Source organism: Lytechinus variegatus, chromosome 10, assembly GCF_018143015.1.
Source record: "Lytechinus variegatus isolate NC3 chromosome 10, Lvar_3.0, whole genome shotgun sequence".
Classification (NCBI taxonomy): Eukaryota; Metazoa; Echinodermata; class Echinoidea; order Temnopleuroida; family Toxopneustidae; genus Lytechinus; species Lytechinus variegatus.
In genome coordinates, this window is record NC_054749.1 from 16,421,202 (window position 1) to 16,546,710 (window position 125,509).

General features: G+C 36.5%; 2 protein-coding genes across 4 annotated transcripts in view; both read right to left on the bottom strand.

Moving 5' to 3' along the window:
* Positions 1 to 4,518, bottom strand: part of LOC121422636 — a 176,514-nt gene extending 171,996 nt beyond the window's left edge. Inside the window, exon 1 of the mRNA XM_041617797.1 lies at positions 4,266 to 4,518. Coding sequence (XP_041473731.1) covers positions 4,266 to 4,298 — 33 coding nt within the window. The 5' untranslated portion in view covers positions 4,299 to 4,518. The remainder of the gene's footprint in view (positions 1 to 4,265) is intronic.
* A 15,830-nt stretch (positions 4,519 to 20,348) lies between these two features.
* LOC121423145 (zinc finger ZZ-type and EF-hand domain-containing protein 1-like) lies at positions 20,349 to 115,500 on the bottom strand. 3 transcript variants are annotated; one of them, XM_041618449.1, is made up of 71 exons: positions 115,289 to 115,500; positions 112,589 to 112,631; positions 111,950 to 112,028; positions 110,475 to 110,628; positions 109,556 to 109,700; positions 104,917 to 104,981; positions 104,245 to 104,371; positions 102,637 to 102,739; positions 100,725 to 100,937; positions 98,523 to 98,654; positions 97,986 to 98,117; positions 96,024 to 96,140; positions 95,034 to 95,140; positions 93,202 to 93,285; positions 91,404 to 91,502; positions 90,693 to 90,772; positions 89,336 to 89,391; positions 88,597 to 88,686; positions 88,064 to 88,126; positions 87,068 to 87,227; positions 85,794 to 85,895; positions 84,371 to 84,480; positions 83,614 to 83,740; positions 82,487 to 82,958; positions 82,006 to 82,076; positions 81,219 to 81,323; positions 80,378 to 80,615; positions 79,502 to 79,623; positions 78,786 to 78,908; positions 78,210 to 78,382; positions 77,822 to 77,987; positions 77,074 to 77,185; positions 74,672 to 74,817; positions 73,271 to 73,571; positions 71,816 to 71,895; positions 70,965 to 71,052; positions 70,325 to 70,392; positions 69,870 to 69,941; positions 68,971 to 69,062; positions 68,309 to 68,482; positions 66,911 to 67,036; positions 66,013 to 66,143; positions 64,704 to 64,876; positions 62,641 to 62,782; positions 62,188 to 62,239; positions 60,961 to 61,074; positions 60,272 to 60,315; positions 59,586 to 59,705; positions 58,172 to 58,261; positions 52,550 to 52,659; positions 51,556 to 51,635; positions 50,676 to 50,757; positions 48,661 to 49,067; positions 47,403 to 47,574; positions 46,956 to 47,087; positions 46,029 to 46,146; positions 43,486 to 43,556; positions 42,746 to 42,850; positions 40,987 to 41,159; positions 39,832 to 40,069; positions 39,161 to 39,261; positions 38,385 to 38,537; positions 38,038 to 38,122; positions 35,469 to 35,564; positions 33,653 to 33,832; positions 32,985 to 33,128; positions 32,128 to 32,302; positions 30,518 to 30,608; positions 29,454 to 29,627; positions 27,731 to 28,091; positions 20,349 to 25,571 (listed from the first exon to the last, which is right to left on the bottom strand). In XM_041618449.1, the coding sequence occupies exons 1-71, from the start codon at positions 115,355 to 115,357 to the stop codon at positions 25,377 to 25,379; spliced, it is 9,495 nt and encodes a 3,164-aa protein (XP_041474383.1). In that variant the 5' UTR covers positions 115,358 to 115,500; the 3' UTR covers positions 20,349 to 25,376. The 3 variants fall into 3 exon arrangements, with proteins under 3 accessions (XP_041474383.1, XP_041474381.1, XP_041474380.1); XM_041618447.1 differs by having other exon boundaries at positions 46,035 to 46,146; positions 65,962 to 66,143; XM_041618446.1 differs by having other exon boundaries at positions 65,962 to 66,143.
* Between the last annotated feature and the right edge of the window lie 10,009 nt (positions 115,501 to 125,509).

Consider the following 125,509-nt stretch of genomic DNA (forward strand, 5'->3'; position numbering starts at 1 on the left):
ACGTTTATATTCTTATATTCGATATTTGGTGTATATTGACTTCAAAATGTGATGTTTTAGTACAACAGGATCATATATCTCGTTAAACAGACTATGCGACCACCAGGAACAATAGGCCCTGAGCAAATTACGTTTCATAAAGTTATGAAAAATATTTCTTATGTAATAAAACATAACATGATTATTATTATAATTATAATAAACAATAATTTCTTCTTTCCCGCTAAGTTTTTTTTTTCTTTTCTCCCTTTTTTTCTCCTTTTCCCCGTTTTTTTTAGCCAGCCAATGGGGGGCACGTGCCCCCATCCCCCCGTAGTTACGCCACTGGCTCGAGCACCAGATCAGGGTAGCCGTGCTACAGCCGGGGTAATAATATGCAGTGCTTAGAAACATTTGTATTAAGAGCTATATAAATGTTGCATATTATTGTTATTATCATTTGTTTTGGAAAAAAAAAATGTGTAATTTCGCTCATTATTAAGCACTTCCTTATGTGTGATTAAGAAAAGTCAGTGTTATTCAAAATTTCAAATCAATGGCACAAAACAAGACAGGAGATGGATTTAGAGCGATAAAGAATAGGTTTCATCGTACATACTTTTGCATATAGCACAGCACGAATTTACCGCCTGGATCCCCTTTGAGCAAATACTTTGCCAAATATTGCTTGCTGACAAGCGAAAGAAATAGCATTTGGGGACTCGGGGAATGACGGCGGTGTTTACCCGCTCCGAACAGAAGTGCGAACATTTTGTGACAATGCAATAAAAAAAATGCTTTTCTTAGTTTTGCACTCATTTGTAGTTTATGATTTCTGGCAAAAATATACGATTTCAATGATAGTGGGGAATGGGGATAAACGGAGTAGAAAAAAGGTGTGGGAAACAAAAAGGAAAGGCAAGTTTGATATTTTTCCCGCGCGGAGCACGGAAACAAAATTTTGAAGAGAGAGAAGAACTTCTGGTTAATATGTTTTTATTATTTTGACAAAAAAAAAAAGCAGTAAAGCTATACCCTTCTTCCGTTTTTTCCTTCGCATTTTCTTTTTCTCCTTCCCCTTTTTTTCTTTTTTGGGTGTTTTGGGGGGCGGTCGCCCCAAATACCCCCCCTTACGCGTCTGCAGTCGACCTTAGTGTTCTATATAATTGGTGTATAAATTCAGAGTGAAATAGCCTTCTCTAGAGTCTCTTTATTTAGTGTTATGTAGACAATCAAAAGGAATTTTAATATAATTCTCTGTTTCAAATGATGCCAGTGAAGTGCATTAATGAGTGTTGGCAAGAATAAACATCCTATATCCCACAGTTGGACGTACCAAAATTGCGTACCCATATCATATATATCCCATATGGGTCCCACGAGCTATTGATCACAATCCTACCCAGAATGACATACCCATGCATGTATAGGCGTGAAGGGGGGGGGGCAAATTTGACCTGATTTTGGCGCCCCTGTTTACTTTTTTTTTAAATGGGGCCCGCTCCCTCCCTGCCAGGCAAACATAAGTGCCTACTTAAAAAAACCTTTCCATGACATTTTATTAAAATTTTCGGCTCGAGAATTGCGCTCGCATCGATTGTTAAAAATATAATAACCCATGCACCCTATTCATAGTTATAAAAGTGCTTAAAATGTCAAATCTTTAGGCCTTAATATAAACAAATTTCGCGCTCTCATTAGGCTTATCAGATTAATAAATAAGATAATAATATATTGAAAAAATTCCTAATAATCAAATTTAATCAAAATAACACTAATAAAATATCAGCTCGCGCCTCGCCCTCGCACCATTTATTCATTGCAATCCATATCCATTTCACAGTTTTCCTACACTGTGCTAGAAATAGTGCATAAATTGACCCTTCTTCAGATTGGTATATCTTATTTTCAGCTAGCGCTTCGCGCTAGCATAATAGACTCTCATAATAAAAATGTATTTAGAATGCACAGAATCCAGATAGCATTATCAATGTAGGAATATACTCAATTACCCATCCTTTTTTTAATGATTTCCAAGACATTAATAGAGTGTCAATTTCTTAGGTGTATTATTTTTTTCCCTCTCGCGCTTCGTGATTTCATCACTTATTTAGTTATATTGCGTATCTTGTTTATGATTACAAAAAGTGCCTAGCATTTCCAATTTTAGGTCGGAAGGATACAAATTTCTGCTCTCACTTCGCACTCACATTATTGGATTGTTGAATTATTTTTTTTTGTATCTTCATGAGTAACTCCAAACAGTCCTTTACATGTCCCTTTTTAGGCCCAGAACGTTTATTAAAAAAATGCTTGCGCTTCGCGCTCACAGTAATTATCTATACATACGCATCTTGCTCATAATGGTCAATGTTTATGTGTGTTTGAGTTTGTTTGTTTTGTGCGATCGAGCGCCTTTGTAATGTTGATTTATAACTCATGATTTGCCCCCGCCATCTGAAAAAAATGGATCGACGCCCATTTTTTTTTTACTGTTATGCGCATGCCCAGTGCAGATTTCAACCACGTAATATGAGACCGTATTACGTGCATATTCAAGCATCGCGCTGCGGACTTCGATTTGCATATCAATTTAAAATGCAAAATACGCATTCTCTTTACTGTGATCAGTGTGATATCATGAATGACTTCCTTTCGAAAATCACTCTCAAAATGCAGGTTTTTGTTGTTTTTTAGTTCTATTTTATTGATTCCCCTTATTATGCAATAAGGATACACTAAATATAAAATAAAACCGTTACTCCCTGCTTGTTCTTGCAAAATACGGGAAAAACCTACGTTCTGGTTCTGTAGGCCTAAAATATGGAACCAGAACGTAGACATTTCGAGTATTACGTTTTCATATATGATGAAATTATGTCTTTAAAATATGTACATAAAATAACACTAATAATGTATCAGCTCGCCGCGCTCGCGCCATTTATTCATCGCTATCCATATCCATTTCACAATTTTCCTACACAGAACTTGAAATAGTGCATAAATTGGGCCTTCTTCAAATTTGAACTTTTTTCAGCTCGCGCTTCGCGCTCGCTTTATTGACTTTCATAATAAGAAAACATGTATTTAGAATGCACAGAATCCAGGTCGCATTATTAGAGTAGAAGATACTCAATTACCCATCCTTTTCATGATTTCCAAGACATGAGTGTCCAATTTTTAGGCCTATCATTTTTCCCTATCGCGCTTCGTGCTCGCATCAATTATTCAGATATATGCGTAACATGTTCAATATTAAAAAAGTGTGTAGCATTTCCAGTTTTTAGGCCGGAATGACAAAAATTTACTGCTCGGAGGCCTCATGGAATATGGTGCCAGAACGTAGACATTTCCCGTATTACGTGAACAAGCTGGGTGTAACTAATAATACTAATGTGCAGAGGCGTCGATCCTGGGGGGGGGGGGCGATCGCCCCACCAATGAAAATATTGGGGGGGACATATCGTTTTGCACAGAAATCAGGAAGCGAGATTGAGATACCAACTTGTTCTTTATTATAAATTGTGCTCAAAATGTGCGCTTTTTAGATTGGAATATAAAATTTTCAGCTTGCACTTCTCGCTCGCATCATTCATGTAGCAAAACCCATAGTTTTCATGATTGAATAGGTGAATAGAATGTCCCGTTTTCAGTTCTGAACCTAAACAGAGCTTCCGCTTCGAATTGCAATAATCTTTTGTTGGATATATATGTTGTTCTTTATCAAAAAACGTCCATTAAACTGTCTTTTTTTTAGATCGAAATATCAAAATTTTCAGCTCGCGCTACGCGTTTGCATCTATATTTTAGATACCCATCTTAATCATTTGTACCTAAATGCTCAGAATATCAAGTTTTCAGGTCAGAATATAAAGAAATTTCAGCTCGCTCTCACATTATCTGTGTAGTGAAAGTTACTACAAACAGTACCTTTTCCTGTTTTCATGTCAGTCAAATTTCAGCTCGCGCTTCGAGCTCGCATTAACTTGTTGGTGATACATGTGTCTCTTTTTCATGAATCAATATGAATAAAAAAATATATATATGTGTGTGTGTTTGGGGGTGAGTTTGATCGTTTTTGTGTGATCGAGCGCCTTTGAAACGTTGGTTCATGATTTCGCCCCCCCCCCCCCAATCTGAAAAATGGATCGGCGCCCCTGCCAATGGGAAATAGAGAATCATGCTCCAATCCTCCGATTACCAAACTATTTTAGTTTGGCAAATTCAGACTTCTATAATGTTGGACCAGCAAATGGTAAAAAGAAGGTTACTTTCGAAAAGCTTACCCCATTTTCTTCTCGCCATGCAGTCCGAGACATCGTAATTACAGCTCAGCTGTAATTCCCAATGCCGAGTCACTTCCCAATAAAGTATGATATTGTCGACGATATCAAATGAGTCCTAAAGGTAAACTAATCTCCAATAGATAAGCTAGAGAAGCGATCAATCCGCCCCTGTCGTCGATCACACGAGGCAGTTAGTTAGTGATGACATTGGCATTGAGTTTATCACTATATGAATCTGCGTGATCCTGTGCTGACGCAGATTTATCCAGGTCAGCCATGCATGTCTTGGATTCATCTTTTCAAAGCTACACAATCATGAAAATAGAAAAAAAAATTGCGGTCGAGATGACGTGAAATATTTTCTGCTGCGCAAAATCATTGCTGAACCATGGGTATTGATGGAACAAATTACACAAAGCTGTACACCCTGCCTGTATTATAATAAGGAATATGATTAATCGGGGCTGTAAATGTACAGGTGTCCCTTGAGGGGTCTACTCGGCACATGGGAGACGTGACATTTTTCCTTGAATACTGATAAATGGTCAAATGAAAATTTCAAAGCCGAGAGGTTTTTTTCTCTCGGTGGCAAAATGTAGCCACATTCACTGGCATTAATTGTTCCAGCGACGTAATCTTTGACACATACATTGAGGAGGAGGAGAAGAATGAGAAAACCGAACAGAGTCGTAAACTTTATAATTTTGCCTGTTTCTTATTGAGAAATAAATTACATCACTTTAGGTCCTGTAAGCGGCGTAACTACAGGGGCACGGCGATGCCGAGAAGAAAAAGAAGAAGGAGAAGAAGAAGAAGAAAAAAAGAAGAAGAAAATGAGAAAGTGTCTAGAATTTTATTTTATTACATTTGTTCGGAAGGAGCAAAAAAAAAATATGAACGGGGCTCAAAGCTCAACACTCACAAAATCTGCATTGGAAATGTTACATTGACAGTGCATTAATTTTGAACAAAACACCACTATTTTTCCATATGCTCATGTGTTAAAAAATGAGATGTGAGAAAATCACTAAAAATAAGATTTAATAGTGACACAATTCATATTTTTGTCATCATCGTCACATATCCTTCATTTTCTGAGAAAATGAAGAAATGGATTTCAACATTCTTTTCTCAGTAGGGGGTCCTAAACCTCGAATAACATGGAATGAACACACTAGGGTCTTCTGCAATAAAATATCCAAACGTATCGGTTTATTTTACAAACTGAAATCTTTTCCCAAAGAAACTCTAATGATCTTATACAACACATTGATATTGCCACATATGTATTACTGTATTCTTACTTGGGCATGCTCTAGTATGCAAAATGCTAATAGACTTTTTGTGCTGCAAAAGAAAATTATAAGACTTGTTTATCACAGCCAATACCTTGCCCATACCAGCCCTATATTCTTTAATCTAAAGACTCTGAAAATGCCTGATATATATGTATACCAATGTGCAATATTCATGTATTTATGTATCCACAAATTATTACCAACATATATCATTTCATATTTCCAACTGAACAGAAATATTCATGAATATCAAACTAGGCATTCAAACAATTTTCACTTTCCTTTAACAAAAACTTCAACCTACTAAACTACATTTTTTTTTATAAAGGTCCATTAATTTTGAATGAATTACCAATTACAATAAGACAGTCCAACACTGAATACTTTTAAAGGAAAAATGAAATCTTTCCTATTACATAGATACCACTAAAAAGTAACAGTTTGATATTTTAAATAAGAAATGTATGTGTGTGTGTTTGCTGGTGTTTGATTACGAATGGTGTATGTGTGTTGATGTGGATGTATGGATGTTAGATTTAAATGTACTATTTTCAATTCATTTTACTTTGCTACTCTTAATCAACAATTCAATTTTTAAATCTTCTTATCTGTATGGAGATTGGCTTTTTATATAAGGCTCCGCCTTTCTGCCTCTTCCAATACTTTCATCATTTTGTACGTTTGTTTTATTTGTTTTTATATGTTTTCTTTATACTCCTTTATACACTCTAAAAAATGAAGTGCTAATTCAGCTCTTAAAGAGCGTGTATAGTGACTGCACTTCGGAGTGCTGATTTTTCTCGTTCAAATTTGAACTAGACAAATCAGCACTCCGAAGTGCAGTCACTATACACGCTCTTTAAGAGCTGAATTAGCACTTCATTTTTTAGAGTGTATGTGTGTATATATCTACATTGTTATATGTTTTTTTAAATCAAAGTATTGAATAAATGAAATGAAATGAAACTTAGCTTCTTCAACAGTGATGATTGGTATTCTTGGGCAACTAATAAAGACCCCATAAAAACTAGAATTACCAAAATTAAATTCAATGGACTTACTTCAGGTATAGTTGTAGTCCAAATTCTTGTTCATGAGATAAAAAGTTGTCAGATGTGCATCAGTGAATTTGTACATTTTATTTCGATGTATGACGTCATTTTACGGGCCAGGGGGATTCCCGATGTGACCAGTTCCTGTTAGTTAATTGTGGTGTGCGGTTTTGAGATTGCTATATCGTGCAGCCAATATAAAAATGTCAAAATATGCATATATTTTACATTGTCTGCAACTGTTTGCACCCTTAAGTATTCAACTTTTCAATCTATGGGTGTAGAGAAGTTTGCAAACAAAATGATGCAAATTCGAATCTTTCCAAATTGGCACAACTCTGCACAGATATGATAGGGAATGCTTAATTATGTTTAGATAAAAATCTGAACAACGGCTATACACAAGCATTGTTGCTCAGGGAGTAACTCAGAGATCGGCGAATGCTTGCAATCGGAGCAAATTCGGGATTTCGCCAGGGTTCATGAATTGTGGCAAGAAATTTTGTAAACAGTTAATGGTCCAAAACAAGCCTGTTTACGAACTTACTTACAATTATAAGCAAACTCCCGCGGAATCGGGTCGAAATCTAAATTCGCCCAGTTCGCAATCAGTTGTTTTTGGCACAATCGCAATTTGCACGCTATCTTTTTTTTTCATTTTACCTCCACCAAAGATAGAAAAGAATTAAAAGCAAAGAATTTTCTTTAGATGTAAGATAGATAAAAGAAATCGAAAGAAATTTTACCACACGTTCCGTTCTATTAAAATCAGATTACTATTCACATAAGCTAATTTTCGTATTATCTTGATTCAAGCTTTTTTTTATATTACTTTTTATTGCTCTTATTTGTCTTGTCTTAATTCATGACTCTCACGTACTGCATTTGTCATGCATGACTAAATATGATCGTGTGCAAACATTGATTTTCGGTGTGTTTAAGAAATAAACTGGAAATATGTTCACTTACATTAAACTTTACAGAGAACTCCCAGAAACAGGCAAACTAAGGTGACTTTATTATGTACAGTGTTGTTCGTTATTTAACCAAAAGAGCTTTATTCACCCCGAATGGACTCATTACTTTCATTTGATATAAAAAATTTGGGCCCTGGGAACGATGTTTTTTTACATGGGGTGCTGATTTAAATTTGGCATGCCTAAAAAAAGGGTGTTCTGGATAGAAAATAAAGATGATCTTAGACTTAGTTCAATTCGATTTACCAGGGAGTGCTGTCTATGGTGAATAATAAACACAGCACCCCCGCTTCCCAGTGCCATGTACTTATGGCGGTTTCCCCGTGTCACAAAGTACTTTCCAAAAGTATGTAGTTACTAGTTATTGAATTGAATTGAATTTATTACCAAATATTACTGTCAGGTACAATTACAAGGAATAGTACATCACATATAAACAAAACATTTGGTAATTGGAGCTAACATAATAGCAAGATGCTAATCGGGGTTACCCCCAAATAATGTCATTATCATAGTTTAAGCAATGAATTTAACTAAATCTCAATATTGTACAACAAATTCAATAATAATTCTACTTATTACTGTTGCAGAAAGTTTCGATTGTTTTCAGTGAACATATTTACACTATTTACAAGAAGAAAAAATCTTAATTATTCACAAAATCTTTACATAGAATTATTTGTTTTCAGGCAGTATTTTACCATATCAAATTAATTATTATCTTCCAGTAGCATTAGTTTTAACGATTTGCTAAATGTCTTACGACTGCTAATATTACTTGGCAGGAGATTCCATAAAGTAGGACCAGAAAATGAAATTGATTGTTTTCCCAAATTGGTATTATTTTTCTCAAGATTAACATTTTGCTTTTCTCTATTTCTTGTATTGTAAGGATGATCTATAAATGAAAAATAATCATTAAAACTATGTGGCAACCGATTATTAATTAAACCGTGCATAAATACTCCTATTAAATATTGGTAGTGTTTGAAAATATCGAGAATATTTAGATCATAAAATAAAGGAGCAGAGTGGTAAGTATGATGGTTGAACGTCATTATTCTAGCTATTCGTTTTTGTAGTAATAATATAGGGTTCAGGGTTATTTGCACGTCCCACCCCATACTTCCAGACCATATGTTATATGTGGTAAAATAAATGAGTTGTATAACATAACTAAGATTCTCTTAGTTACATAATTCCTCAATCTACAAAGTATTCCAATTTTTTTGCTTAGCACATTGCAGACAATGTCAACCTGTTTCTTCCATGTAAGGTTTTTGTCGATACATATACCAAGAAAAAATGTTGATTCAACACACTCTAATAAAGTTCCTTTCAGTGACAATTGTCCTGATATCAAATTTTTTTTCGTCTATTTTTAAACAGCATATATTTAGTTTTCGTAACATTGATTGTCAATTTGTTGGCATTGCACCATGCTATTATATTGTTTAAATTGAGACTAATTTCTGATAAATCAATGTGTTGTTCATCACAACTGAAGGTGTGAAATAAATTTGAGTCATCCGCAAAAAGTCGGAAATTGAAATAATTTGATGAGTTTGCCAAATCGTTTATATACAACAAGAACAAAAATGGACCCAAAACTGATCCTTGTGGGATACGGCATGAAATCGACCTGTATTCGGAATTTACACCATCATAATTAACAAATTGCTTTCTGTTTCGTAAATAATCATTAAACCATTCTACTGCCTTACCACGAATGCCATAGTGTTCTAGTTTCTTAATGAGAATAGAATGATTAATCGTATCAAAAGCTTTAGCAAAATCGATTAATATTCCTTATGTCACCTTTCCTTCATCAGTATATCTTGTAGTTTGATTAATAAGATTTATCAGTGAAAGTTTCGTACTGTATCCATTTCTAAAACCATACTGGTGTTCATATAATATTTCATTATTTTCTATGAATTTCATCAATCGTGCATTCACTAGTTTTTCAAATATTTTGCTAATCGCGGGTAAAATTGATATTGGTCTATAATTTCCAGGTAATTCTTTATCTCCCTTCTTGAAAACTGGTACAACTCTTGCAGCTTTTAATTTATCTGGAAAAATGCCTGTGGTAAATGATAGATTGAATATATGCGAAAGAGGTTTGCAAATACAATTCATAGCGTATATCAACAGTCGAACTGATATATCATCATAGCCACTTGCTTTAACTTCTGAACTTGTTATTGGTAGGAAGAAAAATGTTTGACTAATGTATGGACCCATGAACTCTCGGTAATTAACATTTGGCTCCTCAATTTTCTCAGCTAGATTTTTCCCAATAGTAGAGAAATAATTGTTGAGTGAATTTGCTATATCAACAGATGAAGTAATCTCGAACGGTTCATTTTCTTGGTTAACAACTAATTTGTTAATTTTTGAATTCAGATTCGAGCCACTATTTTATTCAAAAGTTCATTGATATGACTCCAAGTTTTCTTTGAATCTTTTTTGTCTGCTTCAAACTTATGTTCATAATGCATTTGCTTTGCTTTCCTTAAGACGGTTGTTAACTGATTTCTATATTTTTTTATATTTATTCAAACAGTCTTTATTATAATTTTATTTTATAACTTTAGAAAAAAGTTTGTGCTTTGTCGATATTGAACGCTTAATACATCGTGTTATCCAGGGTTTATTTTTCTTTTTCTGTTCAACACATTTTGTCTCAGTAGGAGCATGTTTATTACAAACAAATAAGAACTGTCTTTGGAAAATATTATAAGCTTCTTTAGGATCCATATAGAGGAATTGTAAGAAAGTACCTTATCACAATCAATTCTTAGTTGGTGCCTCAATTGGGAGGATTGGGAACATATTATTTTAGTGGAATGTGTCATGTAAAGGCAATTGGGGACTTTTTTTTGCTTGTCAAATTCTTCCTTGAACAAAGACCTCGATTTTGCAGTGAAAATCCTTTTTTTTTGCAAAACTTTTCTTGCAGTGAAAAAATGCCCCCCCCCCCCCTCCATGGAAAATCCTGAATCCAGCCTTGGGATTTGTATAGTAAAGTTGAAAAGAACAAAAGAGAAGACAGTTAACATTAATGAAAATGCCCAAGAATGTTAAATCAACATTTGAAAGGTTGGAGGAGCGAAAACATTTTCCAAATGTTACATCCAACCTTGTATAAACCTGAATCCAACATTTTAAGTGTTGGGTAGAACCATTTGAAATGGTAAATGCAACATTTAGAAAAGGTTGTAACTCTTCCAACCTTTCAAATGTTAAGTTAAAATTTTCTTTTTTAGAGTTTATTGTCAGGTGAAAAGAAAGAATATAGAATTTTCCATAAAACACTTTTTTGAACGAACCGCAAGACCCTTTGCAAAAGATGCAAAAAATAGTTTTTATGATGAAAACTAAGAAAATTGTGGAAATTCAAATTTGGGCTAAACAAATATCTAATTCAGCCACATTGCATGACAATTCTAATTATACTATAAATTTGTTTATACATTTATGTAATAGATATAGATGCCATGCAAAACAAACGAATTGCACATCATTAATTTGAACTCTAAAAAATGAACTTGGTTGCTCAAACTATCCTATCGGTCATTGTGGATTAAACTGAATGCGCAATCCTGAAAGGTACAACTACGCTCGAATACTCGCTCTGCATCTTTTCCAGCAAAGTTGCACTTTTCTTGCACCCCTATTTCTTAGTGTGGACACTGGAAATATGCCAATAAACTAAGCAAAGATTTTTTTCCGTATGGATCGGTGATAATTAATTGGTTTGTTTGAATTCAATAAGCTTGCTTTTTTCATTCATTTTCATTTCAACAGTCACTGTGTTTCAAAAAAAATAAAAGATTGGACATTTTCCTACAATCTCTTCATTTTAATATTCAGTAGACAATGATAGATATCGCGTATGGAAGTAAAAGAATCTCGATTTGCGAAATATACAGTATTTTGGGGTCACTTTGTGAAATTGATGGGTAGAGTAAAATACACATTTGGAATAATATTAAGTTGGTTATCAATGCACCTATCAAATGTTGTATAAGACGAAATTGTATGTAAAATACACCTTGTTATAGGCCTGATGATGAATTTATATTTCATGGTTCTTATTTTGGTCTGATTTTTGACTGAGATGATATTTTCTTTTCCATTATTTCTTAATAAGTTACTTTGCTTGTTTTATTTTTAAATATTGCTTACCTCTGTATGTCTGTTTATATACGTGCTTTTCACGACTGTTTAAAAAACGGATTTTGAATTCTCCTGTTTTGTCACATCATGGGCACTGACGAAGAGTGTGACTTTACCTTTCCTTTTTGAGAGCTACACTCCTTTTAAAATCTACGTTTTTATTTCTACGGCATTTACTAAACCCACTGGCGGACCGTGACCCGAAGGAGACAAAGCATTGGAGGGGCACCGTATTGTTTGTGAACAACGCTGTGCCCGTCCAATGCATTGTCTTCTCCGGGTCATGGTCCGCCACTGATGTCTAAATCATTTGTGATTATATACTGATTTACCTGTATGATGAATAAACTGAACAATTTTTGTTCGTTTCATTCATTTTCTTTTGACCTTTTGGCAGTGAATTATTTTATACCAACAAGGGTGATCTAAACCGTAGATTAGAGAATATGTAATTATAAATTTATCCTATGATATCAACACCCGTAGCGTAATCTAAAACTGACGGCCATTATTCACAATCATATAGATATATGTAATGTATTTGCTGTAACTTTTGAGCAAAGGGGTCTGCGTTGATAAGGTTCCAGCTCTTTTTGTCGTCCTATATTCCCATAAAACCACCTTTGAATATATGCAATTGTATTTTCGCGTCTTCTTACCTCAATTGTTTAGGATAATTCTCTTTTTTATGTACACACACACACACACACACCCTCGACCAGAGAAGGCGCCAAATGCAAATAATGACGTCAGCACTGGCGTACAGATCGAGTGGGGGGGGGGTCTTCACGTGCGACTGTTTCACGACCAAGAAAAAAAGTAGAAATAAGAATGAAATGAAGGAAAGGGAGTGAAATGTGATATTATTTCCTGAATATCATTTCAAAATCCATCACAGAATTGAAATTGATTTTATTCTAAAAGTCAGAATTTTTGCTTTTTAGAAATGTTTGCCTTTATATATATAATCTTCACATTATTAGGTGGTCGGTTAAAAGAGGTGGCGGTCGGATAACAGATGACAACACTCGCCCCCATCCCCAGAAAATGGGAAAGGCGAGGACAAACCTTGATACATCGTCTAAATCAAGATTACATGCTCAGAGGGGGATCAATTCGTAAACAGTCTTTAACAGTATTAACCTTTGAGACATTTGTTTGCTTTTCTCACATCTCAATAGAAGTCAGGCGCATTTGATCCTCATTGTACATTTTTTTTAGATATTGTTATTCAGAACACCAGTTAACTTCTAAATTGATTTACAACTTCAATTTTTCAATCTCTTCCTCGGTATACTCGCTCGCTCCCAGATTAGATATACATGTAGCCTACATGCATTTACTGTATATCATTATCAGAAATACTTATTCAATCGCTTTTGCAAAACTATCATTACCACGATACACATAACTACTTCAGACAGAAACGTAATTTGATGGTCAAAATATCTGTTTGCACCCGATGCCCCTTTTGTCTTCAGTGCCCAGTTTTTGGTTCTACCCGGAAATGAAAATACGGTCCGCCGCCGATGATAGGTTTCACGGCTCGAGCAGTGACCACATCAAAGGTCAAGTACACCCCCTACATAAAGTTGCTTTTAATAGATATAAAGTAAGGAAAGATATAAAGTAAGGAAGCATGATTCACATTGAAATACATTCAGTAATCTGAAATAAACCAAGGCGTAATATTTTTAATACTTATTTTCAGTTATATGCACAACATGACCAATATAAGAATGGGTGATTCTTTTAAATTCAATGTAATGATCTGAAAGTCTGTATATTTTCCAATAATTCACCTTCCCTTGTTTCATTCACTTTTCTTCCTCCTCTTATTTTCTTTAATTTTCTCCTCTCTTTCCCCTTTTCTCCCCCCCCCCCCCTTATGCAGCGACAATGGGGCAAATTCAGTCCTACCCCTGGACCCGTCTATGAAACCGCCTCCTAGGTCGGGGGATTTCACATTTATGTTCCATTTATGTTACTGCTGCTGCTACTACTATACTACTACTACTACTACTACTACTACTACTACTACTACTACTACTACTACTACTACTACTACTACTACTACTACTACTACTACTACTACTATTTCTACTTCTACTTCTACTACTACTACTACTACTACTACTACTACTACTACTACTACTACTACTACTACTACTACTACTACTACTACTACTACTACTTCTACTTCTACTACTACTACTACTACTACTACTACTACTACTACTACTACTACTACTACTTATATCATTATTACTTTCTGTGTGTCTATCTCTCTGTTCCTCTCTCTCTCTCTCTCTCTACATTTTAGAAATTTGGGAAAACCAGAGGGACACAGCGACTCTCTTTTTGGCAGTACCCTTTCTTGTTGGAAAATTTCTCATGTAATCAAATACGGTGACATGACTCATCAATTATTAGTTCAGAAATAATTTCATGCAAGACATGCGTACAATTGAACGAGTCAGTTGTGACAAATTCTTTAGTAACGATTTTCTTGTGGAAAATAAACAATATGCATGCGAAATTGATAATTGCAAAATATGGCAAGATCACTGTTTAGGGGCCGTATCAATAGTCAGAAGTCCTTAACGTGTGTAAAAAAAATCAACTGCACACTTTGATGACTGCAGGAAGAAGAAATCCTCGCGATAGTTCGTGAAATCATACTTCACTTTGGGCATGTGAACGACGTTAAGATTTGTATGTCCTTTCCATTGATTAATTTTGATAATTTTCTATTAAAATTCTTTTTGCATTAATTTTGAATGAGATCTTTACATGAATTTAATTGTAGATAATGTGAGTAGAAAGTAATGAAATATTCTGAATGATTATTCATACTGAATTCTATACTTTGTACAGAAAGGCGTTTGTAATGTGTTAAAATGAGCTAAAATTCCAGTAGACCCAATTTAAATGAAAAATTCATGGATTTCCGGTTACCAAATTGAAAAGAGTATGTTGCCACATGTTCTTTGTATAAATATTAAGGCCAAAATTCCATTAGACTCAATTTAAATGAAAAGAATCATGGATTCCCGGTTACTAAATTAAAAAAGAAAATGTTGCCACAATTTTGTTTGTATAAAAATTAAGGCAAAAATTACATTAGACCCAATTTGAATGAAAAATTCATGGATTCCCGGTTTCTAAATTGAAAAGAGTATGTCGCCACATGTTTTTTTTTTGATAATTATTAAGGCCAAAATTCCATTAGACCCAATTTGAATAAAAATTTCATGGATTCCCGGTTTCTAATTTGAAAAGAGTATGTTGCCACATGTTTTTTGTATATAGAGGCCAACATTCCATTAGACCCAATTTGAATCAACAATCCATGGACTCTCGGTTTCTAAATTGAAGAGTATGTTGCCACGTGTTTTTTTTTTGTATGATTATTATGGCCCAAATTCCATTAGACCCAATTTGAATGGAAAATTCATGGATTCCCGGTTTCTAAATTGAAAAGAGTATGTTGCCACATGTTTTTAGTGTATAGAGGCCAACATTCCATTAGACCCAATTTGAATGAAAAATTCATGGACTCTCGGTTTCGAAATTGAAAAGAGTATGTTGCCACATGTTTTTTGTATATAGAGGCCAACATTCCATTAGACCCAATTTGAATGAATAATTCATGGACCCCCGGTTTCTAAATTGAAAAGAGTATGTTGCCACGTGGTTTTTTTTTTGATAGTTATTAAGGCCAAAATTCCATTAGACCCAATTTGAATAAAAATTTCATGGATTCCCGGTTTCTAATTTGAAAAGAATATGTTGCCACATGTTTTTTGTATATAGAGGCCAACATTCCATTAGACCCAGTTTGAATCAACAATCCATGGATTCCCGGTTTCTAAATTGAAAGAGTATGTTGCCACATGTTTTTAGTGTACAGAGGCCAACATTCCATTAGACCCAATTTGAATGAATAATTCATGGACCCCCGGTTTCTAAATTGAAAAGAGTATGTTGCCACGTGGTTTTTTTTTTGATAGTTATTAAGGCCAAAATTCCATTAGACCCAATTTGAATAAAAATTTCATGGATTCCCGGTTTCTAATTTGAAAAGAGTATGTTGCCACATGTTTTTTGTATATAGAGGCCAACATTCCATTAGACCCAATTTGAATCAACAATCCATGGACTCTCGGTTTCTAAATTGAAGAGTATGTTGCCACATGTTTTTTTTTTTTGATAATTATTAAGGCCAAAATTCCATTAGACCCAATTTGAATAAAAATTTCATGGATTCCCGGTTTCTAATTTGAAAAGAGTATGTTGCCACATGTTTTTTTGTATATAGAGGCCAACATTCCATTAGACCCAATTTGAATCAACAATCCATGGACTCTCGGTTTCTAAATTGAAAAGAGTATGTTGCCACGTGTTTTTTTTTTGTATGATTATTATGGCCCAAATTCCATTAGACCCAATTTGAATGGAAAATTCATGGATTCCCGGTTTCTAAATTGAAAAGAGTATGTTGCCACATGTTTTTAGTGTATAGAGGCCAACATTCCATTAGACCCAATTTGAATCAACAATCCATGGACTCTCGGTTTCTAAATTGAAAAGAGTATGTTGCCACGTGTTTTTTTTTTGTATGATTATTATGGCCCAAATTCCATTAGACCCAATTTGAATGGAAAATTCATGGATTCCCGGTTTCTAAATTGAAAAGAGTATGTTGCCACATGTTTTTTTTTGTATAATCATTAAGGCCAAAATTCCATTAGACCCAATTTGAATGAAAAATAAGACTTTGGATTAAGGATACAAGCATAGAGTGTATTTGCTCGTATCCTTAATCTAAAGTCATTTCAAGGTGATTCGTAACGGAATAATTGAGTACTTGTATGAATAAAGTTCAGGCTTATTGGAGCCGAAAGGCAAATGAATGTAGTCGCTAAGGTGTGCTTAATTACGAGCAAGGATGAATTATTAAGTGATTTTACATCAATATTTCAGCATATAGGTTAAATTTAACAAGTCTGCAAGAAATAAAATGTAACCTAGGATTTAACCCTAACTAGATCAGGGGGGGGACTCCTATCTCCGCATATTTTTGTTCTGATTTTATGTCCAAGTTTTGTGAACTCGATCCATAAACTTTCAAAGTTATGATGGTAATTCAACAAATTCCCCCTACTTGGTCAAACTTCTTTTACCCTACATGAGATTTGACCTTGGTCATGTGACCTGAATCTCAAGCAGGATGTTTATTAATACTTATGTCCAAGTTTCATGAACTAGGTCCATATACTTTAAGTTATGTTACTTCAAAAACTAATTCTTAGGTTAAGATTTTGATATTGATTCCCTCTACATGGTCTAAGTTCATTGACCCTAAATGACCTTTAACCTTGGTCATGTTACCTGGAGCTCAAACAGGATGTTAAGTAATACTTGATCAACCTTCAGCCTGTTGCATAAAACTTTTTACCTGAGAAAACTCAAGAAAAACTGAAAACTAAGTTTAGTCTGATTTCTGCCATTGACTTTTACACAGGGCAAAAGGTAAAAAATACCTGAGTTTTCTCAGTTAAAAAATTTTATGCAACAGGCCCCTTATGTCCAAGTTTCATGAATTAGGTCCATATAATTTCTAAGTTATGATGTTATTTTAAAAACTTAACAATCGGTTAAGGTTTAATGTTGACGCCACCGCCGTCGGAAAAGCGGTGCTTATAGTCTCGCTCTGTTATGCAGGTGAGACAAAAATCCACTCAGATTAATTACCAACCCACCCCTCTCTCCACACGCACACAAAAGCAGACTCTCTTTTTGGCTCAAACTATAATCATTTACTCTAAATTCTCACTGTGACTACACACTCATTTTCATTTTATCTTTAACTGAAAAGTTATCATGTAATTTCCATACTCTCCGAATTCTTGAGATACAAAAAAATCTTCTATTAATTATACCACCCACAATTCAACAACCACTACATAGATCATGACTGTCGCACATGTACAGCTTTTAAATATCGAAGATGATATCTAAATACACCCTTTTTTTAAAGAATTTAACTTTTTATCTGATACATTTTTTTCTAGACTATCTTGTATTTACGGTTTCATTTTCATTTTCTTTTATAGTGGCATGGGCACATGTATTCATAATCTTCTAGAAATATTTCGCTTGATAAAGTACAATACTTGTGGTAGAACCAGCGTGAGCATCCCTTTGTATCACAAGCCAACTGCATGAAAGGAACCCGTCAATTAGAACTGAAAGGCAGAATGAAAAGTCCCAAAGCGTGGAATGAGTTGATTCCTGTTATCCGAAATGTAAACTGCAGGTTTTCTTTTGCCATGCGATTTTATACCTGGTGATCACTTGCCCAAGTTCCTTCTGCATAAATAGGACACACTCTCGGTTGTATGCAGACTTCATCACAGAGAAACAGGTGATGCCAAGTGTCTATTAAAGCCCCCTTCACAATTATTGATCCCAATCAGTTTGTGACCACCAACATTTTTTTCTTGGTGTTGCACGTTCAATCACTTGGCATCTTGCGAGCACTTGCAGTCGACGTAGGCAATCGGTTTTTCATACATATATGTCATGTGATTAAAATATTTTACTCTAAAACTATTTTATTCTTCATTAACTATTCCTATGATTGCAATGTATTCCCTAGCATCTCGTCACTGTTTTCGGAACACTTGTCACCCTTCTCAACACACTTGTCAACCATAAAACCAGTGTGTCGCATCGCATTTAAAATCTTCATTATCACAATTACATAATGATCATGATCATAGTTTTCCCCCAGTCGCTTATACTGGATAAAAAACTGGAATAGGAACCTAGATGAGTGAATGCAAAGGCATTTGACAAGGTGTCACACCAGCTACTTCTCCACAAGCTTAAACACTATGGAGGGGATGTACTTTACAGTGGGTAGAAGACTTCCTCAGAGATCGCACACAGCAAGTTCAGATTGGAGGTAAAGTCAGCAAAGACGTGCATGGAACATCAGGGGTACCACAAGGTAGCGTCCTTGGACCCTTGCTGTTCTTGGTTTTTGGAAACGACCTTTCAGACTGTGTGAAGAACTCTACAACATGGCTCTTTGCAGGTGATTGTGCACTGTACAAGAGAATTTCATCTCTCCATGATGCCAAATCACTTCAAGAAGATCTTGATGCCCTCCAGGTCTGGGATCAAACATGGAACATGCAGTTCCACCCATCAAAATGCCAATTGTTGCGTGTGACTAAAACACACAAACCAATCACCTCCACCTGCAACATCCATGGAGTAAATCTAGAGGAAGTTACATGTACATCTGCAAGACATCTTGGGGTGCACATAGACAGTAACCTCAACTTCAACGAACATGTTGATATTAATATTACTGCATAGAAAGCAAACTGCATCCAACGTAACTTCAGAAGATGTCCTCAAAAGATCAAAGAAGCAACCTACGTAGCATGGGACCCCACACGCAACGAAACATCAAGAAAGTAGAACAAGTCCAGCGGAATAAAGCGAGGTATGTGATGGGCAACTATGATTGTCAATCAAGTTAAAAGAGCTTCAGTGGCCTAAACTCCAGAGCAGACGACAGCTAAGTGGGTTTGCAATGCTCATCAGGATAAGGTTCAACCTCGTTGATATCGACTGGTAAAACCATCTGGTTCCAATGACATCAACTACGAGACATCATGCTGGCAGGTTCTAGATCCCATGTTCTAGCTTTCAAGTATTCTACTCACCCTTCTTTCCTGAGAATGACACGACTTGAAGAAGGATTCTGTGTCTTTCCTTCACTTGATGCCTTTAACAGGGCACTGAGGAAAGGGTTCATTTAGCAAGCAGTCGTGTCAACAAATTTGTTATCTCCACTTCACATGTATATTACCGCATGGCAACCGATCATGTAAATAAAATCACCCTTGAAATCGGCTTGAGCATTATGGACAGCATACACATCACTCTGCAGTGTGTTGATCTTCAACTATGAAGGATACACTTATACAGAAGAGCATGAGCGTACATATCAGCAGAATATTAAAAAATGAGATGAAAATGTGTTCTCAGACCAATCCCTTAACCCTATCTAGGCCGGGGTATTTTGGGAGTTCCTATGGCCGGGGGGGGGGCCTCCCAGGCCCCCACCCCCTAAGATCTCGGCCGTCGACCGCGCGATCGCGCCAAAAATTGGCACACGGGTTGCCTGGGACATAATCTACAAGAGTGTATAGTAATTTATTTCATGCAAATCGCTATTAAGTGATTATGCTAATTTATGCGTAATTAGTATGCAAAATCATACTTTTTCCTCTAACTCCCTAGTATCTTCGCGATCTGAAAAAAGCTCCAAATGTATTAATTTTTGGTATAGAAACTCTTTGTGGTGTCCTAAGCAAGAGTATATGAAAAAAATTGTGATATCAAATCATTTTCTTATGTATTATAAGAAAATATCGCTCGATTCGTTGAAGGGGGGCCTCCGAGGCCCCCCCCCCCCCCCCCCGGCCGCCTAGATAGGGTTAAATTGACACAAACATTTTTTTTTTACAAAACACAACTACATGTATCTGCATTGCTTGTATATTCATTTAATCAACTCAGAGAAGTTGCAAAGAAAGGCGAAAGTGATAAATGCTTTATCTCAATGCTCTATATGTCTAGAAGGCATATACTCAAAACTGCACTATTTTATGTTCACATGCAATTCTTATAAAAAATATCTTTTTCAGGTAAGTTTCTTTCACTGAGAGAATGAAATCAGTTGAAAAGTCGAGGTCCAGGTGACATAAAAATAAAAATTGCCGATTAGTATTTCTCTAGGAGCCATTGGATAATTATCTTTTAATGTGGACTTCAAGGGGAAGGAGTATTCAAAAAATGTATACAAACAGCTACCAAAAGGAAGGGTTTTTAAAGGATACCATTTCTAACTGATAGTGCACGAGACACATATTCCAGTAAACACTTTTAAATCAGTTTTTGGTATCTTAATGTCTTTGTTAGTTACAAGAGATGCAGAAACATTCCTTCATGGAGACAACTTTTCTGTTAATGAAATACAACATACATATATCTCTTGTTTACTGTAATAAATTACGATAACATGATAAATGGAAATAAAATCTAGCATATATAATACATATATATGACAGGAAAATATACACCTCAATTTGCTTGAAGCTTATACTTATATTCAAACGACTATGATGAATCTGTAAATAATTTAACCAAAAAAAAAGAAAGAAATCACCCTCTGAATACATGCACATGTAGAAAAACATCATATCTCTTCCAAACAAAGACAAATATATGCAAAATTAGTAACAAATCTCTAAAATGAGAAAAGTATATATATTATTGTAGTTTAATACTACCAATACAATAGGAATCTGTTAAAGAGTAAATATTAGTAAAATCCTTTCTTAGAAGGGTAAAATAGGGTTACCAACTTTAAAATGTAGAGTATGTTAATGCTAACATGTTAGATTCAAGAACTTGTGCCAGTATACTGGAATATCTACAGATGTGGCAAATACCTACAGATTTATATCATAAGGGGAATTCCCATTCCGATTAAAGCTCAAATTCAGTTTTGGTATGAAATCATAAACCAATTTGCACTACTTTTTAAAGCATCAATTGATTAAAGAGAATGTACGAAAAATATCAACCTCATTAAAATGTCAACAGTAGGCTTATGTACTTTCAAGAGATGCGAGTTTCCTTGTAACTCAGTTTAAACGATCAATCAGCCATTTTTGTGAAGAGCCTTTGTCGTTTCTTTACAGCTTTGATTATTTTTTCAAAAATGCAACTTGGAATCACAGCTTGTACAGCTTTAAATGCCAACTGTTTGTTTCCAAAGAAGCATGTATTTATAAATATATCATGTCTTATCAGAAAAAAGAATTATTAATGGAAGTACTGCTTCAAAAGAATGAAACAAATATATAATTTCTATATATGTACATCGAAACATCAAAGTAATCAATCATCACCACTTGCGCATAACACTTGAGTTGGCAAATAAAAGGCACAATAATTTCTGAATATTAGAATTTATTTTATCTTGACAGCAATCCTGGCTATTTAACATACATCATACTCAGCCTTGTGGGCAATATTTCTGACTATTTGTCATGCATTCTTCCCAAATGATAAAAGAAGTAACACCTTGTGGAATTGAATTGGCATCGCTTAAAGTTTTGCCCTTTTAGAAGACTTATTAACTTTTGCCGAAGTAAATACAACAATGCATAATTTATTGAGTGCACATCAGGCAAAACACTGCATACATGTAGGAACATGAAGATCTGAGAACAAAATTGACAAAAGCGTTTCATTTAAGAGGAAAACATGGGTATACATTGTCAGCCTAATTCAACAATGGTAAATTCCATCACTCACAATACAGCAGCAAGCACTGACTGATACGGCTTAGCAAATGTTCTCATACATGAATGATCATAATTGTGTCATATGCTATCATATTTGATTGAGGTGCAATGAACTGTATCCACATTGTAACTTGTTTTATTCAAGTAACCGGAATTCAGGCACATATTTACTCTACTGGGCAACAAACTGTAAATTTACCACTTCTAACTTTTCTCACAGTCTTCCTATCTGGAAAGGATGAATTGAATGAAATTTTAACCCAAGAAAGAAGATAATTACTTAAAACAAAGTAAGGTATATTTGCATATCAACCCCCACATCCTCTCTCTCTTCCATCTCCTCTCTCTCTGTGTCTCTCTCTCACAAAAAAACAAGATAAAATGTTTCAATGTTATTTTACTATTGTATCGTTATTTCTTCCAGTAAAGAAAATTACGCATAATATTAAAGAAAAAGAGAAAATTTACCTTCCATATTACAATAAAATAGCAAGTATAAATATTGATATATGTGGACCTATAAACAAAGAATTATAAATTCAACTCTAAATTCATTATGAGTTGCTTTATTATAACACCCCCACTGCAAAAATGTTAAGAAAGTGTGGGGGTATTGTCTTTATATAAAAGAATAAATGAAGGGCACTCATTGCAACTTCCTAGCCTAAAAAATTGATACATAAAAAAAATCCTTGTATCATATTGTAAATAACGTGTACAGGCATCTATATTGCACCTTCGGATATTACGGCATATCACAGAAATTGGACTGTGTGTAGGGACACATGACAATGCTTCAAATTTATATTGATTTGAGTCTAAATCCTTAGTGTGTTCATGTATACAGGATTACATTCATTCATTTCCTGTGCAGCCGTTGTGTCCTAAAGAAATCTTGACCAGTTTTTCTATGCAACTTGATGCTGACATTGCAATTTCAAACTCTTCCTGCTTATCTATGTGGAGAGTTTCCTATTGTATAAGTAAAAGTTGAAATTTACACTGATCACAAAGAAATAAAAATAATTTGTCTAAATTAAGATAACTGATGTCAATCACCATCTTACATTTTCTTATCTTATCTTTATGGAGGTGTCGTGGTGCAGTGATTTGGTCGCTTGACTCTTAAACCATGGGTCGAGGGTTCGAATCCCACCTGGCGCTTATGTCCCTTTGACAAGGCATTTATCCACATTTGCCACTCTCCACCCAGGTGTTAAATGGGTTCCCGGTAGGATGGGAATATCAATGTGATTGGATTGCACCGATTAACAGTTACCTAGCCAGGATATTCCCCAGGGATTGGAGATGGTGCATATTAGGTGTAAAATGAAAGATGAATCCTGTGACCGGGGTAATAATAATTACAATGTAAAGCGCTTAGAAACATACCCTATAAAGCACTATACAAATGTAACTATTAATATCATTATTATCTTCTTGGGATGCACCGTATACTCAACAATTTTCAAACAGGTTACCTACATAATATATTAGCAAACTTCAATATATATTTCTCCTCATAGTTGCTCTGTCTTCGCTTTTGACTATAAATATTTGAGCTCTTTAAAATAAACTTTCACGAATAATTACTTGTTCACTTTTTAAAAATTATTTTTTACAACTTCCAGACCTCTCTTAGTAAGTTTTACTGAATCCATAATCTCAAGAAGTAAGATATCTGTTTATCGATTAAAGAAATAAATAGAAAAAAATTCCAGGCAAAAATAAATAAACATGCATTGATATTATTAACAGTGGTACTACCAGTTGATCATCCTAATAATAATTGTGCCTGTTTTGTATTATTTATGGATGAGGACAGTTGAGTCCTTTATGCAGTACTTATCATGCAAACTAATATGCATATAATGTTGTAACTTGAAAATATTTAGACATTGGTTCTGAAAGGTATTACAGCCATGAATGTTACTTTAAGGAAAACCACATTTGCTAACCATATATTTTGTTCCAGTAGGCATCTATAGAAAAGGGATTATAGGAATCATATTTTCTAATCATTCAACCTTTTTAGCCTGGTATCAAAGACTCAAATTTTCATTAAAAAATTGACATGTTGTATATTTTGGAAACCAAAAGCTTGATATACACAATGAAGACTATATTTTTACTGAATACAAAAGGTGATTGCAAATAACTGTCTTGCACATTGTTTACTTCGAAACATGGTATATCACGTTGCATTGCCCTTTGCCGCAAAGAAGCCAACATAATTGATTTCAAGAAAGAAGTCATTCTAGTCAATAATTGTGTGTTCTCATACTGAAGGAGTACCATACTTTGTTGCTTTGCTGCACCTACAACTTTAAATCAAATATATATATCCACAATATATAGGATGTAAAGTTGAAGACTTGATAGATCAATGCCTTTCATACATTGGTAGATTACTACCCAGCGTATTAGAGACAAAGCTTTGAATGCAGTATTACGTGAACTCACCAAGCCCTTAATGATAATTACAGTCAGTTGGGTAATTATTACAATGTATTTTTGTCATGCTTTGCAAATAATCACAATAACACTTGGTGAAATCCCATGGTGAGACGGCATTGGATTCATGGCCCGCCATACTCTAAGTCAGCTGGTAGGTGGCCTTGGACAATGGCATTGATCTTCATTTTGAATCCCTCTGACAGGATTACAAGCCATAAGTCCCCTGGTTCATTCTGAACATTAGCAAGCTTACATTAATTTTTTTTATCAGCAATGGAGCGAAATGCACTATCTAACCATTCATACATGTATGTCAAATGAAAAATTGCTCTAATACTATCCTTAACAAACCAGTTACATGTACTTTTAGTAGGTGGTCTTGGGCAATGGCATCGATCTTCATTTTGAATCCTTCTGATAGGATTGCAATCCATAGGTCCCCTGCTTCTTTTGATCAGCAATAAGGCAAAATGCATCATCTGACCAATCTTATGGCACATGGAAAGCTATTCTGTCCGGTACTATCCTCCACAAACTAATAACTTCAGTATGTGGTCTTGGGCAATGGCATCAATCTTCATTTTGAATCCCTCTGACTGGATGACAAGCCATGAGTCTCCTGGATCAAGCAACCTTACACTTTCTTTATCAAAGCTGTTCTACCTAATACTACATGTATCCTCCACAAGGCATATGGAGGCAACGGGAAGAAGAAGAGAAAGACTACTAGAAGGACCCTCTGTTATCTGAAGAGCTGGGAAAACAGAACAGGATTCATCAGTGGAACGTCTTCAATTTCTAGTCTCGCTGTACGGTTGTTATTGTTCACATTCTCACCATTTGCAGTTGTTGTATCGGTTCTTGTGGCAGGCTCCTCAACTTCTGCGCTGCTACTCTTGTCCAGCGCAAGCTGAATGCACTTGATGTTAGTCGCACCCTGGGAATTGGAACAAGCGAAACAGATGCTTACTTGGACCAGGGCCATTTCATAAAACTATAGTTTTAATAAGAATTCAATTTAATCTTCAATCTTTCTTTTATTGCAACTATATTGTAAATATAACGAAGTTGGTTTATGTACAAACAAGTAGAATGCCTCTGGCGGTCTCAGCTGCATCACGCGATTCAATATAGCATCAGTGCTGACTTTGAAAACTACTATAGCTCGCACAAGATGTTTAGTGATACTTGGTTACTCGTATGTCCACGTTTTATGAACTAGACCAATACACTTACAGAGATATGTTAATTTAACAAATACCCCAACATGGCCAAAGTTCATTGACCTTACATAAACTTTGACCTTGATCATGTGACCTGAAACTCACACATGATGTTCAGTGACACTTGATTACTCTTATGTCCACTTTTCATGAATCAGATCCATAAACTTTCAAAGTTATGATGGTAATTCAACAGATACCCCCATTATGGCCAAAGTTCATTGACCTTTAACCTTGGTCAGGTGACCTGAAATGCGCACAGAATGTTCTGTTATTCTTGATTACTATTATGTCCAAGTTTCATGAATCAGATCCATAAACTTTCTAAGTTATGCTCTCATTTCAAAAACTTAACCTTAGGTTAAGATTTTGATACCCCAACATGGTTCAAGTTCATTGACCCTAAATGACCTTTGACCTTGGTCATGTGACATGAAACTCATGCAGGATACTTGATTAACCTTATGGCCAAGTTTGTCATTTCAAAAACCTAACCTTTGGTTAAGATTTGGTGTTGACGCCGCCGCCGGAAAAGCGGCGCCTATAGTCTCACTCTGCTATGCAGGTGAGACAATAAAAATGGTTGACAATTACACATTTCATAATACAAAGATTGATGATTTATATATTCAAATTGAATCAACATTATATTAAAAAGTATCTTAAAAACATCTAAAGTAAATAATGATTATTATATATTTAAAAAGAGAAACACGTACAAACACGTACATAAAATCAAGAAATAATGTTTACAATTGCATGCCCATGATAATGCCATTAACTCAATCCCCGGGGCAGGCACTCAAATTACATTTTGATGGGGGTGTGCCTCATGAAACTCTAAAATGGGGTCTAAGGAACTAACCACATGGGTAAAATACGGGACTCGGTTGGGAACTAAATATTCACCGGGAGGTGTGTATAACGGTCTACGGAAAGGGATCGTGTTACAGTACAGTTACAGTGACGCTAGCGCATGCATGTAGGCAATAGCGGTGCATGGAGCTGCTAGTAGAGGGAGTTGTGGAGTAGTGTGGCAGCTCTCGCATGTGGTGCTCATGCTGGACAATTTGGCAGGGCAAGGAAACCAAGATGTTTTGAAACGGGGGTCTTGCAGGTCTGAATGGAACAGAATAAAAGCTACTGAAATGCTTCAATCTAATTGGTTGATAACAAATTTGTTCTAGAAATTGTGCTCTTCGAGGATAGGTGAAATAAGTGGGTTGGAGCAAATAAAAACATAAGTCTACTACATTTGGTCATTTTGGTCTCAATTCTGCAAAGCAAAATAAATCTTATCTTACATGTATAAATATCATGCCTAATGTTATTTCTTTATCACATCAAAGAAAATACTTTAACACTATTCTAGCACTTATCTTCATGTACATAATATGAGCACCATATTTACTGATCTACAGTTAAATGCAGTTTATTGCAGTTCTCCTCTACTTTAAAGCCCGAATTCACAAAGGTGGTTTTGAAAACCCACGGTTGAATCCATGGTTTATGCAGATTTCCTGTATAAATTACGCTTAATTAATAGGGCAGGTGTATAAATAATTCCAATGCTGATGCGCGCTTTTGTGAGTGCCAAATTGATGCCTGTTACCATAGTTAGATATGCTATTTTATGCATGAGACCACTGTTTGAAGAGTGGACTTATTAATTCATAAGAGTGGATAACCACGGCAACAGGCGTCAATTTAGCGCACTGTGACAAAAGCGCGCATGAGCATTGGACATTACATACACAGTAAAATAAGCGTAATTTATACAGGAAATCTGCATAAAGCATGGACTCACCCGTGGGTTTTCAAAACCAACTTTGTGAATTCGGCCCATAAGGTTTCATGGATCATTTTTCCTTACCTGGACGATAGCTTTCTTGATGGCATCATCGTTGCTCATGGCAAGGACATACTCCTCCACCATATCCCACTCCTGGACCATGTTCTCCACCATCAGGAAGAGTTCCATCAGGGCGCGGTGGGCCGCTGCCAGGCTCTGCGGGGCGCAGTCCGCACTCAGCCTGCAGTTCATGGAATCCAGCAGGAGCCAGAGGGGCTTGAGACGCGTCAAGTCCACCGGTGGTCTGGCCGGAGAAGGGGTAGGGGCGGGGGTGGAGGAAGGGGGCGGGTCCTCACCGATTGTGTCCTGGTCTGCAGGTGTGGGTGGGTCAGCGACTGGAGGTGTTGAGGATGCCGACGGGTCTGATGGATCATCACATGGTCTATGATTGTGAGAAGTAAGAATTTCAGGACTTAATTGCATTCACTGCTCTATAATTTGGCACAAAATATGCTCAATTCATTTCATTTTTCTTTCAGGCCTTAAATTTTGATATCTTTACTTTCCTTTCGTGCACATTTCCATATTACAATATAAATTTAAAAAAATAGAGAAGAGAGAAACAGAATTAAAAAATAATCTCCAAGTCCACTGATATGGGCATTGGGGCTTCTCAAAAGGGCATTCATGGCAACGCCCTTTGGTGGTCTTAGATTGCCATGTTTGTAGCATCATATCACTAGATTAAATTGGGGATCTCAATGTCAGGGGATCCAGATCACCTGTTTTAATTCAATTTCCGATTACATTCATGATGTATGGAGGATTTCAAATAAATGTTTGAGATGACAAATCTTTCAGGATGATTGTGTGACATAATACATGTATAGACAATTTTAAGTCTTAATTTTTCGTTAATTTTTCATGTGGTAGTTCACGAATAGCAGGTCTATGGTCTGGGCAATGTTTGCATTCAATGTATATTTGTGTCTTTATATGCAAGCCATCTATGTATTGACAATTAAAGGGGAATCCAACCCAAATAAAAAAAAATTTAAGAGGAAAAAGAAACATCACACAAGTTGATAGGTGAAAGTTTGAACAATATCGGACAAACAATAAGAAAGTTATCAGGTTTATAGAGTTGTAAATATATTGGTAATCACTATAGATGTAAGGCAATACTCTTCTATGTACTCAAATACAAAAAATGGCTAAAATGTCATTTTTTCAAAAGTGTTACTTTAAATTATATTTTTCTTTCATGAGGATAAAAAAATCAATATACTACCTTAGTTACAATTAGATTACTACCCTAGGGGGATGGGAAAAAACCATAAATCCCTGATAATTAAGTACATGGTCTAAGGAAAGTTGTCCTTGCCCCTTGTCATAATTGACTTACCCAGTTGCCAATTTGAAATCTACATAGTCTTTATAGGGATCTGAATTTCAAGGCAGCCATAACTTTCTTAATAATAATAATAATAATAATAATAGGCATTTATATAGCGCCATCTATCTAGAAATATTCTATTCCGAGGCACGTTGTTATTATTATTATTACCCCGGCTTTAGCTCGAGCTGCCTCTCAGCGCTCATGCATTCAAGGAATTAATCCTGCGGGGTACCCATTCACCTCACCTGGGTCGAGTGCAGCACAATGTGGATAAATTTAATTAATGCTTGTCCGATTTCTTTCCAACTGTAACCATTCTGTTTTTATTTATTTTTCTCCTTTCCAACACAATATTTTATGATGCTTTTATGACCCTGTATTTCCCTTTAATGCTGATTCACTCACGATGGTATACTAGCAAGGATGCGAAGCAGTAGTTGCACGGCCTTGAGACGGCTCTGGCCGACCTGTTTCCTAGCAACCTGTACAAGCCACTCCCACAATTCTTGAAGAGGAACTTGTTGGGCAAGCTTGGGGTTAGCTAGTACTGTGTTGAGGATCACATAACCTGTCTCAAACCTGAAATGAATTCATACAGAAAGAAATGAAGTTCAGCAATTAATATCGCTGTTAAAATGTCTAAACACATTTTAAATCTATCAAGGAAGTTTTTGGATCTTATTACACAGGGTATTGTATCCCAGTCTTTTGCTGAACATACTCCAAACATTTGACATCCTGGGACCCATGTCATAAAATTATAATTAAAAAAATTGCAAAAACAGTTAAAAGCTACTGAAGTCCTTCAATCTCATTGGCTGATATAAAATTTGTTAAAGAAATTGTGCATTTGTTATTATAACAAGTCTTTTAAGAAACAGGACCCTGGTATGATAGAGAACTTCACCTGAATGCAAGTCTATACAGATAAACTCTACTGATAAAATGAAATGAAGGAAACATGGATGACTTTAATCTGCATCAATTAGGTAAAGTAGACAGATTCTTTTACACACATGTTGAATAGTTTAGGTCTACTAATCTTCAAATGAAATGGAAGGTTATGTTAATGCATCCGACCATTAAAGAAAACTTGTTTTTGTGTTATCGATGTGGGTTAAGAATATTTTGAGCATTCCTGGGCCCTGTCTTACAAAGACTTGCGACTGATCCGATGGATCGCAACTACAGATGGCCAGCAATGTCAACATCTACTATGCAAGTTTGTTCAAAATATTTTCTAGCTATGAAGTATATTCATGCATTCGTTGTCTTCGAAATTCACTGTGCTTCTCTTTGTTTACCAAGGACATTGTGCAAATTTCCTGTAGAAAAAATTATGACACTGATGGATTTCCATAGAGTTACGATTGACTGGATCAATCATAACTCTTTGTAAGACGGGGTCTGGTATTATGATTATGAATTGAACGGTTCAGAGTGAAACGGACATGGATAGATATGCTTACCTTCCCAATTTGTTGCCTGTTACTGTGAGTTTATAACCCCATTCAGTTGAGCTACCGTCATCAGAGTGAAACTTATAGTACAAAGTGTCACCTACAAACAAAATACAAATATACAGGCATGTCATTCATCTGGGATGGGGGGCTAACATGGGATGCAATTGAGTTTTACAACCAGTGGGTGTTTCATAATGCTGTTCCTAAGTTGCGATTGAATCTATGCAAGACTGGTGACCATTTCTTGTGCTAAATGATAAATCCCTATATCGCTGACTAGCACCTAAGAACATGTTCCAGTCATGACTGGTGACTGTTTCTTGTGCTAAATGATAATCATTATATAGCTGACTTAGCACCTGAGAACATGTTCCAGTCATGAATGGTGACCGTTTTTTGTGCTAAATGATATATCATTATGTAGCTGACTTAGCACCTAAGAACATGTTCCAGTCACGACTGGTGACCATTTCTTGTGCTAAATGATAAATCCCTATATCGCTGACTAGCACCTAAGAACATGTTCCAGTACGGTATAAAGTTGTACATCATAACTTTACAAACAGCTTTATGAAAGATCACCAAGGAAAGTAGGGGATACTCTTAAGAAATATGACAGGATCAAGATCGGTAGCACAGTTGAGCCACATTAATATAGTAGGGAATTGAGTACAGGTACCTAAACCAGGTGGATGTGTGCAATAGAAATCAGAAATTATTCCTGTATCATAGTATTATTAGTTATTTAGTTCAAACAAACCTTGTATCCGAGCTGACACTCTAATCTGTTCTTTTGTGGGAGCCTATCCATGGAAAGGCGAAAAGGTGGAGACCCAGGAGAACATGTCGATTCTCTATGAACAGATATTGGTCTCCGTGAAATACAGAAAATAATTAATTTAATGAAGGATGAAAGCCACAGGAGATAACTTTTCCATAGATCTTGGGAATATTGCCCGACTTGTTTGATTGATTGAAATCTGGGTGGTGTTTCATAAAGCTGTTCGTAAAGTTACGCACGACTGGAACCTGTTCTTAGGCGCTAAATCAGTTACATAGGGATATCACGTAGCATAAGAAATGGTCACCAGTCGTGCACAAAGTCACTTGTAATTTACAAACAGCTTTATGAAATGGGCCCCTGGTAATATACTCGTCATTAATATAAATAATATATAGCATTTTTGAGGCATCGATCATCTTATTGCCTATCCAATGCGCACTACATGTATACATGTATATCATCCTGGCTATAGCTCAAGCTGCTATTAAAGGGGCTTGGTGTATTCAAGAAATTAACCCTGCAGGGTACCCATTCACCTCACCTGGGTAGAGTGCAGGACAATGTAGGTATATTTCTTGCTGAAGGAGAGCACATCATGACTGGGATTTGAACCTACATCCCTCAGATAGAGTCGTAACTACTAGATCACAATGCCCCACATTGAAGGGCCTATCCCAATCAAGGATTACCAACGTTCTTTAGAGAACTTCTTTACAATTCCCTTCAGTTCCAAGAAACACGGAAACTTTAAATCATCAATAACCATTTTCACAATGCATGAATGAATGACCTTGGATTAGCGTTTTTTGTTCCCCCAACAGTTCTAACAAACCTGGTAAATCAAAATCCACCCAGTTGGCGCTGCCGTAGTGCCCGGAGAACGTATGTACATCGTGTTTGAAGGATGAATTGGAGGATATCTGTAGAGTATCACAGCAGCTCTCTGTACAGCAGCGTTCGTCAAACTTGATGCTCAAATGGGTGGCTCCTGGTAGAGTGATGCTTCCCTGTCAAGGGTTATGTGGAAAAACAATCAATGATTGACCCATCCATAACTCTATGATAGCAGGAGGGCTGTGGACTATTTAGTCCCCTATTATGCTAAAAGCTGACCCCCTGCCCTCTTTCACCTCTAATAAATATGCTGCCAGGAAAAAAAAAAACTTGTTGAAATTTCACTAAAACTCTTTGATTTGATTTCAACTGTTCCAAAGAGATGAAATTTCTCGCATGACAATAGTTATGAAACACAAATAAGCTTTGCTTTTGAACTTTGTTTCAATTTCTCATTGATTCCTATTGCATTATTCATACAGAGATGACAGATTCACTACAAATGGTGAATTTTCTTACAAACTTCCTATAGTTTGTTATAATATATGATATATATAACAGAGCAGTACATGCCATTCTATAGTTAATCAAATAACCAAAGTTTAAACAATTTTTCCAGACAAGATTATATAAAGAATATTTTCGTCAAATTTTGCCCCCCATAAAGATTTCTGTGGTCCCAAGATATCCAACACTGGCAGATTAACCTGTTTTTTTTTCTTAATAAATGGATGTTTCTTACAAACTTTGAAATATTTTAATCACCATTCTATTCAAAATACATCTCTTTGTAGAATATAATAAAATCATTGAATTGATGACAGACATGAAGGATACTTGCCAAGACCAACTCACCTGTTCAGTCACGTTGGTTTCATAGTTGTGTTTAGATTCCAATGTTTTGGGTAGCATCACCGTCACTTGCATGAAGGAGCAAGCAGCCAGACACAGTGGGGCTAGTAGCCCATCCTCACAATGGTGGACCACATTCTCAACGACCTGATAATTGAAGAAAGAATAGTACTTTCTGAAAAGTGTTGCCATATGAAGTAAAGATATCATGTTACCATGAAACTTTCAAAATCACTCCTTATACAACCATTATCATTATTAATTATCCACACTTATCACCAAATTATCATCATCACCATCAATGCCATCATCATTTCGATTCAATTCAATTCATTTATTTTCAATTCCGATAAAAATGCATGGGGGCATAATAAAAGATTGCCAATACAAAAAAGAGACATTATACAGATAAACATGTAAACTTGCTTATGTGTATATCACATAAAGTGATACAGAGATTTCAAGAAAAGGATGGAATTGAGGAATACTGCAAAAAAACATTTAAGTGTTGTCGAGGCAGTAATCCTACGACAGAAAGTCATAGAATTGAAGAATTAAAAACATTTTTTTTAGAAAGGAATATGAGAAGAGAATTGAAATACATTAAAAAAATCATGGATCATCACCATCATAAGTACCAACATCGTTCCTTGTAAAATCCATCAACTCACCTTCAAGAAGACATCTTTCTCCTCGACTCTCTGAAGCAGGTCCAGAATACTGACCAACTGCGAATGTTCTTTACATCCAAAGGTATTAGTACTGATCACATGATCCCCAGTAGCTGGCCAGTCGGCTAACAGAGCAGCTAGGACTTGTCTGGCACACATCACTGCCAGAGCATTGTTGATCTGCATCAGATTTAAAATGATGTGAAAATTACACTTCTATTTCTTTTCATGAAATTCTTGCCTGCTATTGCTTCCTTTTATTTACATGTACCTAGTTAAATTTTTGGTAAATAATCAATCAAATACAAGTAAATGTATGTCCATATCCCTTTTGAAAATATGTACAAAACATAACAAATCTATTTGAGGCAATTACGAAGTATAGAGGAATGATGCGAATATGGAAGGATAATGAAGATTGTTTGAAAATATCTCATACATTAGTATTTGAAAATACATGCATGCTTCTATTGCATTACATGTACATGTAACTGCTCATGTCTTGGGAACCAATTATAGACCAGTTCGTAGTTACTTCATGGACAACGTTGGTCAAATGACCTTTCATTTCTTTCATCATCATAGGCAGATTTCAAAGCAAGATATCACGTAAGCTTGCCTTACATAGCACCTTACCAGGTGACTAGAATAGCACACAAATGAACACTTAATGAAGGCATTTGTTGCATTCCTACTTTAAATGCATATCTTTATAATAGCATGTTGCACAATGTACTTTGCAAACTGTGAAATACCAGTCGTTCATTGAAGCATTGTTGTTTTTTGTGGATGTAAATGAAAACGACAATTCAAAAGAATATATGAATAATCAAGACATCAAAGTTGGTGCTTATCTCATTAGATTTTAAAGCACCATGTCACTTTAGTACAAATGACCTTCTTCTGATCATGCGTAGAATCTTTTGATCATGCGCAGAAAGGAACTACGAACTGGCTTATTTTTACAACCAATGCAAACAAAGCATGACTTAATCTAATCTCTTAATAATAGAGAGAGCTGACAATATCACTCAACCAACTCTGTCTTTGTAACTGTAAAGTTACTCTGATGGTAGATTAACCATTCAATGGCAACTAGAAGTACCATGGCAACAATGTTCAACAGCCAAGATTCCATGGCATTTACCACTGGGTGGCAAAGTCAGAGAAGAGGCAGAATTCTAGGAGCAGTACTCCCCTAACCGATTCCGTTTTTTGGTTTGGCATTCCTACCATCTGTAAAAAGTCAAGTAAAGCGGTTAGAGGGTTCAAAGATGTATCGTACCATTGAACCCTTAAGAATGCCAATGAAGAAAAAAGAAGTTCAATTTTGAAAATAACAACCCACGCACAACCAACACAGGCTTGCAGCAAGGACGCAATGAACAAAACTTCAAGAAAAGTGAGACAGCTATTTGGTACCAAGGCATCCGTCACAGTCGGCCATCTTAAAACTAAATTCACGGAAGTTGAAACTTGGTGACAAAGTTACCATGATAACAATAGGCTTTATACAACAGGACCCAGGACCCTGTCTTACAAAGAGTTATGATTGATCTGATCAACCTCAAGTCTATGGAAGTCTATCAATGTCAAAATTTCTTTCTTCGGGAAATTTTCACAATGTCCTTTGTAAGCAAAGAAATAAGAGAAACACACTGAATTTTCAAGAAAATTATGAATGTATAAATATACATGATATCTACAAAATATTTTGAACAAACATGTGTTTTAGATGTTGATGTTGCTGGCTTTCCATAGTTGTGATTGATTGGATAAATCATAACTTTTTGTAAGACAGAGCCCCAGGACTTACCACATGCAAGTAGTTTCTTGATGCACTTTTTCCGTGTTTCTCCAGCTCTTTCTTGAGAAGCTCCCCACTCTTGGTGCGCTGGTGCTTTCTGTAACTCTATACAAATGAAAAGAAAATATGGTGTCATGTTATTCTGTTATAATGTAATAGCAGGGCCCGCTGGGATAACAGTTTCCAGAATTGAAGTGGCTTTTGAATTGAATTTGAATTGAATTTATTACCAAATATCACTGTCAGGTACAATTACAAGGAATAGTACATCACATATAGACAAAACATTTGGTAATTGGAGCTAACATAATAGCAAGATGCTAATGGAGGTTAGCCCCAAATAATGTCATTATCATAGTTTAAACAATAAATCTAACTAAATCTCAATATTGTACAACAAATTCAATACTAATTCTACTTGTTTCTGTTACAGAAAGCTTCGATCATTTTCAGTGAACATATTTACACTATTTACAAGAAAAAAATCTCAATTATTCACAAAATCTTTATATAGAATTGTTTTCCCTGGGTAAATCTACTTATATCATTATTATCATTATTCATCAAAGAACAGATAGACATGCACCTAATGCTAAAAAAAATTCAAACGACATTCTGCAGGAACTTTGATAGGACAGGCAAAATAATTAATTTTCCATTTAGGTGTCGTCTAGGGAGGTATTTGTCACAAAGCACTACCTAAATGGGGAAACATTGAATAAGCTTTAAGATTGCAGTGAATGGGGATTTTACAGGGCTCTTTAGAGCATTCCTGGGGCAAAGTTGCCCTCGAAACCCTTGTCTAATTTACCTTGGTACAGGTCTGTTCGAGTTTCCTGAAGATACCTTGGTCTGTATTCTGAAGTCAGGTTTAACTTAGACTACGGTCTAACCCTGTGCTTAAATTATGGGGAGCCAAAAATTCTGTTTACATTGTATATTTCTTATGTTTACTATTTTGTTTCATTCTGCTTTCATAACGAAGAAAAATACTTCAGATACCATTCCCAGACAATTATGAACAATTTGGATGTCAAATGAGATAATACATTGAATGTGTATTGTAGGGGATTTGTGCTGCAATTGGCCCTCCATAGTTAAACCACAACTTTAAACCAGCGTTTAATTTAAACCCGAGTTCAGAATACGGACACATGGGTGATTTCAAGTTTGGTGTTGGGTGTTTAGAGCACAATATACATTGCTTTGCATGACCAGAGAACACCTAATCTGAGTTCAGTGATGCTGCTGGTGTAGGTGTTTAAACCAGTTTACATTGCCTTCCATAGCCATAGAACACCTAATCTCAGTTTACAGAAATGGTCACAATCACATTATTGAAAGCTAAAGAGATGACGTAGAGCCGTAAGTGGCTCTGGTGGCTCTTCCACATCAATTCTTATCTCAGCATAAGCAAAACAATAAAGAATGTGGTAAAAATCTATGTGGAAGATGCCAAACAGAATTCCTCCTTCAAGGCACAGCACAAACTATTAGTTTGCCTTTCTCACAAGGAATTGTGCTTTCTTAGAAGCTGAGTAAAATAAACCAATACTGACTATGCTTATAAAGTCGACCTTCCATAAACAAATCAAAAATGCCTAATCAAGACAAAGCACTTTTTCAGACTTGGGCTATGTAATACAAAGGTTAGCAATTAATCGCTAAATGAAATGGCCTATCAAGATCATCCTTGCATGCGCATTTTGTTTTGTAGACTGACTAGGAACCGATCAAAATTGTTCTTTCAAATCAGCGATTAATTGCTAATCTTTGTGTTACGGAGCTCACATTAGGCAAACGTCTGTTATTTACAATTCTTTACAAATACATGGTCTTGTGGTTCTGAATCTCGCCTTTCAAACAGAGGGTCATGGGTTCGAATCCTATATCCATGGCATGCTTTCCTTCTGCAAGAAATTTATCCACGCTGCTGCACTCGACCCAGGTGAGGTAAATGGGCACCCGAAAGGATTAATTCCTTGCATGCACTGAGTGCAGGTGATGGTGGCTCGAGCTAAAGCCAGTGTAATATTAGCAAGCGCTTTGCATCCTCAAGCAAAAAACGCTATATAAATCCAGCAATGATTATTATTCTACTTAGGCACATTTACCAAAGCACAAATTTTTAGTTTTGTGAATTCAAAAAAGCATATCCTAAGCTTTAAAATCATGTATAACTTGTCTAAATTGATCAACTATAACCAACACAAGTACTTGATTGATTGAAAGCAGAAGAAACTAAGTGAGAGCATGAAAAAATAAGGAGAACATGTTTGAAGTTTGGAGATCACTTAAATATAAGATGTGCTTACAGTGCAATCTTGGTGAAACTTCCAAGCTGTCCACAAAAACTTGTCAAAAACCCCTCGTATATATATTTTTTCTCTTCAGTTTTACAACTTGAAATTTGATCCATATGAAAAGGAAGAATGACTCAATCAGAGAAGCCCACTTTCTAATTTTTGACCTTTTGAAGACCAAATTGTGGTTTTAGCTGTTTACAGAGAACCTTCCCACGTGACTTCTTGTTGGTTTTGAGGCGGCTGGTCACAAATGGAAAATGTTATCATCCTACCTCTCTGAGCTCAGCTTCACTGTTAGCCACTAAGATGGGTGCATGTTGGCTCAGCTCAGGCACAGCATAATTATCATCCTGCTCCCTAATCAAATCAAATCAGACAAAGGATTAGAGTTAAATAACATATATGAAGAATTGATACATCTACCAGGTATGCCAATTGAAGTAATGCTTTTTACCCGGAGGGGGGGGGGGAATCAAATGCATTGCTGTTAACACGCATGACCAAATTATTTCCAAACACCCCCTAAACAAGTTTTTCCTCTGTGTGAAAAATGACCCCCTAAACAAGTTTTTCACGGGCTTCATTTACACATGTGGCACCTGAACAAGTTGAGAATTACCTTGGTATTGATGGTACAGGTGTGTACGTGAGTGCTCCTGTGTCTATTGTCTTGAATTCGGTAGGTTCTCGAGCCTCCGGGGGTGGCTTGGGTTCCCATCGCTTGGCAAGCTGTTTGATCTCATCACTCACAATCAACTCCTCACCTTGGAAGCTGGTGAGTAAGATAACACAATGTCATTCATTTTATTAATATTAATCATTATAACATGATCAGTATCATCATCATCGTTATCATCGCTATCAATATCACCATTATCATCATCATCATCACCATAATCATCATCTTCATCATCATCATCTTCATCACCATCATCATCCACAATTCCATATCATCACCATCACCACCACAACCATCATCATCAACTTAATCATCGTCATCATCATTGTCATTATCACCACCAAGACCATATCATCTTTTTCATCATCATCATTGTCATTATCACTACCATGACCATCATCATCGTCATCTTCTCCAACATCATCTTCTTTATCATCACCACCACCATCATCATCAACTTAATCATCATCGTCATCATCATCATCAACAACTTCATCCACATCATGACTATCATTTTCTTCACCACCACATTATCATCATCCTCACCATCACCACCATCATCCCAAGCATTACCATTACCACTACCTTGTAAACTAAAACATTGACAGAAAAAAAATAAGAACACTTATCACCAAAATTTCAACAATGAAAGAGTGAGTTAATCCACTACACAACATTTATTCATTACAAGAGGTCTTTTCCTTTAGCATGCTTACCATTTTTGTACTTCTTCTACCAGATCCTGGATGTTTTTGTTGCATTTCTCAAACATAGCTCTTAATATGGACACAGGTGCTAAGATGGCTTCATGGGTAGCCTGAAACCAAATCAAGAAAATAGAGTAGATTACAGGCAATCGAAACATTCCATCATCTTTGTGCTGTTATTGTGACATCACTCCACCCCCCCCCCTCATTACTCGCCATACATCAACCCTCCCTCTTCCCCTTCCTAATCCACATAATAAACACTCATATGGAGTGCACCTCATCTGAAGCTTTTACCTTGTCACCTAATCCACCCAAGGGGTCTGGGCTGTTCCCCTCTCCTTGCACACTTTAAATCTATCTCTCCCCATCCTAATTTCACAGTACCTCTCACCTTCAAGCAAGCTTTCATCTTCATCATTTAATCAACTGTTGAGGTTTGGGCTGTTCCCCTCTACTTGCAAGCTTAATCCAATCCCCCCTTATCCCCTCCTAATCCACATTGCAAACTCAATTATATGGTAAAATGCATCACTCACATGAAGGAAAGCTTTTTTCTTATCATCTGATCCACCCATGTGGTCATGGTTTTTCCCCTTCCCTTGTACCCTTTTAATCCATCTCTCCCCTAACCAACCCCTCCTAATCTACATTACACACCCATACGGCACGCCACTCACCTGCAAACAGGCCTTTGCCTTATCATCTAATCCTCCCATGGGGTCGGGGTTGTTACCCTCTCCCTGGTCCTCTACCCCTTCTTCACCTTCCTCGTCAACATCTATCCCGTATTCTTCCAGGGGTAGAGATTGGGGTAGGGAGTCGGCTGTCAGGTAGGAGTGCCAGCTTTCACTGTCATCAGATTCAGTGCTGATATCACTATCCAAGTTCAATAGGTCGTCATTGCCTCCAAGGTCGCTGTGTGATTACACAAATCAAAGAGAATGCACTTTCATGTATTTGTACTGATATTAAAAAATTAACAAATGTGGAAGTACATGTAGAGAAACAAAGAAAATCACAATATCATTTTCATTTGTTTATACAACAAAACAATTATTCAGTGGTATCTGTTTACAACAAAAAGGACTGTTATCTGAACTTGGGTTGAATTTGGTTTAATGGAGGAGCCTTGGTGTAGTGGTTCTGAATCTCGCCTTGTCAACACAGGGTTGTGTGTTCGAATCCCACCAGTCTGGCATCCTTTGGCAATACATTAATCCACAGCTTGCCACTCTCAACCCAGGTGCTAAATGGGTACCCAATAGGATGTGAAAGTCATTGTAGCTTGTCAAGTACTGTGTGCCTCACCGGCGACTGACTGGAATACTCCCCAGGGAGTGGAGAATGTGCACACATTGTGTGCCAGAATGACTGATTGAATCCGACGACTGGGGTAATAAATAATATATCTGTACAGCGCTTAGACACGTCGTTCCGATGTATTAAGCGCTATATAAAAGCGGATTATTATTATCTTTACTTAGATTCTGGCCTCTTAAATTCTCCTAAATTCTTTACTTAAATTCTGGCCTCAATCGGCTATCTTTACTTAAGTTATGGATAGCCAAATGAAACACACAGGATAGGTTCAAACTATTAGCTCATTTGTCATTCAGGTAATTCATTACTGTATGAGAATAATAACTGAATTAGTTTGCTTTCCTCCTATATCAAGATGAAACAGCCCTATGAACAAACAATCATATAATGATAAACAAAGCTTCCATAATTTCAGCCTGGCCTAAGTTAAATCAGACTTAATTTTGCTAAACTTTGCCACTTCTGAACAGCATCTTTGCAAACATTCCACATCGGGGGCCACCAAGACTGACCTGGAGCCACTACTTTCGGAGCTGAATGAGTTCCTCGAGCGAGGGAGCTTGGCTGGAAGGGGTTCCTTGTGCTCTGGTCCTACCACCGTCCCCATACCCAGAGGGACCGAAGGAAGTTGGGTGATACCACTGGTCTTCGCCTTGCCTCGAGTGTACAACTTGATCGATAGAATCTGGAATGTAAGGAAAATACATTCAAGTTAGTTAGCCGTTCCCTTGTGTATGGGGCAAGTGTGCCTTGTAACATAAAAGTTAGCGATTGATTGAGGGGCTAAATTTCACGATTGACTGCATTGACTATGGTGTATGAACAATCGTAAGAATCAGTCATAAGATTGATCGCTAACCTGTATGTTACAGGAACCCTGAGGCCCGTAACACAAAGCTTAGCAATGATCATAGAACATTTTTCTACGATTGATTCCATTGGCTACAATGTACATGTACAATCAATCGTAAAAATAAAGCGTACAATTAATCGCTAACCTGTATGTTACAGGAACCCTGAGGCCCGTAACACAAAGCTTAGCAATGATCATAGAACATTTTTCTACGATTGATTCCATTGGCTACAATGTACAATCAATTGTAAAAATCAAGCGTACAGTTAATCGCTAACCTGTATGTTACCGGAACCCTGATGTTGATTATCATTGATTGCTGTTTATAAAGAGTGGCCAATTCTGCTCTTCTTGTACATGTAGTTCCTATTCTTTTATGACTCTCCCAGTCATTTAAGACCGGGAAGCATTGTCAGTGAATATTACCGACATGCCTGCTCCCAGTCACTCACAGACAAGGGTTTTTGATAGCTTATATTTACAATTGTGTATAAAAATCACCCATTAATCACTGCAATAGCTGCAATAAATACCCCTTCAGTCTTTTCCAGACATAGTGCAACAAAAGGGTCTCGCCAAGGACATGACATTATGGACCCGATTCTAATTTCCCTACACAAGCAAATCTACCTACATTGAAAATTCAATCCCTACCCTTTTACTAATGAAATTCCTTATCCTCACCTTATTTTGAGAAAAAAAACCCCATATAAACCTAACCCTACATCCGTGATGAGTTAAGACAGAAGTCTCAAGAGCACTTAATAAAAGTGCTATTGAGATGTATTGAGAACGGGCCACTGTCGGCCACCATCGGCCACCGTTTGCGCGATTGCAACGAAATTTACCGCATAAAATATGTACAAGCTAGTATAAAAAAACTTCTGAAAATAATTATTTTTTATTTCTGAATGCAATATGCAAATTTATTCGTGAAAACTATTATCTGCATATTTCAGACCCAATTTCACTTTAAATTTTCTTTTCTTTTCAGATGTCATCTTTGTAAACTAATTTTAAGGTTTCCACAAAAAAAATTGCGAAAGCCAAATTTTTCCTTATGTATTTCTTTTAGATTTATATATTTCTTTGTTCATCTTTTGTTTTTTTTTTCAATGGAAATTATTACAGACCATTTTACAACTAAATTAAACCCTTAATTAACTAAGCAGAAGGATTCAAACAAATAATAATCACCCTTTTATGAATTTCATCTCCCATAAACTTTGTACACAAGGTATAAAAATGAGCCATATTTGGCATGACATTGTCTTGTAGTCATGTAGCGTCGCGATGCTATACCCGTACGTCGCGAATTTGGTCTGAAAATTTTTAGGGTTTATGGGTCACTTCAAATGCCACTCAAAGGAAATAAAATTGAACTCAACTCTCTGTGAAACCTTCCCAAGGAGCCTTACCTCTAGGTCTTTGAGAAGCCATCTCTTACTAAGCTTGGTGGGTTGACCGGCAAGGTGGACAAGAAGCGGTAGAAGGTCACTATTCAAGAGCTGGGAGTAGTTCACCTACAAGTCACATCCAACAAAAAAAGGAAATGTTTTTAGTTTAAGTAACCTGTATGCTTCAGGGAATTGCTTCTTAAGAAATGTAAAATCACCTGAAAGTTACCAGATACTTATATAGGTTCATCAATGGTGCATTTACTGAAACTGAAACAAAAACATTTTCCCTATTGCATTTTTTTTTATCTCTGAATTGATTGTGTTAATTTCTAAAAAAAAAAAAAAAATCTGATGTCTTCAAGCATAAATATGCGAGAAAAAACTACTCTTAAAGATAAATACCAGTTGTGGTAACAACCTAAAATTAAGTTCAAACAAAATCCAGTAAAATGACCATCCAAGTGTTTGTATGTATTAATACAAAATATGTGCCAAATGGCTCTAGAGAAAGATGTGTAATTGCTGAGAAAGTAGCAAAATAAGCACAGAATTTCATAAAATATTGGGGTTTTTTCTAAACAACATCAATACACTGTCCCACATATATGCCTTTTTGTGTTAGTGATCATCAGAACTATCAGGTTTTCAGCTAAGATTTCATGATTTCACAAAGACAAGTTATTTCAATGTACCAGAACTAGATCTACCATAATACTTTCTCATGAAATAATTCTGAACATGATTCAGTGTTTGTTTACCTTCAGGCTAGCAAGCATAGCCTTGAGAACAAGATAAAGGACCCACAGATTCTCAACGCTTAGCTGGGCACCTATACACAAAAGACAATAGACAGAACACACATGTAGAGCATCACATTAAAGGACAAGTCCACCCCAACAAAAACTTGATTTGAATAAAAAGAGAAAAATTCAACAAGCATAACACTGAAAATTTCATTAAAATCGGATGTAAAATAAGAAAGTTATGACATTTCAAAGTTTCGCTTCATTTCACAAAAACAGTTATATGAACGAGTCAGCTACATCCAAATGAGAGAGTCGATGATGTTATTCACTCACTATTTCTTTTGTTTTTTACTGTTTGAAATATGAAATATTTTTATTTTCTCGTCATTGTCATGTGAAATGAAGTTTCATTCCTCCCTGAACACGTGGAATTCCATTATTTCAACATTTTGTGCTTCAGACAAGGAGGTCCCAATCATCAAATCCGTAAAAATTGAAATATTGTATAATTCAAACAATAAAAAACAAAAGAAATAGTGAGTGAGTGACATCATCAACTCTCTCATTTGGATGTAACTGGCTCGTTCATATAACTATTTTGTTAAAAATAAGCGAAACTTTGAAATGTCATAACTTTCTTATTTTACATCCGATTTTGATGAAATCTTCAGCATTGTGCTTGTCTGATTATTCTCTATTGATTCAAATCAACATTTTTCTGAGGTGGACTTGACCTTTAATGAATTGTACAAAGTTTGCAGAGAGGTAATTGCACTAAACTGTCGTCTAAATCAATTTGCACATGTTTTGATTCAGGATGTCAAATCAAACTGAATGAGTGGGGATTAGGATTTCAGTCATGCAAAAAACTTATGTTACAATTGAAGTCTGAAATAATCACAGACCTCCATGACATCAACAAATATGAAAGGGGGATTTCGAGAAGACTGACAATTCTATGGTTATGGTCAGTAAGTAATAAGAATGATTAAGACACAGTGAATTAAAATTCTTGCCATGGGAACCCGGAAATGTTTCAAGAATTATGTTATTATTCAAAAAAAATATGAAAAATAAGATTTATCTTCATGTATGGTTCCTACAATAGTTGGATGTGAGTAATCATGATTGTTGTCTAGTCAAATTAAAGGATGCTGCCGTTTTTTGAGCAAAAGAGAAGTTAGATCCCTGTTTGCCTATCAAGTATGAGAGCACAAAGAGAACAGCCTAGTCTCAAGAAAAGGGGAAGTTCACCCTGATAATAAGTTTGTTTCAATAATAGCTGAAAAATTAGAGAAAAATGTTGGTTAAGGTTTGATGACATTCCGTAAAAGAATAACAGAATCATTTTTTTTGTGAGGTCACAGATGAGCAGCTCCACCACCTATCATGTGATGTGAGTTTTATTCTTTGAATGGAATGTGATGAATACATATATTTTTCTTATTGGAGAGGGTATGATATGATATGTCTGATGGTATATCCACCACACAAATAAAAACACTCTCTATTAGAGGAGAAAATGGCATATATCACACAACATATGGAGGAGCTCAGTATGACATGATAAAACAAACACTATGAAAATTCACTATTCCGTTATAATTCTGTGACATGTTTTCATCAGACCTTCACCAATGTTTCTATCTGATTTTTCTGCTTTTATACAAAACCAACTTAATGTCGGAGAGAACTTCCCATTAATGGAAATACACTACCGTTTAAACTCATCATAAAACTGCATTGAAGTGCAAACAGCTTTTGGTGCAAGCAATTGCAATACATACAACAGAAAAAAAAGGAAAATAAAAACTCATCTCTTGGGACAAGAGAGAAAGGGAGGCTGGAGGGGCAGTGGTTCATTAGGAAATAATTGAAATAATCTTTTTAAAGGACAAGTCCATTGAGATGAACAAAAGGAGAAAATTAAACAACCCTAACACTGAAAATTTCATCAAAATTGGATGAAAAACAAGAAAGTTATATTCTGACATTTCGCTTAATTTCACAAAACAGTTACATGTATATGCACATCCTGGACCATATGCAAATGAGGGGACTGATGATGTCATCCACTCATTATTTCTTTTGTATATCATTATATGAAATATTTTATTTTATCCTCATTACACTTGAAACTAAAATTTAAAAATTCCTCACTGTATGTGAAATTAGCATTGTTTTAGAATTCTTCTCAAGTTTGTCACTTTTGTAAAAAATTGTAAAAATTGAAATATTGTCAAATTACAAACAATAAATATCAAAAGGAAATAGAGAGTGATGGACATCATCAACTCTCTCATTTGCACATCACTGAGTGGTGCATACAACGGTTATAAAAATGAAAAATAAGCAAAACTTTAAAATGTCATAACTTTCTTATTTTACATCCGATTTCAATGAAATTTCCAGCCATTTGGGGGATTTTAAATAATTTTTCCTCTGTTGATTAAAATGAACATTTTTTGTGGCGGACTTGAAATTTAATTAAAGACAGGCTTCGTGCATTAGGGCACTTATTTTTTCTTAAGATTGGTGAGAAGCAAAGGACCTACATGTACCATCTTTGAGCTGAAGCATGATGATCCGAGCGATGTCTGTGAAAGCCAGGAACCTCTCTCCATCCAAGACTTGACCCCCTGACCCACTCAGTTGCAACTGGTATTCAGGAACCTGTCACAAAACCAGAAAAGCGATGACGTCATCATATCTTAAGTACATTGACAGGCTGATTAGCAAATTGTATGATGAAATAATATGAAAATTCAAAAAATAAACTCAGATATTTCAAAGGGAAACTGTAAATTTATCAAAAGGAGGGTCGAAATAAACATATTTGTAATATATAGCTTGTTTATGAGTATAACCTCAAGTGTAACTAAGATTTCTGAACCATCCAATATAGATATGTTATATGATACTTCCTGCTTTTCTAAATCAAACTCTGGCCTCCTTGGTAAATACTTTTTTCAAAGGGAAACTGCAAAATTATCAAAAAGAGTGTCAAAGTAAAACACATTTGTAACATATAGCTTGTTTATGAATATAACCTCAAGTGTAACTAAGATTTCTGAACCATCCAAGATAGATATGTTATATGATACTTCCTGCTTTTATAAATCAACCTCTGGCCTTCTTGGTAAATATAAAAAAAATCAAAACTGTTCATAACATTCAAACACATAGTGCACAGGATTGATTTTACCCAGAGTCAGGAGACCCAGTCAGATTTTCCATTAAGTTGTTTCATTTTTTAGTTACAATAGCCTTAATCATTTAGCTGACCCTTTGATTTGTTGCATGCTTTCTTCTTATATGATTGAAATTATTTGTCTTGACTTCTAATTGTTTATTTTTAGTAAGTTTGTAGTATTTGTGTTATGTCAAAGGAACACCAAGGACAACAGTATAACAGTTACTCATGAAAGACTTGCAAATATTAAATTGAAAATAAAGATATATTACTTTGAAGTGAGACTTACATGCTTCATCTTGCGAGTCTTGACGTCAACCACACACACTCTGCCTTTCTCAAAGAAATGCTTGAGGATAAGGACATCCGTTAGCTCACGATTCCCATCAAGATAGCTGGCTGTACTGCCATGCCCAAGGACCTGATACAAAACAACAAGAATTGAATTTAATTCATGTTGAACTCATGACCCCAGAATCTAATCCCGTATGCATAGATGCACATGGACTAATGGGACGTTGCAAGAACCTTACATTCCAATTCCCAACCACTTTTGAGTCCAAAAAGAAAGTAAATGTCTTTTGAATAAATGCAAATTTGTTGTTGATTTGCGTTCGCTTGATTTGGTACTGAAAATAAGTTTCTAGCAACATCTTGTAAGTTTTAGGTAAAAAAGATGATGCTTCCAAGATCTGTTTTTATCCAATTGAAAAAAAAACAAAACATGGTTGCTTACTTCAGGGAAACCGGCCACAACAAACAGCGCAAAGACCGATCGAAGCGAGGAGTCCTCCGGTAGTCTCTCAATGCTGTGGCTGATTTGACGAGTGATGCTGGCCTTCCAACCTAGATGTCGACAAAGCTTCTGAAGCATTGTGGGTAGCAATGCGGCCCACTCAAGCCGACTCCTGCAACAGTATAAAATGGTTACAATAAACAAAAGGGAAATTAATATTAAAGGATAGGATTGTTAATACCTGCTCAGTCCTGTAATTCTGATTAAATTTTTACATAGACAACTGGTTCCTGTTGCAAAGTGCTCCTGGACAATTCCACACAGGCAATATAATCTGTTAAGTGCACTTTTACAGTTTGCATACCTGTAAGTTACCTTGCGTTTTACCATTTGATGCGAAAGAAATATGGGGGGGGTCATAAAGCTGTTTGTAAATTACGAGAGACTTTACGAACGACTGGTGAACCTTCCTTAGGAACTAAATCTAAATTTTGTATATTACATTATTTACCACAGGAAAGGGTCACCAGTTGTTCTTAAAGTCACTTGTACTGCAACTTCCGACCAGTAAGTTAACAATCTGTAATTTATCAACACCTGAAGAAGTATTGTGGCTCAGTTGAAAAGTCTGCGGACTTAAAACCATAAGGTCTAGGGATTGAATCCCACCACTACACTCTCATCCTCTGGCAAGGCGTTTATCTACATTTGCCACTCTCCACCCTGGTGTAGTAAATGAGTACCAGGAAGGAAGAAATTCTTTGAATGTTTGAGCGCTTGATAAGAGTAGCTGTGCTGAAGCCAGGGTAATATAGTAAGCGGCCCTTAAAGGCATTGTATTAAGATCTATATAAATGTTTCATATTAGTATTACTATTAAATATGTTCAGCTTTATGAAGCACCTACTGTACCTATTCTATCATCTGAACTCTTTCATTCCATCCTTACATTCATGCCATTGTGATATCTAACCATTGCAATGGGATTACCAAATCTGAGCCAGATTTGTACATATGTACAGATCAAAACTGTTAAATGAAATAAATATGGATCATGCCCATACTGACTTTTATGTCATAATTCCTTTAGTTTCCTTTCACCAAAGGATTTGGATATTCTGAATAACCAGTTTGCCTATATTCATTTTTGATTAAAATTGCACTACTACAATCTATTACTGAAATAGATGACAGAAAATCATATACAATTTTACACATGGCTGTCAACCTTCACAAAAAATTCTCATCAGGATCTTACTTTTCCAAGCATGAAGCACCAAACGAGAAGAGAAACTTGATAGTCCTTGTGCCGTCCATGTCAGAGCTTGCGATAGAATCGTCTCTGGTCAGTTTAATCTTCTTACTCTTCTGGACCTCCTGATTACCCGCCCTCTTCCCTTTCTCCCCGATACTCTTCTTCTCCTCCACCACCTTCTCTCCTACTGTCCCTCCATCATCCTTCTCTCCTTCCTTCTTCCCATCCTCTTTGGTGCTTGTATTTTCCCTATCTTTCTCATCTTTAGTACTGATCTCTTCCTTGTCTTTTTCTTCTTTCTTGCCGTCAGACTGCGCTTCTTTGGAGGGCTCTTCGAGCCTATCCTCCCATGAATCAGGGGGTTCGGGCGTCGACAGAGGCGTTACCGACTCCAAAGCCAGATCAGACACCTGTGTGAAATGTCGAAACAAAATACTGTGTACTTAGCGGGTGCTTTGATTGCAGGTGATCAGCAAAAGAAATAAGTGGTCTGGCACATAGGTCCTTAACTACAGGGCGGGAGCAGGGTCGGCAGGCAGTCGCTAGGCAACCAGGGTTAAAAGAAATTTTAACTGCTGTGACAAATGTAATTGACATTAGTTTGGCATCTGTTATAATTACATAAATAATAATAAATATAAGATTTGTATAGCACATGTATTCACCTTGCTAGGTGCTCAATGGGCTCCTATATTACCCTGGCTAAGCTAGTCTACCGATTCTGGTGCGCACAGCTATTTGAGGAATTATTACTGGGTACCCATTCACCTCACCTGGGTCTAGTGCAGCAGTGTGGATGAATTTCTTCCTGAAGGAAAACACGCCATGGCTAGGATTGAAACTCATAACCCTCTCTTTGAAAGGCAAGTCAGATCCACTAGACCATGACGCGCCCACATAGGTAGGTAAAGCGATATGAAATAGATACCTACTGTATGTGGAAATTCAAATTACTGAATTTACAAAGCTATTATGTTTTTATATGTTCATGTACTTGTAGAGTTGCTTTCAGAAAGTCTGTCATAGGCTGAGATGGATTACCCTAATTTGGTGGATTCAAAATATGGTGTGCCATCTATTAGTTGCAGCAAACAGGAAAATTGTCTCATTCGCAGTCGACATCGCGCGCAGTCGCAGGCAGCACACAGTGCGATTCTACTGTAATATGACTGTTATGTTTCAACAAGTGGAATGCCATTGGCCGTCTCACCTGCATCACGCAATTCGTCATAGCAGCAGTGCTGACTTTGAAAACTACTATAACTCGCACAAGATGTTCAGTGATACTTGGTTACTCTTATTTCCACCTTTTATGAACTAGACCAATACACTTTTCAGAGATAGGATGGCAATTCAAAATATACCCCCAATGTGGCCAAAGTCCACTGACCTCACATGACCTTTGACCTTGATCATGTGACCTGAACCTTGCACAGGATATTCAATGATACTTGATTACTCTTATGTCCAAGTTTCAAAAGTCAGATCAATAAACTTGCGAAGTTATGATGGTAATTCAACAGATACCCCCCATTATGGCCAAAGTTCATTGACCTTTGATCTTTGTCATGTGACCTAAAATGCGGACAGGATGTTCAGTGATACTTGATTACTCGATTACGGCGCCTATAATCTCACTCTGCTATGCAGGTGAGACAAACATGAGAAAAGTCAGTAAACCGTATGGCAGGATTTCGCCAAAAATGGTCTAAATTTTGCAAACAAATTCTTCTCCCACCTCAAGGACCCTAGTAAACAGTATATCCGGTCAAGCCGTGGCCAGTGTTCAATAATCGCATTCATGCATGCACTATAATACTAGCATCCGCAACATGTATTGACTTTTTCCCATGGGGCATTGCTAATTTCGACCTGTCTGTTGCAACCAATAGATGGTGCACCGTATTGTGAATCCACTGAAATGAGTACAAGGAGAGGATTTTCCTTTGATAGAAACAAGTTATTCCTTTACTGAGATCAGATGAAGGGTTTAAGAGAATGGTATATGAAGGGCATACCTCTGGCAAGATGCTGGGTAGAAGCTGCCCAAGGAGGCCCATGGCAAGATGCTGTGTGGGTACATAGTGTCCACTTCCTTTCCTGAAATACAAAACAAAATGGAGGTTTAAACACGGTTCACACCTAACATTGCATCCACAAAACTTCATTTCATACTCATGTTTTAAATCAAACTACACGTATGAGCAAAAAGCCAAAGCTATCCATTCTATCATACAGTACGTTATAGAGAACCAAAGTACATTTTAGAATCAGGCCAATAATACATTGACTTCAATGGGGTTAATTACGTATTCACGAGGCCATATCTTGGGGTCCCATGGACCGTTCCCCACCAAAGTTAGGTTGTGGTGGTTTTTCATCTTGCTCTACCAAAATATGATATCAAAAACGCTGAAATGCAAAAAAGAAAAATTGATGACATCACACTTCTGTACTTACTGGAAATAAGGGGGGGGGGGTATTGGACTTCTAGGATATTTTATCTGATAGGCCCGAATTCACAAAGGTGGTTTTGAAAACCCAAGGTTTAATCCATGGTTTATGCAGATTTCCTGTATAAATTACGCTTGATTTAGCGCGTATCGGGAGTGTGTATAAAAAATGTCCAATGCTGATGCACGCTTTTGTCACAGTGCGCCAAATTGACGCCTGTTACCATGGTAAGATACGCTATTTTATTCATGAGTCCACTGTTTGAATAGTACAGCACACTGTGGGTAAATTTCTGGCTGAAGGAAAACATGGCATGGTTGAAAGACGAGAGTCATGACCACTAGAAGACTTATCATTCCCAGGCAGTTTGGACTGTACATGTATTTGTTGTGTAAGAAGTGCTACAGGACCAGACATGAAATATGGACAGACTGCCAAACTTACTGTGCTATGGTGAAGAGAAGAGGAAGGAACTTGTCCACGCTGAAAAGAGCCATAGCTGTCGAGAACGACTTGTTGGAACCCTACAAGTACAAAAGAAAACATCCTTATATCTGTAAATGATAGTAATAACAATCATATCTATAGTGGTGCTAAAAAAATAAGGACCCCACCAGAAAATGAATATACTTGAAGTATACAATTTCTGCCATGTATTAGACAGCTACACGTAATTGTGACGTCAGGTGATATAATATCACATTCAATAAAGTTTGTTTCTTTTGGCTTGCCAATCAACGTAATGTCGTCGTCTACATTCAACACTCAGCATGAAGGAGTGCATTTTGTGGTGGGATTCACTAACTTTTGAGCACAAATGACTGTATATGCAAAATATCCCTGGTAGTTTGAATGTATATCATTCATGCTTGAATAACCATTTCAATTTCGTTTTATAAAACAACCCAAATGATTAAACGAGATTAATTAGCAATATTATACAGCATCAAGTTCAACCAGGTCATTTTTAATGAAGAAGAAATGACAACGCAGCTCCAAAAATCAAACACAACTTCATTTTCAACCAATCAAAAGCATGTATTACGGACTTGCATTTAACTTCTTTAGCTGCGTTCAAACACAACTTTTGTTTGATGACAGATCCCTGATATAATTTCTATGAAAACATTTGTCATACCCAATCTAAATATATGAGGGGTACAATACAGACATATCAACACTGTAAGAGATATACATGCCCAAAAGCTACCCCAAACGTGTACTTATACACAGATTTCTAGACGTTGGCATTGACGGAATTTCATGAATTTTGACCGATATTTGTATATTCTGATATTCAAATTTTTTGTCATGCACGAAGTAAAAATAGACTAACATTACATAAAAATCATACTCTGGCTGTTGGTATACACAAAATACATACTGTATATATAACATAATAAATACTAGCAAATACAAAATATGATGTGAAAGTCACCTTGTCGGCAGGTAACATAGCAGCAAGCAATCCCAGCATCCTCTCCTGTGATTGCTCGGCAAAAACTCTCTCATGGATGCTCATAGTACCACCACTTTCATCATCAGAAGCTACAAAGAGAAAAAAATTCTTACAATTACTCCTATTTCCGAAAGCCATTTTTAAGGTGGTTATAATATGTTTTGAGATTTACAAGTACATGTATACTGTAGATAACATAATTATATAGCCATCAAACCAGGGTATGGTATGAAACATCCTTTTCCTACTATTTGCTCGATGACCCATTACAATGCTCACTGTATGCAAGTTAATATTTACCAGGTGGGTGTTTTATAAAGCTGTTGGTAAGTTAAGAGCAAGTTAAAAACGGCTGGTGAACCTTTCTTTGCGCTAATAATCACTAATTAACATTGAATGGTGAATATCATTTACCACAAAAAAGGATCCCCAGTCATTCTTTATGTCACTCTGAACTTACAAACAGCTTTATGAAACAGACCCCAGGTGGGTGATTCATAAAGCTGCTTGTAAAATTAAGCACAATTTTTTTTTTATCTTTGCAGTTTTTATTCGTCATAAAAATAATCAAAGTATACAAAACATATCGTTGCACTTCAATAAAAAAGAACATTGTATAAGTACATACAACATAATCTTAATTTACAAGAAAATTGTACCCTAGCGCTGCCGACAGGACGATCCATTAAACCGAAGAAGAGAGGGGGTACGGTAATACCCAACGGTCCAGTGTTGACCTGGCGGCATCGCCAGGGTAGAGCGCAACCAAAAAAATACGACATTTTCATGTATTCACATGACCGAAAGTATGACATAAAAAACAACACTACAACATGAACAGAAGATAAAACAAAGTCACAAAAAAAACGATTACACAAAATATTAATCTACAGTGGTTACAATTTATGCAATGGAAAAATACTTGTTTATGTTTTGCCATTTTACATTGTGTTTATTGAGTTTGTTTTTCTTTTTTCCAATAATTTCTTCAGTAACTTTATAAGATAAAAGATAATAATTAAATTGTTTTAAACTAGGGAGAGTCTCTTGGTATTTACATCGCAAAATGAATTGTTTACCAAGTAAAATTAGAAAATGAAATGCTAAAGCCCCAGTCACATATAGACACGGATCCTCACGGATCAACACGGCAATGCCGGCATGATCCGGGGAGGTCCGGGATAGTTTTGCCCCAGATGACTGTGAACACGGCATCAACACGGCAGCTTCACACGGATCTACACGGATCATGCCGGCAGAGCACGTCGTCAACACGGACCAACGCGTCATCAACACGGACCTACACGTCAGCTACACGGACCAACACGTCAGCAACACGGACCAACACGTCAGCGACAAGGAGCAACACGGACCAACACGTCAGCGACAAGGACCAACACGGACCAACACGTCAGCAACACGGACCTACACGTCAGCAACACGGACCAACACGTCAGCTACACGGATCAACACGTCAGCTACACGGACCAACACGTCAGCTCAAGGATGAACACGTCAGCTCAAGGATCAACACGGCAGCTGTATTGACCAGCACGGCAAATTAAAATCTGCTCATAATAATTAGCTGATATTTATTTATTTATTCATTTATTTATTCATTTTTTCCATCCTTGTCGCAACATTATATTATGATGTTTTTAAAAAAGATATCAAAACTCAAAACTTCAAATTTGTGATTGAAAACCTTTTTTTTTTGCTTGTCAATTTTTTTTCGGGTACGATATCCTTTATTTGTAATTGAAAACCGTTTTTTTTTTATTTCTATTTTTTGGCTTGTCAAATTTTTGGAGGACGATTTTGCCCCCCTGTGGAAAATCCTAGGTACGCCACTGATTTGATATCACTTTATTGAAATCACAATAAAGGAAAGAAATTTTCAAATTCAATAGAAAACATAATAAAAATTAAGAAAGGCCCAGGTCATGAAACATAACTGTCGATGAAGGGCAGTAGTATAAAACTTAATGTACAATTTCGATGTAACAGGTACATAACATATACATATAACATATTTTAAAAAATGAAATGTGAAATAATAATAACAAAGTTGGGGTAAATATTAAGAAAAAAAAGAGAAAACGAATTATTCATACATGCACTAAGTTTAAAAATATTAGGTTGGGGCCAATCGCCAAAGCGTAAGAAAATATCCTGAATCATTTAATCATCCATTTAATCATAAATAAATTAAGCATGTTTGTGTCAACTGTTTAACAACTACTGAAAAGTTCATAAAGTAAATAGCGTTGTAAAGATTTGATGGGAAAACAGAGCACGGACTGCCACGGATACTCCAGGCAGCCACACGGACCTACACGGCAGCCACACGGACCTACACGGTAGCCACACGGACCTATACGGACCATCCCGGATGGCTTTGCCAACCCGGCAGTCCACGGATGACGCCGGATGTTTTTGACAGTCAAAAACTGCCGTGTTGGCCTCCCGGATGTTCAAGGACCAACACGGACCACCCCGGACCTCCAAGGATGCCCAAGGCGCCAACACGGATCTCTCCCCGGACCACCCCGGATCAGATCCGGGATGGTCCGGGGTGGTCCGGGATCTATATGTGACTGGGGCTTAAGTTGGATGGACTAAGTGGTTCTAGTAATCCAAATAAAACAGTATCTCGTGAAAGGAAATAATTAGAATTAAAGTCAGTCACTCTCATACGCAACACATCCCAAAAGGATGCTATTTTAGGGCATGCAATAATAAATGATCCAATGTCTCAGGTGTCGCATTGCAAAAATAGCATAATGCATTGGTTTTCTTTCCTATTTTTGTGAGCCATTCATTTGTAGGTATTAAATTATTAAAAATTTTATAGTGTGTGATTCGAAGTCTGGTGTCTATAGTGATTCGTAATGGAAGAGTGAACAATTTGGAAGTCTGTTGCCTATCGATGTTGTAAAGTTGATTAAAGCGAGTAAACACCTTGGAGGTTTCAGAGTTATTAATGTTTTAAAAAGTGCGATAAAATTGCTTTGTCGATATATTCTGAATTTGTCTAAATGCAGATTCACAGAAAAGAGAAGGGAAATCCTCAGGTTCTTTTACAAGATGATGGTAGTTTTGTTGTAAAAAGAAAACTTTCCATTTCCCTGGCATCATTTTATAGCAATCTAACAATTCAAAATACTCAGTAAACTTTAACCCCCTTTCCTTGGCTTCCCTCCAGCGTAGTGGGCATCCAAATTCATCTAACATATCAGTAATTTTGGTGAATCCCTTTTCTTTTATGTTTGGTCTATAGCAAGCCTTGAAATAAGCACCTGTGAGCCGGGGGCAATTTTTTTTAAAAATTGCCCCCGGCTCACGGGCTTTTTACAGGAACCGGGGGCAATTTTCTGGAACCAGGGGCAATTTAAAAAATACATATATATAACGGTGAACCACACCGCAAATTTGTTTATAGTAAGCGCAGCTCCTGCAATTTTTTAATTAGTAAATGAATAGCATATGCTAAGTATTAGGCTTATTCAAACATTTAAGAAATCAGATTTAAATGTTTAAGTGTTTTGACACCCTCACTCCACATCCCCTTTACAACCACACACACATGGGCTTATTTATTTTTTGTCTTTAATGAACCATGATCAATGAACCCCCCCAAAAAAAATATATATATATAAATAAATGAATAAAATAAAAATAAAAAAAGAGAGAGGGATGGAGAAAGAGAGAATTCAGATCAAATAATAAATTTAGAAAAAAAAAAAAATTTTAAGGTTTTTTTTATGGTTTGAATCATGGGAGTGGGTGAGTGTTTGTGTGTGATTGTGGCTGTGAGGTGCACTTGGATTGCATATAAATTATGTTAAAGAAATTAAGAAACAAAATCAATAAATAACTCAGTCTATTCAAATTCCAGCACATAGCCACAGGCTATATACATGTATTGTAGGTTCACATACCTTAAGTTTTTCACAAGTTATTTGAAAACGCAGATCTCCACAGAAAATGCCTTTTATTCTGGGAGAGTCTGAATTCGGTGAAAATGTATTCATTAATAACTTAAATATTCATCACAATGAAGAAATCATAAAGTTTTTTGACAGTTTTCAAAATTGAACATGAAATCTAAACTCTATCTCAAACGGAAAATCACCATCACTTAGGCCATTACTGATAGAATTCTCACCCAGAGCTCTGGCAGACATGAGCTCAAAACTGGCTTGCTAACACCACACTCAAGTGCACGCGGCGTCCTCTTATTTTTTTTTTAGATGGAGCCTTGTTAGATTCATTGTCTGATATTTACCCCTCTCCAGGAAAGAAATTAAAAAGCTACAATTCACAACTATAAGCTAAGTTATTTTGGATTATTAAGGCTCCGTTTTGACAAGCAAGGTCGGCGACTGTGAGGATAAAAGACTTGCACATCGTATGTGCTGTGAACAGGGATTTATCTCCTGTGCAATTCGAATTACTATATCACAGAATTGTGATATCCCGACTGGAAATGTGTGCATTAGAAATTGCACATGGTGAAGTATGGAAAAACCGCTACCGGAAGAACGCGCGCACATGTATTACAGGAAAAAAAAAGACGGACGTAGCTCACTTTTTATGGTACAGGAAAAAAGACGCACTTGGCAATTTTAAACTGTGTTTATCGTAAATTGAAAGTTATTTGATTTTGGCTTTACAGATATTTAAATTACATGTATGATATGGCTTCACTGCTCACTCACGGCGGGCGCAATTACCTGGAAAATATTTGCGCCCGGTCGTCAAAATTTTGATGATTTTGGGGCTTCATGGGCGCAATTGATGGCGTTATGAGCGCGAATTTGCGCTCAGCGCCCACTTATTTCAAGGCTTGGTCTATAGATAGATTTTCCTTTAAATGTGATATATTGATTGTTCCATATAAACTCATTGGTAATATCTATTTTCCTTTCCAATAAACACCATGTTTGTAAAATGTCCATCAACCAATTTGATACTTCAATATTCAAATATTTCATCTAAAAATTACAATTTGATATTTCATATCAAAATTACAATAAAAAATGTATTCTCCACTGACAGGTGACAACACACAATTTTACATAAGCACAATTTTACAAACGACTGGAACATGTTCTTAAGTCCTAAATGAATGACATAAGGATGTATCATCTAGCACAAGAAGGGGTCACCAGTTGTGCGTAAGGACATTTGTATCTTACAAACAGCTTTATGAAACACCCACCGGCCATTACCGATCACTGTACTTGGGGAATGATTCAAAGTGACAGCTTATGGGATCAAAAGAGGAAGTATAGCAATTGTGTGTTGATTGCATGGGTTGGAAGGCGACATATGACATATACGCTTAAAAGATGGAATGCTACATGTATGTAGTAGCAAGTTAATCAAATGAAATCAAATAACTAGCATAACAGGTAGATACATCTAATTATAGACATAAATATGTCGTGGATCAATATATATCTTAAGATGTTTTTTTTACAAGTATCCAGACTATTTAATAATATATTTCACAACAATTCTAGACATTAAAACTGGTCAATCCAAACTGTATGTTCACACTATTTTTACATTTATAGCTTCAGTATATTAACTTACAGCATGTGACCTCTAGGCCCTCCATAGCTAACTCCACACAGCTCTTCAGAAGTTCTTTGCCCACTGTCTCTTGGGCCGAAGTCAATGTCCCTGATAGGAAAGCAGACAACAAAAATTATGATGGTAAAACAGCTTCATTCCTTTCAAGAAGATAATGTTATATAAGTTTAGCCTTGATAATGCCAGGGTGTTTTCAACAAAAATTATGAAGGTAGAAACAACTTCATTCCTTTCAAGAAGATAATGTTATATAAGTTTAGCCTTGATAATGCCAGGGTGTTTTCAACAAAAATTATGAAGGTAGTAACAACTTCATTCCTTTCAAGAAGATAATGTTATATAAGTTTAGCCTTGATAATGCCAGGGTATTTAAAAAAATAATTAAACCATAAGAACTTTATCAATATTTCTTTTCCTCAATATTGCTTAACTTTGTTGATTTTGTACAGGTATGAATAGATATTAATGTAGATTCTATTCAGAGGTCAGCAGTTATTTAAGACTGTTAAAACATATAGTAAAAATGTATTTACACAAAAGTATGCTAGTGTTAATCAACTCACGCAAAAAGTTTTATTTATTTTTAAATCTGTTGCCCTGTCCAATAAGTTACTCAAGTCAAATCTATTCTGATATGGAATACTAGTACCTACTTGTCCTGTTCATGCATGATAGAGCTATGCAAACTGACTTTTCAAAATATTTTCTTGTTATAAGTTGCCTAAAATATGGAGTTATACAGGAATGTGCAGAGCGATGAAACCTCACAAGAAAAAATTTCAAGAGGTCTTGGGGCAATGTCGCCCTCAAAGTGCTCAAAAGAGCCCTAGAACCCCCCCCCCTGTCAATGAAATCTTAAAGCTTATCCAATGTTGCAAATTTAGGAGGTAGGTTGTTAAAATTTACCCTAGAAATTAAAAAAATAATTTTTAATATTGCAGATCTAGAAGTTGTAAACAGTAGCGCCTGAAATGAAAAATTAATTTGTAATGTTTCAGATTTTAGGTGAGGTCATAAAAATTAGCCCCTTAAAGGGGGAGTGAACTATGAGTGATCTATCATTGACTGTGTGTTAATACACAGTCTTAAAATATATGTTTTCAGATATCTACGCATACTACAACAAAGGATGAAATGACCTATAATTGTATTTGTATAGAAAAACTAAAATGTTTTGAAAAGTAATGTTTTGCTACTTGGTAACATAATGATTGTGGTACAAATGTATTAAGTAGTTCATTAGCATCATTCAAGTGGGTCTACATTACTAGACTACACTAGCGTTATGGGTCAGGAAACTGGCCCAGTATGAGTAGTTGAGGACTCGAGATGGCGCTTTTGATTCATATCTGATTTAAACGAAAAATCAATATTTTGCATCCTCCAAAGAAAAGGCAATGCATGAAGTAATCACCTTGCGTTTGTTGATCATATATAGCTTGAGCCAGTGACAGTGTCAGGAAGGTGAACTGTAGCCAGGAGTGAAGATGAGTGTAATTGTTCAGCTGAGCTGAATACTGACTTCCTGTATATACTGCAAGATCAAATAAAAATAAATCTATTTCTGAGAAAGGCAGTTGTGATTATAAACTTGACTTTGAGTAATGCACAAACATATGCCCACCAAAAAAAGGTGTACCAAGAAATTCTAAAAACAAATAAATACACAAGGAGGAATTGACTTTTGCAATTTTTTCTTTGTATAATCCTTTAAATAATAGATTTGGAAAAAAAAATTGATATTAAAAGTGAAATTGTGTGTTAAATATACAAATGTTTTTCATGAATAAATTTGCATACTTTATTCATAATAAGTAAGAAATGATTATTTTCAGAATTTTTTTCCAGTGACTCCTAGTTTATGTGGTGAGGAATGTGCGTGCCAAATTTTGGCCAAATCACACTAACGGCAGTCATCCTTGATACATCTCAAATAGCCCAGTCCTTACAGGATTAAAATGATGAAACTACAAAATATTGTTCTGCTAGCAGAAAGAAAAAACTGCAAATGAAATTTCATCATAACAACTCTATGGAGTGATCGTATTTTGCTTTCATGATTGACTGCTATTGTTAAGATGATCAGTATAGATTACTTACACACTCTCATCATTATTTCAGTAGAATCATGGAACTCATTGTGGCTGTAAAGAGAATGCATAAAATGGGATTAATTTCAAATCAATATAAACATTATATCATTGGTTGAGATTTGAACCCATGACCCACCCTTTTTCAAAGAGTCGGTACCACCAGACCACATCGTTCCACATATGGTAAGGTGTCCCACGTCAGCACAGTGGCCTTGTCCGCGTGTATACGCTTATTTGCACCATTTTATTAAAAGAAGACACACAAACTTACACCTGCAATACATAGACAGATATTCATTAAAAAATTCAACTCATAAGAGGAAATATTGAATTTCAGGCATTTCATGTGACGGCCTCAAAATGCAACCTTTCTCATCGAAATCCCTGAAACATGTGGTAAGTGAATGGGTGTGCAGACATGGAGCACCATCTATTCGTGTTTAATCTGAAATAGCTGGCTCTGGTTTTTCCAAGAAAAGCCAATATTTCTCCCAGTTTTAGGACATTATTGGCACACTTATTCATAAGAATATAATATAAGGAACATAATCAAAAGAAAATTTTTGTGGAATAAAGAGAAATTCATGTTTAATCTTACATGAAATGTTTCGGTGCGCAGACATGGGGTACCCTTCATAGATGCATTTGTAAGCAACATATCACAATATCCATTAACGATAATTTAACACTACTCACCTTGAAGGGTAATGTCCTGTGTGTTGACAGCCGTAACACAGATCAAAATCCTCGCACACATTACAGTGATAGCGGGTTCCGACAATGAGCCCATGACAGCCATCACATTTATACCTGTACAAAATCACAAAGTTAAGCAATATCCATCAAAAGCAATATTGATATGTTCTTACGAATTTATTAAAATATCCACATATCGCAACTAATATCGGCTGAATAGCATTGGTTTTACAAAACAAATCAATGATAAAATGATACAACCATCAAAGGACAAAACACATTTAGGAACCTGACTGATTAAGATTTAATGGAGTAGGGGACATATAAGGAAAAAGAGGGAGATAAGAAGGACGGAATAGAGGGGGAGAAGAGCAATAACACACAACAGAAATAATACTAATTTAACCGTAAAAGGCCCGGGGGGCGGAATCCGCCCCCCCTCTACGTATTTCACATATATCCACCGCGCGAAATTTTTCAACCGCACTGCTTGCTAAATTTTTACTTTCAAATGTCTCACAACTTTTGAGACCTACATGTAATTTGCGATGCTCGGGGAAGCGGTTACGAAATTATGTACATGCAAGTGCATGTCAGACCCAAAACTGCTCAAAAATATGAATTCATGAACAAATCCAAGGCAAATTGTACATTTAGCCAAAATTCTTAAATGTATCATTATTTCTACTTTTAATGATTAAAATCAATTTTGTCTTGTTTATGATCAGAATTAAGTCTGCAACAATTTCAACTGAAAAAACAATAAAAAACAAAAAGTAAAAAAAACAAAGAAATACATGAATAAAAAAAATATATAAAAGACCTTAAGGTTAAACCAAGGGGAAAAACTGAAAAGAAAAATGCATAGCTCGTTAAATCAAAGATGGGGGTATAAAATGATAAACATATGGTAATGATATGCAATTCATATTTGCAATTTTTATTTAAACTAAGGACAAATTTATACAGGTCTTAAGTCTATAATGTAGACAAGAAATGACAAGATATAAAAAAAAGGAAAATGGCTGAAGTACACTAAAAACTAAACTCCCCAAAAAAGGATCAGTCAAAATAACCAAAGTGAAAGAAAAAGCAATGGAACAATGCAGTGACAGCTTTCCACATTACAGATTCATCATGAAAATGTCAAGGGGGTGGACTCCACACACCCCAGCTGTTTTAGGGTTACGGGAAATGACAGAATTCCGCTGTAAATGGATGACTTACATGAGATGGACCAAGGGATGATCGTCTGCATGCTCATCTGGTTTGGCACCTCCTGAGAAAGCAAACAAAATAATTTATCAGGGCCCTGTCGCGTAAAAGTTAAAAGTCCACTGGCAACTTTTCTGAAATCCTGGATTTTCACTGGCTCTTGATCACTGTTACCCTGGTAGTTACCATTGGATGGCAAAGTTACCAGAATGGTAACTTCTATGCAACGGGGCCCAGGTGTAAGGATTTGATGAAAATTTGAAGTTGCTTTGAAACAACTGTGGTATGAGCTAATTTGCTTTGAAAACTGCTTCTTGGTTGGTAAATTGTAAATTTAATGTAGCTTATGGTATACAATGCTGAATTTCCGGATTGCGTATTCCTATATCCTCTGACGGAGGGCGCTATGAGATTATGACGTCACATGCATAAGGTCTACTACTGGACCCTGGTTTATCATATTACCTTGACAGCAGTTGTAGCAGAAGTCAAAGTCTTCACAGACGAGACATCGATACCTCTGCCCGAGTAGCTGCACATTACACCCGTCACACGCCACTTGGATGTCTAGACGATCACAGAAACGAGCTACAAACATGTGCCTTGCCTGCAGTCAACATAAACAAAGTAACAACAATGATAACATAAGGAGATACCCTAGGCAAAGACATACTTTCTTACAGTCTGTTCCATATTAATGTATATTTACAATAACATTATATTGAAATGAAAGGATAAGTGATAGTCATAATAACATTAATAATGGCAAGAATAATTGGTATTGGTATTGCCATTCATTTCATTCAGTCAGTCAGTCATTCAGGTTTGAAATCTTGTTTAGCACCCGAATATGAGGGTGACCTGGGGCCAGTTTCATAAAGGACTTGCAACTGTTGTAACTTTGCCATTACGGCAACTACCATGGAAAACTTGATTCTGATCGGCTGTTGAACCCTGTTACCATGGTAGTTGCCATAATGGCAAAGTTACAACAGTTGCAAGTCCTTTATGAAATGGGCCCCAGATTCACCTCACACTCACAGAGATCACCCTCACCCCTACCTCTACTTTACCATCAATACAACCCCCTCCCTCAACCAACCCCCCCCCAACACTCCTCCACCAATCGCTTTTTCCATGTCTTGTTTGGTTGCCCCCTTCCCCTCTGACCAGCCACCCAAACTCAAGCACCCTTCTCAAAATATGATCCATATCGCTCAACACAAGCCCATACCAAATACTCTATTCGCCTTTGCAACCTCCATAAAAATGTATATGCAATACATGCAAATGTACAATTGGGTTCCTTGATACTTGCTCCGGCAACAATTGCTACACTCTAAATTCCACACGCTAATCAAGTGACTACATTCAACCCTGGGTTTAACACTATACCCTACCCTAAACCTAACATTAAACCCTATTGCAACACTGACCCTACATCTTAGATGAAATTAAGCCCAGAGCAACTGTCCCGAGGGCAAATGTTGTGTCAACAGAGAATTTATATACATAAAATCCCTTTGCCTCTTTTTCAAAGTTTACACTTTGAAAAAGCTCTGGGAATTAAAAAATATTCAACATATGGGTAAATTTTTCACATATAATCTTGGGTTTGGGTCTCATCTATCCAATGAAAGTAAAAGTTTTGACAGAATTTTACACTTGACTGAGCACTGTCCATTTTTGTAAAGCTCGCAGAAATCTGTTTGCGCAGAAATGCTTGTTTTTACGCAGTGTCAAGGGGAAAGGGCGAAATCAAACTTACCCTGCGATACATTTTTCCTACATTTCCCTTGCACTTTTAGTCAATTAAGATAAAACAAATACATAGCATTTTTAAACATATTTGCCACCCAAATTGAAATTTCAACACTTAGTAATCACAACTTTTACCCTTTTTGTGCCAGCTGGATCTGATGACATAACTTAATCGGAACAAGTTTACATCAGACATCTCCACCACTTTTTCACTAAGTTTTTATTATTTAAAGTGGGTTGACTTTTAATTTTTCATTTAATACTTGTTTCTCCACACTTTTCCCAAGCTTGACAATGATCAACAAAATGAAAATCAAGCCTAATTCATTTTATGTAAATCACAGCTAAGTGTAAATCACACATCGTCTTGATGGCCTTGGTGTGTGGGGGAGTGGGGCGGGGCGCAATGCACTCTTCGGAGTGTATTGGGCAAGGGAACAAGTTAAAAGAGGTCAAAGATATCTTCAAATCAACTTTACTTGCTAAATTCTACGTGTTCTTCATGATAAAGGTTTACTTTTATTCGCATAGCTAATTCAAAGTTCTGCGCAAATCATTTTTCACTAACTTTTCAAAAGTAAGTGGTGCTCACTCAAGCGGAAATATTTTTCGATAGTTATATCGTCATTTGCTTAAATGGATCTGTACCAATGTTAAAATGTGGAAAAATCTTCAGGATATTACAAATGTATAATTTTACAGGATTTTTTCAAAGTGTAAACTTTTTTTTGATACGCACTGTATAGGTAAATGATCAAAGAACTCACCCTTCTCTCCTCTTTGTCTGGAAACCTACTGATATTTGAGAACCATGTGTTAAAGGAATCGTCTCCTTCACACTCCTTCATCCAGTCCTCGCACTGCTTATAAGCCTTCAGCTGCTGGGCATAGCTCAGGTTATCACCGGCAGTGCTGTCTCGCAGGGTCATGTTCCCACTCGCTGGAAATATCAAGGAATATCCGAATAATCAATCTTAAGGACGTTCCACAATTATGTTCGTGCGCATCATGATCTTTATGGATTCTTGGAGAAATTGTATTATTAATAAGAAATTAGCAAAATAAGCATCGGATTGGAGCAAATTGTTGGTTCTTTTTCCAAGCAATAATAACACATTGTGCTTTTCTATGCTGGCAATCTACATTGAGATCGTTTTGCAACCTAGATTTTGCAATTTCACAAAGTTCAGTTTAATAGTGTAACTGTACCAAATGTAGATCCACATAGATACATGTATAGTGATAATCAATCTTGGCTCTATAGATTACATGTTATGATATCAGTGTTTAATGCAACTTCTTTCGTTTATCTATAAAAAAAAACGCACCGATGGTATGACCCATACGATGACCCATTGGATAAGCCATGACCTCAGAAAGCAAGATAACCATCACTGTTATACTGCTCTAACATGGAAATCAGAAGGAAAACGAAAAAAAAAACATGGAGGAGAACTTTAGAGGAGAAAAACACCAATAATAATAAATAGTAAAGGATTTGTATAGCACACGTATCCACCTAGCTAGGTGCTCAAGGCACTCCTATATGTATATTACACCGGCTAAGCTAGTCTTCCGATTCCGGGGCGCACAGCTTTTTGAGGAATTACTTTCTGCCGGTACCCATGTACCTCCCCTGGGTTGAGTGCAGCACAATGTGGTCAAATTTCTTGCTGAAGGAAAGCACGCCATGGCTTGGAATCAAAACCTTGTCCTTCAGATTGAAAAACGAGAGTCCCATTCACTAGACCACGACGCCCCCCCCAAAAAAAAAAGAATGGATGGAAGAGTTGGAAAGAGGGCAGGGAACCTTTTCGCTTAGTTGTCACCACTGACAACTTGTCTTTCTCTGACAGTTACCATGGTAACAGTCTGAGGTTAGTGCCTCTCAGCCAATCCAAACCAAGGATTTCACTGACATTGTCAGCTCTGACAATTTAGTCGGCGCTGACAACTTTCACGAAACACCCCCCAGGGGATGTGCTTGAGACCGACAAAAACGGAAACAAAGCATGAAGGCCTTACTGTATGTGCCACAGAGCATGGATGAGGATAGTGGTAGTATGACCCACTTACTTCTGGCTGCACTGATAAGAAGACTAGGAGCTTTGATGTTAGCTACAAACTGCCAGTCACTAGGAGACCAGGACACATCCATCAGATGAAGGAGCATGTTCTGAATGCAACTAGATGCAGCTTTTACATCACTGCAAGAAAGACAGGAAACATATCAAATAGGATTTTTATCATCACTAGGTCGGGAGGGGGGATGGGGGGGGGTTAAATTCATTTTCAGGGTACATTTAATTGGCTCAAATAATACTTTGAATAGCACATAATTAGATAATAGTATAATTTTTGGTAGAGCATACATACTTGCTGAGAAGGCATGGCATTTCTGTCAGGTGGCAAGCACCAAGTCTTTTTCAGATTTCCAATCTTAAATTCAGTTTCAATTTTAATATCAATTTTAATTTCAATGTAAATTCAATCTACATCAAAAGACTCATTTCCATCATATGTACATCATATAATTGTCTATTTAATAATTGTCTATATATGTCAGTGTTTGATTGCTGTAAATATGTTCATTTTCTATGTATTTTCAAAATACCATGTAATATGCTAATTTACATTTACTTATTTATTTTGACAATAAATACTACCTCATGACCCTTTTCCAAGCAATGATAATGCATGTACCCATATCTTCTAATATGTGTTTTGGCAATCTTAAGAGTGCTGGTTTTTCATGGTAGATTTTTCATTATCTCACAAATTGTGGTTTGTGTAACTAACTAAACCTTGATCTACAGTGATATAGAGACTTTCTCATGAAATAACCATTTACGGCTGATAAGGATTCAAACTTGTGATTCTCTAACTGTAAAGAGGTGAGAATCAGAATCTGCATAACACTTCAACTGTCCTATAGCTCAGCTTTGCTCATAATATCAGCCAACGTGGAACTTACTCTGACTGTGAGGATTGGTACTCTGAAGGCTCGGCTTCTACAAGCTGTTTCACAAAGTTATAATATGCTGCCCTCACTCTGTCCTCTAACTCCAGGCCACACCCTTCCAGCCGAGATGCATAATGTCTGAAAAAAGGGGGAATAAGTTAGTTTTATAATAATCTAAAGCTACACCAACTTCTCACTTTTAAGATGATCTTACGATCTACCAACTGCTATTCAGATGAATATCAGATGTTTAAGGTGCTTGATCTTAAAGGGGAAGTTCACCCTGAAGAAAAGTTTGCTGTAAAAATAGCAGAAAAAATAACAAAAAATATTGGTGAAGGTTTGAGGAAAATCCATTCAAGATTAAGGAAGTTATTGGAATTTTAAGTTGTGTATTTGTGACATCATGAACGAGCAGCTGCCCCATATGTTATGTAATATAAAATGCATAAAGTCAATTTCTAATGGTTTGTGATGACATATTTCTGTTTTTTTTTCTTTTGTTGGTACAGGTGTAAACTGATTTAATAATAATATGCAACATTTAGCGCTTAATACAAATGTTTCTAAGCGCTGCATACTATTACCCCGGCTTTAGCACGGCTACCCTGATCTCGCGCATCGAGCATTCCAAAGAATTTCTTCCTACCGGGTACCCATTTACTACACCTGGGTCGAGAGTGGCAAATGTAGATAAACACCTTGCCAAAGGACGCTCGTGCTGCGGTGGGATTTGAACCCCGGTTCTTGTGGTTCACAGTGCGGAGACTTATTCACTGAGCCACAACACCTCTACAGGTGCTTTGTCTATTGATGTACTTAAGGAAAAACAATTTTCAATTTTCTGAGAAAATGACGTTTCATGGATGTACCTTACGTTATGTAGGAAAGCTGCCTGCATGTGACGATACAAATCAGATGATTCAACTTCTAATAACTGTTTTATTCTTTTGTGGATTTCCCTCAAACCTTCAGCAATATTTTATTAATTATATTTTTTTGCTATTTTCTCAATAAAATTTTGTCAGGGTGAAATTCCCCTTAAAATACAGTTTAGTTTTAGATTTAGAAATGCTTTTAAACAAGCAACAATTTTGAAAGGACACATGGCACAATATGTATGTTTCATCATGTTTCACTAGTGCCATCATTACCATCACTATCATCATGATCTTTCTCATCATCATCATCAGTATCTTCATCATCATCGTCATTGTCATCATCATCATTGTTATCATCGCCATTGTCATCATCATTATCATCATCATCATCATCCTATCCATCCTCTTCATCATCATCATCACGTTATCATCACCATCATCATCATCATCATCAATCATCACCATCACAACCATCGTCATCATCATCATCACCACCACCCCCATCATCATCATCATCATCCATACTCACATTGGAGGAGGTGCGCCTAGCTGTCTCTGTAAAAGCATATCCTTAAGAAAGAGCACGCACTGTGACTGGAATATGTGAGGTTTGTTGTGAGCCGAGAGGAACTGACTGGCTAGCTTGTAAACCTCTGATACAGCCTTGGCACTCTGCTCCCTGACCCGAAGGATTGACCTCACCCTAGACATAACACATAAAGAAGACAAATTGAATGGAATTGAACAAACCAAGAAAACAATATGACAGCTGTATGGAAACTGATTAAAACAAAAATACAGTGTACTTGTAGGGATTGGAGGTATTTAATTTTCCTCTGTTCATCATAATTTCTTTTATTTGACTCATTTATTCGTGTTGGATTTTTCTCTCTTCATTCAAATTAACTTTTTGTTGGGGTGGACTTGTCCTGTAAAGTCACCATCCAAAAGACATGACCCATGCTCGGACCTCTGCATCAATAGCTTGGATTACAGGTGCATACCATAACGCCCTTGTAATAAATTATTTGTAGATAGATGGTACTACAATGTATATAAACGCCAATTATTATCATTATTATTATGTAACTGTATGCAGGAAGGCCACCTGCAAATGCCAGGAGAATCAACTGCATGTTAATACAGCTTTCTTGCAGACAGCAGCTGAAAAGGTCATTCAATGTAATTTACCTCATGTGATCAAGGTGTGGGTTCTTAACGAAGTCTAGGACCAGCTTGAATTCTGGGTAGTACCTCAAAATAGTCTCTTCCTCAGCAGGACCCTACATGAGAAAACAATCAGAGAAAAATGATAACTGGAATTTTTCTTTAACCCTTAATAATAATAATAATATATAGCATTTATGAGGCGCCGATCTATCTAGTTGGCTATTCAGTGGCGCATTATATATTACCCCAGTTGTAGCTCCAGCTGCTAAAGGCGCTTGGTGCATTCAAGGAATTAATCCTGCCGGGTGCCCATTCACCTCACCTGGGTCGAATGTAGCACAGTGTGGATAAATTTCTTGCTGAAGGAAAACACGCAATGGCTAGGATTCAAACCCACGACCCTCTGTTTGAAAGGCGAGAGTCAGAACCACTAGACCACAATGCGCCCAACAATGCATATAAATATTCATAACTTATCTAACCAAAGGACATGGTCCCCTTCTTCCCCATGCTTCAAAGAGAGTAATAATTGTTTAAAAATTTGCAATATCATTTGGCAATCAGATCTCTCCATGAAAAGATGATAATCCCTTCTACAGCGACATAGTGTCATATCGTAGAACTGTACGTTGGAGAAATCTAATGCTAGGATTCAGGGATGGTGAAGGTTCTTTTAAAATCTTTGATGTTTTTTTCTGCAGGAGAAGTGAAGGTCATACATGTACATGTAACAACATGCACAAAATCAACCCAGTGATTTCCTTATATTCATACTTCTTTCTTTCCTCTCCTCCTCCCCTTATCTTTTTTTTTTGGGGGGGGAGGGGAGGATGAGACTACAGAACTGAATGTAGCTGTTTCCATTTTTATTTTTGCATGTTAATGATGGGGAAAAGTAAATGAATTTTTTCAACATCTACCTGAAAACCTTCAAAGTCTGCAGTTGTGCTTGCATTCGACAGACTCCTCAGTGGAAGACTTTTGTTGATCTTCTGTGAAGAAAATAATGGTCATCAAAACAACAAATCAGCAAACAGTGAAAACTGGTAATTATGTGAGGCTAGAGATGAATTTAGGGTATAAGGCAAAGTCTGCAATGCCGATTTCGCATTTTAATTAAAGGTGAAAAATTCCTAAATGCCAATCAGATTTTGCTATAAAAAAAACGAACATATTATTGACCCCATCATGGTGCTTCTATCATAAAGTTACCCAAACTAACTAAACATCAGAATGGACTTTTCCTTTAATGCCTACAACAGTAATTCCACTGCTAAATATATCAAGAATCACTGTTTCTAAGTATTTTTCTTCTTTTATGTGGGGTTTACATACATTGCTAATAATTAACGGCATTTATTTGAAAATATCATACCTTTCGTTCTTGTTTCACTACAGGTGGAAATTCCAGAAGAAAAGATGCTTTGGCTCTGCACACATTCACTGTAAAAAATGCAATCAACAAGACGAAAATGCAATCAACATTTAAATGCAATGAATGGAATGTAATCAGCTCTGGAATGCAATCAACAAGAATGCAATCATAATAATTTTAGACACCCTGATCTCTAAAGCCCTGTTCAGACGTTAGATCCTAGTCGGAGTAAAATTCTATTATGCATAGATCGAAATTCAAAAGATATTTTCTCTTATTGGAGGAAGGGTTGAAGGAATCCCAGTCGGGTGAAGTTCGGAGTAGTGCCCGTCTGGACAGAGTTACTCCAACCTTCCTCTGACCAACATACTCTTACTGGTTTCCAGGAATATCTTGATAAGAGAAAGGTCAGAGTAACTCTCCAGACAGGCACTTCTCCGGACTTTCCTCTGACTGGGCTCTCTCCGACCTTCCCTCGACCAAAACAGCCTTTGTCTTGGTCATGATAAGAGAAATATCAGTGCAATTTTAATCTATGCATAATAGCATTCTACTCTGGCTAGGATCCGAGGTCTGATCATGGCTTGCATGTATATTAAATAGATGCGCCATGGAAATGACATAGCACCCTACTACATACCAGGTTCATCAGGATTGAAGTTGTCCTTGAGTGTCTTATTAGGGGCCTTTTTCTCCTCACTGTACACATACGTCTGTCTCAGATTAGCCTGTGAAAAGAGAAAGGAACACAAGACTAATGGTAAAAAGCAAGAAAATTGCAATTGATCGCAAGTCGATTTCAGGTCCCGCAATCAATTGAAAGTTGTGTATTTCATTGCAAATTTGCAATTGATTGATGGTCTGCTCCTTGCTTGAACAAGTATAAACTTAATTTGATTTAGTTAAAATTGATCAATCTCATGTGATTGCAAATTTGCACTTGAAATCTGCATTTGATTGCATATTATTTCTTGCAATGCCCTCATACACAACTACATTCTGTATGGTAGCAGATGGCATTCAGATTTGATTGACTGCAGTGACGGACAAATTGTTTAGATTAAGCTCAAGTCTTTCCTGTAAATCCTTCCAATTAAGTTGGATATTATATTCCCTGCATACATTCAATGAAGATGAGCAGTTAGATGTACATAAAGTAGAGAGGGAATTCTCTCCTCCTTCCAATAAGAGGAGAGGACAAAATTTTAATATGATAAAATAATCTTCAAAAAGACAGTGCTTCCAATATTTAAGCAGACAAATGGAATTCCTATTGTGTTAAATGGTATGTTGGTACTTGAACTCAAATAGATGATGCCATTGTAAACCTAGACAATTTTTCAAAATATATTTCAGCCATTTCAATATCAAATTTGTTCAAATAACCAGCAGATATATTTTAATTCATTTATTCAAAAGCATATCATGAACTCAATTTTATTGGATATAACGAAGAATTTAAATAATCAAAGCACAATTTTCAAATCTTACCAGAAATGGCCTGAGCCCTTCGGCTGTTCGGAATGCATAAAGGATGTCATCTGTGATCGGTACTGATGTATCCTCGTTCACTGCAATAAAAAAACACGTTTTGTTTCGGTCAGAAATTTGTTGCAGCTGGTATTAATGCATGTAGTTTAGCTCTCAATAAAAACTGACCTTATTCATCCTGCACTCTCTAATCAAGACGTTATTAACCAGCCAAAAAGAGTTAAAAAAACATCTGAAACTTCCCATTCTATTTTACTTAATTTTCACCCGGTACAAACAAACGACATAATCAGTAATTTAGAATCATCCCTGGCCCAAAGAACTCAGATATTCTCAAACAATAAACTTCCACAGAAAAATTTCCTTCAATATCATTCTCATTACTGGCTATTTCCCTTGTTTGGAGAGGCACCAGTCACAAGGTGTTCAGACAAGAGGTAAGAGTGGACACTAATTTGGTGAAAATAAACTAATTTTGTCAAGAAACTTGGAACATTTAATTACAAAAAATCATCTTCACATAATTCACTTTGTAAAATTGACTCAAATGTAATTGAATAGATATCATCAAATGTATTTTAAATAAATCTTGGCCTACATTTGTAGACATCTTCGATTATATGAAGAAGGGGTAGTTGTAGTAGTTCAATTTACAGAACAATTAAACCATATTTATCAAAGTCAAAACAGACTAACCAGTGGAAAATTAATAAGAAACCTACAATGGAAAAAAAATGAAATTTACACACATAAGATATTAATCTTACTGTATGAACTTGCAAGAGATTAGGAAGTTCCTTTTTGATAAAAAAAAACATGCCATGCCATTTCAATAATTGATACAAGTATAACTGTCGATAAAAAGGATTAACCCAATACGAAATAGAGACTCTGGATATGTATTGTCACCCATCTTTGGATCAGTGATCAGGGTCCCTTGTCACAAAGGTTCGCGATTGATCGTACGCTTGATTTCTACAATTGATTGTACATTGTAGCCAATGCAATCAATCGTAGAAAAATGTTCTACGATCATTGTTAAGCTTTGTGTTACGGGCCACAGGAGACACAGAGTTACAGACCTCAGGAAGCATTGTGTGTGACTCATTACTTGGAATGGATGAAAGCTTGTCAAAGATAGTAAGGTTGTTGTTTTATTTCATCATCCCCAACAACAAAAGTTTTCTGTATCACTGATGCATCTGTCTGCATGGCCCTGGACTACACTTAACTTCAGCAAGAAATTTATCCACATTGTGCTGCACTCAACCCAGGTGAGGTGAATGGGTACACTGTCAGAAGAAATTCCTTGAATGCTTGAGCGCCTAGGCAGCCCAGCTAAAGCAGGGGTAATAATAATAGCAGGGCCAGCTGGGAGAACAGTTTTCAGAACTGAAGTGGCTTCCCTGGGTACATATAACTATATTATTACTTTATTATTATAATTACACTCACCATATTTTTCTATGTACTCCCTGAGTGAACCCGAATGCCATAGCAGCGCTGCAAATACAGCATGGACAGTCCCAGTAATGACTGGTCCACCCATGTTGGGGGTCTGTCCCTTCTCATGGCATTCCTCAAGGAAGGTATCCACAGCCTTGGACACCAAGATGTCTTCGGCATCCGTCTCTGGGTCGCTACATGGGTGATCCTTGTTGTTCGTGGCGATGGATGTATCTGGGGTGGGTCTGTTGGTTCCCTCGGCAACCTGGACCAGGAATTTGTGAACTCTGCTGCCCATGGTAACAAGGCTCTATATATATGGATTTAAAAGTCAGAGGTCATCGATGGTAAAATTAACTCTTTCAGTCATTAAAAAAAATATAAGAATTGCCAAAGTAAAGTCAGGACAGCTGAAAGATCACCCAAATGTCCCTTTATAGAACAAACAAATCTACAAACCATAATCTAAACATTGATATAAATCCCAATCACTACTTTAAACTTAATCTTTAGTCTGTAACCCACAACCCTATCACATAATCCCAAATCTAACAGTGACCTAAAATCCAATAATTATCCCTAAAGTACTATATGCTATTGGACCTTAAACCCACTTGCTCCACTTATCTTTAATCCTTAGGAGACAGCTGCCCCAAACCTAAATCTAAAAGTGGCCTAAAATGTAATCACTATGCTTATAATGATAATAATCTAGTTATTCATAATGCGCTTCAGACGTACATTATCTTATCTCAGTGCTTACCGATTCATTATTATCCCCCGTCATCAAAATCAACCAGTCCTTACTGTACACAATGTACATACATCCTTCACTCCCTGGGGAGTATTCAAGCCTTCAAAAATGTGGTGCACACACCACTGAACTAGCTACAATGCAGTCTATCGGGTAATAATAAGAATAATAATAGGCATTTGTATAGCACCATCTATCTAGAAACAATCTATTCTGAGACATATTTTTATTCTTATTATTACCCCAGCTTTAGCTCGAGCTGCCTTCCAGCGCTCAAGCATTCCAGGAATTAATCCTGCTGGGTACCCATTCATCTCACCTGGGTCGATTGCAGCACAGTGTGGATAAATTTCTTGCTGAAGGAAAACACGCCATGGCTAGGATTCGAACCTACGACCCTCTATTTGAAAGGCGAGAGTCAGAACCACTAGACCACAATGAGCCCACACAAATGGGTACCCATTTAGCACCTGGGTGGGGAGTAGGAAGGTATGGATTAAAGCCTTGCCAAAGGATGCAAGGCCATAGTGGGATTTGAACACATGGCCCTCTGGTTCAAAGAGAATAAGAACCACTACACCACAGCTCTTCTGCCCTCCCACTCCTTACCCTACAGATTCAATACAATTTACGACTGGAGCAATTGTTATACTCACGTTCTCGCCGGAGAGTGACCGGAGCGGTTTGCCGACGTTGTGACCGCCTCTGAATAAGGTCTGGAAAAAGTTTTGAGATGAGAGGGCCTCCCGGGCCTTCCTCTTCTGTTCATCACTCTCCCATATCTCCTCTCGCATCTGTCTCTCTGTATAAAGCAGTGAGTGTGTTCATGAAATGAATATGGTATGTTTACACATCCAACAACATATTCAAATATAACATAATTAATAATTATAATAGGCATTTATATAGCGTCATCTATCTAGAAATATTCTATTCCACGGCACGATATTATTGTTTCCCCGGCTTTAGCTTGAGCTGCCTTTCAGCGCTCATGCATTCAAGGAATTAATCCTGCCGGGTACCCATTCACCTCACCTGGGTTGAGTGCAGCACAATGTGGATAAATTTCTTGCTAAAGGAAATTACGCCATGGCTGGGATTCGAACCCACGACCCTCTGTTTCAAAGTCAGAAGACTAATCCACTGGGCCACAACGCTCCACGCTCTAATCATATAAACAACAGGCATGATAATACTAAGGAGTTTGAGATTTCTCGTCAATGACACAGCTTTACTGTGGTCAAAGCAAAATGAGGAAAATGCAGTGTTGAGGGAGGGAATATTCCATATCATGGACGAGGTTGTGAGATCTAAAGCTGCCTCATATACTAGTAATTTAAAAGAGAAAAAATACCATTCTTCGATAGCGAAATCAAATGATTGTTATTGTGAATTTGTTATTACATTAAGTGTTTTTAAACAGGGCCCTGATTTGGGTAAATCAGCCCTACTACACTATTTCCCTGAATATTGCATTAAGGGATGTCAAAACTTATTTTTTTCTTCCATTTTTTATTTCAACCCTTTTTCCTTCCTTCTTTTTATAAAGTTGTAGACCTGCATTTGCAAATTATGTCTTTAAATGTCTTTGTTATCTGTTATTTGTTCATAATTTTGAACTGTATTTGAATGTTGATGTGCTTTTTATCACAAGCTAATGAGGAGAGTATTTTAACAAAAACTTTATTTCTTTTGATAATCCCCAGGCATGAGCTGGTGTTATTTCCTTTTTTAGTCCATATTTTTTTCACTCTTTCAATATGTATGATGATTATTTTCAATGTACTGACATTTACTATTGTAATGAGTGTAATCGTGTTCTTGGAAATGAAATGAAATGGAATGAAATAAAATGAATAACAAGTGGAATGCCTCTGGCCGTCTCACCTGCATCACGCGGTTCAATATAGCAGCAGTGCTGACTTTGAATACTACTCTAACTCGCACAAGATGTTCAGTGATACATGGTTACTCTTATGTCCACTTTTTATGAACTAGACCAATAAACTTACAGCGATATGATGGTTATACAACAAAAAACCCCAACATGGCCAAAGTTCATTGATCTTACATGACCTTTGACCTTGATCATGTGACCTGAAACTCGAACAGGATGTTCAGTGATACTTGATTACTCTTATGTACAAGTTTCATGAATCAGATCCATAAACTTTCACAGTTATGATGGTAATTCAACAGATACACCCAATTCGGCCAAAGTTCATTGACCTTTGACCTTGGTCATGTGACCTGAAACGCGCACAGGATGTTCAGTGATACTTGATTACTCTAATGTCCAAGTTTAATGAACTAGACCAATAAACTTTCAAAGTTATGATGGTAATTCAACAGATACCCCCGATTCGGCCAAAGTTCATTGACCCTAAATGACCTTTGACCTTAATCATGAGACCTGAAACTTGCACAAAATTTTCAGTGATGCTTGATTACTATTATGTCTAAGTTTCATGAATCAGATCCATAAACTTTCAAAGTTATGATGGGAATTCAACAGATATCTCCAATTCGGCCAAAGTTCATTGACCCTAAATGACCTTTGACCTTGGTCATGTGACGTGAAACTCATGCAGGATGTTCAGTGATACTTGATTAACCTTATGTCCAAGTTTCATGAACTAGGTCCATATATATTCTAAGTTATGATGACATTTCAAAAACTTAACCTCAGGTTGAAAATTTTGATGTTGATTCCTCCAACATGGTCTAAGTTCATTGACCCTAAATGACCTTTGACCTTGGTCATGTGACATGAAACTCTAATAGGATATTCAGTAATACTTGGTAAACCTTATGGCCAAGTTTTATTAACTAGGTCCATATACTTTCTAAGTTATGACGTCATTTAAAAGACTTAACCTCAGGTTAAGATTTGATGTTGACACCGCCGCCACCGCCGTCGGAAAAGCGGCGCCTATAGTCTCACTTTGCTTCGCAGGTGAGACAAAAATTAAAAAAATTAAAAAATAAAACAAAACAAAACAAAATGCAATAAGAAAAGAAAACAAAATAAATTGAATAAAAAATTTATCGTGCTTACCTGATTTGAGAGAGAGTATCTGAGAGCACAGGGTTCCAATGAGCTTAGCCAATCCTAGCTGAAGATCATATAACCACGGCAAAGATACATCTGGCTTGCCCTTGGCTATCACCTAGCAATGTAAAAAGAAATAAATGCATTTATGTCACATCATGAAGATCTGGGGCCCCGTAACACAAAGCTTAGCAATGAATAGCAAATATGAAAGAACACTTCTGATTGGTTCCCAGTAGGTATTTTAAACCCAATGCACGTGTAACAGTGATAATGATTGGTCAGTCCATTTAGCGACTGATCGCTTATCTTTGTGTTACAGAGCCCAGGAAAGCTAATTAAATCAATAATTATACCATAAGTATAAGTATTAGAATAGTTAACCATCTTTGTTATTCAGTTTTCTTTTTGGCTAAGTTTTCTGCTTTAATCTAAGTCAGCTCCATCCTCGGTTTAATCTGAATTGCATACAGTTTACAAACGTACATACACAGAGTCATACATCCTAGGATAAGTGGATGTATACATTGCACATTGTTTGGCTTAAGCCCAGCGCACACTATGTGATGCAATTTCACATGTTTAAGCACGAATCCAGCTATAAACCACATTCCCTATTGTTTTGTATATAATGAGGTGTGAGGATTAGTAATGAGAGGTCGTTTAGGGGATTCCCCGACAAAGACACGATTCCCATTTCTGACAAGGTATCTTACCAAAGTGGAAGAGGGCCTTCAATCAAAATCAAACTTACATCAAAGCTATATCCCCAGAAGTTGTTACTGCTGTCGGAATGGAAGAGGAACTGAAGACGTTGACCACTGTTGAAGGTGACACTCGTTGGCCATTTGTCTGAGCCAACTTTCTGATCATAGCGAGTCTTCACACCCTTGGAGTCTGTGAACTCCAAATAGTCATACCTGCAACAGATAATATAAAGACTGGTTGAACCCGTCTCCACTCCCTGGGGAGTATTTCTGTCACCTGGCTATTGCAAAAGGATGGTAATAACAAACTTTTTTTGGTAAGTTTCATCAAAATAAATCAACATAATTACATATTCACAAGATTAACTTGCGCATGCCGAATGTATCATGAAAACATTGCAATTCTTCAGGAATCTTGTCTAGCAGCTACTGTACCTTCTTTCCGTTTCACACTTTGTGTCAAAGGTCACTTCAAAGAGGTCAGCACCGGGGCATGTGAAGATCTGTGTAACATGCTGGTTGTTGTCATAGTTATGAGCTGATTCAATGTGCCATTTCCTGAGGATGACGACATCTTCCTTGGCACTGCATTGCACCGGTGAGCCATCCTAGATTTAAAAAATAACAACAGAGCATTTCATGAAAAAAAATAGTATGTGATTATTACTGTCATAAGCTACTGAAATCCTTGCATCTGATTGGTCTAGAGTAAATTAGTCAGTGAAAATCATTGTTTTCATAATTAAGAGTGGATTCCTTGTGCCATTTTCAAAGTATCACTACATCATCCTAGGGACTGCCTTGAACTAATGAAATATACTATACAAAATTATATGAAAAATTAAGCGAAACTTTGAAATGTCATAACTTTCTTATTTGACATTCGACTTTGCTGAAATTTTCAGCATCATGCTGGTTTGGTTTTTAAATTCATTCAAATTAACATTTTTCTGTAGTGGACTTAGCCTTTAATCAGATACTTGGACAGAATATCAAAGCTACACTTATTACCTTTGGGAAGTGGATGTTAAGTTTTGTTTCTAGTTGTCTGATCTCCACAGCAACGCTGAGCAGCCTCTGAGCTAGGTGTAGGTAAGGCAGGTCCATTTCACTTAACAATGTAACACACAGAACCTGACCAAGAAAGTACATACCAGCATTAACAGATTGTAACCTGACATTCATGGTATTGCAAAATCATTAATAAAGCATAGTGTCTAAAGATATTGCAACACTTGTAACAATCACCAAGTAATGTAAACATTGTACAGGAGCCTATGGGATATTCGTCGGATTTCAGTCATTTTAGGGAACACTCTGATACTGCACAGGCAATTGATGCAGACCAAAATATGCGTTTTTAATGTATGGCTAAAACGCTCTATATACATGTAGATGGTAATCATCAAGATGGAACATAATGGCCTGTATTCTGAAGTCTGGTTTTACTTAGGTTATGGTCTAACTTTATGTTAACATTATTGTAAGACAAAAATGTCAAAATCGCATTATCGGATCTCCCCCCATGTTTCAATGATGAAGAGAATTATTTCAGAAAAGATTCCCAGTCAGTTATGAATGATTTGAATGTTGAATCAGCTGACAAACTGAACATGTACTCTTGATGATACCCGTCACAACTGGCTATCCATAGTTAAACCACGAGTTTAGTCCAGAGTTTAAATCAAAGCCAAGATCAGAATAATAGCTGATTTGACTGCTCTTACCATTTGTCTGAATGCAGTAGGAATGAAGGTGTGGATGAGATCATTGAATCTGTTATTAATCCCTTTCTGGCCTTGAAGCAAACAGAGTGCATTCCGGGTCCAAGAACACTGCATTCCACAATCTAAAAAACAAACAAATGAAAATTAATATTCGTTTAATACAATTTCATTCATACAAATAATTCTTCATTTATAATGGGTTCATTGTGATTTATTTTCAGAGGAATGTAAAAAAATAATCCATAGTGGTTACAAATACAGTTTTCTTCAATGTCACAAACAAATCATAACAAAGATGCATATAATGTGTCTCGCAAAGGGCATGAGTACTATGCTGGGATTTGGACTTTTATGTCAGATGTCTTTAGACCACCTCACACCTTTCGACTGGTCCACAACCCGATTATGGAATAAATCACATTTTGCTCATTTTCTAAAGATGTAAATGAAAAGTATCTTTTTACTTGAGGTTCAAATTAACTGGAAAAATGCTAATATAACAATTCTGGATGATTGCAAACCTTTATTATGCAGCAAAAGCCAAATTAGTTTCAAATCATAACCAATCATACAATTGCTATGATGCCATTACAACTAGATATTGAATTTTCTTTAATTCTGATAAGGATGACAGCATTGTCACAGATTTGAACATAGGTATTTGTATGATTAAGAACATTACACAGTTAAAGATATTCAATGTCTCAATATTATCATCAAAATTCTATTACATTTTATTCCAAAAACAGGTCGCAGACCAATTGTACAGTGTGCGGTGGCCTATAGACCACTCAGCCCACTGTACACCCTTACTTGTAAACCTAATTGCCTTGTTATGATACCAATCTATTTCTTCTCACAACTACCGGTACTTACAATCTCTGATAACGTCCCCGGCGGTCTTCTTGAGCTTGCTATCTCCCTTTGAGTCAGTAAGGCAGTGCTTTGCCCAACCTAGCAGACTGGTCTGTAGGGCACACAGCAGGCTGCACACATGGGAGGGTGCTGAAGGGGGTGATGCCTCCTCCCCATCCTCTATTAGCTCAACAAACTCTTTATAGGACGCTGAGAGGAGGGTATCAAACACCATCAAAACTGAACCTTGGTTGAATTCCTAGGGAGAAAGACAGATTTATATAATGAGCAGAAATCGATTTAAATCATCTAATCGTGGAGCGTTGTGGCCCATTGGATTAGTCTTAGGACCTTCAAGCTGAGGGTCGTGGGTTGGAATTTCTGCCACGTGAAATTTTCTTCAGCATTCATCAACAATAAACTGGACTCAACCCAGGTGAGGTAAATGAAAACCGGCAAGAAGTAATTCCTCATAAATCTGTGAGCACCCAAATTCGTAGACTAGCTTAGCCAGGGTAATATAGGAGCGCCTTGAGCACCTAACAAAGTGGATGTGTGTGTTATAGAAATACTGTATATTACTGCTGTCATTATTATTAAAAAAAAAAAACATAATTGTTTGAAATCGACATCGGAAAATTAAGAACTACTTAGAAAATTCATTTGCCCAATTGATCGTAGGCTCGGCTGCCACAGTGCAGTGCCAGATCATTGAACACCACACAAAGTAGCAGTAACTTCCATCTTTTAACATATAGAAAAGACAGAAAAGTGTTCCATTTCATTTGATGTAAACTAACTCTGAACTCTAATATTGTTCAAATAACAAATATTCATAATTAATGAATATTCATAAGCTCACCTCTTGAGAGCTTGAAGGAAGTTCTAGCAATCCACTTGGATCTACAGTACTGAAGAAACGGCAGAGAGACTGGAACACAAGACCAACAGCTGTATCTTCACCAGTCTATACACAGATAACAAATTAAAAAAAATATGTTGATAAATTACTAATTTGTCATTTCACAATGTTGCTCTTTTATAACTATGACTTATCTTCAATGCTTTAAACTTTCATGAAACTCGTCATTAAGCCCGGTAGGATGTGAAAGTCATTGTAGCTTGTCCAGTACTGAGTGCGCCTTACCAGCGGCTGACTGGAATACTCCCAAGGGAGTGGAGGGTTTGCACACATTGTGAATCCGAAGACCGGGTGGGCGTTTCATAAAGCTGTTCGTAAGATACGAATGACTTTACGCACAACTGGTGATCCTTTCTTGTGCTATGTGATATCCCTGTGTAATTGAGTTATGACCTAAGAACATGTTCCAGTCGTGCGTAAAGTTGTGCGTAACTTTACGAACAGCTTTATGAAACACCCCCCGGGATAATAATATAATTGTAAAGTGCTTAGACACGTGTATTAAGCGCGATATAAAAGCAGATTATTATTATTGTTTTTAGTTTGATAATTATGATTCTCTTTTCAACATGTCTCATTTTTCCTAGCAACCATCAATGGCAAACACAATATTTGGCCTTTATAGACATAACTGCTACAGACAGGTTCTTATAAACACACAATCTGTTTCTATTGGAATCAGGCAGATGGCTGCAAACAGTTTGATAGTAAATAATGTGCAACATACCACCATTGAATTCATCATATTGAAGAGTTCCTCCCTCCTTGCTTCTTTCCCTGGGAAAAACACAGCGGCACCTACAAAGAAGAAAGATCAGAGATTATCATGAGGTAGAGTTCATTTTACTCTCAGAGTAGTCTTTTCACTTATAATCTATATAGAATGTCAGCATGGACACATAGACTGCAGTCAAATGCTTTATAAATATGTGTAGTAGATTAAATCATTTCTGCTTCAATAAATTTGGTTAGTCATTCAAAAGTGAGGTAAAAAACTCGTTCAGCATTTTGGATGTCTTTGTTGAAGTTTTGTATTTACTTTTTAATGACCAGTTAAGGTAAGTGATAACTGATGACAACCTCAATGTATGTCAATAAAAGAGAGTAAATAAGAACATAATATAAAAGCAGTTGATTAATAATGAAGAGAAAACTAGGACAGGAATTAGGAATATGCAAATGTAAATGAGTAACAACCGAGCAATTACCATCTAGAATACATCCCTCAGCAGCCGCCTTCAACAGGATCCTAGGATCATCCTGCGACCCATCTCCTCCATCAAAACTCGCTAGCTGACACAGATGATTAAACAGCTCCCTCGCTTGTCGCTGGTCCAGGCTCGTATCCAATTCCTTGGAATCCAACATTGGGCTGGACGTGCCCGGTATGGCCATCGGTGGAGGCGTAGAGGAAGTGGGTTTAGTTTCCAGAGTCTGGCCACTATCCGATCCTTGATGCTGTGTGTTCTGCGACTCCTGGACTGGTGCCGTCTGCTCACCTTCTGCGGTGTCTCCTCGCTGTTCACCCCTTGAGGGTTCTCCCTGAGATGGTACATTTGCGAGCATTTCCTGGGTAGGTGTACCTTGTGATGTCTGGGTGTCTGTTGCTGGTTGGGTCTCAGATTGAGTCTCTTGTGTCTGGGAACCATGGAGCTGTAATTCTCCAAGCTTTGGATGGTCCTGTAAAGAAAAAAGATTCTTTATTCTTTCCATTCTCTACTGATGGGTTTACTGAATGGTAAAATGCAGTCAAGGTCTGCTGCATGTCACGTGGTCTTTTCACTATTAAGCAGATTAAAGAACAATTTTTCAATTTTAAATTGCTACTCCTAACACAAAATACAACATTTAATGATAATAAAACCGATAGCAAAGATAATAACACAATTGCCCATAAAACAATGACAATAATAATAATGACAAGAGGAATGTTGCTGAGCTCAGTCTCAACATCCACATAAGACTGAAAGTTTGAGTTTTTCTTTAAACTCACAACACCACCAGTATCGGTCAAAATAAAGGAAACACACCCAGCCATGATTGACTAATCAGGCTCCTCGGGCCTGTTTCATAAAACTTGTTAAACAAATTGGCAATAACAGTTTTATTTTATTTGACTGGCTAGTGGTAAACTTGCTATAGAAATTGAGCATTTGTTGTCATAACAAGTGTTTATGAAACAGAACCCTGGTTTCTGGGCCCATCTCATCAAAACATTTATAATAACAAAATGGCAATACGGCTTAAAGTTACTGAAATCATTCAATGTGATTGGCTAATGGTAAACTTGTTATAGATACAGGCCCAAGGATTGAGTTACGGTGTACTGACATACCTGAAGTTGAAGATTTGAAAGCATTCTAGCCTTGGCCGTTTCCTTCTCTCTAAGCTTGGCTAGGTTTGGTATACTAATATGAAGCAGGTTTAGGCACAGTATCCTGGCATACACCCATCGATTATCACTGCAAATATAAATAACCAAAATAATTATATTATATTGGATGGCTCAGAATGGAATACCAGAAATATTCCAAGAGTTTGGGAAAATATTCCACAAATCGCAGATGAGTGGAAAATTGACCCTAACGAGTGGAATATTTCTGGTATTTCATGAAATAAAGCCATCCACAGGTACAGTACATGCTAAATTTGCCCAAATGTGTAAGCAAATCACAAAATACTTGGCTGGAATACTCCCAAGGGAGTGGAGAGTGTGCATTCATTATGAAGAAAGACTGAACAAATCCAATGACCAAGGTAATGATAATATTTGAACACATTATAATGAATGAATTTCTTTAATAAGAATGTTATACTCTACATCACTGGATCAATATTCAGTACTTAAACAAAGTGACCCCTGAAACAAACAAAAAATAAGTATGGTACACACTGTATCATATCATATAAATTTATAAACAAGAATGTATTCAAAACATAAAGATAATTCATGCATTCTAGCTTGACACTGAGTACTACTGTAAGTTAACCCCTTGGCTACTATATTATGTAAATCCTATAGATTTTGTTCAGGGACTGCCTCGTTCAGAAGGAAATGGGTTAATGGTAAGACTAGTCAAGAGAATACTCACTCTTGTGGAATAGCATTGTAGAGTTGACTGATGATGTTTAGAGTTAGGTGTTGCATGTCTGGTACAGGTATTCGTGTGAGAGTCCCTTCCTTTCTCTTCTTCATTACCTCCTGAAATAATACCAAGAATCTCATGATTAGTTGCTCACCTGACTGATATGGACTGGTCTGTTCATGCTTTTATCCCAGGGCCAGCATTCAATCCAATAATCAAACGCATCTTGATTTTAACCATTGATCAGAACTGCCCATTTGGGATCAGTGTTTGATTCTTTCATTTGCAATTAAATGCAACTCCTTTGGTAATACTCCCCCAAAAAGAATTGAGCACAAGTCTTCTACTTCAACAATTTTTTTATCTACTATATTATAAGGGATTCTGTGCTTTAAACCTATTTTGTTTATGCTTAGTTCCTATCATGTATTTTAATCTACAAATGTAACACTATATTGTTGCCAATGTTAATATTATTTTACGTGGTGAAATAAATATAACAAAACAAACAAAATATTTGGGAGGGCTATCTTTCTAATCCAAAGGCAAATGAATTATGACATTTCATTGACATAATCATATAATTTAATTATTCCTCTTTAGTCTGATACCGAAAGTAAGACGAACACTTCACACATTAATGGGCAAGACGAGTTTGAAATATTAATGTCAAAACCAGGTTGCGCAGAAAAATTGGATAAGATTGGATAAGATTGGTTTGTGATATGACGACCATGCATATTCTATGATTGGCTCATCAGCATTTCTTTTGCATTCTTTGTTAAGTTTCTCTCACTGATCCCTGAAATGAGAGTGGATTCAGATTCAGTTTCTGCGCAAATCGTTTCTGATATGCCTTAATATTTATTGTTCGTACAGAAATCTGCCATGCATGAACGATTTGCTAAGCTGTTGGTTTCAAATGAGAGTTGAGATTCCACTCTTGCCATGAGTATCAAATTTATAGTAAAAACATATTTAATAATTGCGAAATCTATCTCTGAAAACAGATTTCCTTGTTTGTGGGATGCACTGTATATAAATATATGCAAAATGGGGGACATGACATTTGTTCTTTACTTCTATTTTTTCTAAGATGTATGGTTTGGGTTGCAATAGGAATTCATGTCAGGTTTGGGGTTAGATTAAGGATAAAGTATAGTGTTAAATCCAGGGTTGAAGTTGGTCTTTTATTGGTGTGTGGAATTTACATCAGAGCTGTTGTCACCTGAGCAAATGTCATGGCACCACAAAATGTACTTGTAGTTATACATCAAAAGTGATGTTGGATTTTCTGAAAAATCACCAGGATATATGGTGGGCTATTAGATAACCTCTCATATGATGCATTTCATTTAAGTCAGACAAATGGAACTTTTTCTTTTCATTTTTTCTATCACTGCAGGCATTTTGTTTTCATTAAACTCACCAGATCTTGACAGATGCGTACGATGAAGCTCATGACTTGTGTGAAGAGAACCATTGTATTGATAGGTGCATCAACATCATATGGAAGAGGAGCAACGTTTGACTACAAAGATAATCAAAATCAATCAAATTGGTGTTAAATCCATAATTTTTTTTCCATTAACAACAAAGGGTTATATTACTCCTGGGGGTGTTTCACAAAGATTTTATTACGACTTAAAGTCACACTTCAATGCCTAATTGTGAAAGGCATGACTGCATTGGTCAGACCATGCCAAGAGGATGTGCGCTGCTGTGTATTGATCAATAAGATTACATGTACATGTTGCATATCATGTGCGCATTGGCATTTAAGTGCAACTCTTAAGTCATACTTAAATCTTTGTGAAACACCACCAGAGCCTGTTGCATAAAGTTATAATAAAATAGATGTATGAATCCTAACCAAATGTTTGACTGAAATATACCATGAGACCAGTGTTTAATATTATATGTCACATGACCAATAATTTATTTTAGCTAGCAATTTTCAAATGACTGGTTCTAATGTCTACATTTATTGACTAGTCATTGTTTTGAGATAAGGATGGTTTCCCAAATAACCAGATGGATTCTGCACACAAGTCAACGTTTATGTCATTGCCTGGTAAAGAATATTCTACACATCTATACTAATGTATCTGTGAATTATGCATAAATATTGCATGACTTCTCCATAAATAATGGTTCAAAATCAGGGATTCATCGACACATTTGTGAATTCAGGAATGGATGAATAAATTTAATATCCAATGCAATAATAATAACTATTTCACAAGTTTACTAAGTTTAGTTATAAATACAAAGAAAGCAAGGATAATAGCAACTAGAAAATAGAATGCTAGTCAAGTCTGGCCCCTTGTATTTTTGGCAGATGAAAACATATGTTTCTTACCGTGTAAGTAAAAATGAACAATTCCTTACATATTGAGAATATACAACTATATCTGGTAATAAATTCATATTATAATTATTATTATTACATAGCATATTCAACAAAGACCAAAAGTAATTATATAATATAGATTATAGTATGTTTTAACATTTTAAATTTAAGATGTTTAATACATATTTTGCAAAATAAAACATATGTTTACTTCAGGGAAAGTGTTACACCTGGGCCGGGCTGATTTCGTCCCTGAAATTCTTGGAAGGGTCCTGCAATGAAAAAGTTTAACTAATGTTACAGATTTAGCCAATAAGTTGAGAAAAGTAGCCCAAAACCTCTATACTCACAATGTCTATGTTGTCAAGGACAGATGAAGTGCGGGAAAAGCCATAGAACTGGACACCGACAATGCCCAGTCTGGTGGCCGTGTCACTTCTTGGACCAAGGAACTTGATGAGAGCGTACTGACCCACAAAGCACTGGTCGAGCGGCACCTCCACTTCATCCCTGTAAACAACAGAGAGTAGGCCATAATGACATTCTTTGGACCGCCTGAAGGATTTAGTTTACCCTTGTGATATTTTCCCTATATATAACCCCTCAGGAAAATATAAATCCGGGAGTCCAAAATATGTTTATATTACACACCCCATCAGTCAATATCTGTACACATATTTTTTTAGGACAAAATTTGAATAAATATCATTCCAAATAATAATCTATTCAAATAATTCTGTTCAGTTTTCAGCCTGCAGTATCCCTTTATGGCCTATTGAGAATCCTGCTATAGCTACATGTAAGGATTTTCTTTGTAAAATGACCACAACGTCCTTCAATTCCTCTGTCACACAAATTTTTTCACACAAATGTGTGATATTAATTTTCCTGGAAGAATGAATTAAGTTTGGTGTTGGTGTTAATTTATTTATTTCCTAATTTCATAGCACAAAACACTTATTTTCAATTTATTTTTTTATTTACCACTCATGGGATGGAACATCCTATCAGCAAATGCTATTTTTTTAGGGGTCCACTTATGCAACTAGTATAACATATGAGAATGCATACAAATCGTTTCTCATTTCATAATTTTTTTTTCTTAATTACCCAATGTAGGCACGACATGTTACCCCATTCTTTTTTCAGGGGGGGGGATTTCTGCAAAGCTTATCAAATCTGATAAATAAATTATAAGCTTGATATTCAATTCTTTATTGAATATGATTGTAAAAATGACTAGAACGAGTCACCAGCTGTGAGGTTTAGTTGTTTGTAACTTCCAAACAGTTTTATGGAACAGTCTGCTTGTGCAGCTATGATAGAAGAACATTTCATATTCTCACCAGTCATTGTCCAAGCTGAAGTAAGCTACTGGGTTATCAGGTTTACCACATATGGAGGCAGCCCTGCAACCAAAGAAAAAGCAAAAATCAGATTGTTGGTATGGATTCATGGCTCATACATGGACAAATAGGATCACAAATAGTTTAGGTATGGACAGATCTAACTTCTCCAACCTATCATTATAGACTTATGTTACTAAAAGAAATCCAGATAAAACAAATTACTATTTTAATGCTTCATTTATAGAGCACAATTCCTATAATCCTTAAACCCCAGAAGACATTATAGTCTGATGAATTTTAAGGGGTCATACTTCTCAATATGATATATTGGTGATTGCTATCCTTTTTGAAATGTCTATTTTATGCATTCCTAATCTTTGCATGAATAAATAATAATTCATATAAATTGAATTGAAGCTAATTCTAACATAATTCCTGTCATTTTGTGAATATTCTACAAACTTATTAAGATCTTATTGTCTGATGAATTCCAGAAATCATACTTCTCAAATATTGAATACTCTACATACCTCAATCCTTGGAAGATCTTATAGTCCGATGAATTCCACGAATCATACTTCTCAAATATTGCCTGATGTCTCTTCAAATCAAAGCCCTTCCTGGAAACATCAAATCAATATAGTAGGATTGATGAAAATAATCAATGGAATTCAACAGTGATCTTAGTTTAAAATTTCTGATATACAGTACAACACAAAACAATACCTTGATTTTTTTTTCTTTTTATATGATTATTTTCAATTTATACATTTATACAGAGCTCTGACACAATATGGTATTGCTTATTTAAGTTCAAATTAGTCAAAAATTATCCATGCATATTCACCAACACATACTTCCCAAATTTCTCAAAATTTATGCTGTCCTCTAATGATGGACTAAACATGAGATAAAAAAAACCAACAAAATTTAAGTGAGTGGTGTTGGGGTCAACTTTCATTTATGAATTGCATAACTAAATCATGTGTCATCGATTCACCCTTTGAAATGCATTACTTTTTATGTACGTTGATTACTAAGTAATGACCATGATTTACGTCTCATCACATTTGTCATTAACAGGTTAGATATAAATGGGAAAGGATTACAAGGTGACTAAAATATGTTTATGCATCACAAACCAAAATGGCAGATGGCATTCTTTATTTCTTGTTCTTTCAATCCTAAAATACAAAGGAAGTTCTCTTATAACACAAACATTGGCTATGTTTAAAGAATGGTAAGCAAATATATATCTGCTCAACTTACTGATCATTGTAGACGAAGATCAAACCACATTTTGGTCCAGTCGCTCCCTTAGCCACCTGCAAGATTTCAGACAACATATATTTACACTCTAAGGCCTGTATTCTGAAGTTAGGTTTAACTTAGAATATGGTCTAATTCTGTGCTAAAATTATGGGAAGCCAAATGTGTCAAAATTTTGATTGCATCGTATGCTTATGTTTACTGTGCTCTTTCGTGATTCTTCAATGGTCAAAACAATCATCTTATTCATACTTCCTAGAAAAATGGGAATGATTTGAGAGTCAAATGAGCTGAAATATATCTCTACTGTTAGTGAGTTATTTCACAATTGTCTATCCATACTCAAAGCATAATTTTAGACCTGAATTTAAATCAAAGCAGACTCCAGAATATGGCCCTAAGTAAATTATTGGAGTTCATTTGCCTTCCACAGGAAATACAAATATTCTAAAAGAACTATGCAGAGCAGAAAGAAAATTATTCCATGAAAAAAGGATATATACAACTGAAAATTTATATATGGTTTATACTGATAAAGGGATTCCATGTTATCGTCCTGCCTAAATAAAATTCAGTGCAAACAGTACAGAAGATATGTCTTCTTGAAAATATCCATTTACACTTTGATGGAGAGAGGAAAATAAAGATACGTTTGGATAAAGAACAGTAGTGGTGTGTTGGGATACAAGGCCCCTCGATCGCGATAAAAATTTCATCTTAAAAACGTTCACATATCTCACCATCAGGCATTTCTTTTCTGCATTACCAAACTCTAAGATGCAAAAACAATGGAGTTGGAATGTCAACAAGTTTTTCTTTCACTGTAAGCCACACATGGCAGTACCTATACTGTATCAATATTTCAGTAGAAGTAGACCTGAGGCGCTTCTTACAAAGAGTTCCGATTGTTCCGATCAATCGCAACTACATGTATGGAAAGCCAGCAAAGTCAACACATAAATTGCATGTCTGTTCAAAAAAATTTCTAGTAATGAATGTATATCCACAAATTCATTGATTTCATGAGAATTTGGTGGATTCTCCTTTATTTAAAAGGACATTTTGCAAATTTCCTGTAGAAAAAGTTATGACTACTGATTGATTTCCATAGAGTTACGATTGATTGGATCAATCGTAACTCTTCGCAAGACAGGTTCCAGACTGCTACATCATTGAAAAGCTACAGAAGCAGGATAGTCCTGTAACTTTTTTACATCCTCTACACCAATTTACAATATTGAGTCTGATAAAAACACACAAAAAAGAGTCTTTGGTATGACCGACCAGCTGACTTGATTGTGATGCTCTTTTCTGGGCAGATTTAGGTAAACCACTCCTATTGAGTACCCTGACTGACCTTTATTTGAACTTTGGTGACCTGGAATGGAGTATCCCTTGTGAAGAACATGTTGACCTTTGGAGTATTGGACACATATCCTAGAGGGCAGAGATTGATACAGAAATATTGTCAAAAAGATAAAAAAACACACATTTTCTAAACAAATTTGATAATAATCAGACAATTGATATATTTTGCTGTAATACTTTTTTTCCCTAAAAAATAACCTACCCGTTATCTGGATATGCACATCAGAAAGAGAATCAATCAAAAAGTCTCTTAAAAAATCTGAATAATTTGTTTTAAATTAAAGATCGCACCAATGCAGAAAAATATTCCTTCATTTTCTTAATAAATGCATTATTAGCATTACGGTACTTAAGTTTTTTGCACGAATGCTGAAAATGACAGCTAGAACAAAATCTTGAATAATAACAAATGCGTCGGATAGAATATTTATAACCCGACAATGGTACACAATGCCTATGATAATTCTTGAATTTCAATTTGAAGAATTCAGAACACCATGAAAACAGTTCACTGCAGACAACTGCTCTTAAATTGCTACCACAATCATTTGGCATATAATTCTTATTTACACATATAAACACTTGGGTGGTCATTTAATTGGAGTCTGTTGATCTCAATTCGATACCATTAACACAACTAGCATCAAATTATATAAGACAGAATACTTGTGAAGGGTAGGAAGATGCCTTGATGTCATACCTTTAGCGGACCAGTTTCCACAAAGGACATTGCTTGGTGCTGTGGACTCGTCCTGCTGACCGCCATCACAACCCTCAAGGGTCATGGTCAGTTGGGTACCTTCAAGGGTGGACAAACAATATAATCAAATTCCATAAATGACATTATAATGCTGAAACAATATTCCTTCATTTGAAGGATTAGTCAAACCTGTCTATAAAGATCATCCAAGGGAGGCAGAAAAGGTGGGAATTGGAAATAGTTGACCTTAATAGATTGGTTCTAAAATACAAATCCCTTCCCTGGAGCGTTGTGGCACGGAGGATTAGACTTCTGACTTTGAAACAGAGGATCGTGGGTTCGAATCCCAGTGATGGCGTAATTCCCTTCAGCAAGAAATTTATCCACTTTGTGCTGCACTCCACCCAGGTGAGGTGAATAGGTAACTGGTAGGAAGAAATTCCTTGAATGCTTGAGCACCTAGGCAGCTCAGCTAAAGCCGGGGTAATAATAATAGCAGAATTCTTTTTATAATTGAAGTGGCTTCCCTGGGTAAATATACCTATATTATTATTATTATCATCATAAATACAAGACAATTTGAGTCACTTTGACTGAATATTCAGGGCCAAGTATTAAGCACAAAGGTTAGCGATTAATTGCTAAATGAAATGGCCTATAAAGATCATTGTTGCATGCACATTTGGCTCAGCATTCTGACTAGGAACCAATCAGAATTCTTCTTTCAAATTAGCGATTAATCGCTAACCCTTGTGTTAGGGGGCCCTGGTTAGGACTTTGTACAGTCTAGCGTCACATAAACTACAATGCACATAGCTGGGTAACAACATTGATATTAATGTCGAACACCTTACTCAAATTTTGGCAAGTAATGATCAGATACCACCTTGTTTTCAGCTCAGACTAACAGAATAGAAATAGGATAAACTAATGATTAAGAATTACATTTTTACAGCCAGGATCCTAGTGAGTAATGGAATAATATTTTTGTTTTAAAGGTCAAGTTCACCTCAGAAAAATGTTGATTTGAATCAATAGAGAAAAATCAGACAAGCACAATGCTGAAAATTTCATCAAAATCGGATGTAAAATAAGAAAGTTATGACATTTCAAAGTTTCGCTTATTTTTAACAAAATAGGCATATGAACGAGCCAGTTACATCCAAATGAAAGAGTCGATGATGTCACTCACTATTTCTTTTGTTTTTTTATTGTTTGAATTATACAATATTTCAATTTTTATGAATTTGACGATTAGGACCTCCTTGCCTGAAGCACAAAATGTTAAAATAATGGAATTCCAAGTGTTCAGGGAGGAATGAAACTTCCTTTCACATGACAATGATGAGAAAATAAAAATATTTCATATTTCATATAATAAAATACAAAAGAAATAGTGAGTGATGTCATCAGTTCCTCATTTGCATTCTGACCTAGATGTGCATATAACTGGTTTGTGAAATGAAGGGAAATTTTAAAATGCCATAACTTTCTTATTTTACATCCGATTTTGATGAAATTTTCAGTGTTATGCTTGTTGAATTTTTCTCTTTTTATTCCAATCAAGTTTTTGTTGGGGTGGACTTGTCCTTTAAGCAGCTTTCTTGTCTGAAACACACACAAAACCTCAATTGTTTTGTTTACAATTTCTGTGATAGACAATGCACCATGGACCCAACATCACCCACTCATTTAAGTTTCAATATCATCTTCATATCATGAAATCCCATTAAATATAGCAAAGAAAGTCAATTGACAAAGTACAATCAAAGTCATAGAGGGCCTGGTTGAATCTTACCATGTTTCTTCAAGATGGAGTCCCTAACTGCGTTCAGATTCCTCAACATCTTAACAGCTCCTTCAATCTCATTGTTTTTATGATCTGCATGTAGAGAGAAAACAGCATACACTGCAATAATTAGGTATTTGACTAAGGAAGTTGAGGAAGCAGGAGTAACAATAAGATCATCATTTTAAGCAGTGCCCGCTGGTAGAACAGTTTTCAAAACTGAAGTGGCTACCCTGGTAAGCATCACATAATTATTATCATCATCATTAAAAGTGGTTTCAATTGTACGACGGTACAAAAGCATTGACTGTGCAGATTTCTCTTATCATATATAGCTACACTTGTTTAATTGAGTACCCCAATCTAGGCCGGGGGGGCCTCGGAGGCCCCCCCCCTCAACGAATCGCGCAATAATTTCGCCGCGCGAAATTTTTTGACCGCGCCGCTCGCTGACTTTTTACTTTCAAGTCTTGCGCAACTTTTGAGACCAACTTTGCGTCACCCGGGTACGTGGTTCCGAAATTACGCAACATTATGTAAGTGCATGTCAGACCAAAAATTGCTCAAAAACGTGATTTCGTGTACAAAGTCAATGCAAATTGTGTTTTCAACCAAAATTCATAAATGTATGATTATTTTTAGTTTTGCTGGTCTAAATGTATTTATTTTATGCTTTTTATGATCACAGAAGAGTCACCAACAAATTTCATTGAAAAAAACAATGAAAAACAAAAGGTCAAAAAACAAAGAAATACATAAGAAATTACAAAAAACAATAAAATACATAAGAAAATTATTTGATATTGCAATTTTTTTCATTTACACTTGCTAAGAACACCACAAAGAGTTTCTATACCAAAAATTAGTACATTTGGAGCTTTATTTAGGGAGTTAGAGGAAAAAGTATGATTTCGCATACTAATTATGCATAAATTAGCATAATCACTTAATAGCGATTCACATGAAATAAATTACTATACAATCTTGTAGATTATGTCCCAGGCAACCCGCGTGCCAATTTTCGGCGCAATCGCGCGGTCGACGGCCGAGATCTTAGGGGGGGCCTGGGAGGCCCCCCCCGGCCATATGAACTCCAAAAATACCCCGGCCTAGATAGGGTTAATTGAGTACACCAAGAAAATTCCAAATATAAATGTGCACTTTTGGCAAAGGGCGACATATTCATGGTTGAATAAAGCACAACATTACAAAAAGTCTGCACAATCTATGGCTTTTGCCATGGTTCAATTAAAACCACCTGAAAGGACCACCCAAACTCAACATTTCAACAAGTGTTCTCTTGGAAGCGCCATGGTTCAGTAGTTCTGACTCTCGCCTTGTAATCAGAGGGTCGTGTGTTCAAATCCCACCATGGCCTAGCATCATTTGGCAAGGTGTCAATCCACACTTTGCCACTCTCACCCAGGTGCTAATTGGGTACTAGTAGGAAACAACCATCACTGTGGTTGGTTTAGCAAGTGTGCGCCCAACTGGCTGCTTGAAATGCTACAAATCCAGTGATCAGGTAACAACAATTGTGAAGCGCTTTGAGCAGTCATAGATTGATAAAGCACTATATAAATGCCAATTATTGTTATTAATTATTATTGTCATTACAGAGTATAACCCTGACAGAGTACATAAAGCCTATTTCTACAACTTTTGCTCATTCTCCTAAAGAGGACAAGCACACACTAGCCGAAACATCGAGTTTAATTGGTCCTTTGGAGGGCCGACACGTGCCAACAAAAGAATACATAATGTACTGTGGCGTGAAACCTCTACACTCTTTTATAGAAGAGAATTGTAATTCATGGAGACTAGGTGTGTATAAACCTTACCTAGTAGATCTTGTAGTGCTTTGAGGATACTAGCCAGATTACCCCTTGCCAGAGCAAACTCTAGCAGGATCTTGAGTCCTTCCATCTCCAATTCTCCTCTCTCATTTCTACAACACAAGAAATATTGATATCAATAATGACGTGGTGAAATATATATATATAGTAAATAGTGGTAGTAAAATACGAGCTGTGATTGGCTGGATTTGTACCACGTGACCTCCCTTCAAAAAGTTATATTGTACATATGTACAATATAACTTTCGATTTTTGGATGGCAAAATCCATGATGGGGGGCTTAGATTGAGGGATCAATTTACTATAATAAATAGTGAACGTTCTATCATACAACATTACTGGACTATATGAACTCCAAATATAAAATTATCCCTCGTGCAAGCCTATTTCACCTCGGCCTTCGGCCTCGGAGAAATAAACCTGCACTCGGGATAATTTTATATTTGTTGTACGTATAATCCAGTATATTGTACAATAGATTGTACACTATTTATATAATATATCACTTTGAAACCCCAATGCATGGGACAGGAATTCACTGTTATTAGAAACATCAAGAATTCAACTGAATATTCAAATTGTAAACATGGCAAAATATAATACAATTATAATTCATGCATGTATTACAGAGACAATACATATGTCAAAAGAGATACAAATTCTGATTAAAGAGCAATAGGTTTTGGATATCTCATTTAGTAAATTATGACCACCTCAGTACGTTTTTGTTATCATCCAAACAACAAAAGAATTACCCGTGTTTATGTAGGTCTAGATATCTGAAAAGCATGAAAAATGACCCCATTCCCCTTCTATTGATTTTAGAAATGAAATCAGACCAAATCGATCATTCCTACAAGATAAAAAAATCATGGGTGGGGGTGGGGGGGGGGGGGTCAGCCAACCCTGCCCCATCCCAAGTGGTAGCTATTGTTAACCTACATACATTGTATTCAACTAAGAAATGATCTTTACCTTGCTATGTTATGTAGGAACTCTGCAACCTGATCCAAAACGTGTGGGCTGAGGAAGCTTGCTTTAGAGAGCTGCTGCGGCATCAGGGACAATGGAGGCATGTGGGATAAGGCCATTCTGAAAGAGAACAATACGGTACATCTTGAAAATAAGCCATTTTGTAATTCAGGGATGCCACTAACACTTGATAGAAAAATTCTGACAATAATCTACAATGACCCTTTCCTACATGAAAATGTTTTCTCCTATTGCTCAAAATATCTCAAATGACGACTCTGGTTTTGATAATGGTATCCCTAGTAATTACAATTAGCACATAAGCAGGGCCCTCTCTCACAAAAACTTATGACTGACCCAATCAACCAAAAGTATATGGAAATCCAATGATGTCATAATTTTTTCTACAAAAAAATTGTACAATGTCCTTTGTTAAGATAGAGAAACACAATGAATTTTCAAGAAATCAAAGCATGTATGAATTAACAGCATAACTAGAAAATACTTTGAATAATCATGCACTTAGATGTTGATGTTGCTGGCTTTCCATAGTTATGGTTGATCGGATCAATCACAACTCTTTGTAAGACAGGGTCCAGATGAAGGTCATTGGACCTACACTGGAATAGTGCTTTTAAAATCATTGAGATGAGCATATGATTATTCAAATAAGCTTGTTATCCCATTCAAAGAATGGACTAAGGCAATGGGACAGTTTATTATTATCATTTATTGTTTGGAGTCACCTGTGCCTGGGAGGCAAAAAGCAAACTGAATCACCATGACCCACAGGTCTTTCCTCCTGACATAACTGATTAGGGAAGTGCAGATGGACCACTACAACAGGAAATTCCCCCTACTATCTACCACTTATACGACTAGTGCAAAGGTGGTGACTCTCCTCTACACGGGGCATCCATTTAACATCCTATCCACGGGACAGTGTTTTTCCACTGTAACATAGCCTGCATCTATGGAACAGGGGATGGGCATGTTTATACATGTACACAAAGCAGGCTTCAGTTGTCCGCTTGGGGTGGACCCGAATCGATGACCTTTGGTTTGACAGGCAGACACATAACTGACTGAGCTCAATCACACCCTCAAGTTTAAAGCAGACAATGTAGTACGAGCTTTCCCAACTATGAATATAATGTAACCTACAAGACATGTCACCTGGGGGGCGTTTCATCAATATTTTCGTCCGACAAGTTGTCGGATCTGACAACTTTCTGGATTCTGATTGGTTGAAAAGCACTGTTACTATAGTGTCGGATAACATTGGACTTGTCGGACAAAACGTCTGACAAGTCCTTTTCATGAAACGCTCCCCTATGCAGTGGGTCACTTATCACAATTGGACATTGCAGATTGGTAAACCAGACAAGCTTATGTAACATCATCTTTTAAAGATTAACAAATAAATGAGCTTTGTCTCTTTGTTACTATTTCATACAAAAGGTTATTACGCTCTCAAATTATCATGGCTTGAGCGTCATGCCGTAGCAGTTCTGACTCTCGCCTTGTAATCAAAGGGTAATGTGTTTGAATCCCACGGCGGCCTAGTGTCCTTTGGCAAGGCGTCAATCCACCTTCTACCACTCTCTATCCAAGTGTTGAATGGGTACCCGGTAGGATGCAAAAGCCTATGCAGTATGCCTGGCAGTCAAGTTTTGAAACTGTCGTTGGAATGCTCCCCACGGAGGGGAGAAGGTGCATACAGTGTGCAGGCATGAAAGGATCCGATCACCAGGGTAATAATATATCTGTAAAGCGCTTTCGTGGAGACATCAATAGGATGTTTTAAGTGCTATATAAAAGCTGATTATTATCATTAGAGAAAGGATGGAGAAATTAGGGTGGGACATGCAATCAAGTTATTTCATGGAACTGCCCTTATGAATATATTCCAACAAGAACAGTATGAAACTGACCGACTCCGGTGGCAGGACAGAGAGGACTTACTTTGTATGGTTAAGGATAGCACTGCGTAGATGAGGAGCAATAGGTATAGCTGCATTTGCCGTGGAAGCCAGGACAGATAAGTACCACATGGCTGAGGCATCTTTCACGCTCACTTCAGATTTCTGCACCATTCTGTTGGAAGAAAATTACATTTGATATACAGCATTTTTTAGATAATACAATTACACTTTCAGATACAATTTCATATATTACAACTGCATTTTCATTTTCGGCTAAACTGGTCTACCGATTCTGGTGCTCACAGCTTTATTTAGGAATTACTTCCTGCGGATGCCCATTTTACCTCACCTGGGTTGAGAGCAGCACAATGTGGATCAATCCGTCTGAAGGAAATTACACAATGGCTGAGATTCAAACTGACAACCTTTTCTTTTAAAGCCTGGAAAAAAATCCTCCGTGCCACAACACTAAATTCAAATGACCATGTCCTGGGCATTTATTTTTTCCCCTTTTTTGTGCAATAAAATGATGTGAAAAATAATCTTTCAGGAAGTCTGAATGAAAAAGGCATCTTACTTGTATCCTAGGGCTCGTATCCCGTGCACTCTGACATCACAGCCTTCAAATTGGCAACGTTTGATGCTGATCTGAACATAAGGTCTGATCACTTTGGCATTCTCTAGGAGAGAGACATCCCCAGTGATGTGGCTGTTAAGAGATGGAAAATAAATAACTTTGATATGAACAATTGATCTCTACTTCAATCTTCACCTTATGTGGCCCTAGGATTTGGAATGCTCTCCCGGTTTACCTTTGTGACTCTCCAACACTTTCCATTTCTAAGACTGAACTGGGGTCCGTTGCAGAAAGAGTTGCGTTTAAACGCAAGTCAAAAAATCAATCGCAAGTCCCAAATGCGCGCTGTTGATTGATGAAAATCAAGTTGCGCCTGATTTTTAGAGTTGCGATTGATTGCAACTCTTTCTGCAACGGGCCCCTGAAAACCTATCTTTTCAATCAGTAGTAAATCATATCTATTTCCGTTGTTATTTGTTATATTATTCCTTGCAATTTGTTAATTTATCCTCCATGTACTTTTTTTTATTTTCGGTAGTCTTAAGTTTATATTATTTTGTATTTCATTAATTCTATGCAACTACTGGTATTTAACTGACATGTACATGTTTCCTTTTTTGTCTATGTATCCATTGCTTAGAACAATGTGTATTAAGCACTTTATAAATGTGCTCAATTATTATTTTCATTATCTGGACAAATCAAATTTAAAACAAAGACAAGAAATAGTGATGGAATATTCTTGGAGAGTAGAGATAAAGTATTCAGTATAAATTTAAGCTAGAGTTTACAAGAAACTTTAAGACCTCATTAGGAAGTCTTAAAAAATTGAGGTTAACTCAGAGATGCTAACTGATAGCTCAAAAAAATCCTGAAAACCCAGGCCGGGGCAGGGGGTTCGCCCTTGACCCCGCCAGGGGCCCTGGGCGGGCCCCTGAAGCTGGAACGTTTTCTTATTCTTTAGAGGGCTGAAATCATTAATCTACAGTAGTACATAACAAATAATTAATGACATAATAAACTTCATATCATAGGCAAGAAAGGTGCTCAAAAAAAAAATCATGTAACCCGTACTCATTACGGTACGGGTTAACCTGCTGCGGGTTAATATGCTGCGGCCAATGGGTGCGAATCGGGACGGGTGTATGTAGCAGCTGGGGTGCCCTTTTTCACTCACTGTACTCATCAACAAGACAATCCTATACTATTGAAAATCCATAAATCACAATTTCTATCAAAATGATGGATAGTTCACACATATGAATTGATGAATACGCACCAGAGAACACATATTTCATGGTAGCAAATAGGTTTTCAGCTGAAATCCCGCGGCAGACAACCAATCACTCACGCAGCAGCAGGCAATTGCAGCCGTACACCGGGCCGTGCTATGCTTCGAGCGGTTCTACCGGGCGATCGCCCGACTGGGATATAGCGCTGACACCCGTATCCCTGCAGGGTATAGGGCGGCGTTTGCAACTGCTACAATGTATTGCTCGCGCGTACCGTGCAAGTACAGTACCAGCTAAACTTCATGCTGCGCACAACGCTAATAATTTTCCGTCTGCGCAAATTGGCCATCCAAAATTGAAATTGCGCTCTCCGTAGCGAACTCCGTGACAAGATTTGGAGGGAAATTTTTACGGATTTCACTTTGACAATCGATTTTTTTTCCCGGAATATTTTTCAGCAAAGGAAAAAATCCGGAATTCCGGAAAAATCCGGAAAATTAGCAAGTCTGTTAACTGTTTACAATATCATCGTAGATCTAGATCTAGTATGTTATGAAAACCTAACTTAGTAAAATCATGAAATCTAAGCAGAAAGAAAGCACCTTGAAGGTTGCCTACACAGATAGGCACATGTGGGAATGCATATTATCATTGTTTAGAAATATACATTACCCAAAATGAACAGCATGCTCATTTGGCTCATTACTCAGCAGTCACTTGTCGGCCCCCTACTTTTTTTCCCCAAAACCATGTACAAAATCATAATGACCATCTGACCGGGACTTTTTTCGCATGGTGCCCCTCCCTTTCAAACCCGTTCCGTGGCCCCTGCTTGTTACCTTTTAAAATGTCAAAACGCCCTCAGCTATGCCTCAGGCGGGTTAGAACTCTTCAAAATGTACCTCGCGCGTGAATTTCTCACTAATGCCTTTAATGACATGTGTATAGTGATAATTATAAGTTGACCTACCTTGGTATTCTGACCTCAGTGACTTCTTGCAGTGAGACCGGTGAGTGACCGGTCAATACAGTGACATGCTGAGGCATGTAGCTATGGTCACCTCGAGCCACCTGGATGGATAAGTGTTTTAGGCACACCCCCGGTCGCAGCTTGAACCGGACCCAATGGGTGTGGGCGGGGCCATCGGACTGCCAATACGTGCTTGGGTCACCATCAGTCAGCCTAGAGCAAAAAAGTGAAGACAGAAGTAATGATTCATTTACAAAGGCATAATGTATAACTACAATCTCAATAGAAAGGCAAGAAAATTTAACATCCAGTGAAGTTCTGAGTAGCTTCTCAATGGTTTTCTAAAAAGAAAATATTTTGGTGTTACACACTTGATAAGAATTCGAATCCACTCCTATATGGAATGCCAGAATTTATCCTCCTTATACAATTATCATGAAAAGAGTGATGCACCTAATGATTAATATTTCTGTCATACTGATAACTGAAGTTAACTTCAATATCACTTTTAATGTGAACCCAATACTATTGTCCATGGTTATATATGGACAATTATTTCATAACTTAATCATAATCATTACACTTCCTGTTTTCCAATCAATCATTCTTTCACAATGACATCTGCCATCCACTTTCTCTTTCATTATACATAATTCCTCATTCATAAAGTGTTAGGGTTCATGCATGTACAAAAATGTTTAATTTGCTTTCCTTTCCCACAAAGGAACAGAAATGTGAGGAAGGAGAGGGTGATGCAAAAAAATTCTGTGTGATTTGGAAAAGAGCCCAAGGGCCTAGTACTTGTTCAATAGGTTCTAATTATTGTGTACAAAACTGATGTGAAGATGGGGGGGACATAGTGATGATGTTGTTACGACCCTTTTTTTATCATACCCAAGATAGTTGAATAGGAGTAATATATATAATGTTGAGGTTTATTTACATATCAAAGAAGATTTCCTGTCTGAAATCTGAAGAGGTGCCATATCAAGGACCCACTGGTAAGTATTCTGAAGTCTGTATAACTGGGGTCATGATCTACGCGTATAAATTCTGTGCTGAAATTGTGGAAAGCCAAAAGTTTTTCACATTGTATGTTTCTGTATTCACTGTGCTCTTTCATCATACTATAAAGACAGAGAAAACTAATTCATTAAGTTATCATTCCTAGACTATAGTGAATGATCTGGGCCCTGTCTTACAAAGAGTTGCGATCGATCGATCGTTGCAACTGTGGACGGCCAGCAATGTCAACATCTTTTATGCATGTTTGTTCAAAATATTTTCTAGCTATGCTGTAAATCAATGCATTCATCGTTGTCTTGAAAATTCACTTTTCTTCACTTCGTTGACAGAAGACATTGTGCACATTACCTGTAGAAAAAAATTATGACACTGATGGATTTCCACAGAGTATGATTGATTGGATCAATTGTAACTCTTTGTAAGACGAGGCCCTAAGAAACCGATGAGTTGGTAAATCGAACCTTTACAGTTAGAGATTTGTGTCGCACTTGTCTATTCAAGGTTAAACTACAAATTTAGACCTGACTTCAGAATACAAACCAATGAATTTCATCTATTCATCAATGTTTCAATGTTCTTAACACTTTCCTTGCCCTCCTCCCTTTCTTGTATTTTTTAATTTGTGTTACAGGTATATCCCATCACAAGTTTCTGCTTTAACCCTAAAAGGATCATTTCTTTTAGGGTTAAGGGAACTACGACTTCTTCTGTTAACAAATATGTTTTTACTCTTATGACAAATGATATTGCATAATTTATATTTAAAGAATGATATGTGTAAAAAATGAAGGAAATCGGTGTTCATTTGAATGATGAATATTTCAATATCATTTGTCATATCATAATGACAATATAACAATCTAATGATGATAATAATGATCTGTACCTTGACGCCTCTCTTGGATTGGTAGAAACTTGGATGCTCTTGAAACACTTTGTAGTAAGCTTGACCTCACCGCCTCCTTCTAGCTCAAAACTGTCTCGGAAGGCTAATGTCATGAAATAACAAAAACTAAAATATAAACACATGTATTTTTTCTAACAGGGCCCATGGGTCTAGAATGTTAACATTCCATGTAGTATATGATTCTACTTCAATGGAATAAACAAAAAGAATATAAGAACTACATTTACATATCAAAACATGCAATATTCTATCAGGGCCCACAGAGGTCGAGAAAATTAAACATTCCAATAAGTTTGCAAACTATGTTATTTCAAGGTTTCAAACTGAAATATACTCTACATATTCAAAATTTATGTATAATATCCTATTTTCTTTGGGTTTTTTATTCTTTAATATTTACCTAATTACTCTGCCCCCCCCCCCCCCCCTCCATTACTACCTTGATAATTCTTCTATTTACATTAAATATGTTTTCATGAATTTGTATTTTCTGGACCAGCATTCAAGATTTTTGTCTTTGCAGCTGATGTGAAATATTTTGTGCAAGATTTATTTGATTTTTGGCATTTACGGGTACTGGAAGAGGATTTTGTCTTCCTAGCTGATGCTCATTTACATAATAATAATGGTGGCTACTTATATAGCGCACAAGTCCACTTTTCGGTGCTCATGGTGCTTTAAAAGGCGCACTGCTATCATTATAACCCCGGCTAAGCTAGACAACCGATTAAGGCGCACACAGCTTTTTGAGGAATTACTTCCTACCGGTAACCCATTTACACCACCTGGGACGAGTGCAGCATACAGTGGATGAATTTCTTGCTAAAGGAAATTACGCCATGGCTGGGATTTGAACCCACGACCCTCTGTTTCAAAGTCCGGAAACTAATCCACTGGGCCACAACGCTCCACCTAAAATTCATTGATAATCTAAAATGTCTTGGGGCTTAGAATGTTCTGTAAAGTCCATCCAAGAAAACATTGACTTTCATCAATAGAGAAAAATCCAAATTTGATCAAAATCGGACATAAAATAAGAAAGTTATGACACTTTACAGTTTTGCTTATTTTTCACAAAACAGTTATATGCACAATTCATTGACATGCAAATGACAGAGTGGATGAGGTCCCTCACATGCTATTTCTTTTGTTTCTTATTGCTTGAATTATACAATATTTCAATTTTCACTGAATTGACAATAAGGAACATATTGACCGTACCATGAAATCTCAAAACAATGGTAATTCCACATATTCAGGGAAGAATACTTTAGCTTCAGAGAACAATGAGAAATAAGAATATTTCATATAATAAAAAATAGTGAGTGGGTGTCACCATCAGTACCCTCATTTGCATACCGACCGGCATATATCTAATTCGTAAGCAAAACTTAATTTAAATGTCATAACTTTTACATCATATTTCGATGATATTTCTAAGTGTTATGCTTCTTGGATTTTTAACTATTTGTTGAAATCAACTTTTCGTGGGGTGGACTCGTCCTTAAAGCAATCGGGCATGGCAAGTGGGGATTTGAAAAATGCTGTACCTCGCAAATTTGGGTAGTAAATAAGTTAATATATTACCAGACTGTCTCTGTTTTTCTTGAAGATGTTGATCAAGAACAGAGAGCCTCATGGTAGTGGTATGTGAGAATCCATCCAGAGAGGGGTAGGGAAGAGCGCTGCTAGGTGCACGATTCCTCAGGAGATACTGAATCAGGAAGAAACATGTGAAAGAAAAAGGATGGACATTATAGTGATTGTTGACCATGACTGCCAAGCCAAGTTAGTCTCATTCAAGCGAACGTGGTGGGAAAATGAATTTCAATATATGGTGAGCATTTCTACACACTCCTTGTATTGATAGCTTTTGTACCTATTTAGGTTTGCTCAGAATGTTGTACTATGGGTTTGGAACCTGCCTGGCCAGATATGAGTAGTTGATGACTTGAAATGTTATGCAAGGCTACTGGTTTGAATTTGATTTAACTTTGGGTATAATAGTGTTCTTTAAGGTTCCCGGCTTTCCAGGAAAACAAAATAGTAACATAATTTCCTCTGATTTCCCAGATGGGCTGGGAACCGTGGTTTTTTCATTCCTTTCAATTAAACATCATGAGAATTTTTCGCTTTTACTGGTCAAACTATACACTGCTTTATCATCAAATGTCTGTGATATGAGGATTCTTGGTAATTTAAACACCAAACTAAGACCGCTACAATAATGCTAGTATAAAAAAACCAATTGTGTGTTACCTTGAGAATTCTTTGACCGTGCTGTCCAACACTCTCCCTATCAGAGGAGAATACATCTATCAGACCTGAATAAATCAAAGAAAACAAACAACTAATTCCCAATAATACAAGTAGGCAGCCAAAAGCAAGGAGTTTGAAGAGATGGAGTGACAACCACATTCAAATTAATTCATGTAGCTTCCTATTTCTAAAGAGGTATAAAAGAATACATAGGTGAATTGTAGCCTTTCATGGCGACTTTGGATGCTGACAGTTTCATGGGAAAACTGAAAAGTGCTTGGGGTTGAAAATAGATAATTGGGAACATATCCAATTTTATTTGATCACAAAATCTGGATATTATACACATGATGATACACAACTCAAATCATTAGTTTGCCCTGAACTTGGGTATCAAAGTTTCTTTAAAGGGAAAGCGTTTGATGGCCCTCCATCTCTGAAAATTCCTTATAGAATAGATATTTCCCTTGGCATTCAGAAGAATGAATTGTTCTTCCTTGTGTAATGAATTATGGACCGATATCTTTTTTATACATTAATACCTACTTCAAAAGGCATGGATAATATTTGATTACATGACACATTTCGATTGTGTTTGTGAACACAACAGAGTCTATCAAACCAATCTCGTCAATGAGCCAACATCCATATTAAACGGCTGTCACACCTGAAACATTTTAGCTGACATATGCAGACACATGTATGGCAAGCTGTTTTACAATTTAATCCTATTTCATAATATCAAGAATTATGAGCTCATCATAACACGTTGTTTCTTGTTATATTCCGCATACTAAGAATCTTGCTATAGGATTGGTCAGAAGTCGGCCATGTGATAAAGGGTAGTTTCCCCATCAACCATCACTTGCAGTGATGGAACTTTTGTGTTTTGCTGATCCTGTCAGCCCATAGGGTCATAACATGTTATGAGTTAGGTAGAGTACATGCGAAATAAAGAGGTCATTTCCACTCAATTTCTTGCTTCCATCTTTCTCCATCACCAGCAGTGACAAGATTTAAATGTATATGTGCAGTAAACATACCAGCTAGCAGTAAAAATTTGCATGAAATGAAAGTGCATTGGCCCTTGAATGTTTTATTGTGATTGAAAAATTCCTTTGTGAGGTCACAATAAATCTTGCTGGAGCAAGATCTCAGACGTTTGCGCACAATTTACATATATGGTCATTTTCAAACAAAAGTGGACATGGGGGTGAAAATTAAAACTTGCTAGAAATCATTAGGCTTCAATGTTTTTTTTAAACTAGACATCTTAAAGTATATTTTTCCATTTCATTTACATAAAATTATTAATTATGTCTTGAGATACAGTGAATTTTATGCAAGGGAAATTAAATGTTACAAAATGTTGATTTTTGCATTAAAATTCACATATTGCCTATCACAATATAAAATTTGTATTAGAAGCACATTTGTTGGCAAGATACAAGCTGTGTATTGTATCTAACTCCTAAAAAGCAAAAAAAAATTCTGTGAAGTGTTTTCTGAAAAAATTGGGTTTCGAAGTTTTCAAAACTGGTTGTCGTGTCACTCACGTTTTAAATGCAAAAAGTTTTCTAGAGCTGTGTATTCTGAAAATTAATTTATCGCAGTACTGGAGCAAATACAGTTTATCTGTACCTTATTGTATATAAAGTAACTTGGTCCAATGTGTTAAGGTAAAGCTAAAATTAACTGTCAAAGTTGTGTCGTGTCACTCACAATGTCGTGTCACTCACGAAATGTCGTGTCACTCACGGTATTATATTGTGTATAAAAAAGGACATCCAGTAATTTTTGAAGCGTTTTACCAGGGATACAGTCAACATGTTGTTCCTGACATCATTTAAGCCTATTTTAGGCTAATAATTTCCTCCATCTTCCTAATTTTACTCCTTTTTATGGAAATATTGAATTTGACATTGAGTTCATCTATTTTCTCTCCTCTCCGTGGTTGCCTTGGTTTAAAAAATCCTGACAATTTTCCATTGGTGTGAAGACTCAGATCCTAATTCATATTTTGCTGAATGAACTGTGATTAAGAATATCACAACATAATCAATCAACACAAAATTATGAATGTTTTAAGAGAAAAACCACTATACTTAAGCAATGGACATATTTACAATGCATAAAGGGTTGGTGATGGTGATGGTTCAAGTCATACCTAGGTATTGCTCGAACATTCTCTGTCTCGATTTACAGAAATAAGCAGAAAGTTCACCTTTCTTTTGAGTAATTTCTTTGTTATACTCAGCTAGAAAAGTCACGTATCCTTTTTTGAAATTTGCAGAAATTGTAATGGTAAAGTAGTGTACATGAGATATAAGAGATCACCATGAACACCAAACATTTTTTCAAATTCAGAAAAGAATTTTTTTTTTTCCTTCTGATTGATTAAATCAACCTTTTCATTTGCCATAAAGCTTGTATTCCAGGACATGAAATAAACAAATTTGCAAGAAAACAAACATTTCAGGTGAGAATGTACTGAGATTTGACAGAACATTTTGGATATTGCTTGAAGCAGCTACATGCCAAGTTCAAAATCATTATTTGTTCGGCCACCATTCATACCGCTAGTGATTAACTACATGTAGGGTCTGAACAGCAAACTACCGTAAGTGGGCCGATGTGTGTTCAGAGCAGATTTGCATTTACACATATTCATTACAACAAAATGATGCATGTTCATGTAGGTCCCAACAAGGTCCCAACCGAGACCGCATTTTGATTTGAGCAACTTTGGATGGGTAGATCAATTTTTTTTTTTTGGGGGGGGGTACCCTGATAAGAACAGAGCTGGACCTCGAGGGGAAAAAGCTATTGAGGTGTAAAGGGAGCCTGGTTGGGATGTTGAATTGGATTTTAGTGTGACATCCAAGGGCTTAGAAAAGGAAAGGCTAATGACTTGTAGTTATGTAATAGTAGCAGACTGCAAGAATCAGGTACTGACTGCTTCTTTCACCTTGTGGCTTTCCCTGGATTCCCGTGGTATGGTATATGATCAAATAATTAGCAATGAAAAGGCGCTTACAAATTCCAGCAAAAAGCATAGCGCTGAATTTTGGTACAGTGCCTACATGTACTGCCTTGGGAAGGTCCACATACAAGCAGTGTTCAGGAGAAAACCAATGCTTGATGAGTTGAACTTGATCCCTATTTAAGTTTCTCAAAAATTTGCTAATAGTCCATCTGAAGAGTGCAGCCAAGTAACCGTGGTTTGATAGATACAGTGTACAAAAGAAGACATTGAAGCTGCCAAGTCCTATTTGGACAATGTCTAAAATATTAAAGGAGGATAATATCCTAATCCAATATTTCAAGAAAAGGGAGTCATACATGACATCATTGGCTTCCAGACCATGCCAGATGATGTGAGTGACTATTGAGAATACCTTTCTTACAAGGAAAAATTATTCCATCCGTTGTGGATGCTGAATTGTATAAACCTGTAAACTTTCATATACAGATAGGGAGAAAGGGTTAAAGTTTTGAATGATATCAGGCCACAAAAAGAATGTTTGAGTTGATGTCAATGCCAAGACCTCATAACACCTCCTTCAAGTGCCCCTCAATCTCTAAAGAGGAGAGTGGTAGAAGCCCTAGTGTGACAATGTGGTATGGTATAGGGAATGTGAGTTGATGGGCAAATATGACCATAAACCAAGAATAAAACATCAGGATGACATATCATGAACTTAAAAGAAAGCAGTTATTATGTAATTAAGCTTGTTTTTTGGTTAATGGTATTTTACTCTTCTACATCATGCAAAAAATACCTTCAATATTGAGATAAATGTTGTATTTTTGCACTTGTCGTGTCACTCACGTTTTGGATGTCGTGTCACTCACGGTATATAGGAGGGTACCATTTTCCATAGAGAAGGTTTGATTGATTTTGACTATATGTGTTAGATAGGTACACTATTTATGTCCATTTACTGGTACTCACAGTACTCCATGACAACTACTTGGGCACGAATCCAACCATATGTGTTAGTGGTCAGAAACCCATGTCCAAAATTTGTCGTGTCACTCACGCACCGTTTTTTAATCATATCTACTAAACGAATTGTTGAATTCAAATCAAACTCGTAGTGGCCCATGCCAGTCCTACATTGTATATAATATAGTAGTCATGATTGATTCATAACCTTTAAGTTTGAAGATATGAGCCCTTAAACCTCTCCGATTGTCGTGTCACTCACGTTTGAAAATGACCATATGCTAGCATTAAAACAATTATAATCATCTCTATAGGTTTTTTTTTATGCTTCTTATAGGGACGTATTGATATTGGTTTCTTTGTTTATAGTGGTTCTCGATGCGGAATATAAAGCATATAATCACCTTTTGATTTCAGGTGATACTTCTATGGAATACTGGCTTCCTCATGGTTCTTCCATAATCGTGGAAATTATTATGAACCAATTAATACCAAAAATTCACTGTATTTTTGTATTTTCAGTCTACCCTTTCCATGATTCGATCAATTTTCGGACAACTTTTTGAAGCAGGAGAAGAATGATTTTTAAATGATGAATAGGTTGACAACTGGCACTCCAGAAAAGAGTGGTCTATAAAGTTAACCATCGCTATCAGAATACCACCAACTTTGATGATAGTCTATACATACCCGGAGTGAGTGTGCATGCAGTTAATATCCTAATAGCGTGGGAGAGTTCTCCTCTAAGGTTGGCACCGTTAGATGAGCGTAGAGCATCTAACATTGACTCTACGTAAGCCTGCCCTTCACCATCTACATCAAACTGATCAAAGGCCTGTCCAGAGAGAAGAAACAAGGTAATTGTGACTTCAGTCACATTTGCTCTACGCCAGCCATAAGGTGAGTCAAAAACAGCCATTTTACTCATTGTTATTCTAACCATCTATGAGTAGCTTTCACAAAAAATTTTGAAATGGCTGTTTTCGACTCCCGTAGAGCAAATGTGACTGAGGTTTAAAAATGGGTCTGGGTTCTGTAACACAAACGTTAGCAATCTGTGGCTAAATGGCGATGGCCAATCCAGATCATCGTAGCTTGCACATTTTGTTTAAAACACTGCCAAGAAACCAATCACAAGTGTTCATTCACATTTGCTATCAATTGCAAACCTTTGTGTTACGGGGCCCAAGATGTGATGTTTTAGGAAAATACTGCAAATAAATCTGTTTGATTAATAAGAAAATGATGAAAGGAATAATACCTTGCTCTCAACACTAAAACCACTTCAGCTTTCAATATGGAGATTATAAACAAATTATACAAAATTTCATCAAACTAATTCATACTTGTCTTAAATTTTCCTCCTATTCTTTGCTTCAGATTTTATATTTCAACGTAACTTGTACTTTATAAGAATATGTAACATTTGTATTTTTTCTCTTTATGTAGTATGACTGTACATGGCACCATGAAAGTCATGCCTAACAGATGTGTGCACTCTTGAAGAATCCACCATTCTTGTTATTATTTTGTGATCCCCTGATGTGTATGTACCCTAAAAATTGTTTATTTGGGAGTCTAGGACATATTTATCATAAATCCAACTCACTATTGTACATTCTTCCCTGCTTATCCCTCTGTTCATGAGTACATCGCAGAACTGAGTGAGAGAGATGGTTTCCTCGCTGCGTTGATATCGCTCCTCCAACCATCGTACAAGGTGTCCATGGTGCTGCTGGACAACTGTCTCAGGGACGTCATCTCTGAATGGTGAATGATAACGGGATGATGATATGTACAAAAGGCTTTGAGAAAGTACAGATGCATCATCTTTGATGTCAATGATAGAATAATGCACTTTTCCCACTATTGACCTCACAGCAAAGTCAATTTCTTCATGGCCGCCATTTGGTATTCAATATCATAGGTAGAATATGTTTGGAAAATCATACTTTTTGAGCTAATCACTACGTACATAATTTAATTAATGTAGGATGATGATAATGTACATTGTAGCTCTACAGCACTTCCATCATGAGTTTCAAAATAATCTATTCAATAATATATGACATTGAACTCAAATTGAATCTGGGAAATGTGATAATTAGGGAAATGAATACTCAACTTATAAGGAGAGGAAGTGATGTGTTTACAAGCTAGATAAGAATAAATTCAAGAGAAATGGACTGGCAGATGTACACGCATGTCAGGGAAGTTTTTAGGGTTAACAAAGCACACTCAAATTAATTTTCTGAACAAGGAAAAATCCACTGCTTGTCAATGGACCATCTTTTGATAACTCCTCCATTTTTGATGAAAATAAATTACATATCATAACTCTATTTGGCATTGTCTGTAATCTTACGAGCACTTTACATACGCTTCGATGACATAAAGACATTCAACTCGCCAATAGACATTGACCTGTATTGTACTCTTTACTTTCAGTTTCAGACTGCATATATCATAGCCTCAATAATCTATCCAGCCATGTTTTACATCCACTTTTAGTTCAATGTACATGTACATGAACATGGTGTATACTGAAGTATTTACACAGTATAATATACAGAGAAACCAGCTATCGATACTTGTATAGCGGTTACACGTAAAGTACAGTATATTACAGAGAATAGTAGCACATCCATGATACATAGATACATGTACATGTAGGACCTGTTGGTGATTACTCCCAAGGATAATCTGCACATGAACCTGTTAACTATTGAAATATTTAATTCCCACTTGCAAAAAAAATGAAGAAATCAAAATTAAATTTTTTTTAATTAAATGTTGGAAATGGTTTCCATAAAGTATTTAATTGTTATGATGTGTAAAGCTTATGCTGTAAATCGTTTTGTGTTTGTATGGAAATATTGAAAATTGACTTCAAACTTGTACGACAAGATTTCTCGAGTTTTTTCTTTCTTTCTTTCTCTGAATTTTCATGACAATTTTTTTTTATAATGTGAAGCATGCCAAGATCTGGCTAAATATCTGGTACTCATTTCTTCCTGAAGATAATGAACAGTACACAAAATAAAAAGAAGATTAAAAAAATCAAAGATAAATTCACATCACTACCTTATTTTGGAGGCTGCCTCACGTAGAGTCACATGATCAAAAAGTTGGTTCAAGTCGATGTCTCCAAGATTATCAGATTCTACAAAGAGGAAGTGAAGTGTGACAAAATAATGGTAAATGATAATGTGTAATATATGAAAGACACAAAATGCATACTTGGTTTCACTTTATTAATTCCAATACAACAGTAACACTTATCTATTAATAACTACAACAACAATGACAATAATAACAACAATAATAATAATATCAATGATAATAGTAACAACAATATTTTAAGAAACCATAAAAATAATGATACATGTAAAATCTGCTTTTTATAGCACTTGCTACAATAATAATAATAATATCAATGATAATAGTAACAATATTTTAAGAAACCATAAAAATAATGATACATGTAAAATCTGCTTTTTATAGCACTTGCTACATTGATAAAAGATATTAAAATCTTTAGAAGTTTAAACCCACAACTTCCTCTTTCTACTCTTAAACTGATTCTTAATATAAATAACAATCAAATCAACAAAGTTTTACTGAATGATATGAAATACAGTTCAGTTGAGAGGGTGTTACTCCCACTGTCTCTCAGTACACTAATGTGCGTGAAAACATTTTGTTAAAGGCCAATTAACTTACCAACAGGCAGAGCTACTTGCACAGGCTTGCTCTCACAAACTTGCTGCAAAATAAACAAAACAAAACAAGGGATAAACAAAATAGAAGAGAAGGCCTCAATAACTTAAAATTCAATGTCATAGACTTGCTCTCACAAACTTGCTGCAAAATGAATAAACAAAAAAATCATTAACAAAATATAGGAGAAGACCGCAATAACTTTAAATCCAATGTAAATTGGCCATCTGCATATAAATGCAGGCCTCGAAATAGGATTTTGGGGGGGCAAGGCCACTTTTTTGAGGGGCACTTTTTCACTGAGGCCAGGCAGCAGAGGGCACCAAGGCCATACAGAGGGGCACCAAGGCCACTTTTTAAGGGGCATGTAATAAATTATTTGTAGGTGTTACAGTTTCGCGGCGTGGGGGGGGGGGGCTTTCCATAGTCGATGTTATACATCAGATTCATTACCAAACCACATTATTTACTTAAGAAAAAATGAACTTTACGCACGACTGGTGATACCTTCTTGAGCTACATGTAATTAAATGTGAATCTGATTAGCACCCAAGAAAGTATCACCGGTCGTTCGTAAGTTGTTCGTAACTGACGAACAGCTTTATGAAACACTCCCATTCAAAGTACTGTACTTACGCATCGCGCGCGCTCGCCAGGACAGTACAGCGCGCGCGACATTTGTGTAGTACACATACGGAGCTCGCGCTCGTCCATTCTTATGCTGCAGCTTACATAGCATATGTAAAGCGCGCTAGCGGCCAGCTGTGTATAGCTAGCTCATCGTTCGGCGCGGCTTCGGACTAGACTGCATACATGCACTGGACGTCGCTGGTAAAGCTAAGGTATTGAATACTTTTTGAGATCGGAGAAGTTTTCCTCGCTCAGAAAAAAAGGTGCAGACTTTCAAAAGGGGTACATTATATATCAGAAAAAGGGCACATTTATGAGAAAAAAGGGCACCACGGCCAGGCCATATAAAAAAGGGCACATTTTTAGTGGCCGTAACTTTTAGCAAAAAGAAGAAGGGCATGACGGCTAGTAATGGGGGCATCGACGGCCATGGCTGTCGATGGCCGTCGATTATTTCGAGGCCTGTAAAAGGTCTTAGTAGACCCTGAAAAAGTTTGTTGCAAAAATACATGTACCAGAAAAAAATAATACTAGTGAAGGTTTGAGAAAAATCTAATAAGGATTTAGAAAGTTAGTAAAACTTTAAATTCTTGATCTGTGACATTATATACCAGCAGTAGCCCCATTTAAAATATGTAGATTTCAATTCTTTAATGGTTCACGATGCCTAAAAAAAATTCTTTCAGGAGAGGGGGTGAAGTAATTTGTCTCTTGATATAATGAAGGTACAATTAAATCCTTTCTCATTTTTTTGGAGAAAATTTGAGAAAATTATAATTTAACCTTTTTCTTTACTATGTGATATACACATACCAGGAAGCTCCTCACAATGTATTACAAATCAAAAATAAAAATCATAATAAGAGTATTAAGTGCCCAAATATTGGACACTTAAGCATAATTGGACTAAAACAAATTAATCATTAAATCAGATAGAAATCATATGTATTTCTGTGGTACAAATGTTGAATATTAATGTCATTAAAAAATTGAATTTTAAAAAAATTCGCGGAACGTCCTGCCCGCAAACTGTAAACAAAAAGGGGGTGTATTTGTATTTTCACCCAGAGATTTCTTTACAAAGGGGGTGGTTTTTTTTATCTCTCTCTTTGGACTCCTGAGAAATTTTAAAAGGGGGTTATAAAATATCTTGAATAACATAGAAATATTGATCAATTTCCTGCTAGTTTTGAAAGCTCATTCAGGATTATTTCATTTTGAAAAGTAAAGTATGGACCTTTTGTTCGAATGAGAGCTCACCGAGATACATGTAGGGGTTTACATTGAGCAGTGTTCCGGATTTAGGGGGGGGGTCTCCACTTAGGCAGAAAAATCCAGCGAAAAGCCCTCGAAAGGGGCGTTCAGATATTTGGCAGACCTCCGATAGAGGGGTGCTTTCAAAGGGAGGGAACGAGCATAGGTGTATCCTACATCAGCACTTCTCAACCCTTTTTTACTCGAGGACCACTTTGACTCTCTTTTTTTTTCGAGGCCAACCTACCAAAATTTTAAGAAAGCGATATGACTACTTGCCTCTACTCAAAGATAGACAATGATTATAATGGGAATAGGCCTAGTGCGTATAACTTTAGGTAGCCCGGCCTTTGAGCCCCTCCTCCAAACGTATAAAACCATGACAACATAACTTAATAACAAGAATGCTGAATACCTTAAACATTCAACACACATTGCTTGTGATTTTGCATCACTGCCAGTCATGAAGAATCCAAATTTAATGTATTCAGGCCTAATCAGGGTCAAATATTAAGTTAAGTTACATTCATTCAGACTCAGACTCAGAGCAGAGTCAGAGACTTTTCAATTTGTTTCCTCCCGTGACCCTTTTAAAATCGCTTTAAATGTCAAGTCCACCCCAGAAAATAGCCTGCCTTGTCTAGGCTCAGTGATCAAATGACAATATCAAAATCATAAAAAATATGATCACTGAGTCCTGTAAGAATAGGATAAATTAAACGAGGCGAGCAGCTGGCGTAGGCGTAGCGGCGGCGGCTGGCGCAGCTGCGCAGCGAGGGCCGAGTTCGAGAACTTGAACTGAAGGAGAAGCAAACTTACCGTCTCATAATCGCTGTTTTCTTCTTCACTTTCGCTGCCACTGGCGCTGCTACTAGCACTACTCCCCATGTTGTCCCCAACAGGGCAGCTTTAGAGAGAATGCTACTAACTATACTGCAGATACACTCTTTATATCACCTCAATATAACTGAACATTTCCAAAAATTCTGCATTCATTCAGATTATGACAAGGGCGCAGACATTTTGAATGACGTAATATTGTTCAGCTCGCGCGAGATCGAGATCGACATCGCGTGCAGCGCGAGCAATCCAGCATGAGTGCGCGAGGCGGATCCAGGAGGGGGGGGGGGGGCTATATTGACGGCGCAACAAAAAAGAGGGGGGAACAGATATTGAAGGGGAATTTAAAGAGAGAAGAATTGAAGAAAGAAGAAAAATAAGAGGAGGAAGACGAGTATACATAATAATAGGTGAGGACCGGGATCGAAGACTAGGAAAAAAATTCATATGTCAGTGTGAAAACAATTTTGATCGCCTTTCGTGCTCGCCCCCCCCCCCCGGTGGGGTCACTCACCCGCAGAGGGGGACGCGTATGACCGTTACCACAAATGCAAGTATAACCCCCTATTGCAGTCAATTTTGTGAAATTTACCCCCTATTTTCACGCAAAACAAGGACAAAATTGCGGTAAAATGGTACCTTGAAACACCCCTATAATTATAAGATTGTAAAGGACTCTTTTGCCCATTTCACAAACTTACCCCTATTTATCATATTTCAAGGACAGGGCATTTATACCCTTTCCTCATTAGAGGAAATTGCAACACAGTCGTCGGAGTGCTCAGTCCTTAAAGATGACCAAGAGCCATGTCATACTGATACAATAATCCAAAAGAACTTTATTTTTCTTGAAAAATAAGACAAGTAGAATTCTTTGTAAAAATAAATGTAGAGTTGTTCACATAAAGATACAGAGCATGACGCGCGCCCCCTGCGCCTAGTGACTCGGCGACGGATTTTACTTCCCGTGATCGTTCTCCCCTTTTTCCTGACCCATCAGATCGAGGACGGTGAGCACCCTATTTTCACTACTTCGAGGAATGTTCTGTCCGCGGACGTTCCGTGAAATTGACCCCTTTTCCCTCGATTTTGGTAACGGTCATGCCTCATGCGGTCCCCACCGGGCTCGCCCCTAGCATTGCCAGTCATTTTCTGATGAATATGGAGAGATATGTATACTCTTAATGGATTTCTAAAATGTCCTTAAAATCCCCGTTAGGGGTCAATATATACAAAATTTCAGCTCGCGCTTCGCGCTCTCATTGTTTAGCAAGACATATACGAATCATGATTACAAAATATGATTATAATGTCCCTTAATTCTTAGGTCTGAATGTCAAAAATTTTCAGCTCGCGCTTCGCGCTCGCATTATTTGATCATTGAGATGATTTTTTTATATTCACACCTAAAAAGGGACATTATAATCAAATTTATGTAATCATGATAGGTACCTGTCTTGCTAAACAATGCGAGCGCGAAGCGCGAGCTGAAATTTTCGTATCTTTTCACCACAAACAGCGAGATTTTAAGGAATATATTTTAGGAATCCATTAAAAGTATGCATATCTCACCATAGTAATCTAATGCGAATGCCAAGCGCTTGCTGATTTTATTAGAATTACATCTGAACACATGAAACACTCTTTGAAGTCATTGCAATCATGATTATCATACGCATCTCACCAATCAAATATATTGCGAGCGCGAAGCGCGAGCTAAAAATTTAGATAATTCAGACCTGCAGTGGGGCATTCTAAGGTTTCTTTGTAGGAATTAACTAGGACCATATAGGTATTTCATTAACCAAATGATGCGAGCGCGAAGCGCGAGCTGAAAATTTTTCATATTCAGACTGGCAGAAGAACGGACATTTTAAGGGCTGATTTTAGGAATTCACGAAGAGCAGACATATCTCACCAATCCACTAATGCGAACGTAATCATGCACAGGAAATGTTTATATACGGAGACCTTAAAAGAAGTATATGTCAAAGAAGCATATGTCAATATATGATAACTCAAGTGCTAGAAAATATATTTGGTTTATTGACTTGAAAACGTGAGGTTTTAGTACAACAGGATTATATATCTTGTTAAACAGACAATGCGAGCACCAGGAACAATGAAGACGTATGCCCTGGGCAAATTATGTTTCATAAAGTTATGATAAAAATGTTTCTTATGTAATGTAACATAAATAATTATAATATAACATTATAATGAATTATATTTTCTTCTTTCCCACTACGTTTCTCTTCCTTTCTCCCTCATGTCTCCTTTTCCCCGTTTTTTTTTTTTGGGGGGGTGGTCAGCCGATGGGGGGAGCATGTGCCCCCCATGCCCCCACCCACCGGTAGTTATGCCACTGTATGTCCATATGGCAAATACCCCTCCGATATTGTTATCTTTAATTTACCCATGATGGTTTAATGGTTTTATGAGAGATTACATTCAAAATGTTTTGACGTTCCATCTTAATCCCCCCCCCCAACATTGATGAATTGGAAGAAACGGGGGTTTCTCTTCAGTGTTATAATAAGGACAAAAGTATTTCGTTTGCAAATGGTGAACTGGCTCTTTATTTGCATTTTATGATCCAATTTCTTAAAAGGTATTTTAGGAAGAATTTTCACCAACAAAACAATTATCTCTTGTGATTTTTTTTTTCATTTCTTCCGTAAAAAGTGGGGGAGATGTTTGTACAGGCCACCCCCCCCCCCTCCTCGAAAAGTGTTGGGATATATCCCCCATCCCCCGGGATTTACGCCAGTGAATATATATCAGAAATGCGAAACAAATTTACGAGTAATGCAGTTTTTGCAATGCCAACAGTTAAGTTCTTTTATTCACTCTCAAAATTTTAGGTAGACATTTAACTTCTTCAGGAAGGATTCGTGAATTGAAAGACAATTCACGAATCTTCCCTGCTGAAGAAGGTAGATGTTTACCGAAAATTTGCTTAATAAAAAAAACAGTTATATGCACATTCTGGTCGGTATGCAAATTGGCAGACTGATGACTTCATCCACTCACTATTTCTTTTGTATTTTATTATATATGAAATAGGAAATTTTCTAATTTTCTCCTACTTGTCAAGTGAAACAAAGTTTTATTTCTCCCTATATAAACATGTGGAATTACCATTATTCTAACAGTTTATGGTTAGGTTAAGTTGGTCCTTATTGTCAAATCTGTAATAATAGAAATATTGTATTATTCAAACACTAAAAACAAAAGAAATAGTGAGTAATGGCATCATCGACTTTTTCATTTGCATATCACTGAGTTGTGCATTTAACTGCATGTTTTGTGAAAAATAAGCGAAACTTTAAATGTCATAACTTTCTTATTTTACATCCGATTTCGATGAAATTTGCAGTGTTATGTTTGTTGATCAACAATTTTCTGGGGTGGACTTGACCTTTAAAGGTACCATAACATAATTTGTTTCTCATAATAAAATTAATAAAATACGATTTGAATAATTACAAGTTCTCCCAATTCCCCAATTGCTTCGTGCTTGGATTGAAAAAAAGTCTTCTTTTCTTACTTATGAAGGAATCTTCAAAGGTTATAGAAGTTTCAATGAAAAAAACCCAAAATAATTCAAGTAAATAAATAAATTTGTAAATGAAATTTGACATATCATTGCAAAGAAAATGAAAAGGAAGATTTTCGCAAACTTGGTCGCTCTGGTCTTCGCTCTTCTAAGACTCCCTCTCTCTATTCCAAAAACCAGACGGTCATGGGGAGATCGTGCATTTGCATTAGCAGCTCCCCGTCTATGGAACAATCTTCCAACTAAACTAAAAGAGTATAGATCAGTAGAACATTTCAATTTTTAAAACTTATCTAATGGCCAAATTATAAGTTGTACAAGCGCCTTGAGCACCCTGATAGGGTGGATATGTTTCCGCATTATAAATGTCTTATTATTATCTTGAAGTCTGATCATCAAATTTCTAATTTCTGCTATTTTGGCTCAAGCCTCTTTTTGAACCCCCGACAAAAACGTCCCATGTTCGCCCATGCAAGCATGATTCTTTTAAATGTCATTTCAAAGATTAGATTTCAGAACATCTTTTAACACCATAAATATCATAATTTGAAACTGACAATTTAGTAGACTTTTAAAAATTGTCCCCCTTTTTTATACGCACTGTGTGTATATATCTATGTATATATATTGTAACGAAATTGAAAATTTATTTAATGTTCAACATGGTTTTGGAACGGTGAAGGGCGTAGAATGATTTTTAATCCATATAGTTGCATAGGGAAATTCAGTAATCGTTTGTAATCGATTATGTCGGTATTTTCTTTAAAAGGTATCTAAGTACTATATTTGCTGAGAAATAACAATGTTTACAACTGTATGATTATGCTAGATGTTTATCTTAAATTGTTTTCGCTGATAAATAGTAGTCACAATCACCATAACTGTTATTGAAAAGATTTATGTTATGACTTTAACTGTTTTTAAAAGATGATTAAATTTTACTGCCTGACAATCTCCCTCCTTAATGGGCGTTGTAGCGTGCGCCTGTAATCCAAGCTACGTGGAGAAGTTATAACTTGATGCAGAGGTCCGAGCGGTCACGTCTTTCGGATGGTGACGTTAAAGGTCGGTCCCAGACGTAAATAATCATCTCTGATTTATACACTTCTGACAAAACTCAAATACACACACACACACTCAATCGTTGAGCTTAAATCGAGCTCTATATGCTCGATTGTGAGCCATGCAATATGCTTGGCAGAAAGAAGTGTCAGAATGAAAGTCTGTTCAATTTTCATTAGAACCTGCTGCGACAGGATGAGCATGATTTATCAGTAAAGTTTAATAACTGAATTCTCTACCTCCTACTTGCCGTTGTTTTGCTGTATGGAGCTACAAAAATACAAGGTCTGAAAAGCAGAAGTACTGACTGGGAGAAGTGAGAGTACAATACTGACTTTACTGCATGAGATACGGAAAGTACTGAATTTACTGAGAATATTGAATTGAGTGAGGATACTGAAAGCACTGAGATTCCGAAATACTGAAATTACGGAGATTCTGATTACTGGAATAATTGAGATAAAGGAGATGTTGAAATCCATGAGATATAATATTAACTGAGAAGGAGCAAAGAGTCAGAAGTGAAAAAGACGCCTATACACCAACTGGTTGTATATTGCAGCCGAAACGAACCAGCTCGTCAGGAGAGAAAGTCGGTTGGGCTACAATATATATATATATATATATATATATATATATATATATATATATATATATATATATATATATATATATATATATGGTGTGTGTGTGTGAGGGTGGGTGTGTGTGTGTGGTGTGTGTGTGTGTGTAAAGCTTTACATGTACAACAGCTTTTTGGCAACTCTTTTTTATTTAAATAGGCCTATTGTAAATAAATGGATGAAGAGAACAATGGTAGGCGTAGCTTAAATCAAGGTTCCCCAGCTATCTACCCTTTGGAAAAATTGGTGATGCCGAAAAAATGTCTCTGCCGGGAATCGAACCCGCGGGCCCAAAGCTTTGAACGCCGCGGCCTTAACCACTAGACCACAGAGACGGGTTAGCGGCTAGGGTGAGCCCGATCCGATTGACCGTCCGATATACAGATTTTCGACACTATACCAATTATGTTTTCCTTTGTCTGGTGAAGACGAGTTTTGAACAATGACAAGCCGCCATGCCTCAGCTTGATCAAAGCTATTGCTTTGATACAGTACACGTATGAGAGAAGAAATACAAATGTGTAAAGCTTTACATGTACAACAGCTTTTTGGCAACTCTTTATTTAAATATTGTATGAAGAGAACAATGGTAGGCGTAGCTTAAATCAAGGTTCCCCAGAGCTATCTACCAATTGGAAAAATTGGTGATGCCGAAAAAATGTCTCTGCCGGGAATCGAACCCGAGCCCCCAGCTTTGAACGCCGGTGCCTTAACCACTAGACCACAGAGACGGGTTAGTGGCTAGGCGACCCTGATCCAATTGACCGTCAGATAGACAGATTTTCGACACCATACCAATTATAATTTCCTTTGTCGGGTGCAGTTGGGTTTTGAACAATGACAAGCCGCCATATGCCTCAGCTGGTGCCTTAACCACTAGACCACAGAGACGGGTTAGCGACTATATATAGGGTGAGCCCGATCCGATTGACCGGGTTCGATTCCCGGCAGAGACATTTTTTCGGCATCACCAATTTTTCCAAAGGGTAGATAGCTCTGGGGAACCTTGATTTAAGCTACGTCTACCATTGTCCTCTTCACCCATTTCTTTATATATATATATATATATATATATATAGCTGAAGAAATTTTCCAAAAGCCTCGTAACACTGGCGGTCATTCATAGTGGTGAGGGTCAATATAGAGAAAAAAAATGACTACGAAGTGGTCGTTGCTCCTTGCTTCTCCATTTAATCAAGCTTTCGATCAATGCATGATCTTCCTCAGGACTATAAATATATAAACAAAGTAATATGATGGCCTCTAAAATAATCTAAACATGCTTCACGGTCAACCGCGTAGCCAGGATTTCATTTTGGAGGGGGCGGTAAATGCACGCGAAGCGTGCCAACACTTACAGAGCGCGCGAAGCGCGCTCCCTAGGGGGTGGGTGCAGGGAGGGGGAGTTTCCCCCTCCCGCGCGAAGCGCGAAGCTTTTGGTGTTTCATAAATTAAAATGAAAAGGAGCCGTCTCTCTTGTCTCTAGTGCCTATTTCAGCTCCAATTCAGTTGACTCATTGTGATTTTGAATATTGTTTTCATGAATCTAATTTGTTTTCAAAAAGTGATTGTGGACGCACCAAAAAGGAATACATTGGAGGAAATTAAAATAATAATACCCTCGCGCGAAGCGCGGAAGCTAAAGCGTTTTATCAGTTTTTTTGCCATGAAAAGGGTCCCGACTAAAGGGTCTTCTCAAAGATATATTGAATACTTCCCTTGGAAAGATCAGATTTGATTACAAACAATTTAGCGACAGTGCATATCTTTAACTCGCAAAATAGAGGAGAAGAAGTGTATATATGCCGGGAGAAAGATATTCAGTCCCGCGCAGAGCAATGAAACTCTGAAATTTCAAAGGGCGGACATTTCATCAAAATAATGCAGATACGTCTAATACCACCATCGGCTCTAATTAAAATGATTTTCTAAGATTATTGAACTTCTTTATGAGGAAATAGTGCGCAAAAAGTTGAAACTTCTGTGATTTATTGAAATTGAATTTTAAAAAAAAGAGGATTCCTAATTTCTTTGACTTATCATCCTGAAGTGCTTCATTTTGAATAATAAAGAAACTTAAGTGTCATTCAAAATTTCAAACTGAGGGCGCAAAACAGGGCAGGAGATGAATGTGAAGGGAAATGACATGAAGTTTAATAGAATTTGATAAAAAAAAATATTGTACTTCTTTATTTAATACGACGCGAATTTTAGGAACCTGTTTGCCCCAGAATTATGGTTGTTTGGTAATGAGCTGAAAAGCAGGAGAAGTTGACTTTATGGAGGTTGCGGCAGAAATTGATATAAAATTTTACCCGCCCGGAGCCGACCCGACCAGAAGTTGCACGATCAATTAAAAAAAAAGATAACTTCATATACTTTGGCGTAGCCTTACTCTAATTCCATGCCCTAATGGATACATTTGAACTTTAACCGGTAAGAAACACATATACCTGAGGTGGAAAAACAGGGTTAGAGAAAGGGTGGGGAAACAATGGAGAATTGCAATATTGTCATTTAACCGCGCGCAGCGCGGAAGAAAAATTCATATATAAATTTAAAGCAAGAGTGATGGAGTTTCTCTTTTAAGAAAAAAAAAGAATAAAAAGAAAAAAAAACACAAAGCTACCTTTCTTCCCTTTCCTCCCTTCCCTTTTTCTTTTCTCCTCTCTTTTTTTCCCTTCTTTTTTTTTCTTTTTGGGGACGTTTTGGGGGGGCGACCGCCCCCACCGCCCCCCCTGGCTACGCGCCTGTTCACGGTTACATATAATTATTAATTATTTTACACTATATAAACAAGAGAACATATTATATGATATAAAAAGACTTATTTTGACAATTGCCAGATAAAGATTATTTATAGAAAGAGATATTAATTTTATGTAATTATATTACTACAATTGTCATATATATATATATATATATATCTTAAAGTTTCACGTATTGGCTTCTGTAATAGACAAGTAACAAAATATGCTGAAGATAAAAGGTAATGCGTTCAATGCCAATATAGTTTTTATTTACTCGAATTTTCGACGGACCTCCGTCTTCTTCAGGAGTATATACAATATCTGTATATATATATATATATATATATATATACAGATATTTATAATAAATCTCTGTATATATATATATATATATATATATATATATATATATATATATATATATATATATATGACAATTGTAATATACTTACATAAAATTAATATCTCTTTCTATAAATATATATCTTATCTGGCAATTGTCAAAATAAGTCTTTTTATATCATATAATATGTTCTCTTGTTTATATAGTGTAAAATAATTAATAATTATAAGTAACCGTGAAGCATGTTTAGATTATTTTAGAGGCCATCATATTGTATTATTGTATTGTATTTGTACTTTGTTTATATATTTATAGTCCTGAGGAAGATCATGCATTGATCGAAAGCTTGATTAAATGGAGAAGCAAGGAGCAACGACCACTTCGTAGTCATGTTTTCCTCTCTCTCTCTCTCTCTATATATATACATATATATATATATTGTGTAAAGAAATGGATGAAGAGTACAATGGTAGGCGTAGTTTAAATCAAGGTTCCCCAGAGCTATCTACCCTTTGGAAAAATTGGTGATGCCGAAAAATGTCTCTGCCGGGAATCGAACCCGGGCCCCCAGCTTTGAACGCCGGTGCCTTAACCACTAGACCACAGAGACGGGTTAGTTGCTAGGCGACCCTGATCCAATTGACCGTCAGATAGACAGATTTCCGACACCATACCAATTATAATTTCCTTTGTCGGGTGAAGTTGGGTTTTGAACAATGACAAGCCGCCATGCCTCAGCTGCTGGATCAAAGCTTTTGCTTTGATACAAAGCTATTGCTTTGATACAGTACACGTATGGGAGAAAGTGTACAAATGTGGCACCGGCGTTCAAAGCTGGGGGCCCGGGTTCGATTCCCGGCAGAGACATTTTTTCGGCATCACCAATTTTTCCAAAGGGTATAGCTCTGGGGAACCTTGATTTAAGTTACGCCTACCATTGTTCTCTTCATCCACACAATATTTAAAATTAAAGAGTTGCCAAAGCTGTTGTACATGTATAGCTTCACACATGCACACCGCACTCTAAAAATTCGAATTTAAAAAACATTTGAAAGGTTGGACGAGTGACAACCTTTTCTAAATGTTATACATCCAACCTTGTAAAAGCTAAATCCAACATTTTAAGTGTTGGGTAGAACCATTTAAAGTGGTAAATGCAATATTTAGAAAATGTTGTCACTCCTCCAACATTTCAAATGTTAATTTAACATTTCTTGTTTTTAGAGTGTGTATATGTAATATATATAGGGGAAGGCGGGGTAAGTTGTGACAGTTTTTGCTTTTTGCATGTTAGAATCGATATGATTAATAATCTTGTCGAAATAAGTACCGTACCTTGAAATTTAACTCTTCTGAAATATTTTCCACCTGTATATAACTTTCTATCCCCACACTGAAAGTCATCGTGACCTTTGAAAAAAACGATGTCAAATGGCTCAACTTGCCCCATATATGGGGTAAGTTTGAGCCACCATCTGGGGTAAGTTGAGCCACAAAAACTTATGTACAATGAAGGGAGAACCAGCATGTCAATTTTTTGTTTAAAGTCTTTTCATTTGCTAATTCTCCAGAAATACTAATATCCTTTAAAAGGAAAAGAGCAGCCATGTAAATTTACTCCTTTCAGCCAGCATTTCAATCGATTTTTATGGTTTGTTTTTTTTTTAAGATACATTACCATAGGAATTACCATGGCTCAACTTGCCCCATGCTGTTTGGCTCAACTTACCCCAGTCCGAACTTAGTGCGATAATTTTGTATCCACACATTTATTATGCATCCATCATATAAAAGACTATGACAAGAATGAAGATCCATACCTGGACTAATAATGTTGTTATCATGTCTTTATTATATTTAAAG

What these genes read in the sequence shown, in the direction of transcription:
- LOC121423145 (XM_041618446.1), bottom strand. Translation starts at nt 115,357, where the DNA reads ATGGGGAGTAGTGCTAGTAGCAGCGCCAGTGGCAGCGAAAGTGAAGAA. An exon ending in TACCCAGCATCTTGCCAGAG is followed by an intron (nt 49,068 to 50,675) that starts GTATGCCCTTCA and finishes CATTTCACACAG; the next exon opens with GTGTCTGATCTGGCTTTGGA. An exon ending in CCTGTACCATCAATACCAAG is followed by an intron (nt 38,123 to 38,384) that starts GTAATTCTCAAC and finishes TGATTTGATTAG; the next exon opens with GGAGCAGGATGATAATTATG.